Here is a 140,352-nt window from a genome sequence, read left to right on the forward strand (position 1 = left end):
ACCTGCAACTAATTTATGTTGATCAAGGGATTTTAAAATGCAGTCTAAAGATTCGAAAATTGCTGTCTGTGTAGATTTAGACTTTCTAAAACCATGTTGTTGTACTGTAAGAGGTGCATATTTATTTATGAAACTTAAAAGCCTGTCATAGAAGAGTTTTTCTAGAATTTTTGAGAAGGAAATTAACTGTGACACAGGTTGGTAGTTTGATATTTTTTCACAAGAACCATTTTTTAGCAGTGGTGAAACTTTTGCTATTTTAAAAATATCTGGGAATACACCAGTTTTTAAAGAAGGTTTGAAAATTTTTGCCAAGGGGTTTGCTATGTGGTGAGCACAGGTACTTCATCAAGACCACTTGACATTTTATTGCTTAATGATTTAATTTTACTTATAATTTCATTGGGGTTTGTTTCATAGACATACGTAGAAGCATTGAAGGTCACTGACTTGCTGGACAAACTTGGGACTGGTCCTTGACAGTGTACTTGAATGAGGTCTTCAGCTAGTGAGGTAAAGTATTCATTGAATTTTTGCACAACTGAATTTGGGTCTGTGACTTTTGAGCCTTCTAGTATTAATGATACATTCTTTTTCTTTGGCACTGAACTACAAGTTTCTTTCTTTATAACTCTCCACATGGGTCTCATTTTGTTAGGTGAGTTTCTTATCAAATTGTCAGTCCACATAATTTTTGCCTCTGTGACTACTCTACCATAATTCTTTTGAATAATCTGCGAATTCTTGGGTTACTCTGTATTTCTTAGAAGAGTACTGCAGAAATCTGTTTCTCTCACTGGAAATTTTTATGCCTTTAGTTACCCATTGCTTATTATTGTTAGGTTTTACTGTTTTTTCTACTTTTGAAAATGCTACATTAAAATAGTGAACAAAGATGCTGTGAAAACTCATGTACATGCTGTCAACATTGCTATGAGTGGCTATGTTTTCCCAGTTTTCCTTCGCCAGTAAGAGATTAAAAATTCTAATGTTATCTTCAGAAAAGGTTCTTTTTTCAACTACTTTTCCGGAACTGATACTACTTGTTGCCATTTGTATACACAGCAGCTGTGTCTCGTGATCACTGTAACCCGTGCTCAGCACTCTGCTTATGAATCTGTAAGTTGTTTCTGAGATGAATATTTGGTCAATAATGGAATTTGTGCATTCTGTTAAGAATCTGCATCGCTGTGTAGCTAGCTGTCCAGGTTTCGAGAGGGTGCGTTTCTGGATGAGGTATCGAATATATTGCTTCCCCCTACTTATACCTCCCGAGGAGATTACGAATGTAAAATTAGAGAGATTCGAGCGTGCACGGAGGCTTTCCGGCAGTCGTTCTTCCCGCGAACCATATGCGACTGGAACAGGAAAGGGAGGTAATGACAGTGGCATGTAAAGTGCCCTCCGCCACACACCGTTGGGTGGCTTGCGGAGTATAAATGTAGATGTAGATACAAGCTCGTCATGTTTTCATATAGAACTGGTAGTGTCATGTTTCACGCAGACGGGTTGTTTAGATATCTGATTGTAACGTTGAAAAGCGATATGAAATGGAACGCGCATGTGAGGATTTCCTTAGGGAACGCAAATGATCGACTTCTGTTGATTAGGAGAATTTTGGCAAAGTGTGGTTCATCTGTAAAGGAGACCACATTCTGAACACTAATGCCAACTGTTCCTGAGTACTGCTCGCGTGGTTGGGATATGTGCCAGGTCGGATTAAGGAAAGGCATCAGAGCTGTTCAGAGGCGGGTTGCTAAATGTGTTTACGGTACGTTCGAACAACATGCAAGACTTATGGACATTATTCGGGAAGTCAAATGAGAATCCTTGGAGGAAAGGCGACGTTGCTTTCAAGGAACACTACTGAGAAATTTTATAGAACGGGCATTCGAAGCTGACTGCAGAACGATTCTACTGCCTGCTGTCATACATTAAGCGTAAGGGCCACGAAGGGAAGAGAAATTAGGGTTCATATGGAGACATACAATCAGTCCTTTTTCCCTCGCTACGTTTGCGATTGGAACACGAAAGGAAATGACTAGCAGTCGTACAGAGTACCCCCCGCTACGCACCGTACGGTGGCTTGCGGGGTATGTGTGTAGATGCAGATTTGGATGCGCACGTGTTGCCTGGTATCTGGCTGGGCCGATCATATGTTGCAATCTGGCGTGCGAAGTGTGCATAGTTGCGATTTGCCCACCGTGTCGTGCTCTCTTGCACTATCGGCGCGCCGCGACGTTTGAGTATGCAGTGCGTCAGCTTTCGTCGGCTGTCAGGTGCAAAGTAATTTTGATCACGCTACACTGAGAATGTAGTCTCACATAACAGTAAAATACTGGGCATCTAGAAGAAGCAATCAGGACTGCATGCAATCTAATAGGCACAAATATCTACATCTACGTCTATACATATACTCTGTTAGCCACCAGGCGGTGTGTGGCGGAGGGTACTATTCGCGTCAAAGTGATATTCCCCCCACCCCCCTCTGTTCCATTCGCGGATCGCGCGAGGGAAAAACGACTGTCTAAACGCCTCAGTACGAGCTCTAATTTCCTTATCTTTGACTGGTGATCATTGCGCGATATGAAAGTTGGTGGTAATAATACAAAGTGAGCGCAACGTCTTGCCCTGATTAAAAAAAATTATAACAGAATAATCGTCTCACATAATAATTTACATTTGATGACGTTACATAGGTTAATGTTACCAGTTTTTTTTAAGACCACTTACGTTAGTAAACCTCAACGTGTACTCCCTTGGTAGCTTGGAGAATTCCAGGACGGTATTCCAGTTCCCGCCAGGTGTTTCGTAACATGTGTTCTGTCACAGTACCCACAGCAGCTTGTATCGTAATCTTCAGTTAGTCGACGTCAGCAACTGGTGTGACGAAGACTCTGTCCTTTATATAGCCCCAGAAAAAAAGGGGCGTAATGTCTGGAGAGCAGGGTGGCCTGAATGTTGGACCGTTCCTTCCAATCCACTGACACGAACATTACTCCCCTGTCCAGCCATTAACCCCTTGGCTTTTTGTCAGGGGCTATATCCAGGACAGAGTCTTTGTCACACCAGTTGCTGACGTCGACGAACTGAAGGCTAGGATGCAAGCTGCTGTGGGGGTACTGTGACAGAACACATGTTACGAAACCCCTGTCGGGAACTAGAATACCGCCTCGACATTCTCCGAGCTACCAAGGGAACACGCGTTGAGGTTTACTAACGTTTCTGTAATAAATTGTTACGCTCTACATCCTCGGAGAAGATCAGATTTCAGAATTTAGTGAGCAACCCCTTCCGCTTACCACGCCGTCTATCTGCAAGTGTTTCCCACTTCAGACTTTCTATGAGATTCGTAACGTTCTCGCGATGTCTAAATGTACCAGTCACGAATCTTGCTGCTCTTCTTTGGACCTTTTGAATCTCTTGAATGAGACCCAAGTGGTAAGGGTCCTATACAGACGGACAGTACTCTAAGCCTGAACGAACTAAAGTATTGTAAGATATGGGTGAAAAGGCCTAACGAATACACCACAGGGCTCATTAACTAAATTTTTAATAAATTTACTTTGAACATTCAGAAAATAAAAAAACAGCTTCAAGGCCAATCCTTCATTGTTGTTACACAGCCAGTCACATACACAGCACACTGAGATTAATATGATCACCGCCTGTTTTCGACGTCAACGTGCAATGAGCACTCACAGATGGCAGCTGGCAGCAGTAGCAGTGGAGGATATGTAAAGTGCGTCCGGACACGGTAGAAGTGCAGTCGTCGTAATGTAGGAAAAAGAGCGATTTATTTGACGTCGAAAAAGGCACGATCGTTGGCTTTCGAGCCAAGGGTAGAAGCATTTCCGAAAGTTTGTGAACTGTCCCCATGTCGCCGTGGTTAAGGTACATCTACATCTGCATGACTACTCTGCAATTCACATTTAAGTGCTTGGCAGAGGGTTCATCGAACCACAATCATACTATCTCTCTACTATTCCACTCCCGAACAGCGAGCGGGAGAAACGAACACCTAAACCTTTCTGTTCGAGCTCTGATTTCTCTTATTTTATTCTGATGATCATTCCTACCTATGTAGGTTGGGCTCAACAAAATATTTTCGCATTCGGAAGAGAAAGTTGGTGACTGAAATTTCGTAAAAAGGTCTCGCCGCGACGAAAAACGTCTATGCTGTAATGACTTCCATGCCAACTCGTGTATCATATCTGCCACACTCTCTCCCCTATAACATGATAATACAAAACGAGCTGCCCTTTTTTGCACCCTTTCGATGTCCTCCGTCAATCCCACCTGGTAAGGATCCCACACCGCTCAGCAATATTCTAACAGAGGACGAACGAGTGTAGTGTAAGCTGTCTCTTTAGTGGACTTGTTGCATCTTCTAAGTGTCCTGCCAATGAAACGCAACCTTTGGCTCGCCTTCCCGACAATATTACCTATGTGGTCCTTCCAACTGAAGTTGTTCGTAATTTTAACACCCAGGTACTTAGTTGAATTGACAGCCTTGAGAATTGTACTATTTATCGAGTAATCGAATTCCAACGGATTTCTTTTGGAACTCATGTGGATCATCTCACACTTTTCGTTATTTAGCGTCAACTGCCACCTGACACACCATACAGCAATATTTTCTAAATCGCTTTGCAACTGATACTGGTCTTCGGATGACCTTACTAGACGGTAAATTACAGCATCATCTGCGAACAGTCTAAGAGAACTGCTCAGATTGTCACCCAGGTCATTTATATAGATCAGGAACAGTAGAGGTCCCAGGACGCTTCCCTGGGGAACACCTGATATCACTTCAGTTTTACTCGATGATTTGCCGTCTATTACTACGAACTGCGACCTTCCTGACAGGAAATCACGAATCCAGCCGCACAACTGAGACGATATCCCATAGCTCCGCAGCTTGATTAGAAGTCGCTTATGAGGAACGGTGTCAAAAGCTTTCCGGAAATCTAGATGCACAAGAGGGATGTTTTCTGAAGTCGTGGATGGTAAAATGGCGCTATCCAGAACTGGTATTAACTGACAGGGGTGAATGACGATTACAGAGATGTGTCCAGGCGAATAGACGTGCAGCTGTTGAGCAGCTGATCGCCCGGGTGAACCAAGGGGCTACCGACAGTGTCTCCTCAACGACCGTTCAGCGAACATTGCTGCTCTTGGCCTCCGCAGCAGGCGCCTGGTTTACGCACCCATGCTGACTGCTGTTCACGACGACGAAGGCTGGAATTCACACGCCAGTAAGGCCGGTTGCACACACGGCGGATTTTCCCGCAGCGGTCAATTGACCGTCGCCGCCGTTCCCGCAGTGGTGTACAGGAGAAGTCAGAGCTTGCACATTAAGCGGAAGAAAAATCGAGCGACAAATCTGCCGTCGGCGGTAGCTGTGTGACCGCTGGCTGCCACTGGTGCCGACGGCAATTCCACCGCCACGGGCAAAGTAGTGGCGCCCTTGACCAAATGCACGCTTACATACGTAGCGGTTTTTCTACCGTCGACAGCTGTTTTGTTCAGTGTGAATAGAGTCGAGTCGTGCTGTTCACAGTTGTTAACTGGTTTCTTCTTTCAAACATGAGTAATCTAGACATAGATAATGAATTCGTCCACAACAATGAACATCATTTTCTAATACTATGTTGTGTACTAATGTGTGTATGTTTATTTAGAGTTTTGGAAATGTAGGTATTTTGTATCTTTCTTCGGAATTTTATCAGTAAACACCGTTACTTTAAAACTGGTTTGAAAAAAATGATTATCCCAAACGTACATCAGTGCTATTTCCGCTGAACAGTATCTTTCAACCGCCCATGGAGCCTGTCAAAGGCAGACACCGACATTCTGAAATAATTGAAGAATTTCGTGTCATCCTGTCTCAAGCTTTCAAACAACGTGTAGAAAGCTCCAGCCTCCCTTCTTTCATTAATTGGATGAACCCAAATTAATCGATTATTTTTTCTCCTTTTCATTCGTCGACGTAATAACAATAAACTTATAATTCCCACTCTGTTCATTTCAGACGACAATATGTGCTTAAAAGCAACAAATACTTCAAATAAAGTAGTATACTTGTGTGAACTGGTTTCATCATGAACGAGCACTGCCAGTAAAAAACTGCCTGACTCGTTTAGATGCCCAAGCGCACCGCAAAGCGAATAGCCTGCAACACAGTAAGCTGCTGACGACGGAGATTTTGCCGCTCTGTGTGTAAATACTAGAGTTCTGCAAGCGGCGACGGTCAATTGACAGCGGCGGAAAAAATCCGCCGTGTGTGCAACCGGCCTAAGGCATCAGGCCGTTCTCTGTGTGGCGACAGGTGGCCTTTTCAGATGAATCACGATTTATGCTCCATAGGTGTGAAACGTCTGTAAGCAAACCTCTCTGCAACACTCGTCGGAAGGATCAAGGCCACAGTAGGGAGCGTTATGATCTGGCGAATGTTTTCGTGGCATTCCGTAGGTGATTTGATGTACAAAGATGGAATGGATTTGACATCAGGGAAAAGAGAAACAACAGTGGACTAAAGGAAGTAGAGGCAGCAGACTGTAAAATGGTGAGTGAACCACAAGAAATAATAAGAAGATGGGAAGAATGTGTAGAATATCTATACGCTGCAGGCAGCCGACCAAGTGAAGAAGACATTGGGATAAAAGAAGAAGATCAAGTTGCAGATGATGACAAAGGAAATGCAACGCTAACTAGTGAGATTGAAGAATCTATGAAGGAGATGAAAAATGGTAAGACAATGGAAACTGATGAGATTCCTGCAGAACTGTTGAAGTCATTGGAGAAAGAAGGGAAAAGGGGGTTGATTGAATTGTGCAATCAAATATACACTACAGGAACATGAGCCAAAGGACTTTACAGAAAATATCTTAATATCTATTGAAAAGAACATAGAACAGTGAGCCTGATATCGCAAGCAGCCAAAGTCTTGCTGAGGACGCTCAACAGAAGGCTATATGGAAAGCTGAATGCGTAATAGGAGATGAACAATTTAGTTTCAGGCGAGGAATGGCAACTAGAGATGCCATTGGGCTATTGAGAGTGATAGGGGAGAGGTACATGGAGAAGAAAAGGAAGGTGTATGTTGTGTTCATAGATCTTGAAAAGGCTTTTGACTGTGTCAGATGGGACAATCTGGTGGAAATTCTAAGGAAACATAAATTTATATTTGAACCAGAGAGTAATAATAAGAGTAGGAGGTGTGATGAGTGAAGAAATTGAACTAAGGAGAGGTGTAAGACAACGTTATTGTTCATCACCATCGCTGTTCAATATCTATCAAGAGGAAATTATTAATGAAAGTTTTGATGGAAGGAGAGGAGTTTGTATAGGGGTTTGGAGAGTGGAGTGTATAAGATTTGCAGACGACATAGTTGCGATGACAGAGAGCGCAAGAGAGATGGAACAAATGTTAGATGATCTAAACACAAAATTAGAAGAATATGGAATGAAGACTAACAAGAAGAAAACGAAAAGTATGGTAACTGGAGGAAAGGGGAGAGAATGGCGTATGAAGATAGGGGGAGAGGAAACAGAGCAAGTGAATAACTTCAGTTACTTGGAAAGTGTAATAATGGATGATTTGTATTGCTCAACAGATATTAGGAAAAGAATTGCAATGGCAAAAGAAGGATTCAGGAGGAAAAAGAAATTACTTTGTGGACCACTGAACAAAGATCTGAGGAAAAGACTTGCCAAAGGTTATATCTGGAGCGTTGCACTGTATGGTGCAGATACCTGGACATTAAGGAAGGAAGATGAAAGAAGATTGAAGGCAGTAGAGATGTGGATATGGATAAGAATGGAAAAAGTGAAATGGGAAGACCGAGTAAGCAGTGATGAAGTATTAAGAAGAGGTGGAGAAGAAAGAAACATGCTGAAAGTCATCAGAAAGAGAAAATGGAACTGGATTGGACATTGTTTGAGGAGGCACTGTTTCTTGAAGGAAGGAATAGATGGAATGGTGGAGGGAAAGAGGGGAAGAGGAAGAAGAAGATACCAAATGCTGGACAATATAAAAGAAGACAAATATTCAGAAATGAGAAGACTGGCTATGGACAGACAAAAGTGGAAGAGGCTTAACCCGTGGCAAGACGTGCCGTGAGGCAGAATACCATACTACTACTGCCTGGGTGATCTCATTATTCTGCAAAGTGTAATGGATCCACACAAGTATCTATCTAACCTTGGAGACCACATCCATCTCCATATTCAATTTGTTTCTCTTCAGCACGATAGCATCAGTCAATACAACGCATCAGTCAATGCAACCACATGCATGGTTCCAAGAGCAGTGGGATGTGTTAACTGCAGTTCCCTGGACACCAGACACCCAATATCTAAACCCAGTCGAGAATCTGTGGGACCATTTCGAACGGGCAGTTCGTGCCATGAATCCTCAACCTAGCGCAGCTGACCACGGTACTGGAGGCGGCATGGATCGGATCCTTGTTGGTACCTTTCAGGACCTCACTGAACCTCTTCCTACATGTCTCGCAGAGCTCCACACGGCAAAAGTTTGATATATAGGCTTCTGACTGGTTGTCTCACTAATGTGTCTGGACAGAACATGAAGGATACTGGAAAGGTAGGTGCTCCTCGCCTCTTCGTCATTTCCACTTTAATCTGTTTGGTCAGTATTGCAAAAAAAATGGTTCAAATCGCTCTAGACACTATGGGACTTAACATCTGAGGTCATCAGTCCCCTAGAACTTAGAACTGCTTAAGCCTAACTAACCTAAGGACATCACACACATCGATGCCCGAGGCAGGATTCGACCTGCGACTGTAGCGCATGCAGTTCCGGACTGAAGCACCTAGAACTGCTCTGTCACAGTGGCCGGCTGTCCGTATTGACGTGAGAATTACGGGTAAGTCACTATTTTCTAATGAATTCCGTCCATTCCTGATTATTGCCTCAACTCCCAATTTAAATTCAGCATTTTGGTCTTTTACCTATTTTCCTTCGTTTCATTCTGATTTCATTTATCTTAATATTCAATTATCTGTTACGAAAGAAATTTTTGCGATTTTTAAGTATATATATGACAATGCTTAAAAAAACACTTAAAAAAAGAAGTCGCACTACGAAGGGATTGTCGAATGGGATGGAAATCGGTAGATTAGATGATTTATTTAAGAGAAAGAACTTCACGAATTGAGCAAGTCAATAACGCGTTGATCCACCTCTGGCCCACATGAAAGCAGTTTTTCCGCTTGATCGCCAAAATTCCGAGTTGGTTGGAGGGACCTGCCCATAATGCTCCAAACGATCTCAGTTGGGGAGAGGTCCAGCGACTGTGCTGCCCAAGATAGGATTTGGCAAGTATGAAGACAAGAAGAAGAAACTCTCACCGTGTATGGACGCTCATTATCTTCCTGAAATGTAAGTCCAGGATGGCTTGCTATGAAGGGCAACAAAACGGGCCGTAGAATATGGTCGTCGTACGACTGTGGTGTAAGAGTGCTGCAGATGGCAAGCTAAAGAGTGCTGCTACGAAATGAAATGGCACCCCTGACCATCTACTCCTGGCTATCGGGCCAGACACGTCTTTGCTGGTCTTTGGGGCTCAGTTCAAAGGGAGACTAATCACTGAAGACAGTTCTACTCCAATCAACGAGAATCCAGGCCAAATGTGCTCGACACCACTGCAAACGAGCTTGTTAGTGTACAGCGACCAAGGTAGTCGGCGCAACAGATGCTGTGAGCTCACCCCCTTCCTGTCACCCGCCTATTAAATGTCCTTGCAGTCAGTGAAGCATCTGTTGCACGATAGATTGATGACAATGACGAAGCCTGGGCTCTGAGTGCCCCTCTGACGATTGCTCGTCCATTACGTCCTGTTCTGTCGGCTCTCAACGTCGACCGCTTCTTTCTTGATGCTGTGTTTATCCACGGTTCGTCCATTCCTGCAAACATGGTCAAATAGTGGCATCGCTCCAGTTCAGGTGTCGAGCTATTCGCCGATTACTCCAACTAGCTCCTTTGAGACCAACTGCACGTTCTCTCTCAAATGCTGACATCTGCGCATATTCTCCACACGACTGTTTGTGAGGCACAGATTCTCCAGTCGAGATCACAGTATGAAACTCGTGAAGACTTTATGCTGTGGTATCGACATGTCACCTCACTCATTCATCCATCGGCCGTCAAAGTTTACAATTTTGTATTTTCCGTCGATGCCAATATGAATCAATTTTTGACCAATGTGCATAATTACTTCGTGATGCGGCTTTTTCTGTTTTTTAAAAAAGTGTATGTTGGAGAGAGTAATTAATAAAGCAAAAAATATGCAAATACTTTAGTCTTGTATGTGATTTCAGTGCAGATACAGTTTGTAAGTCTTAGTTTCTCAGCAATTACAATTTCGAGAGATCACACAAATGGTTGTGATTTTATAGGGGTAATCAAAGATTTGCCAACGGCCTTGCGACAGTGGTACCATCGGTTCCTGTCAGATTTGTGCCTATTTTAAAATGTAGTGAAGATGTTATATCCACAGAAAATTCTTAAAGCTTGTTCAAATTTTAACCTGAAAATGGAAAATTTAATTGGTCTAAGGTTTTACAGTTGTTCTGTGATGGCAGCAAAAGAAAGATATGGCAAGTAAAAAATTAGAAATGAGTACTTAAAGCAGTATTTGCACACTGTTCCTCTCATTGTCTCATTTAGTGGTACGTGACTTACATGGATTAAGTGATGTCCAGAATGTAGTTATAATAGTAAGAACCATAATTAATTTCTTTCGAGATAGTTTGGTCAGAAGAGCTGCAATACCAAATATTCCTGTGTTTTGTGAAACTCAGTGGATACAAAAACATAAAAGTATTCGCAAATTTGCAAATAGTTTTCCAAAAATTGTGAACAGCTGGAGAAATTTTCTCTGGATGGCAATACTAAATCAAGACAGGTGACATACAAATTATACAATGCTTGCACTCAGCCCACAGCTATTGTGTCTCTTCTAATGATAAGCAAATTTTCAGTGCTCGATTGTTGGCCTTGTTACAAATTTTCATTCGTCTTTTCAGTCTGCACATATACATCACAGATGTTTGAGAATTGAATATGTCTCTGAAACCACATAACTTCATTTTACTCAATGCCAGAATCAGTATGCCACGATTTGCGGGCTATTGACTGGATTTATTTAAGGTACATATCCATGTACAAGAAACAATAAACATCTTTAAACAGAATGGAGAAAATTCAGCATGAGTATTTGAAATGTGGCAGAGAAATAAATGTCGATTTTTCAATAATAAGAAAATCTAAGGAACAAAGTTACAGGTCAAATGATCCATGTCACTCACTAAATGAGTGGTTACAGATAATCAGTTTTCATTCTACATACTGGTTCTTTAATTTCCTCTTCGCAATCCTGATTTTCATATCAGTGTATAGAAATGTCTAGTACGTTTAAATTACATAATCAGCAAATGAAAAAGCTGAACAAAAACATTGAAAAAATAACCAAAAATATTACAATATTAATAACTTACTATCTAAAACAACATTGTGCAAAGATTTTTTTGATCTTGCTTTGTCTGTAACTACATGCAAAATTGAATAATTCCTCACTTCTCTATGAATGGTAAAAGTGTGACTTCATCCTCAAAATGACTGGAAATAGATTATGTAAGTTGTGCATGCTAAGTGTTCAGGCAAAAAACTAACTAGTAAACCTGATTTTTACTAACTTAGTTACTGGACAATTTTGGGGTTTATGGCTGCAGCAATTATTATTTGCCTTCAAGGAGGATCAGGTGTAATACTATGTTTCGTGTAGTTTTATATTATATGTCGTTCTTCTTGGATATTCTTTTCTTTATGAGCTCTTCTTAAGGAAAGATTTTTTTTTTATTATTTAGAACTGTAATTTGTAAACTTCCTTTTATGTGACTGAAACTGCATTTTTTGCATAAATTATAAAATTAATGTTTCAGTTTCACTTCATAAATTTGTGCTTGGTTCTACTTTTTTTCTTTTGTCCAGTGTAGTGATTACACTTTTTAAGGAAATAGAATTGCTAGAATATTAACCTGTGACTTCTGAAATTTTCCCGGCGTATTTGTTCTTCTAATAATTTCCGGGTATGCAGCCGGATCCCGTCGACATTCTGCCACGATATTTCGGCCCAGAGACGTCCGGCCATCATCAGGTGAGTACACAACTACTGAAGAGCCCAGGTGCAGTCGCGGTATTTATACCGATTCTCGCGCACGTGTTGACATGCGCGGCATAGCCGAGTTGTACGTGCTGCCCTCGGTGGTGAAAGTAAAAGATCATCTAGTCATTGAGTATCGAATGACACTGTCTATTCCGCTGTGAATGTATAATTTTAATAACAGGATTCCAAGTTTTATCCAGTTGAAAGCCGTTGTCACGATTTATAAGATTATGGGCAAGACGTATTTCCACTGATTCCTTGATTACGGAATCCCAAAATCCGGAAACCGGAGCTAAAATTTTTGTTCCATTGTATTCCATTGAATGTCCCAATGAAATACAGTGCTCTGCTACTGCCGATTTTGACGGTTGCCGCAGACGGGTGTATCTTTCATGTTCTGTACATCGTTCATGGACAGTTCTTGTCGTCTGGCCAATATATGCAGAGCCACATTCACAGGGAATTTTGTAGACGCCTGCTTTCTTCAGTTGTAAATCGTCTTTAACGGATCCAACCAGGACCCGGTTCTTTGCTGGTGGACGGAAGATAACCTTGATTTTATTCTTCTTCAGTAGTCGGCCTATTTTCGACGACACATTCCCGGCGTATGGAAGAAACGCAGTTGATTTAAAGTCGTCATCAGCGTCCTCAGTGCGCTGCTTCTTGTTATGACAGTTGCGCATGGCCTTTCTTATTTGGCGTGAAGTGTAGCCATTCTCTTTAAAAACCTTCTCCAAGTGTTCTAATTCTGCGTGGAGGTTTTCATCGTCCGATATTACATGCGCTCGATGTATTAAGGTACTGAGAACACCGGCTGTTTGTGCTGGGTGGTGGCAGCTTGACGCCTGGAGATACAGATCTGTGTGAGTCGGTTTCCTGTACACAGAATGTCCTAATGACCCATCATTTTTACGGCATACTAGCACGTCTAGAAATGGTAAAGTGCCATCTTTTTCAATCTCCATCGTGAATTTGATGTTCTCATGTAAAGAGTTTAAATGATGAAGGAATTTCTGCAGTTCCTGTCTGCCATGAGGCCATACAACAAAAGTATCATCTACGTACCGCCAAAAGACCGTAGGCTTTAAGACAGCAGACTCAAGTGCTTTCTCCTCAAAGTCCTCCATAAACAGATTAGCTACCACAGGGGACAAAGGGCTCCCCATGGCGACGCCGTCTGTTTGTTCAAAGAATTCGTCATTGAATAGAAAGTACGTTGAGGAGAGTATATGTTCAAACAAGGCCGTCATTTCTGCACTGAATAAGTTACCAATAAGATGTAACGATTCCATTAAAGGCACTTTGGTAAACAGTGAGACCACATCAAAGCTGACTAATAAATCCGAGCTGCTAAGCTTAACTTCCTTCAAGCGACTGACAAAATCCTCGGAATTACGTATATGGTGGCAACACTTACCCACATACGGCTTTAGTAGTGAGGCCAGATATTTTGCTGTAGAATAGGTGGCAGCACCAATATTACTCACTATTAATCGTAGTGGGGCACCATCCTTGTGTATCTTGGGAAGACCGTAGAGTCTTGGTGGTACTGCATTGTGTGGTCTCAATCTCTTGATAATTTGTTCAGGTAGAGAACAGTCGTTCAAAAGGGTAGCAGTTTTCCTTGATATTCGGCTTGTTGGGTCCTTTTCAATTCTGCGGTACGTGGAATCATTTAGCTGACAATATATCTTCTCGTTGTAGGCTTCCCTTGTCAAAAGAACTGTGGCGTTACCCTTATCCGCAGGCAGTACGACTGTGCTAGTATCTTCTCTGAGGCTGCGGAGAGCAGCTCTTTCAGCTGGCGAGATGTTACTCCGTTGTGGCGCACATTTCAGCAACGTTCGGCAAGATTCACGTCGAATTTCGTCTGCATTATCCGCAGGGAGACGTCTAATGGCTTCCTCAATGGAACTGATGAAATCCGTTAAAGGCAGTGAAACAGGAGTAGGGGCGAAGTTTAAACCTTTCGCAAGCACTGACATCGTCGCATCGTCAAATGATTTCTCCGTAAGGTTCACCACGGATCGTCCAGAGATAGCTTCTTGCGGCTTTCTTGTTAAGAGTTGGCTAAACTTCGCACTTTGCCTGTTCGTACTGTTCCTGTGAGCCCAGTCTGCCTTGGCCCAGGATACACCGTCAATCCAGTCCCAGCTAAGGGAAGAACATCTTGCTGCAATCTTCAGATGTAAATAATATAAATTCCTGGCAACAGTGTCTAACTCACGACGCGTATAACGGATTCGTTCTCTTAATAAAGCCAGACTCGCCTTGCGTTTTATATTGTTGGCGGCCACACTATTAATAAAATGAACAACTCTGGCGAAAGTTGGAATCAAGTTATTGTTTCTACATTTCAGTAAAAAATTTAGTGAACACAGCAACCTGGCTCTTTTCTCACGTAATTTATCCAGTACGTGGATATCCTGAACCATCTCCTCCCCGTAAAGGTATTTGATGTGACTTCTGAAATTTTCCCGGCGTATTTGTTCTTCTAATAATTTCCGGGTATGCAGCCGGATCCCGTCGACATTCTGCCACGATATTTCGGCCCAGAGACGTCCGGCCATCATCAGGTGAGTACACAACTACTGAAGAGCCCAGGTGCAGTCGCGGTATTTATACCGATTCTCGCGCACGTGTTGACATGCGCGGCATAGCCGCGTTGTACGTGCTGCCCTCGGTGGTGAAAGTAAAAGATCATCTAGTCATTGAGTATCGAATGACACTGTCTATTCCGCTGTGAATGTATAATTTTAATAACAGGATTCCAAGTTTTATCCAGTTGAAAGCCGTTGTCACGATTTATAAGATTATGGGCAAGACGTATTTCCACTGATTCCTTGATTACGGAATCCCAAAATCCGGAAACCGGAGCTAAAATTTTTGTTCCATTGTATTCCATTGAATGTCCCAATGAAATACAGTGCTCTGCTACTGCCGATTTTGACGGTTGCCGCAGACGGGTGTATCTTTCATGTTCTGTACATCGTTCATGGACAGTTCTTGTCGTCTGGCCAATATATGCAGAGCCACATTCACATTCCTGGGCTCTTCAGTAGTTGTGTACTCACCTGATGATGGCCGGACGTCTCTGGGCCGAAATATCGTGGCAGAATGTCGACGGGATCCGGCTGCATACCCGGAAATTATTAGAAGAATATTAACCTGTTGTGCATTCTTATGTCCACAATTTTATTATGGTAAACTAAAGAATGGTTTATTTCCACCTAAATCAGTATACTGAAAACTGTCATCTCCACTTTTGTTTCGCAAATGCATTGTTTGTGAAGAGAATATATCACTTTCTGTACTAGAAGTGAAGGGAAAAAAATCCCAAATCTTTCATCAAGCTCCAATAGGTGTCACCTCCAGGACTTAATGATGTGCCAACACCAATCATCATGCAGATGCAGTGGCTAATTCTGCGATCAATTGTCATCCTGGGATTGATGCAAGATATTACATTAAATATAGGAGATGAAGACTGACTGCATATGAGCCTAGAGTGTTAAGAGTCAGTTATATTCACCATTTTGAGTGTGGTCCTTGGAGGTTTCTTGCATTCGCCCAGAAAAATACTGGGATTGCATTGTGTATTACACAAACAAGGCAAAAGAAGTTTTTTAAACTCTGTAATTGACAATCGGTAGGCATTGCTTGTAATTAACGGCTCTGAGGCGGAGCTGCCGCAAAATGACTATTAAAAAAATTTCTGATAACGTATTTACAGAACTTAAATTACCGGAACGCGTTTTGTATATTTTCCATGCAGATTTAATTAATTGTGGTCAACGTTTTTGGAACTGTTGATATGTGATATCAAGCGATGTTTTTCGAACAGGTAGTCGCTAGGCTTTAGGCTGCGCCTTGAGATATCACTTAGCTCTATATAGCAGAGGTCTGGGGTGTGGCTTCCTCGGAGTACAGCTCTTATGGCCATCCCGAAGGCTCTGGTGTTTCACCGTTAGGGTGTCCTGCAAATCTGTACACAATTTTCTATGTTTCACTTCTTACATGAAAATGGAATCAATAGTTGCTGAATCTTCGTCATCGAATCCCTGTCTCTGTATATCTGTAGTATGCTTAATTGTGACATTAATTGAAGTTTAGTATTTTTGTTTTTATAGTGTTTTAGACAGTTTTTTGTTCCTGCTATTGGCTGTTCTATTCACCATTGGAATAAGTTTGCAAATGTCTCACCATTGTGCAATAGAATACGGTAACTTTTGTCTGACCATCCAGCGAAAGTTTCACGAATGATTAGAGGAAAAGAGTGTGAAATTACCCAGTGAGCGAACTATATCTTGTTACTTAAATTTCCTTGCTTGCTGGCTGTTGGTAATGTGGGTAATCAGCAAGTTTCATTTTGCAAGTGAATTAGGCAACAGTATAGTGAGGTTTACATTCTTGCGATCAACAGAAGTATACCATGAGTGTGCAAACAACACAATATGAATTCAGTGTGCAACTTATCAGGTAAAATTTTGGAACATGTGGTCAGGATAAAAGTAAAGTAACTTGGTCACCCAGGCCCGATTTAAACACGAATCAAGAACAAAAACTTTGTCAATCCAGAGAAGGGTACACACATAATTTTAACAGAGCACTGTATGAATGCAGCTGAGTGACTGTGTGCGCTTCATCATTTAAAATGCATATTTTGGGATAAACAAGTATAAATATGATAAATATGCTGTGTAAATTAATATGGCGGTTATTCCGGTTACTCATGTCGGTCAATCACAGTACAATATCTGTGACATCATGGAAATATCACTGTTTCAGCGCGCGAACTCATAAACGCCATGGTTTCAACACAAAAAACGCTAAACATCGGAAGTTTAGAAATGAGAATAGCAAAAACATTAAATATGTAGCGAAGGTATCATACAACACATTAAAGATTTCTCCAAAATGCGTCTTTTAATACCATTTGTCGTGGTAAACTGTCGGAAATTAAAACGCTGGGGGATAAATAAGCTACCTATAAGTTTTATTTTGAAGTTAGGATTCGATTTACCAGTTGATTATGAAAATGGAAAAAAGGTACAGCATGTAAACGTTTGGCTAGAGTGTGATATTGCCCCCCAGCCCTCCTGAAATCTTGCTTGTGGTGACAGACTGATCTGTAGTGGAGCCCAAGGTCTAGGTTAGTTCTGATAGAAAAATGTTGGAGTCTTCCACAGTATGGGAATCATGAGCCACACCTGCCATTAGTCTTATGAAGTAGATGACTCGGTAAGTAACACATTATACCCATTAATGTGAATAGATGTATTTTGGATAGCAATGTAGAACATTGTTTCAAAATTTATGCTGAACATTTTCATTATCTAGGAACATTCCTCATAGGCTCTTTGGGACTGATTATTTTTTTTGTAATCAATACTGTTCTCATTTCTGATTTTATCCTAAATCAGAATTTTCACATTCAGTATCAGTTTAACATTACTGGTACATGAATAAAAATATGTTTTCTAACTATTTTACTGCTTTATTTCTTATCTCATTGATCATTTTCATGTATACATGCCAGATTTAATTGTACAAGGATATAATTTTAGATCATCAACTTTTAAAAAAGTCTCACATCACAATCATTTTAGTAACAGAAAGGTTTACTTTCAGGATAATCATGAAATCATGCTTACCTTTTAAGTCTCAAAGCGATGTCCCTTAACAAATATTCAGCAGGTAACCACCAATTCTATGGGATATAATAAGTTTCTTGTGTCACATTCCAAATTTAGTTCTTATGCCGTGACACTTCTCGAAACTGACCAACTCATTGATATAAAAATTGGCAAGACAAGCTTAACAGACTCGAGATGAAAGACGAAAAAGTGAAAGTCAGTGATAGATCAATTTTCAATATCTTGCATGGCATTTAGAACATGACGAATACCGCCCCTGCTGTTCACATCATTTCAAAAAGCCTACCAGACACTCATGTCCAAGTTGTTATGGAATGTTCGTAATCTGTCATGAACACAAAGCGAACAATAAAACAGCATTGTAAAGGGAAAGAACACGAAATCATATGCTATAATATCAGTGAGCACTGCGAGTATAGGTTAATTAAAATACTACACCAATGGAGAAAAATTCCAAGAATAAGAAGGAGTTGTGCAATTGAAAGTTAGTATGTGTGACGCCCATCCAAATTTCGCTCCATTCGCTGTTGTTCTGTCGTTAATGGCCGAGCATGTATGCGACATCAGTGGTCGATAACTCCAGCATCAACCACAACCACTATTAACTGCCTCTTTATTGATCTACAAAGTACAACATGTATGGAACTCCATCCCACAAAATGACATGCAGCACCTGTACACTACAGTGTATGCACATTTGTGTGCTCACATTCAATATGTTTGTGGTTACACAAGTTGTAAATGTACCAGCACTTCACATTTGGAATGGGTTCTCTCGCACTTGCATTAACCTATAATCTTCAACTTTTGCAGTTCCATCGTCCTCAGTAGCGTGTGATATTAGTGTATACTGATAATTTTTACTTTTGGGTCGGCTAATTACAACTGAATGAAACACAATTATGGACTTTATTCTATGTACATATTTTTATTTATACTATATTGTTTATATTTTAGGTCACTGGATATATAGGTTATACACCGTTCTGGTGGTTGGCTTATCTATGATGTAGTAATAGTTTAAAATTTTACTTACAAATCTGGGAAACAAAATTTCAAATGACAATTATAAGAAGAAGAACAGCGTCCAAATGGCACAAAAAAATAACATGTAGAACAACATCCACGGACCTTGTAAGCAGAATTTTAAATTATTATAATGTCACAGAAGAACCAACCACTACAATTGTGTATAACCTGTTATACATTGTACCATAATTAAACTGTATACTATAAAGAATAAAGGCGCAACACGTATGGCACGAAAACGTTGTTTCATTCAATTCTAATTAAAAAGTCCAAAAGCAAAAATTATCATCATGTCATAATATTAACTTGTTATACTTTAGGGGAGAGTGGGGCACATTGAGTCATAAAAAATATTTCTTCGTGTTACTCATGCAATAATTTTATTACAGAGTTGTGATTTACAGATGTTACAGTTTAATCGTTGAAGAATCAAATGGCCTTATATGACTGCATTGTCATTAATTGTTTTTTAGCTGCATGCCTTTGAAGAAAATTTGGTAAATGGTTCATTGTGCCCCACATGTGGGGTACAATGAAACACTTTAAACACCTTCATCGAAAGAACCTATTTAGCACACAAAGGAAGTGTACATGTACTTTAAACATAATGTTTGCATATATTCCATGTGTGAATCATATAATAAAATCTGTAGGCACACAGTCATGTAACTTATTTTGGAATTACCGAACATCCATGGACTCGAACCTAATTCCAAATTTGAAATATGATTTTTGTCTCTTTGTCACACCATCAGTAGCAGGTCGTGGGAGCATGTAAAGTATGTTGCTAGCTGGAACAAAAGCTTCATCCTTTACCTGAGGAAAATAAAACTTTACTCTCATTTTTTTCACTTTTTCTCAAAAATGTGTACCTGATACTTTCCTGAATCATCCTTCAATTTCAAAATCTTCCTCATATAGTAAACTGGTGTTTTGTTTTTCAGTTCATTTGGTCAAAACGAAATCATCTGTTTCTGGTAATTTGCTCAAGTCTTCAAAGTTGTGCTCAGATTTACCAGACACATCTACATTGGGATCATTCTCTTCATAAAGAGCCTCACTAATGTCGTCATCTGGTTCCTGCTCATAAAGCTTTTGGTTGACCTTTTTACTGGGATGTTTTGTGGCTTACAACAAATCTTTCTCCGGTGTATCAGTTGCAATTAAACTTCGTCCTCTCTTACGTTTTTTGATCTCCTTTCTATTCTCTGCTTTTGCATATCCTCACATTATTTCAGGAGAAACTCCATTAGGAAAAGCTGTTTGGGTGTTAAGTACTGCAGATGGTCCTACTTGCTGCACAGCTTGTGGCTGGCTGACATCGACTGAAGCTTGTCGTGCAGATCGTGCATCCTTGGATGATGGAGAGAATTAACATCTGAAGTTGTTCTGTTTGCCTCCACGACCCTGTCTGTTACTTCACTGACCATAAAGTCTTCGTCAGTGAAGATGTCTTCATCATATAGAAATATTCCACATTTCTTGAAGGCCGAACATATCTTAGTGGGTGTCATTGATCTGTCATGAGCAATTTTGACACAGCTACATCATAAGTAGTGAGAGGAGTGCCTTTTTGTGTAGGAGTTTTGAATTTAATTCTGAGTAATAAGTTCCCTTGAATGAAGACAACACTCCTACATCTAGAGGCTGCAGTTTGTTTGAGGTATGTGGGGATAGAGTTAGCATAACCATCCCATTGGCTTTTGCTACATCTATTACCTCAATTGACTGACGGGTTTCATGATTGTCTAAAATTAGAAGCGCAGGATTGTCTTTGCTACTACTGAATTTGTGGATGAAATATTTCACAACATCCACAAAAAGTTCGCTATTCAGCCAGCCACTGTTTATTGCTAACCCCAGGGTGCCTGTTGATGCATTACTTATCATATGTTGTTTAAAATGTACTGGAGGAAATATCATTGCTGGGGGCAGGGGAAAGTACCACCTGCACTGATTATGCAACAGGTGGTCATTAAGACACCACGTTCTCCACTAGTAGCTTGAGAAATCTGTTTACTTCCCTTTTGTGCCACTACTACCTTTAGAAGCCTATCTGGTACAGTTGAGGTACTTGCTTCATCCAGATTGAAAACCATTTACAATCAGCAAAAGTAGGGTATCTCTGGTAAAGGTCTTTCAAGTTTTTGAAGAAATTCGAAACAGTATACCGATTAAAGGATGTTGCTCTGGATAAGCTGCAGCCCTTTGGGGTTCAGATACTTAAAGTAGAATTTCGTTTCATGAACCCATAGAACCTGTCTAAACTAGACATTCTCTCTGTCCAGTTCTCAGGATTTTTCACAGCCAGCTCACTTGCTAAGCGTCTACATGTTTTAGTGTCAACACCAAAGCATATCTTAGAAGAATGCAAACACCTTTCGATTTTCATAGTTTGGTGTCAATATTTCACTGGAACCTCATTTAATGTTTTGAACATATCGTCGTAGAGTAAGGTAAGGTATTGAATGAGATTTAGCTGCTTGGCGAACTGCAGCGCCCTTATTAAGAACATCCTGTACAGCTTCTTGCATAACATCGTGGTCGGTTTTACCTCTGTCCGTCTTTCTGCGGTACAAACGAACCATCTTCAAACGTGATAGCATAAAACAGGACTGCTGAACGTCTGTAATTTCAAAGCCTTACATACCTACACATATGTATTTACCCATGCTAAGGAAACAAAGTAAAGAGTGCGTGTATTGGAAAGTTAAAATATTCCTGGGGCACAATGGACTACCCTGGGGCACAACAAACCATGGCTCATTGTGTCCTGTGAGAGCTTGGTTTAGTGTGCCCCAACAGTACATATTTCAAACTCAGCTCATTTGAGGTTATGTGTGAACATTGTTAATATTTGAAGATCTATATCATTAAAATACAGTATTGATATTGTTACAATGACATACTTCCTCTAAAATTTGGTGACAAAGGATTGAACAAAATTCAATCTATCTACATCTCAAAAAATTACATCACTACCGTGTAACTAACATATCACCAGTACAACACTAATGGCGAGAACTAGATCCTGCAGAAAACAAATGACAGTCGATAGAGCAGTACGGACAACATATGCACAGAGGAAAATAATAATTTACCACCTTATACTGAAATTATGCTACCTGATTCATTGTGCCCTGTGGTTCAGAGTGCCCCACTCTCCCCTAAAGTTAATCACTTTAGTATACTACCTAAACAAACCTTTACATTGACTTGTCGTTCCCCCCGAGAGTCCTTGACGTTGACTTCCCATCCCGTTCTGATTCGTTGATGCACTGCATTGATGCCACTAATTAGAAATGCATTGGAATCTTGGAACGCTCTATTCCGTTCCATCAAGTGCGAATCGTTTAGACACGCTGCCAACGTCGATCAGTGTCTGGTTTCCAGTGATGATATGCTGTCTCACACATAAATCTTTGTGAAGTTCATCTTTGGTCTGTGCCATGTACACAGAAGAAAAGATCGAAGATCTTTGTCATTGTCACTGCTAGGTCGAGTACAGTGCGCATTTGATATACTGAACTTGCTTATTTTTTACTTTCTTTTTATATAATTTTGATTGTGTGTTGCGACACTTATTATTGTGGGCTTTTGACATATTTTGCGGTAGCAGTAAAAAAAGAAAAAAGTGTTTCACTCCGTGTAGTCTTCTGCATCTTGTGTTTTAGAACTGCGTTGTGTAGAAGTATTCTGTTGTATTTTTATAAAGACTAATTCTTTTCACATGTCATTTTACTGGTTTTAATGTGTATCTGCCGCTGAAGCTGAATAAAAGTTTAGTGAATACCATGAGTATAGAAAGTGCTTCGAAATACGTGTTAACTTTTAGTTTTTTACTGCTATTCAGCTTTGGTACAACGGCAGAATGGAATACACAGGACTATATGAAGAGAGAACATTCGCTTATAAAACCTTATCAAGGTGAACAAATTGATATATAAATGCGATTATATGTTGGTTTTTGAATCGTAATTTAATCAAGCGTTTGCACAACAGGTTCTGGAATGACTATACCTTACTGGGATTTTTCGGGCAATACTATGGTGACGAATAACTATGTCAGGCTAACACCAGATCAGCAGAGCAAGCAGGGATTATTATGGAACACTGTGGTAAGTTTATTTGTCGAAAATACATGAACTGTTTCGCGTGCTTGATAAATACACACACCTTGTGCACTTAAGTACCGTGCTTGACAACCATTGTCATAAAATATTAGACTGTAATTAATGGTGATCGTTTGAGCACAACTGTTAGGGATCACAGTAAATTGGCAGTGCGTTATGAAGAATATTACATTTAGCTACATACATTTTAGTAACAATAATCGCATTCGTTTCTTTGATTGCGTTGTTGCACATCCCAGACCGTTTATTAATAGTGAGGTTGATTTTGTGACGCGAGCAGCAGCATCCTCTTTTTATGAAATTAATTCTAACATATGAAGAAAAGACTGTTGTACTTCATTTGACCCGTACCAATATAGTCGTTTTTAAACAAGGCAGAACAATAGCAGATATGGTGGAAGCTCATGCGTCAGTATTGAGTTGAATGTAGCCTGTATTTTATGGGGCCAGTATGACTGTGTACATGTACATACAGTATGGTTGGTATCAAAATTGTTTTAGGAATGCAGTTAATGTATTACTCTTTTTCTGTTACGTATAGTTTAAAGAAGTTTAAACAACAGCTTAGTCTTCTGGGTTTACAAATGAACAAATTTACATCAGCCCACAATGAAGCAGCTTTGAACTACTTTTACAGTCCCTCAACTTTTTGAAATTCTTATGCCTGATCGCGAAACCATGCCAGTTAGTAATAAGATGATTGACACCATCAGAATATGTTTTGTTGCTCATTCATAGAAGTTTTGCAGTGATTACAGTTTCACCCCTTAACCTACTTATGCCACGATTCCACTTCATTACACCCTGAACATCATCTAGCTACAAACCATTTATTGAGAGTTGTTACAGGGTTCTGTCAGTGCGCTTGTATTTTCAAACAGTCATGTGTGGGGAAAAAATTCAGCCATAAAACGTTCATTCATTGTCACTACTCTTGTGTGTGTGTGTGTGTGTGTGTGTGTGTGTGTGTGTGTGTGTGTGTATTTGACAAATTTTTTCTTTGTTATGTGTGCCCCACTTTGTCTTCTGCGATCTTGTTTGAAGGTATCAATTCAAGCATTGGTGGTTAAGCACCAGAGTTTGCAATTTCCTGCTATTGTTTGTCCTCTTGAAGGAGGGTTTGTTCATTAAGTTTGGTTTGCTTTGTGAGAGGGATACAGTTAGGTTTTGCAATAATTGAGTTGGATTAAGATAACGGTTTGGTAGGCTCCACGCCGGCAGCTTCATAGAAGCACAATTATCCTTCTAAGAAATAAACAGTGGGAGTTTCAAGATTCTGTTCTCGATATCCTTATCAGAAATGTCATTTGGTGGGCATATGTCCGAGGCAGGAGAAGTGATCTCGGAACATATATACCATAGTCCAGGCACAGCTTGTACGACCACTTTGGTTTTCATGTTCACAGTGAACTTAAGTTACTCGTATGTGCTTTTTTGTAGCTCATTGGGTGCTTTATATATTGTCATCTATTGCATATCTCTTACACTGGTTCCCTCCATTAAAATCTTTTAAAGCAAATTCTGTCCTGATTAGAGTTGGCAGTCAAATTGGTATCTAATTTCCATTTTGGAAGTCTAGCTGGTAAAGTCCAGTTTCTGAGAATTAAGGTTATAAATGTGATTCGTGCTTGGTTCTCTTGCACATTCAGAAATAGTGACAAATTCAAAATAAAAAGAATAGACAACCACATACAACATTTAAGAACAAGCCACTTACATCCTTCACATTATAAACTGATGATGTCATGACTCACGGCAGATAATTGCAATTCCACACTAGAATTGACATAGGAAAGGGAATGTGGCAGCAGTTGGTTATACAGTCAGTCAGGTATCAGTAAACATGTTTTGGGTTGACAGAAGCATCCGATCCCACGCGTAAGCTTTGACCCGTGAAGTAAGAGTGTTGTGTGTGACGTCATGACGGCGCGTAGTTTGGTTTCTGAGTGTGGCATGTTTCTATATGTTGTCGTGTTGTGGTTTGTTGTGCTGTCTGGTGGTGTGTTCAGGGTTTTCGTTTGTGTGGTGTAATGGGCTCAGTTTGCTTTTGCTCATTATCCAGAATTGTTAGTGTCGGCTGTGTTTGTAGTGGAATTCGTTTCAGTGTGTTAACGATTTTGTGCGAAGGTTAATTTAGTGTTGTTCTCAGTACGTCGTGTGGTAATTTTAGTAAAATTAATCGATTGTTGTTTTGTGTTCAGGAATGGATATGATGGATAAAATTAACAGTGCACAGGTCAAGGGAAGTATTCGATCCCAACGTGTGGCTGTGTATGTTGGTATTGGTATCGGGAGATGTTTTTGCCCTATATAGGCCAAGGGGAAGTGTTTGATCCTAATTTATGGGATTGAGAGCTGCTGTTGAGCTATATAGGTCAAGGGAAGTGTCCAATTCCAGATGATATTGTGTTTAGTGGTATTTGGGGAGTTTTGTGATGTCGGTTTTTTGTCTTTTTGTATGGGGGTGGATGTCTAAATTTCTTTATATTTAGTTTGCCCCCTACCCAAAAACATCCCATTTCCCGCGCTTGTCCCATTAGTGTCATTAGGCTTTTTGTGGAAAGTGTGTGTGTGTGTTTTTCGATGTATTTTCGTCCTCATAATGTGTACGTAACGACTTTATATGCACCATGTTGGAATTATGGTTTATGGTCGTTTCAGCCATATTTGTGACGTCATGGGTCAAAGCGGACGGGTGGGATTGGACGTTTCCGTATTTCCCATGTTTTAAAATGAGTGACAAAGGAAAATTGTCACATTTTCAAGTCGCTGTACCACAACCTCCGAAATTGTAGCACGTGTGGAGGAAATGGATAAATATTTTGACAACCAAGATCATTAATTTATTTTGACCTGTGCCTTTAGGCCCCAGCTTTAACCACAAACTAGTAAAAATAGAATGGTTTCAATTTGGCACTAGAATTTTAGTCTCTTTTTCTTGCCTCTCAATGATTACATGAAAATGTGCTTATGTTTCATAAGTTAAGTTGTAGTGCGACCTCCAGTATGCGAACAGATGTGAGGAAAAGGATGCCAGCAAAAAATGTGAATAATTGTAAGTAATCACTTATTTGTATAAAAAGCAGAACAAGTGTTTTTCTAGATTCCACTAAAGATGCTTTAAAGTAAAAGGCAAAATGTGTGTGGGACAAATAAAACAAAGTCCAGTTTTTATTTTAAAAACAAGTAGAGGGCTGAGATAATTTGATTGGAGCTGTCAAGCCTGGTGCAATGGCATACTTGGGACGTTTGTTTTTATTTTAAGTTGTAGTTGGAAAGTAGTGGTATGTGGGTCCTGAGGAGTGAATGGCAGTTGTAGGACCTTGTGAAGGGATTTGCGAATTTTAGATTGTCTGCATCTCAATTGTGATGTAAGGAATAGGATAATGAGGAATAGTTTGGCATGTGTAAGTATTCTAAAGCAGTGAAAGCCAATCAATCTCCCATGTACACAACACAGAGGCAGATCCATTGTCAGCAGAGAACATGTTTATAGTCTCTCATCCTTGGTCCACATCAAACAACAGTATACCCACATCCATAATCAATGCTTTATCTACACAAAGCACAAAATTCCATACAACCCTGGCATTTGCGGTCAGCACATTGGTTTCAACACGAAATTCTACAAAGACCATACCAGTAACCTTTCTCAGTTTCCACTTAAGCTCTGATACTTCATTCGAGTACTTGGGTGTGACTGGCTTTCTCAAGTCAAGCCTTCAAATGAGAGCTTGTCACACTGACAGCCAATGCTACACCACCCAATGTCATCTTCTTTCACCCTTCTGACCTCTGTAACGTCCTTGTATGTTTCCCACCCCTCAATGTTCCTACCTCTGCAATCATTTCTGCTGTAAAAGTTGCCCCATGGACCCACCTACAACAATATTTGTAAGATATTTCTTGAAATTATTGCAAATCTGACAAAAAAAGTGTTTCTGTATTTTCTTCCTTCTAGTTGCCTTCTTCTTTAACGTACTCGTTAACATATAGATGGGGTGCAGCTCTTGCCTTATCCACATTAAAACAGTATAAATTCACACACATTGCACTAATCTCTTTCTGATTTGTCCATCCTATAAATGCAACCATTCTTTCCTCATTCATTTTCTGGATGTATATAACTTATTCACAGCAGAATCCACTTTACATTTATTCGCTGTCATCCAGTCTGTCCCTAAGGTACCCCAAACGGATAACAGTTGAATTACCAGGAAACTTCACTCACACTCTTTGCTCTCAATGTAAAACTTCACTATTATTTTGTTCTTAACAAGCTTGCTACTACTTCCCACGTCACTGATGGTATGACACAAGAAAAGATAGGATATGTTCAGACTCACTTAACTGTAGAGGCAGTTTATTGAATAGTGCTTTGATCTGAGTCCTGCTGTTTAAAAGTCCAGCATAATTAATACTGGGAACGTTAGTGTTGATGATGGACATTAGCACATCTTCAGTAATCACTGAACACTTTCACATTATCACTTTTTAGATCATAATCTGCATCACGGTGCATATTAATAATGGAAAGTACCGACTTTTTAACTGCAGTTGCAGTTTCAATTCGAGTGACATGCAAAGCTTTATTTAGTTTAACTCCGAAGGCAGGGCTGGTGCGTGTCTGTCATCACGCCTATTATTTTTCGGCCCTTAGTCCTCTCCATAATGATTATTATCTTCCGTAATAGAGAGTGGCAGTATTTTACTCTGTTAGTTGATTAACATTCAAATGCTGCCCTTGGTTATGTATTGAGCCCATGGAAGGGAAACAGAATGGAGCTAGATAATAGAATTCCAGGAAGCCTGACCGGTTGATGCAGCAAGCAGCAGCTCCGCAGCTCTGAGCGATTACCTCAGACCAGAGGTGTAATAGTGATGGCATAACAGAAGGCAGGGCCTCTGTGGTGTCAGTTCCCTGACTGCCATACGGCTAAGACAGGGCACTGTTGTGTGTTACATTTTAGAAATCAAAACTGTTGCACAACGGGGGATAGCAAAGTCCGTGTGAATACCTCTAATTTTTAGATAGGTGTATGCAGTCTGGCAGCCACCATCTAAGAGTGGATAGCTACGCCATCTGCAAGGCAACATCAGTCTGCAAGCTGCCACTCTGACTCTAGTTCTGCTATCAGCTGGCCTAGCTACTGACTGGGCACCTTCCGATCTGTGGACCCGCTGCAGGCCAACCAACAGACGGTGCCAGCCTCCTACCTTGATGGCCTACATTTCGGGCCCAGGGCACTGCAGCTATTCACTCGTCTAGCTTGGGCGGGCAAAGGCCGATGTGCATCAGTGCTCTACGTCGTGGATAGCCAGCATCTTCACCATCTGCATTGTGAGCTGCTGCTAACACTGCTGCCCTGGCTGAGCAGACCATAGCTGTGAGGCAACCTGCTAAAGGTGCACCTCTCCAGGCTGGGACACACCGGAGCACTGTCATGATTGTTTAAAGCAAGGAGTAATAAGATGTATGATTAATAATGTTTCCCTGATTGAAGTTTTTTGAGTTATTATTGGTGCCCTGGTGCTTTTGCGGAGTGGCTGGCTTCTCATTTTTTATTCTCATGGTCAGCTAGCCATGGTAACCTGCTTTGTTGTTTTAATCTCTTCATCCCGTTTATTGCATTTCTGTGGTTTTCGTGTCCTCTTTTGTTCATGTACATGTTTGTTGCCCTTTGTTGTTCTTCTGATTTTTCCTTTCATTCCGTTTTGAGTTGTTAATCTCATGGGTTTTATTCTCACACTTGTGGCATTGTTTTACTCAGAACAAGAGACCGATGACCTCGTAGTTTGGTCCCTTTCCCCCTCTTTTAATGCAACCAACCACTTGGATGTCAGGATCTGTCATTGTTCCTGTTCTTTAGATGACTTTGTGGTCATTAACATTTCTATCTTTTTGAGGTATTAGTTTCAGTTAATCCTTGAGTTAGACAATTTCGTAGTGACCACTTGGTTTCATTTCATGTAGTGAAGACTTAGGAGTGCGATTAAAAATCATGGTGAATCACTATAAAATTCACTGATGATGATTCTAAATTCTCAAGGGGAGAGCCCCAGTGGAGGGATTGGCTTTTTTGAAACCATTTATATGGTTGGGTAAGTTAAGATCTCAGACATCACACATTGGACCCATTCACTGTGGTGGGCCTTCATTTACACATAATTGAAAAAGGAAAAAAGATCAAAATTTTGAATGATGCTCAATAATGTTAAAAAAGTTCTATTAGAGACGGGTTGCATGGTGTAATGAATAGGGTAAGGGCTTCCTTTAGGAAATTGGGGGTGTGAATCTCGTCAGGTGCATTAGATTTTTTAAAAAAGTGAGGTTGATCATTTTTGTTCAGTTAATTGATTTACATTATTTTTTCCATTTCTTTGTCACATCATTTTAAACATAATATCAACTTCTTTTGCTCTCATTTTTGTTCCTACCTTTCTTTTTCAACTTGAAATCTTTGTTCATACGTTGTTAATTAATTTTGGGTGATATTTTGAGTTATCTCTTTTGTTTTGTCATCCTACTTTTTTGTGCAGGGAATTGTTTATTATATCTATTCCTCATTTCACTTGAATTTCGTTTTACTAATACACCCTTCTTTTGTTAAATCTTAATTAGTGTTATTTTGTCCCTAGTGCAATAGGAATTTAAGGCAATGTTTTAAATGTTTGTATGATGATTACTGGCCAGAATAAATTGTATATCTTGTAACTAAAAATTTCACGCCATTGCACAGTCAATATAAATAGATTATTTTGTCGGTCATTTGGAACCGATAAGTCAGAATATTCAAATAACTGTGCACTGAGTGGAAAAAAATGAAACAAATGAAAAAGTTCATATGGTGATTTACATGATTTGAAAAAGGAATAGGAATATAAAATTACATTGAAATCAATTAACTGAATAAAAATTATATTCAAAATAATTTCAATAAAGATTAAAACTAAAAAAAATATTGCACCTCTCAAGATTCAAACCCACAACCTCCTGCTTGTGAAGCCCTTACCCTATCCATTACAACACACATTAATGCTATTGAGCATCACTCAAAATCCCAAAAAAAAAAAAAAAATTCCATCAGTTACTCGCAAATGAGAGCCCACCAGGTTGAATGACTGCACGGTGTGATACCTGTGAACTTAACCGACATCACCGTCTACTTGTTTGAAGAAGTCGATCCCACCACTGGTGACATCTCCTTATCAATGAAAGTGATGATACTGTATCTGTTGAATGGAATTAAGTCTAATGGCCACAGATTATCGATTGACAGTAAACCAGAGAAAGCAGAAAGTAGTGATGAGTAGCAGAAATGAGAATAGTGATAACTTCAACATCAAAATTGTTACCTTGAATGCAAACACATGACGAGTGCAGCAAATAGGATATCATACTAGCGCAAGAAGAAAGGTGTTTGTTGCAACTATAAGTCTACTTTTATCAAAAATGGGATTTATTTTCAGGAAGAAATTTCCGAGTATCTACATTTGGAACATAGAATTCTATGAAAGTGAATCATGGGCTGTGGGAAAACGAAGAGAATTGTAACATTTGAGCTATGGTACTATAGAAGGATGTTGGTTGGTTGGTTGCTTGTTTTGGGGAAGGAGACCAGACAGCGAGGTCGTCGGTCAGAAGGATGTTGAAAATTAAGTGAACTGGTTAGATAAGAAAAGAGATGGTTCTTTGCATAATGAATGAGGGAAGGAGTATGCAGAAAATACTGACACAACACATGTGAAGACATCAGGGAATAATTTCCAGCGTACTGCAGAGGGGAAGAAATGTAGGTGAAGACAGAGGTTGGAATATATCCAACAAATAATTGATGACTATGGTATAAAAAGGTAGGCACAGGAGAGGAATCCGTGATAACACATCAAACCAGTCAGAAGACTGATGGAAAAGAGTGACAACTGAGTTGGATGCTCAGTCATAGGAACAAGAGCTTCTTAGCTGCCTGGTCACTTATCACTAGAGACCGGATGATATGCCTTTGCATATTGCATATGCATTTGCGTTATTTGGCTCCTTTTCACCGGTTATTTTATATTTTAACAAAAAAACTATTGAGATGCGTGTTTTAGCTCTGTGTTTACAATACTTTAAAAATTTAGATGGGCAGTCTCTTGCTCGATCTAGTTTTGATGCTTCACAGATTGACCGCGGACCCAGAACTGCCCGCAATCGGCAATCGAGAGGCCACTGCCTAGCGAAATCATTACAGAAGAGGAACGTCCCTGTTTAATCTCCCCCCCCCCCCCCCCCCCCCCCGATGTCATATCGTGTACGCGTCTGCAGTAATTAAACGACACAAGCTTTTAGTCACACGACCACTGTTTCAGTTAAGCTTTCTGTGTACTTGTACACAGTTGAATGTCTTGAGACGTGTCCGGTGTGGCCGAGCGGTTCTAGGCGCCTCAGTCTGGAACCGCGCGACCGCTACGGTCGCAGGTTCGAATCCTGCCTCGGCCATGGATGTGTGGGAGTCCATAGGTTAGTTAGGTTTAAGTAGTTCTAAGTTCTAGGGGACTGATGACCTCAGTTGTTAAGTCCCATAGAGCTCAGAGCCACTTTTTACGACGTGTATTGTATAACGTGTTTTGCGCCATTCCGCCCAAAAAGATGTCGTTTCGTGATAGCTGACCATTCTGGAACATTTACACGTGATGGAATTGTTTTATATTGTCAAGTTTGCGAGAAATAAGTTTCGTGCAAAAAAAAGTGTTTCAAACAGACCAGGAAAGACAACTCTTCATGTCGCAGCAATGCAGAAGAAAAGACCACGACAGTAGCAAGTTTCAGTAGCCGGGATTTGTCCAAAGGTAACCAGAAAAGTCGGTTTAGCATGGATCTTTGTGCAGCATTCATTGCAAGCAATATTGCTCTTCACAAACTTACAAACCCTGCCCTCTTAGGCTTCCCGTGCAAATATTGCTTAAATCAAAATATACCAGATGAATCAACATTGCGTAAAAATTACATACCGACAATTTTCGTAAATTTTATGGAAGAAATACGCAATGAACTCAGTGACAGCATTATCTGGATTTAAATTGACGAAACTACAGATACTTGGGGCCGTTACATTGCAAATTTAATTGTTGGTGCCTTAAAAGAATACGCGAATTCTTCCTATTTACCGACCTGCAAAGAACATGAAAAAGTAAATAATTCTACGATCGCCAGATTTGTGAATGAAGCTATTAGAAAAATATTTCCAGTATCTTCCGCAGATGAAAGGGTGTTTGTGTTAATTTCAGGTGCTGCTTCCTACATGATCAAGGCAGGAAAAGCAATCCCGAGTATTTGATTCGTGTGATGTGCTATGCTCATGGCGTACATCGCCTTGCTGAAAAAGTACGTTCCACGTTTGTGAATGTAAATGAACTGATTTCATTCACAATGAATGTGTTTAAAAGTCTTGTGCTCCCAACAAGACCTACGAAGAAAAACTACCAAATGTGCCTTTACCTCCCCAACCAGTGCTAACTTGTTGGGGTACGTGGGTCGAAGCTGTGTTGTTTTACAATGAACATTTCGAGGCCATTAGGGGGTAGTAAACAACTTGGATAGTGCAGAGGCTTTGGCACTTTGCCAATGCAAGGAAGCCTTTAATGATTCCGGTATTTAAAAAGACATGGGTGTGATGTAGCTCTTATTTTTCCCGTATAACTGCAAGTATTAAAAAGCTTGTAACTCAATGTTAGACGTTGAATGAATATATTCAGTTAATGAATAAAATTATTCTAGTTAACTCCTTATTGCCGGTGGTATTCCCAAGAAAACTTAAAGATTAGTTTTAAAACATTTTAAACAATAACACAGGCTTTTAACACTAGTGCCAAATTGATAGTTTTATTAATAGGACGGGTGAACTTCTACCAAAAACAGTAAGTGCAAACATAGCATCCTAATTCATATACTGCCCAATTATCAGATCATGTAAACGGCCCTATACTGCTTATAAAAATGATGGTAGTGATCGAAAAGACAATCGTACTGCCGAACATTTGGAACAGTACTTGGTTGTTTATGTTTACAATAGTAGAAAAATGTAAAGTAAACTGTAAATGGTGCTTTGGCCCAATAGTATTAGTTGAAAGTTAACGCTGTTAAAAAAAAAAAGAAAAGAAAATATTACGGAGTTTTTGAGCGTGCTCCTTTGCGTGCGATATCTCGACGTTGGTCGTGTACATATCGATTGTTTCGCTGCAACTCACTCGCATGGCTTCCGATTGTTATGGACAACAATAGCGAAGAAGGAACAATTCTTAAAAGCGGGACGTCCCCCCAAATGTGCAAATTTTTAGAAAAGAATCCCAGAAAGACCACTTCCTAACCTCTACCAGAAAGTATTCAGAAAATATCAGCGTTCTAAATGTACAGACTTTTCGCGTGGCCGGCGCTCTTCCTGGTAATTGATATGCGCAGGTTCGACTTTGGGATACAATACAGGCAGTAAAGTAAGTACTATGTTTATTTATTACTTGATCGTGCATATTACGAAACTTTTCATGTATTTTAACCATTTTTCCTGCTCATTTTAAGGTTTTTATGATATACTTATCACCAAGAGATCGGGGTTGAACTAAGGTCTTGGACATCATCCATGTTTGTTAATGAACGTAGGTGCGTATATGTATATTGAAGTTTCTTAATTTTTGTATGATGTGCATTTTCGGATCATGGTTTTTAGATTACTGTTGTATGTTGCAGTTTTATAGTGCATTACAAGGGGAGGGTCTGACATCTGGGTCATTCATTTTGACCAAGTTTTGCAAGGACATGACACGTGGGTTTTGGCGTTTTGCTAGACACTATGGGTTTTGAAATAATTGAGGTCAAAGTTGATGGCAGAAAATAGTGTTTTCAGTGCTATGCAATGAAGGATTGTGTAATAACAATATTTTTTAAAACCTATTACAGGATTCAAAATTAATAATGTTTTTGAGTTACTAACATGTTAGTGTTTTCATGCTGTACCTTGGGTATCCATTAACCAGTGAGATTGGCGGCCGCTCGAGGCATTAAACTACCAAACTGCTGGTCCATGTTTTATTCTTGGTTGTAGCTTTTTTCTTTTTTAAATGTACTTTCTGATAATCAGAATACATAACATTGCCTTTTTTAAGTAAAACGTCAGGAGGTGTGATTAATAATCAAATAAATATATTATATTTGCATTGACAGTTACTTTCATTGTGATCACAGATGATGACGCTCAACCAACCCGCACGGTGAAAGTGATACAACCGTAATGTACTCGTCTGTGTCAACTGTGCGATGTTTACTTTTCCAACAAGTAGAAAATTTATTTGCAAAACTCCAGAATAATGCAACAGCAGAGCAGAGAATTACGGGGTTTGGTGGATGCTATCCTAATTCACACATTGGTTCATAACCAGTTGTCCACACCTTTCTTTGAAGATATGCTTTTATACGCTGGGCACACACTCGAATTGACATCTGATAGTTCTCATTCACCCCACTCAGTGCAAGAATGCTCATGACCAAACAATAAGTCAGTATTAAGCAAAGATATACTTCATATATATTTTTGTACTAGTATCATTTAGAGAATAGCTGTCAATATATTATAATGCATGCTTATTTGATTATTTATCATGTCTCCAGAGGTCTTACTGTTTAAAAAAAGGCAAAGAAAAGTATTAAGATTATCAGAATATTATCATAAACACCTTAAAAAGGATTGTATGAAAAAATGGCACGACCAAGAATCACACACGGATCAGCAGCTTTAGAATCAAATGCCTTGCCTGCTTGAAACATCAAATAATGGATAGCAAGATACAGCATGAAAACACAAAACATTATTAACATTGGACCCAATATTATATTTTTTTAAATGTTTATTTTTTTTTAGACGATTGTTCAATGTATAACACTGAAAATACGATTTTCCATCATCAACTTTGACCTAGAGTTTTTAAAAAACTAGGGACTGTCTAGCAAAAAGCCAAAACATCTCTCTCTTTCTATTCAGTATAGAACGTCCTTGCAAAAATTGATTAAATTGGGCGATCCACATTTCAGACCCTCCTGTTGGTGGGGAAATGTACAATGAGAGGATGTTGCAGCATTATTCATGATGCAGCTATTGTGTAAACCATACTGTGAATACTGGATGATGTCAATAATGCAATCATTGACTAAAGTGCACTTAAAGCATTCATAGTTCTTACACTGCATGCTGCTATTGGCAGTTTGTTTTCATTTGCCATAGACAATCAGATGATAGTATATGATAGCTATTGAGAATTGTTGAAGTACAGCCTAAATCACTGTGAGCAAAATGAGAAGCAGTGAAAGGTACAATCTTGGTTGTCACAAATATGTGGCGGTTTTTATTTTATTTTTTTACAAGTATGTCATGAATTACAAAGTTGTGATTGGTTTGTAACCTAATACTGCAGTTAAATTGCCATGAGTGAAACAAACTAACAACTAATTTAATTTGTGAATCATAATAAATTACCACTGAGTATTGTGGCTATCCACGTCAAACTCGTGATTTGTCATGATCACTTCCCATCATTCATCGCATGAAGCATTAGCAACTGCAGCACACTCTGAAAATGCCACAGACGCTAAATACACTTCTACCTTGTAATCGTACTTCTTGCGGACTGTGGCATAATCTTTCCTGATTTATATAGTGATATGTGGGAACTGCTGCAAGACCACATATATTAGATGTACCAAATAAGGGTTTTGCTGACTGGATTCAGTTCTGAAATATTAAATTTCATCTTGATCTTTCTTTGCCATTATCACAACCCCAAATTCATCTCAATCCACCTACAAAAATTTTATATGACTGCATTATCAAAGTGCATTTTTTGACACTAATTTTGCTCTTATTGGCACGTACACTATCACATCTAAGCAGGTGGGAGGAAGGACAAAGCAACCAATGGTTCTGCAGTCAATCATTTTATTTTAACCTGTCATAATTTCACTTAGCTTACAATCCTCAGGTGGACAATGATGCTGCCTATATTGCTTCAAATGTGGGTGCTACAAGATGTGTATAAGATCAGTGGAAAATACAGGATGGAATGTAACAATATTATGAAAGGAAAGATGCTACTCGTCATACAGTGGAGATGCTGAGTTGCAGATACGCACAAAAAGATTGTCACAAATAAAGCTTTTTGCTAGTAAGGCCTTCATCAAAAACACACAAGCAAATGCAACTTTCACACACTTCTCCTGTCTCAGGCAGCTGAAACTACACTGTGAGCAGCAAAACCAGTGCATGATGGAAGTGGCGACTGGGTGGGGAGGGGGAGGAATAGTAGGGTAGGGATGGCAGACATTGGAATGCTGCAGGATAGATGGATGGCAGGGGAGAGATGGGGAGGGTGAAGGTAGTGGAAAAGGTGATAAGTAAAAGACTGGGTGCGATGAAGGAGTGAGGGCTGTATAGTGCTCAAATGGGAATAGGCTGGATGGGTGAGAAATGTGAAGTTTGAGGCCAGGATAGTTACAAGAATTAGGATGTATTCTACCTGTGCAGTTCAGAATAACTGATGTTTGTGGGAAGGATCCATATGGTACAGGCTATGAAGCATTCATTGAAATGAAGGATGTTTGACAGCCTGCTCAGCAACAGGTTGATCCACTTGTTTCTTGGCCGTAGTTTGTCAAATGTGGTGGTGGGAGGGTGTATAGGACAGGTCTTGCTTGTAGGTCTATCGCAGGGGTATGAGCCATAAAGTAAGGGGTTGGGAGCAGGGGTTGTGTAGGCATGGACGAGTATATTGTGTAGGGTCGGTGGACGGCAGAATACTACTGTGGGAGAGTTGATAAGGATAGTGGGCAGGGTATTTCTCATTTCAGGGCATGATGAGAGTTAGTCAAAACCCTGGCAGAGAATGCAATTCAGTTGTTCCAGTCCTGGGTGGTACTGCGTTACAAGGGGTAATGCTGCTCTGTGGCTGGAATGTGGGACTTATGGAGGTGGTGGGAGATTGGAAAGAAAAGGCATGGGAGATTTGTTTTTGTGCAAGGTTGGGAGGATAATTACGATCGGTGACGGCTTCAGTAAGACCCTCAGCTTATTTCGAGAGGTACTCCTTGTTACTCCAGATGGGAAGACCACGGGTGGCTAGGCTGTATGGAAGCGCTTCTTGCTATGGAATGGGTGGTGGCTGTCAAAGTGGAGGTGTTGCTGATGGTTGGCAGGTTTGATATGTACAGAGGTACTGATGCAGTCATCTTTGAGGTGGAGATCAACATCTAGGAAGGTGGCTTCTGGTTTGAGTAGGACCAATGAAGCAAATCGGGGAGAAGTTTGTTAAAAAGGTTCTTGATAAATGTGGATTCGACCCAGATTACAAAGATGTGATTATTGAATCTGAACCAGTTGAGGGGTTTAGGATTCCTCTAGATGGCCCATGAATCGGTTGGTATAGGATGGTGCCATGTGGGTGCCCATAACCGTACCCCGGATGTGTTTGTGGGTAAAGCCATCAAAGGAGAAGTAATTGAGGGTGAGGATATAGTTGATCATTGATCATGGCGAATAGGAAGGAGGTTGTTGATTGGGAATCGGTCAGGCATTCAGAACGGTTGTGTTCACTAACGGCAAGGCCATGGCATCAGGGATGTTGGTGTAAAGGGAGGTGACGAGCAGGGCACCGTGCGGTAAAGGGACAGGAACTGTGGAGGAAATGGTTGGTATCTTTTATATAGGAGTGTAGGTTCCCGGTAATAGGTTGAAGGTTTTTCAAGGAGTTCCTTGCGGGGTGGGTGAGTAACTATGTACGGGGGGGGGGGAACAAACAAACAGTATTCCGCGACACGACACTGCACTGAACATTCATTTGAATGTTGTGCAGGGGCAGTTGAATTTAGTGAAACTGAGCTTCTAATTGTTGTTGTTTTATAGGTCCCTCAACTCCGACTAAAGAGCATATCTGCTCAAGAGAGAGAGGGATCTTGATTCGCTTTGTAGGAAGTGCCAGAAATTAATTATATGTGGTGACAACAGTATAAATTTTGTATATGATGGTGCAAGAAAAAGGGTGTTGGTAGATCTCATGTGGTCTGATGTAGAGTGTTGTTTCCCAACTAGGCTGCAGGGGAACAGTAGCACAGCCATAGACAATATTTTTATTCATTCTTCATTACTAGATGGGCATTCTGTTAGTAGAAGGTTGAATGGCCTCTCAGACGATTATGCACAAATTGTAACCCTAAAAGGCTTTGGTACTCAAACAAATGTCACATTTAATTATAAACTATGTAGGAAATTTACTGCAACAGCGATAGAGAGTTTTTTAAACCTTGTCAAGGAGCAAGAGTGGCAGGATGTTTATAGTGCCGATAACATAGCTGATAAATATAATGCTTACCTTAAGACATTTCTCATGCTCGTTGATAATTGCTTTCCATTAGAATGTTCTAAATGGGGTTAGCAGTAATAGGCAGCCCGGGTGGGAATTGTATCAAAATGTTAGAAGTAGTCACAATCAAGCTACAGTAGCCCATTACAAACAGTAGTGTAAGGTGCTTAAAAATGTTATTAGGAAGGCAAAGAGTATGTGGTATGCAAATAGAATAGCTAATTCACAGGATAAAATTAAAACCATATGGTCAGTTGTGAAGGAAATGTCTGGTCAGCAGCACAAGGTAGACAATATAAAGTCAGTTTGCAGTAAAAATATTTCTGTTACTGATAAATCAGATATATGTACAGTATTTATCAATCATTTTCTAAGCATTGGTGGTAAATTAAATAAAAATTTAGTTCCTACAGGGAATCATAACTTTCTTGGCAAATGCCTTTATGAGATTGATGACTGGAATACTCCTCTGTGATACAGACAAGAGGGAGATTGAGTCAATAATTAACTCGTTGAAGACCAAGGACTCTCATGGTTATGTTGGAGTGCCTTGTAGAATATTAAAGTACTGTGCTCCACTTCTTAGCCCTGTATTAAGCTATATTGTGATTTTTCCTGGGGAATTGTCAGTTTCCTGAATGATTAAAGTACTCAGTAGTAAAACCACTTTATAAAAAGGGAGAAAGAGATAATATAGATAATTTTAGACCTATTTCTATGCTATCAGTGTTTGCTAAAAAGATTGAAAAGGTGTTGTTGTTGTTGTTGTTGTTGTTGTTTTCAGTCCTGAGACTGGTTTGATGCAGCTCTCCATGCTACTCTATCCTGTGCAAGCTTCTTCATCTCCCAGTACCTAATGCAACCTACATCCTTCTGAATCTGCTTGGTGTATTCATCTCTTGGTCTCCCTCTACGATTTTTACCTTCCACGCTGCCCTCCAATACTAAATTGGTGATCCCTTGATGCCTCAGAACATGTCCTACCAACAGATCCCTTCTTCTAGTTATGTTGTGCCACAATTTCCTCTTCTCCCCAATCCTATTCAATACCTCCTCATTAGTTATATGATCTACCCATCTAATCTTTGCCATTCTTCTGTAGCACCACATTTTGAAAGCTTCTATTCTCTTCTTGTCCAAACTCGTTATCGTCCATGTTTCACTTCCATACATGGCTACACTCCATACAAATACTTTCAGAAATGACTTCCTGACACTAAGATCTATACTCGATGTTAACAAATTTCTCTTCTTCAGAAACGCTTTCCTTGCCATTGCCAGTCTACATTTTATATCCTCTCTTCTTCGACCACCATCAGTTATTTTGCTCCCCAAATAGCAAAACTCCTTTACTACTTTAAGTGTCTCATTTCCTAATCTAATTCCCTCAGCAACACCCGACTTAATTCGACTACATTCCATTATCCTTGTTTTGCTTTTGTTGATGTTCATCTTATATCCTCCTCTCAAGACACTGTCCATTCCGTTCAACTGCTCTTCAAAGTCCTTTGCTGTCTCTGACAGAATCACAATGTCATCAGCGAACCTCAAAGTTTTTATTTCTTCTCCATGGATTTTAATACCTACTCCAAATTTTTCTTTTGTTTCCTTTACTGCTTGCTCAATATTCAGATTGAATAACATCGGGGAGAGGCTGCAACCCTGTCTTCCTCCCTTCCCAACCAATGCTTCCCCTACATGTCCCTCGACTCTTTATAACTGCCATCTGGTTTCTGTACAAATTGTAAATAGCCTTTCGCTCCTTGTATTTTATCCCTGCCACCTTTAGAATTTGAAAGAGAGTGTTCCAGTCCACATTGTCAAAAGCTTTATCTAAGTCTACAAATGCTAGAAACGTACTTTTGTCTTTCCTTAATCTTTCTTCTAAGATAAGTCGTAAGGTCAGTATTGCCTCACATGTTCCAATATGTCTACGGAATCCAAACTGATCCTCCCCGAGGTCGGCTTCTATCAGTTTTTCCATTTGTCTGTACAGAATTCGTGCTAGCATTTTGGAGCTGTGTATTATTAAACTGATTGTTCGGTAATTTTCACATCTGTCAACATCTGCTTTCTTTGGGATTGGAATTATCATATTCTTCTTGACGTCTGAGGGTATTTCGCCTGTTTCATACATCTTGCTCACCAGGTGGCAGAGTTTTGTCAGGACTGGCTCTCCCGAGGCTGTCAGTAGTTCTAATGGAATGTTGTCTACTCCCGGGGCCTTGTTTCAACTCATGTCTTTCAGTGCTCTGTCAAACTCTCCATACAGTATCGTATCTCCCATGTCATCTTCATCTAAATTCTCTTCCACTTCCATAATATTGTCCTCAAGTACATCGCCCTTGTATAGACCCTCTATATACTCCTTCCACCTTTCTGCTTTCCCTTCTTTGCTTAGAACTGGGTTTCCACCTGAGCTCTTGATATTCATAAAAGTGGCTCTCTTTTCTCCAAACGTCTCTTTAATTTTCCTGTAGGCTGTATCTATCTTACCCCTAGTGAGATAAGCCTCTACATCCTTACATTTGTCCTCTAGCCATGCCTGCTTAGCCATTTTGCACATCCTGTCGATCTCATTTTTGCGACGTTTGTATTCCTTTTTGCCTGCTTCATTTACTGCATTTTTATATTTTCTCCTTTCATCAATTAAATTCAGTATTTCTTCTGTTACCCAAGGATTTCTACTAGCTGTGTATGTAAGGATAATTGATCATTTCATATCACACGATTTGCTATCAAATGTACAGTTCAGCTTTAGAAGTCGTTTAACAACTGAAAATGCTATATTCTCCTTTCTGTGAGGTACTGGATGGGTTAAACAAAAGGTTTCGAACACTAGACATATCTTTTGATTTAACTAAGGCATTTGATTATGTTGATCACAAAATATTGCTGCAAACCATTACATAATACAGGGAGTAGCTCACAATTGGTTCACCTATTACTTTAGCAACAGACAGCAAGAGGTCACTATTCACAATATTGAGAATGGCTGTGATGTGGGGTGTGAGTGGGGTACGGTCAAGTGGGGGGTACCCCACGGGATCAGTGTTGGAGCCACCCCTGTTCCTTATTTATATAAATGACATGCCCTGTAGTATTATGGGTAACACTAAAATTTTTCTGTTTGATGATGACACTAGCTTGGTAGTAAAGGATGTTGTGTGCAACATTGGCTCGGTTTCAATTAGTGCAGTTCATGACCGAAGTTCATGGCTGTTGGAAAATAAACTAACGTTCAATCACAGAAGACTCAGATTTTACAGTTTCTAACTCGCAAGTCAACAAAACCTGAGGTTTTAATTTCACGGAATGGGCATATGATTAGTGGAACTGAACAGTTCAGATTTCTAAATGTTCAGATAGATAGTAAGCTGTCATGGAACGCCCACATTCAGGATATTTTCCAAAGACTTAATTGAGCCTTTTTTACTATTTGAACGGTATCTGAAGTGAGTGATCATTCGACATGAAAATTGGTCTAATTTGCTGACTATCATTCGCTTTATGTCATATGGCATTATATTTCAGGATATTTTCCAAAGACTTAATTGAGCCTTTTTTACTATTTGAACGGTATCTGAAGTGAGTGATCATTCGACATGAAAATTGGTCTAATTTGCTGACTATCATTCGCTTATGTCATATGGCATTATATTTTGGGGTAACTCTTCCCATTCTAAAAGGATATTTTTGGCTCAGAAACGGGTGGTTCAAGCAATAAGTGGTGTAAGTTCACGAACCACTTGTCGACCCCTGTTCATGAGTCTGCTTATTTTGACATTGGCTTCCATATATACATGATGTTTGGGGAGGAAAGATCAATATTTTACACAATGATAGTGTTAGTAATTCTGGAAAAAAAAGTTATATGAATGTAGGTCCTTAAATGCTTCGTAGGGAAGGTATGGGTATTGAAAGAAACTAATTCTGCAAAATTGGTGTGCACAACGTGAACGTATACACAATACAACTGGACGATAACGTGATTTTCTTGAAACAAAGTTACAGAGAAGTACAGTTATGTTACACATTTTACATAATGTTTATTTACTTTGCACTTAGTACATAATGCATTATAACACTCAAGTTACATATATTCAGTTGGAAAAAGACGTACCACGTGTTTAATAAACGGCTTTAACACTTACGATACAGATGTTGTGCAGTTCATAGAAAAGGTTCAAATATCCCACCATGAACATCAATGCACTTTTGCACTCTACTGGTAACATGTTGTGTTGCTTATTCAGTTGCCTGGGGTTGGTTCCTAATCAATTCAGCAGCGTCCATGATGCAACGAAGCAGTTAATGTCGTGTATTTACCTTCACTTTGCGCACCTCTGATTTCATCCAACCCCATAAACAGAAATCTTAGAGGTATAAGGTCAGGCGATCTTGGCGGCCAGTTAATAGCACTGCCACAACCATTCCAGCGATTTGATTAGGTTAGGTGCGGTTGAAATGGTCCGTGATACGTAAGGCAACATGTGGGGGGGGGGGGGGGGGGGGCGCACTGTCGTGTTGAAAGTACATTCCAGGTTGCTTGGCTAAAGGAACGTCTTCAAATAGTTCCACACATGAATTTTCCAAAAAGTGCATGTACTTCTCTCCTGTCAATCACTGATTGATAATAAATGGACCTGTCAAAAGGTTACCAATCATTCCACATCAAATATTTATCGCAAAACGAACTTGGAAATTGCTATCCATGCTTGGACGAAAAATGTATACTTGGAAGAGAGTCTGATGCACGCAAAGTGAGAAACACTTTGGTAAACACCCTGCGATCTGGTAATCGTTGAGTCAGAAAATACCTGTGATATTCTTCTCTTGCAGTGGTAGCACTACTGTCACAGAAGCCATAAACATACACCGTATCTGTGTATTCGTCATTACTGTAGACGTGAGACAATGTTAGCAGTGCTTGTACGAACACTTAATATTATACACTACACAGTTAACTGATCCGTCGCCGTTACACTACACAATGCGGCTTCCATGGCACAATTGGGCAAACAGGTGATTGTGCTACGTATGTCACACGATCATAATTCGTCGTAGGTTGCATAGTGTAACATGTCACGTATCCACACATTGTTTCCAAGAAAATCATGTTACGTTCCAGTTGTATTGCATATACATTCATGGTTTGCACATTAATTTTGCAGAATTAAAGTTCCTTTCAATACTCATACCTCCCTAACGAAGCATCTGCAGACCTATTTTCATGTGACATTTTTTGTTCAGAATTACTTGTACTATCACTGTTTAAAATATTGACCTTTCCTCCCCAAACACCTTGTATATATTCCTCACTGTCATTTATTGTTAACAATATTAGCTTATTCCAAAGATTAAGCAGCCTTCACTCAGTTAATACTCGGCAGAAATCAAACCTGCTTTTGGATCGGACTTCCTTAAGTCTTTTGCAGGAAGGTGTGCAGTATAGTGTTGCATCCATTTTCAATAAGCTACCACTTGAATTCAAAAAACTTAGCAGTAATCCACGTGCTTTCAAATCGAAACTGAAGAGTTTCCTCATGGGCCACTCATTCTATTCTGGCGAGGAGATCCTTAAAAAATTAAGCTGATTCTTGTTGTACTGTTGATTGCGTTTACTTAAACTTATGGGCTTTTTTGGGTTTATAAACAATTATATTTATCTGTTATTACTTTTATGTTGTAATTTCGTGTTTTGACTTTCGACTTGGAGATTTGCTCCTCAATTTGGTCTTACGGAACTTGACACGTAAATAAATAAATAAATAAACAAATAAAGGTTTCGGTCTATTGGAACAGAGATTCTCTCAATGGGGGCACAGTAACCGGCGACAATGGGACGTCCTGGATGGTTGAGTTTCCGACCTGTTCATATGCCATCTAGAGGAATCCTTCCTAAACACCCAGAATCCTAAACCCCTCACATGGTTCAGATTCAGTGGTGACATCTTTGCGATGTGGATTGAGGCTGATGACACCCTATCCACATTCCTCCAGAACATCAACTACTTCACTCCCAATTTGCTTCAATGGTCCTACTCAACCCAACAAGCCACCTTCCTAGATGTTGACCTCCACCTCAAAGATGACTGCATCAGTACCTCTGTACATATCAAACCTGCTAACCATCAGCAACACCTCCACTTCGACAGCCACCACCCATTCCATATCAAGCAGCGCTTCCATACAGCCTAGCCACCCGTGGTCTTCCCATCTGGAGTAACAAGGAGTACCTCTCGAAGTAAGCTGAGGGTCTTACTGAAGCCTTCACAGACCGTAATTATCCTCCCAACCTTGTACTAAAACAGATCTCCCATGCCTTTTCTTTCCAGTCTCCCACCACCTCCCAAAGTTCCACCTTCCAGCCACAGAGGTGGTGGTGGTGGTGGTGGTGGTGGTGGTGGTGGTGGTTAGTGTTTAACGTCCCATCGACAACGAGGCCATTAGAGACGGAGCGCAAGCTCGGGTTAGGGAAGGATTGGGAAGGAAATCGGCCGTGCCCTTTCAAATGAACCATCCTGGCATTTGCCTGAAACGATTTAGGGATATCACGGAAAACCTAAATTAGGATGGCCGGAGACGGGATTGAACCGTTGTCCTCCCGAATCAGCCACAGAGGAACATTCCCCTTGTAACACAGTACTACCCAGTACTGGAGCGACTGAATTGGTATTCTCCACCAGGGTTTTGACTAACTCTCATCATGCCCTGAAATGAGAAATACCTTTCCCAGTATTCTTCCCAACTCTCCCACAGTGGTACTCTGCCGTCCAACGAATCTACACAATATACTCGTCCATGTCTACACAACCCCTGCTCCCAACCCCTTACTTTATGGCTCATACCCCTGTAATAGACCTACAAGCAAGACCTGTCCTATACACCCTCCCACCACCACCTTCTCCAGTCCAGTCACAAGCACAACCTATCCTATCAAAGGCAGGGCTACCTGTGAAACCAGCCGCAGTGCAGCATTCTATTTGAGCATGACAACCAACAAGCTTGTTGTAAAATGTAAACTTTCACTGCCGGAACTGTCATGATTAATAAAATTCTTTTCCGGGCTATTATGCCGTGGTCTGATGGATTTCGCATTGTAACCCAACGTTTCGTCCCCATCTGCGGAGGACATCTTCAAGGGGGTTCGTGGCTTCTGTTAACTTCCGAAACACACATTGTCTCACTACTGACAGTGTGTGTTTCGGAAGTTAACAGAAGCCACGAACCCCCTTGAAGATGTCCTCCGCAGATGGGGACGAAACGTTGGGTTACAATGCGAAATCCATCAGACCACGGCATAATAGCCCGGAAAAGAATTTTATTAACCAACAAGTTGTCTGCATCAATGGCAGCCAACAAACTGGGCAATGAAACAAGTGGGCCACCCTGTTGCTGAGCAGGCTTCCAAACATGATGTCCTTCATTTCAATGATTGCTTGATAGCCTGTGCTGTATGGATCCTTCCCACAAGCACTACCTTCTCTGAATTGCACAGGTGGAATCTTCCCTGCAATATAATCCAATGATTCCATAACCCTCCTGACCTCAACCTTTGTTAGTCATTGTCCTCTCCCATCCAGCCCTTTTTCTGTTCCCATTGCAGCACTATACAGCCCTTATCCCACCATTGTTGCACCCAGTCTTCTTGCTTCTCTCCTTTTCCACTACCCCCGCCCCCCGACCTCTCTGCTGCCCTCGGTCTAACCTGCAGCACTGTCTGCCACCCCTACTCTACTATCCCTCCCCCTCCCCTCCCCAGCCTTCTCCTTACCCCCACCCAGCTGCCACTCCCATCACGCACTGGTGCTGCTGCTCTCAGTGTGGTTTCTCTTGCCTGAGACTGCAGACGTGTGTGTGTGTGTGTGTGTGTGTGTGTGTGTGTGTGTGTGTGTGTGTGTGTGTGTGTGTGTGTGAGAGAGAGAGAGAGAGAGAGAGAGAGAGAGAGAGAGAGAGTCGACGAAGGCCTTACTGGCTGAAAGCTATTTGTGACAGTCTTTTTATTGTGCCTATCTGTGACTCAGCATCTCCCCTATAATATGTGTTTCATTCTGTCACCCAGTTTTATTCATGTCAAGCATTTTTATTTTATGCTTGTAGTTTTTGTGTCTGAAGCAGCCACACAGTACAGGAATTTTGTTAAATTATGGTAACTGTAAACTATATGTGTATGGCACCCCATTCAATGTTGTTTCAGATTGAATGCTTGCCAAATGAAATGTAGTGACAATATATTACTTAATGCTGCTAACATTCACGCTTTTGGAGGTGATCTTATGAAGGTAATAACTCTTCTTCCTGAGAATGGATGTGTAGTGCCCAATTTCTAGTGGATAAAATTAATTTGTATCTTGACAGTTAAAACTTTTATTTTATGCTCGGTTCCATTTGTTCTAGACCAAATTCTTATCTCACGGGAGGCAAAATTGAGTGTAGTTAGCTGTTGAGACAGATTACTCCTAGCAGTGTATAGATTTTTCTGTTATTCCAAGACTTGATGATCTTAATGCAGGTATATTAAGTTGTGTGGCGAGATTTTCCTCATAAATCTCTGCACAGACCACTGCCCACTCACTTAGGACTGGTGTTCAGTGAGAGAATGTACCTTTGTGTGATGCTTAGGTCATCAGTATCGTGATTAAAACATTTGGATCCAAAACTTTTTGTGTGTAATTTTAAAGGCAGCTCTTAGTCTATTATCATTAATACATATGTTTGTTGTTGTGTCTGCACAATCAGTTTCTAAATAATTCTTTCTTCATGACTTTCTGTATGTATAGTATATTGTGACATCTTATGTCATGCTTCACTCTGTCTCATTACAGAAAAGTAATTGCTAAGACACACAGGAATGAATTTTCTGTCTGTGTTTTGCTGTCTTGAGCTTGTGAGGTTAATTTTTAAATGTTTTATTGTTATTTGTGTACATTTTTTATGATACTGAAATGTTTGTTACAGAGATGAGAAATGAATATAGTCTGTGAATACATCTATATCTATACTTAACTGATGCAATAAAAAATATTTCAATTCTAGCCTTGTCATGTTCGTAACTGGGAGCTGCAAATTCAGTTCAAAGTGCATGGAAAGGGGAAGGAGCTGTATGGAGATGGTTTAGCAATCTGGTATGCCAAACATCGTATGACCCTAGGACCAGTGTTTGGCAACATGGATTACCACGAAGGCTTAGCTGTAATACTGGACACTTACAGCAATCACAATGGCCCTCACAATGTAAGGCAGCTTCTGTCTTCGTAGTTAGTTGTATAGAATTTTCCAACATTTTCTACTTTACCATTGCATCATTTAATGCTGCATAAACAGATATCACTAAGAACTGAAACACTGCTTACATATGCAACTATGATTTTTTATCATTATAATATGAGGCTTTATTGTAGGCATAAATGTGAAGGAAGGGTATATTTTGTATTTGTTTAAAAATTAATTTTTGAAATAAGTAGGGATTCAGTCTTTCCTGAAAAGATTAATGTAGGAAAAGTATTGGCCCAACCATACCTATTGTCATTTGTGTTTGTGATCCTGCCACATATTCCTCCTATCAGAATAACACCTAACACTGTTGTCATTGTCTTACCTTCTTTTTATCAGACTATTTACTTTCTGTCACACTCTTATAACAAGTTGGTTTGAAATATTTCTTAATCTGCTTGTACTGCTCTTGAGTGTCCATGCAGATGTGATCATTTTGTAAACACAATATTTCGCCAGCATACCTTGCTGTTATCTTCAGGTGATCTGTGCAGAATGAGTGTCTTAGCTACATTGCACGTCCTTTACCTTTTCATAGCTTCTCACCTTTTCTGGCTGCATGCTGCATTGTATGGAGTGACGATGGATTGTGATCATCAAACGCTAGGCTCAAACTCTGTTCCTCTGTGCTTCTGCAGGGGACTCAATGAAATATTAACAAATGAAAGTGCAAAGACACCTTCTCATTCTGACATTGAGTTTACGAGGAGGCTCTTGTGGTAGACAACCTGATTGCTAGAGACTGCCTCCACTTTCAGTTAAGTGTGGACCCCAGCATTCAGCTAACTGAAACTCAAAATGTTAGTTGAGAATGACTTCTGTGCCTGATAGGGTGGTAGAGGCACTGAGGAGCAAGAGTTTCAAAATTTGCGACATACCAAAGATACTCATTCTGTAGTTATCAGATGATGACTACATGAAGTTACATTGCCCAAAACATTCTGTAGTTATCAGATGATGACTACATGAAGTTACATTGCCCAAAAATTGCGTTTCATAGTTGACTTCACTTGGCTGAACACCTGAGAACAATATAAACAGCTGATTCATCAGCAAAGGTTAAGATCTGCCTCCCCCATTTCAATGTTTATTCGTCATACTTCCTTGACCTCTCTTTCTCCTCCTCCTCCTTTTTCTTTTAAAGATGACCCCCCCCCCCCCCGCACCATTCTTTAATTTTTTTTATTTCATTGTCACATTCATCATCTCTTCCTGCATGCTACACACACACACACACACACACACACACACACACACACACACACAAAGTCATTAGTATTTATTTGAGTCCTTGTCTGCATAATTTTCTCTACCTCCCTCCAAATCTTATTCTATTTTCTCTGTTGCCATTATCTTCTATCATCTATCCTGTGACATGATGGTTTTTCTGTACATATTGCAAGCAAATTTTTCAGTGTTTTGCCTATGTTGCAGCATCAGCACCCGTATATTTCTGCAATGGTAAACAATGGCTCCCTGCATTATGACCATGATAGGGATGGTACACACACGCAGTTGGCTGGATGTGAAGCTAAGTTTCGCAATGTTGAACATGATACACACATTGCTATTCGTTATGAGAATGATGTTTTAACAGGTATGGATGTATATAGTTTTGTTCAATAAAGTAAGCTTTTTAATCGTGTATGTTATTGTGTATATGTTGCATTGTTAAGTAACAATATTAGTTAGTTGTTATTGATCATTGTTGGTTTAATGAATACATTTAAAACTTGGTTTTTAGTATGCATTGTATTTGGGTAGAATGGTCAGCTTTAGAGTAATTAAAGTGAATTTGGTCATCGTTAGTTAAGCTGGAACGGCAGCAGCATGCCTTTGGGAAAATGTTTTGTTAACAAAAGTAGATGAAACCCGTAAAAAGTTATTCTACAGATTGTTTCCACCTGAAATGCTGACTTGTATTGACTTCATTCTACAAATATAAGTGTAGACACTGGCATTTTTATATAATACAACTATATTTCTTTAGATCACAAATGTTTTATTACTCATTCTTTATTTATACTGGCACATTGAATTTGCAAGATAGTGGTAAAATTCTGGAATTTGCAAGATAGTGGGAAATTTCCATTGATTTGCAATCATAAACTTAATGTACAATAGAGCTGTCTTATGTTATCCACCACTCTTGGCCAAATATGGAGGAAGCTTCAGCTTAATAATAAAAAACCTCCTGTGATGTACACTCCTTGACATAAAACATGGTACTGAGCGAGGTGACGCAGTGGTTAGCGCACTGGACTTGCATTCGGGAGGACAACGGTTCAATCCCGCATCCAGCCATCCTGATTTAGGTTTTCTGTGATTCCCCTAAATTGCGACAGGCAAATGCAGGGCTGGTTCCTTTGAAAGGGCACGGCTGACTTCCTTCACCGTCCTTCCCTAAACTGATGAGACCGATGACCTTACTGTTTAGTCTCTTCCCCCCCAAACAACCCAACACCAACATAAAACATGACCGGGGCCGGCCGCCACAGAATCTAAGTCTGTGCCGACTGTGACATGGTAAAGCCACACATGTAGTACACTTAATTCCAGTTGTCTGCACAATATGGCAACACTGCAGCAGTGGCAGTTCGAGAAAACATGTCTTTCATTCGAGGTGTTACACTACTATGTCTATGCCTGCGGTCTAGCTGTAAACAGTGTGTCATCTCAATGCGATGTTCCATGTTCGAAACCCCTTATTGCCTAAATTTTTGTAGCACCTTTCATCTGAGTGCTGAAGTCCGGACTGCCCAGCTACAATGTCTTTTGCCTTTTAGCACACTGATAATATCAGTTCTGTCCAATTACATTTTTGCGAAAGATTTCTTGGCAGACTGTCTGCCTTTGAAGACCGGATGTGTCAGAGCTCTGTGGCGCCCACTGCAGCAGCTCAGTGGCACTGCACTCCCTTACCGCTCATCACTCCAGATAGTAAAAAAAATGCTTTACTGTTGTTGAGTGAGTCTCCACCAAAAAAGTCAACAATTCGCATTTCATGCTTGACAGCATCGAGGCAGACAACCAGCTTCCATATGGTGAGCACTGTATTACGCTAATATGCAAGACACAATTATAGCTCAAAATTAACTTTGTAGTTTGTGATACAATCAGAATATCTTAGTATGTTGTTTAACTTTATTATTAATGCTTTACATCTTGTTTCTTTTCCTTTTATAAGCGAGTCTTCCTGTAACTTTTTCATTAGAAATTCATATTTTTGTCAATCCACAGTAACAGCCTTTATAGGATACTCTTGTGGTAAATTTTTGTGATAAGCTGTGCATATAACTTTCATTGCATGCTCTATAGCAATGTGGGTACATTGTACAGATTCGTGGAGAACTTGATACTGATCAGAGGGGATATTTAAGGTACTGCCATTTTTTTGAAGCTACCTGGATTAGAGGGAAGATGCTAATACCAGTGTCAGCAAACGTGTACAGAGGTGCGTAATTACTATAACATGATGTAGCACTGAGAACTATTTCCATTTCATAACTGTTCCTCTGACATGGGGTCTTATGCGCTAAACAAAACTCAAATTCGTGTGTTTGACAGTTGAGTCAAACCGCTTCAGAGAGTTTTGTGTAGTGAAGAAGCTAGGTATTCACACAGCAGACATGTACGACCATTGACACACCTCAATGAGTCGAGCTTCTGAGAAGACATAATGTGTACAGTATTCTTCAGATTTTGTTAAAAATTTCTTCTTGCAGATTAAATGGAAAACAGTTCTAGATTCTTCTGGTCTGCACGTGATTAGAACTGAGAACACACACTGCCGTCCCATCACCAGACATGTGGAACCCCTTAGCTAATGAAAATCTGCTGGGAGCTGGTTTCCCTCGTAACAATATTGGTTGTTGAGTCTTATAACATAAAATATAAGAACTGCTGTTAAATGGCGATTACTTAGCGCAGATAATTTAAGTGGAAGTGGAATGCCAAATGAATTTAACGGAACAATTCAGGGCCTCATGCAGAAGAAAATTCACAGTCACAGATTTACCAAATATTTGCAATGGTTTTGCTCTTTCTTACCTGTGCTAGGGACATCTAAGTAGCGAAACAATTGTCATCCTCGTATTATACAGGTTCTCCGAGGGGTGGCGTGAGTGCGTTTAGTTTTTTTGCTTACTTTCTAACATCACCTTTCAAGGCTATCTGTATTTAAGGCATTCAATTAGATTTAATTCAGGATCTCTCATTTTTGAAGAATTCTGGCACAGAAGAGGACTGTTTAATGATGGTTTTATATAATTTCACCCAGGGATAGCAAAGCTTATGATATTAATTTCCTCTCATACCTCATAAAGTATGTGAAATATGGAGGAATATTATTTTCCATCATATGTGCAACATTCCGTAATACAATAAAACACTTTCTATAGTAGTTTTCTACAAAAACTTACTTCAGTGGAATAAAAAGTAATTGCAAATCAACCTTCCTTCACTCACCACAAAACAGTATGATGCCAAACACATTCCAGCTTGAAATAGGCATTGTCTACATACAGTGTCATGCCAAATTCAAATAAAATCTACAACCACCATGGGAATGCAGAAGTAAGTTGGTAGAGGTGAAAGCGAGAAGAAACACAGTTAACTAATTATTTGGTACCACACAGTAATCACTTCAGTTGAGGATTCAGAAAAGAAGGAAGTGAAAGTTTTGTTGATTAACACAGAAAGTAAACTGTAAATATTGGCAATTTGCAATTCTGTGCTTTCGTACAATTGTCACCTTGAGATCTATACATATAATGCATGCTAAGTACCCTGTTTACTACTTTTATAAGGTTCCTTTGTGTTTGGCTGCTAAATGATTGAAAGAATTCAAATTCATGTCAATGATGGTTCCTTCGAATCTTGCCAGTGACTCTTTTTGTGTTGTTGATTGTATTCGTAAAGCAGACCACAATGACTGCTCCCATGAGGTATAGGCTTGTAGTTGCTAGAAAGCTTTCCAGTTATATTCAAAATCAAATGGCACAAATAAAAGAGTCACTTGATTACCAAGAATTTCAAAGTTAGTTTACACAGCTATGTAAACTAAAGTAAGGAGACACCCTACTTTATCCATTCACATAACTCATTTGAACAGAAGCAGGGCCTTATCTTCCATTTACAGTTGTAACACTATAACCTATAGTGGAGCCAATGGTAAGCCATGGTAGTGGTCACAAATCTGTCGCTATCTGTAGAAATGGAAGAGTCCACACTACGTATCATTTGATGAGTAAAATTATCTGTCATCACAGGGTTCAATCAGCAGCAATTATTGCAGAGTTCCATCTGTGTCACCAGCCTCCCATTTTCCTCTTAGATATTAGGCTTTTCCTAATGCTCTGGAAATGAAATGTCTAGGTATATTCTGCATGGTGAAACATCCTACATTCCATTTTTCCAGGTTTGCTGGTCATGTGCATTAATACTAAATGTGGATAGGAAAGTTCTTGGGAATAAATGCAGAAGAGTAATAATAGTAACAATAGTAACAATATGAATCTAAAGAGGAATCAGTTTTATTGCATTACGAAAGAAGCCCGACAGTTAAAAATAAAAACAGGTGTTGTTTAGTTGGCACAATAAAAACATTTTTTCAGCATTTTGTTAATGAATTTTGTTCTGCCTATTTACAGAGAAAAAAGAAAAGAAAACTAAAGTCAGTTGTCCAAGAAGATCTAAACCAACAATTGTCCTTGCTTTAGATCGTGAGATGGGCATGGTGCTGCAGAGCAAACACGAAACCGCTACATTTAGTATTCTGTGGTTGCCTTGGTGATAGTGCATACAGTTCACAATGTAAATGCAAAACCAGTTGAAATTTTTAAAGTGGTACTACCCTGATATGGCAAAAAAGTTGAATTAACTATCACATTGTCATATACTAATATTATGTGTAGCAACTTTCTTTCTCATAATATTGTTACATTCCATCCTGGATTTTCCATTGTTTGATCAATATGTGTGATGGCGATTCAGAGTACTTTATCAGACTGGAAAGAGAATCGTACAAGAATTTAGAAGGCTCACTAAGCAGCATCCAAAAGAGGGTAAACAATCACAAGATGCCAAACATCGGCAGCAGCACTGCCAAGCCTCAACTGCACCAGTAATGTGAAGAACTCCATGAACAGTCCACATTGTCCTCACTACTATCCACAGCCTACTCCACTCCAACCAGCCATCACCGGAGCTCTGCTACCAAGCGCCGAGCTGAGGGATGGCTTCAAACTTACAGCAGATTACACCATTGAAAAATACAAATGAGTTGCACAAATGGGTCCTGTTTGTCTTGCAGTGAAAGCTTATCTTAACAAAACAAAAGTTTGTGCAAAACCACATTTTCCAAAATGTCGAGAAACAGTAAAATACTACCCACTGTCGACCTCAAATGGACTACAAGAGCGGTCTTGTGTGATGTTGTTCTGGCCCCAGAGTAGTCCATGAGAAAGCACTTCAGTGTGAGAATCTGATTCTTACGGATGTGCTCAATGTAGCACAGTCCTTCGAAGTGTCAAGGGCCACAGGCGATCAGATTGGATTGCTGTATTGTGGGGGGCGATATCGAAAGTTCCTCATTCAACCCCTGTTAGGCATGCTGCATTGCAGCAGAACAACCTTCGACTCAGCACTCCATGGGACAGCATCAGTTACAGCCACAGCAGCAACAAGATGCATCCCAGCAGCAGCCACGTGCCCCCCTTCCATCTTGCCTGCTTTGTGCAACACGAGCATGCTGCGTGCCCTAAGCATTGGGCGGTTTGCAACAGTTGTCGGAAGGCCGCATTGCATCAGAGTGGAACTCCTCATTGAACATGGTGGACACAGTAGTACTGATGGTCATAAACTGTGTCTGTACAATGACTGTATCCCTGAACAAATTGTTTATTGACTTGTGTGTGTTTAATAAACCACTAAAATGCAAGTGGACACAGCAGCTGCAGTGACTTTACTAAACACACAAACATACATGTACTTGGGCTCCTCTCCCCTCACACAGGTTTCATAGAAGTTTGTTAGCTACAATAAACATCAGATTCCGATCCTAGGTCAGTTCTCCACTCCTGTCTCTTACAAATCTGGCGTACGCCCTTTCACCTTCCTAGTCTTTGATCATCCCCATACCACAGTCGTGTATGGGTAGATGCATTTAACGCTTTCTGTTTATCCAATGGCAATGTAAATTTAGTGTCAGATAAAGTTCCATATCAGCAACTGGAGTCTCTTCACTCTTGAGTTTTCGTCTCTGTTTTCCCCTGTGCTACAAGTTTTCAGGCGCACATTGCCAGGAAAGAGTCCGTCTGCCCCCCTCCCCGCCCAATGGGTGCTTGTCGTGTTGCATCACTGTCAAGGCCAAATTAGATCATTTGATATCGCTTGAAGTAATTCAGCCGATTTCTTCCAGTGCATGGGCCACACCATTGGTCATCGTTAGAATCCGATGGGTAAGCTTTGCCTCTGAGGTGACATCACTGTCAAGAGTGATAGATATCTAACTTCTTCACCGCCCTAAAGAAATGCTTGCAAAATTGTCAGACGGCCACTGCTATACCAAGATTGATCTCTCACACCCCTTCTTGGATGAGACCACTAGGCACCTTCTCGATGTCAGCACGCCTCTTGGCCTATATCAGTATGAGCGCTTACCTTTTAATGTCGCTAATGCGCTTGCAATCTTTTAGCATTTTTTAGAACAGCTGAAAGCTTCTGTACCAGGCTGCATCGATTACCTCAACAGTACCATTATTTTGGGTTCTTTCACCAAAGACCGTCTTAGGAATCTCCAATCATTGTTTTCTGTTTTGCAGTCTGTTGGTCTCAATTGCAGTCTCACTAAATCTCAATTTTTTCAACCCCAATTGAATACCTAGGTTTTGAGGTTTCTTGCACGGGTCATGTTGTTGCGTCGCCATGCCGAAGCAATTGCAACTTTGCTGCATGCACCCTCCGTTAGGGAACTGCAGGCATTTCTAGATAAAGTTGTGTACTAACATAAGTTTTTACTGGACATATCTATTATTGGTCAGCCCCTGCAGATGCTTTTGCGTAAAAATGTGCCTTTTTTCCTGGACCCTAGCTTGTAGCCGAGCGTTGGCTTTGCTTAAATTTAAGCTTCAGTCTTCCCAATGTCTGGCCACTTTTCAGCTGGGTCAACGTCTTGTGTTGGCTACAGATGCCTCAGTGTGGTCGTGGCGTGGTGTTGCTGCTCAAATATGCAGTTGGGTCTGAATGACCATTTGCTTACGCTTCCTAAGTTCCCGCCCCGCAGTGGAATTCTCAGATTGAAAAGGAGGCTTTAGCGATTCTGTCAACCAAGGACTTTCCTTCACCTACTGCTTCTGATGCCACATCCTCTGTCATCACCAGCTCCACAGTGGTTCCAGTTGGGTGTCCCTGTCTGGGCTAGCAGTTCCGGCCACGGCCAAAGTGGGTTCCTGTTGTCATGAAGTGTCGCCAGTCTAGCGCTTGTGCATCATCTACATCTCTTGATGGGCGGACATCCCATCACTTCGACCAGCTGCGGCCTTGGATGGCAGGGTCTGTTCTGGAGGACCCAAGACCGCCCTCACCCTCGCCCTCACCCTCGCCCCTGCCAATACCTGTTCCTGAGAGGTCTGTGCCAGGGAGATCGTTGTCTGGGATCCCACCCCCGACCCCGTCATTTGACTGCCGTCGCCAGTGCAACACCCTCTGCACCCGACACCACAGCCGCCACCTCCTCCATTGCTGACTTCAACATGGACATGGCTGTGGAGATGCTGCTACCGGTCTTGCCCCATGGCCTCGCACAAGAGGGGTGGTGGCTGACACGCCAGACCCCCCCCCCCCCCCCCCCCCCCAACCACTTTTGCCAGTGCTTGCCGACTGCATGCTGGAGCAGCTGCCATTATTGAATTATTAAATGGATGTCAGCGTAGTCATTGGTGATTTCTGTGACGCGTAATCTCATTGCAGGGCAGAGTGGTGTACCTTCATTCATGACCTGTGATTTCAGAGATCGCGAACCTACAGAGTTCACAGGCCCACTTGTAGAGGCTGCATGGGTCAGCCCCCTTGTGCCCTCTGAAGAAACATCAAAGAAACAGTATTATTTAAGCGATCACAAATGTGTGCTGGGCCTATTCTGTAATCTATATTACTGTTGTGCAGTCACTGTGTTCAGTGCTACGCACAGTCTGTACTTCATTGTATCGTACATGTTTCTCTATAACAGTAGTTCCCAACAGGTGGTCCGCGAGCTGTGCCAGAGGGGTCCGCAAGATGCTATTAGAATAAAAAATATATTGAATATATTTCATATTATAACAGATTTTTTTGTTTTGGCCGCTTCCTGCATGAGCAGTTTTAAGCTCAATATTTTTTTCAGTAATGAATATGTCAACATTTTTTGTATGTACCAAAACTAGAAAATGTATAAAAAGACTCTTAATTTGATTTTTTAGGTACTTGATACTTTGATATGACAAGGTACCAATCACGCTCGATGAGGGGGGGGGGGGGGGTTTCCTCGAGAAAATGTTGTTGGGAACCCCTGCTGTATAAAGTACTACATTCCATAAATCGCATTTGTTCTTGGCTGTGGCATATTCCTTATTAGTTTCCTATTGTTACTACTATTATGATTGTTATCCACTAATTCGTAAGAGACTTTCCTATCCATATTTGGTATCAGTGCACATGACCAGTGAATCAGGAAGAATGGAATACACATGGTTTTCCACATAGAATACACACATTTACCTAGGCAACTCGTTTCCATTGCAACGGAAAAGCCCGACATGTAAGACAACAGATGTAACTCTGCAACAATTTCTGTTGATTGAACACTGTGATGACAGATAAGTTTATCACAACATAGTACTCATCAAATGATATGTAGTGTGGACACTTCCACTTCTACGGATAGCTACAAATTTGTGATCCCTACTATGGCTTACCATTGGCTCAACTGCTGGTTATAGTGTTACAACTATAAATGGAAGATGATGTCCTGCTGCTCTTTGAATGAGTTATGTGAATGGATAAATTAGGGTGTCTTCTTGTTTTTGTTTATGTAGCTGTGTAAATTAACTTTGAAATTCTGGGTAACCAAGTGCCTGTTTTATTTGTGACATTCGATTTTGAGTACAGCTAGTAAGCTTTCTAGCAGCTATGGACCCATACCTCACAGGAGCAGGCATTGTGGGGGGATCTACAAATACCAAGCAACAAGACACAAAAAAGTCACTGGAAATTATTCAAAGGAACGATTGATAACATGAAATTGTATTCTTTGAATCATTTAGATACCAAACAAGAACAGAATGTTATGAAAGCAGTAAACAGGCATATATAATATGCATTATATGCATAGATCTCAAGGTGACAAGTGTATGAAGGCACAGAATTGCAAATGGCCCACACTTAATGTTTACTCTTTGTGGTAATGAACATAATTTTGTTTCTTCTTCTGAATCCTCAAATGAACTGATTGCTGCAAGGCATTGAGTTGATTAGTTTGTTTCTTGAGAAGTGGGGTAATGTTGATTTCCAATTGTTTTTTATTCCATTGAAATAAGTTTTTATAGCAAGCTACTGTATAAAGTGTTTTATTTGTTTGTATTATGGGAATATGCCTCAGGATTTCTCATTCTGTATGAGGCATGAGTGGAAATTAATGCCACCAGCTTTGCTACCCTATGTGAAATTATGTAACAACAGCACTAACAGCCCTCTTCCACATCAGAATGCTTCCAAAATGAGAGATCCTGCGTTAAATCTAATTGAATGCTTTAAATATAGATAGCCTTGAAAGGCGATGTTAGAAAGTAGGCAAAAGCATGCAAAAAACTAAACACACTCATGCCTTCCCTCTGAGAACCTGTATAAGGTGAGGATGACAATTGTTTTGCTATTTAGATGTACCTAGCACAGGTAAGAAAGAGCAAAACCATTGCAAATATTTGGTAAATCTGTGACTGTGCATTTTCTTCTGCATGAGGCCCTGAATTGTTCCGTTACATTCACTTGGCATTCCATTTCCACTTCAATGACTTGCGCTACATAATAGCCATTTAAGATGAGGTAATGAGGCAGACTGTAGGAATGACATACTTAATGTATGTAAAAGCGGTTCTTATATTTAATGTTATAAGAGTCAACAACCTATATTGCGATGAGGGAGACCTGCTCCCTGCAGATTTTCATTAGCTAGGTGGTTCCACAATGCTGGTGATGGGAAGACAGTGTGTGTTCTCAGTTCTAATCGTGGTGCAGACCAGTGCACTCTAGGATCTTATTTTCCATTTGACTTAATAGAACTGCAAATTGCTAAGAGAAATTCTTTTACAAACTCTGAAGAAAAGCTTTACACATTAAGTCTTTTCACAAGCTCGACAAAGTTTGCTGCATTAATATGTCTGCTTTGTGAATACGTAGCTTCCTCGCTATACAAATGTCTCCGCGAATCTGCACGTGGACCTCAATATGTGCAGTGTACCTACCTGCACTGCTGTAGAGCATGCAATGGAATGTATATACACAGTTTATTGCAAAAATTACCGTAAGATTATCAATCAGAGACAGTTACTCACTGTGGCTTGACAAAAATATGAATTTCTGATGAAAAAGTTCCATGAATAATCACAAGGAAAGGATATGATCTATGAAGCATTAGTAATAACATTAAACAACATATAAAGGTATTCTGATTGGATCACAAACTACAAAATTAGTTTTGAGCTATACTCATGTCGTGCACATTAGTGTAATACAATACTCATCATTTGAAAGTGGGTCATCTGCCTCCGTTGCTATCAAGCATGAAATGGAGATTGTTGATATTTTTTGTGGAGCATCACTGAACAATACTAAAGCATTTTATACTATCTGGAATGACAAACAGTAGCTGACAAAAAGCATTGTAGCTGTGTTAAGATTCAGTCTGGACTTCAGCATTCAGATGAAACTTACTATAAAAAATTTAGGCATTGAGGGGTTTTGAATGAGTGACATTGGATTCAGATGACACACTGTTTACCTCTAGACCAATGACATAGAAGTAGTAGCATTACACCTCAAATAGAAGACATGACTTCCTCAGAAACTTTGGCAGACTAGTGTTGCTAATTCAGGGTGTATACGACCCAGGACAACCGGGAAATGCGGGAAAAACCCGGGAATTTTTCATTGTTTTAGCTTTCAGTTAAATTTTTGTAATTTTGACTGCAGAATTGATCTCTAGCAAAGAATGTTATTGTATCCTGCTACTGGAGAATGATACTGCAGCAATAAAATATAAACGAGAGGGAAAAAAATAACACTTTAGTGGCAAAGGAAATGTGCAATTTACAACAACAAAACACCGCGCACACACAAGCGTCTGCAAATAGCAAAAATATGTCAAAGGCCGTAGGGCGCAGACTGTAATTCTTCGTAACAATAAACTGCTTGTTATGAGCATGACGTCACAACTGTTCACATTAGGTTCGTCTGACCAGTTGCCAGTGGTCTGTTGTGCATGTGCATTTGACTCGTGTATAAGCAGTACCTTCTCTCGCTTCCCGCTACTTGAAGTTTGGCTGTTAGCTGTATTGGTAGTAGCAGCAAGCAGCCAAATGCAAACGAGAAAAATTTTGCTCGCGCGCTCTAGCTGCCAGATTCATGCTTGCACAGAGTTGTCTGAGTTGCAGTAGGGAGGGGGTTAGTCTCCACGTGACACATGTTACGTTAAGGATTTCGCTGCTTCTCTTCGTGTACAGCTCCCACATCAAATGAAAACAAAACGGATTTCTGTGGCCGGAAGCTATCAAGTGAATTAAAATACATTCACATAATTATGGAGGGCAAAAATATATTATTAATTTCAGTTTTCTGATTTTATTTTATTTCCAAGTTAGTGGAAGTCAAGCATTAATCGCCTTGCAGAACAATGAAGTTATTTTTGCAAGTTTGCTAAAGAAATTTGGCTTTATTAATCTTTCCGCTGAGGCAATCATTTTATTTGAAACGAAGTGTTTCATTCTACAGTATTGGCTAGTTCCAACTGTTCGCTGAATTTCAAGTGCATGTTATCATCTTCTGCCATGTATGGCATTATGCCATAATAAAGAACCAAAAATGAGATCGTAGAGTACTCGTACTCCAAGAAAATCTACATCCCAAAGAAACCACACTGAAAAGCGTAATATCAGATGGGACCTACTTCACTGGGAATCTGGAAAAAGCCAGTTTGCACTTCCAAGCTGAATTATGCATTTTCGTATGGTTTATGAAATTCAAATGCTCTTTGGAGTATCCTCCAATGCCCTGTTTATTTTATGGTGTAATGTAAGCTATAATGCCTGTTTTCTGGCGCTCTCCGGCAACTGGTAAATTGAACCTATTTTTAACAGCCTCCGGATAGTACTGCGAACGGTGGTTAGAAAAGCGTTACTTTTGAAGTAAATTTCTTTTCACGCAAGATGAAATATGTTGTGAGGAAGTGGGATGGATATGTAAATCACAGAGCGTTAGAAACTGAACAGCTTGAGAAACAGCCACTTACAAGAATTTCGAGCCGAGACATTTACGTCATAATTTTAAATTTACTGGCACATTTGTGTGACGTATCTTAAAGCATAACACACGCAAAAAAAGATCAATATTACATGTGAAAGCTTAGCTTCTGTTGTAACGTGTTAATCTTAGAGACTAATATTATATGTTAAATCTTAGCTTTTCTTGTAGATACACAGTACTGTTTACATTAATGTAAACCGTTAACTTTTCCTCTTGTGTTTTTGCGCTATGTAACCAGTGATCTTGCTCTTGGCTGATTATAACACGTGTCCTAAGCTCTGAATAGCTGCTTTCATCGGCTGGCGAGATCTCGTGGCTTGAGACATGACTCGCTTACAAAAGGACATCCCAACCTCGGTTTCAACGCTCCGGAAACTAATGCACTGTGTTTGGTGCAATTCGAATTTATACTTTCGTAATACGAAAATATGCAGCGTATATGTTACTGCAAATCAAAGTGTTTTCGAAAACTTTTCTCCTTTTTTAAAATTAAAACTCTCTCCTAAACCTTTTCTACCCCGTCTTTCTTACCTCCCACCCCCCGGGAAGTTCTACGCGTTTAAAGCGTTAACCATTCAAAGGATTGATAAGTTTTACAGTTCCGAGGGAAAATCTACGGGAAAACCTGCTGTCAATTAGCACGGAAAAAGTGTATTTTGGCCCGGGAAAAAGCAATTTTTTAAACGGGATATCCGGGAGAAATCCGGGAATTTTTTTTCCTTGTCCCCGTATACACCCTGTAATTGTGCAGATAGCTGGAGTTGCATGGATTATCAGCGTGTCTATGTTAATTGTACCATGCCACGGTCAGCGGAAACTTAGATTCTGTGGTGGCTGGCCCGTGTGGCCATGTTTTATGTCAGAGTGTAAATTTTGTTATATACACAAAACTTTGTCAGGTGGAAAGTCTTGTTAACCTTGTTACTGCTAGAATTTTTTGTTCCATTGAGTGCCACTGGAGTCATAAAGACCTGAAGTAATTTACACGAGATATATTTTCAGTAGCACTTTTAGACGTCTTTCTGTCCTTTATCTTAGACACCCTTAAATTTAAAAGAAAGCAACTTTGAATGTTGTTTACAGACAAAAAGAAAGGTCATTTGCAACTTTTGGATGTTTTCCCATTCATGTAATGTTCACACATGAAGCATCATCCACATTTTTCTCCCTTTTGTACTTGTGCTGAAGGAAGAGGAGGAACTTTGCTGCCCCAACTGCAGTTTTTCTGTACTAGAGATGCTCCCAGTTCAAGAAGAAATTATCTTATTTTGTAATTGGTTTTACCCTTCCATTCAAGATTTAAGTGTAGCCAAATTATGAAAGCATTGAGGGCACTATTGTAAAACTTAAGCATGGACTATCTTCTAGTCACGTTTTGTAACTTAGGTCCTGACTAATTAGCAGTGTCACTACCTTGCGCAATTTTGGGCAGTAAGAGAATATTGTAGCTGATTTGAAGATTCTGAAGAGACATGAAGCATAAGAAATAATTTGTTTCCATTCTAGTTCCTTTGTCAGCTCCAAAGTTGTTAACATGCTTTCGGGGTTTGAAGGGAATATACTGACAAAAAGAATACCGGTCCCTAAAATTTACCAGTTGTCAATAAATTGTAATATTCTGACATGGTTCATATGCATCATCTAATGTGCTTCTCCACTATTCAGATATATCCCTTGTAAGAGCTGATTTATCGGGTCTACAAGTCTTCATTGTTGCTGTGTGTCATTGAACCGAACGGAGCATGATGTTTCTGTGAAGCCATAAAACTGTTGAAAATAGGTTGACTTCTTTTTGTCACATAAATTTACTATTCCCTCATTGTGACCTTTATACACTCCTGCAGTTATAAGAGGGTGATTTGATAAGTCTGGTAAAAAATAAGCAAGAAGAAAAATTTGTTTCATAAACAACTCATCTTATTTCTTGACATAGTCTTCTTCGGGGACTGTATATTTTACCCCATGATCCTCCAGCTTCTTCATTCCATTGGAAAAATAGGTTCTGTCAGACTCTGCAAATGTAGATGTTGGTATTGTTGGATGGCATGTTTACTTTTGTCTCAGAATGTCAACTTCACTAGATCTCAGGAGTATGTATCACTTACTGACACATGGTGGCTCTCTGTGCGTTTGTATTTTTTTGTATCATTCTTAATGGCATTAGTTGTGTCCTTATGAACCCTTACTGTTGTGTTGCCTCCTCTCCTTTCCTTTGGTAACCATCTTCCTTTATGGGATCTGCTTGCTAGGTACGATAAACTATCCTTTTGACATGACAGATACTCCTTGGAAAGTGACAGTACAAACAGGCACTATTTCATCATTCCTTTTTATAATGGTATACTTCAGTGTTACCGTTTCCTTCCTTTTTGCAATTTGGGTGTCCATCACTACGCTGAGGTGCAGACATTTTAACATAACCTTATCTTGATGTATTTTAGGAGGGTTGGAGCTTTAATCGTGACAGCTATTTATTTACAGCTTGTACAAAGTAGATACATGTTTAAAAGTTTTATCGACTTTCAAAATAGTCACAAGCATTGTATATGGCCTGTTGCCAGCGATGTGGAAGTCATAGGATACTCTTAGCAGTGTCAGTTGTGTTGACAGTTCAAGTGGTGCGGTCTATTGCCCAACAAATTTGTAGCAGTTCTGAAGTGAATGCCGTGAAGTGTTTCCTTCAGTTTAGAAATAGTTGTACTCACGAGGTCTTAAGTTCAGGGGAGTGAAAAAGGTGGTATAGCACTTAGCAGCCCCGTCAGTCAAACAAATCAGTAACAGCTTACACTGTACGTGCTTGAGCATTGTCCTGCAGAAAGTGTCGTCACTTCTAGAATGAGATTTTCACTCTGCAGCGGAGCGTGCGCTGATATGAAACTTCCTGGCAGATTAAAACTGGAAGGTAGGAGACAAGGTACTGGCAGAAGTAAAGCTGTGAGGACGGGCCTTGAGTCGTGCTTGGGTAGCTCAGTTGGTAGAGCACTTGCCCGCGAAAGGCAAAGATCTTGAGTTCGAGTCTCAGTCCGGAACACAGTTTTAATCTGCCAGGAAGTTTCGTCATCACTTCTGTCTTTAAGCTGATCGTTGGGTGTGTTCCAAAAATTATATCATAGCAATATACTTCAAACAAAATAGTGTGTTCTGCTGGCTTCAAAGCAGTCCCCTTGATTTACCTTTGTAATCAATGAGCCAAGGTGTGTGTGTGTGTGTGTGTGTGTGTGTGTGTGTGTGTGTGTGTGTGTGTGTGTGTGTGTGTGTAATAGTTTTTTTTGTGACTCTGTAAAAGCCTGTATAGGAACGCTAGTAAATAGCAGCTCCATTTCTTCCTAAAATTTTTTGTTAAAAATTGGCATTATTTAGCCATTTGCTAGTTCTGTTTTTGAAGTATTTGGTTTAAGGAATTAAAGTTCGTATTATATTGATTTTGTGTGTTGAAAATGTGACTTAGGTGCAGTTGTGAGGGCTAAAGTGAATATGCATAAAAATGTATTTGCAGCAGATTTGTGCAATTTAAACTTCAAGGATAAGTAAATGGTTCACTTATTGCTATTGCACATGAAAGTTTAACAGAATATATGTTTAGAAAATATTTCACTGTATGTGTGAATCAATACACTACAGAGCATTTGTGTGTTAAGATAATAATGTAGCAAGTTGACTGTAAACTTGTTTGGCATGGATGTCACAAAATAAGTAATTTTTTGCATTTATGTTATAGTAAACCTGTCTGCTGTGTTGCTGCAGCTTTGCAAGTGTGTATTTAGCATGCATTCCGTTTCATCTGATGTACCCGTTCTTGCCTAGATCAACCAATTGTTGTAACAACTAATTATTAAAACAATAAAAGTTAGCCCTGTTTCACACCGTTCTTATTCAAGAATTTCCTCCAGACAGCAGTGTATCTCCCAGTTGGCACTAGTTGCCTTTTCCATTTATTTTTTTAACAGATTTGAATGTAGGTTTTGTGAAACCCCTATAAAATCCTTGTAGTAAATCAAACAGTCTTTTAAAATTTCTTTGTACATATTTCATCTTATGAAAAGTTGTCTGTACATTATCTTCAATTTTAAATGTTTTGAGTGCTTAAAAGTAATTTATTGTTCTTTCTGTGTATTTGTGCAGGCACATTATTTTATCTACTGTGATACTGATGTTTGTAGTAGTAACTGATCTGTTTGGAATGCTACAATCGTTTTGTCTATGTTTCAGCATTTAAAGCACTTCTGAGCATTATTTTTCTTACACTTGTTTCTGCAGTTGGTGTTGTAACTGTGTGTATGCCAATTCTGTGAATAAGCAAGAAAACACACAAAAGTTTAAAGCATTGAATGTGTAATAACAAGGATATGTAATAAAATTTTTATATCCGTAGATGATTCATTGTGACTACTGGTATGACTCCAATAGTGTGTTCATTAACATACTATTTGCAGAGTATGTGGCTTCTTGCATTTTCACATTCTTTGATGTTCATTGCGTGTTGTGAAACTTTTTAGCTTTGTTTTATAAGTTTAAACCCTATAGTAAAATTTGTTTCTATTTTCAATTGATATCCCATATACGTCATTTTCATGTTGTGAACATCTGTACAGTGCTTATTTACAGCCATTGTGCATGCATAAGTTTTGAGAAAAAATCATAACTATAGAGATAGACTTGTCAAGTCCTTCTCCTTTTTCTTCTTCTTTAATGTTGTTCTTTCTTTCTTTCTCCCTTTTTGCTCTCCACCAGTGAGTATTTTCCCTGGAAACGAGAAGCTGGTTGAAGCTCGGAAACAAGACCTGTTTGGTAGTTATCTGTTCATTATATAATGGAACACCCTCTTGTTTTTTTTGTTGCATCTTGTAGGTGTATGTAATTCATTGCATGGTTTGTTGTGCGAACCACTATAATTTTAGTTTTGAATGGGCACTTAACTTGCAGATGAGGAATTAGCTGCCATATCAGTAGTATCGTAGATGACAGGCACAATGGTGTATGTTGTTTGGTAGTAATAGGTATTTTAGAAGTTGCTACAATACAGGCACAACATTGTGTCTGATCAACAGAACGGGCTGTCCTTTCCAAGTGTTTCTAATTTACTGAGTATTTTGGTAACTGCAGCATAAATAAAAAATATGCTGATATTGGTATGTATGAAATGAGTGAACAATCCTTCTACATTTTGCATTTTTGTAATTTTAATTATGCTAGCTAATAGGCAGCTTTCTGAATTTCCTAGTCTTGAGTATAGAAGAATGATAGAATGTTAAAAGCTGTCTAAAGACCTTAACACATTACATATAGCAATGAAAGTCAAGATTGAGTTCCTTATACATCTTTTAGTCACATGTTTCAGTTATTACAGTATCTTAAAATTCATTCAGTAAGTATTAGGTCAAGATAACAAAGATGTGTAGTTGAAGTTATTATTAATGAATAACATACTAAAATTACAGTACAACATACAATTGAGACTATATAGATTGCTGCAATGCTTTTTTCTTGCATAGTTTACACTTAAGCACATGGGCCTTTGGCCAACTACGGTGTGCGGAATTGACTTCTAGACAGCCACACACATTCCTAGCCTGTGAAATCCCACTAGTGCCAGGCCACCATACAACAGCTTTGTAAATTGCTACTTTCAAGCAGTCCTGAAGAGAATTATACAAGTACTGAGAATGTTAACGCACAAGTTGTGTGGTATGTTTAGCACAATGTGTTTTGGGACTATGTTATCCCATTATAAAGGGCTTGAAGTTTCCATGCCACTACAACTGAGCCTTGTGAGAGTATTATGCACCTGTATTGATTGTCAAGGAAGCGTTTTATGTTTGACAATGCATGTTTGCTGCTGGCTTTTTGCTTTTGACAGTGCCCAATGGGTTAAACTTCAAGCACTTGGTAATGGGATAACATAGTCCCGAAACTTGTTGTGGTAAATATATCATAAAATTGACTACTTGCGTGTAACAGTCTCGGTCCTGATTTGTAAGACAGTTGTCTGATGACTTCGCAGCAGAAATTCTATGAGTATGTGTGATGTAGATCTCTGTGAATAAAGGGTCTTTTTACGTGGACAAGTGGGGCACAGTTGTACAGAGGAGACTTCTTTGTGTAACTACACATGCAATGGACTTGTATGTACTATCCACTATTTTTGTCTACATTTGTTGGGTCTTACGTTCTCTGACTTCCTTATACTCGCCTTATTAGTATTTTATTATTTTTTTCCCCTGCCTCTGGGCTCAATCCGTACAAAGTGGTCGAAGAAAAAAATAATTGGTTGCTTGACCATCTCAGAAAAATTTTGTATTTGCTGGGTGAATTCCCCAATGTTTATTAGTCACAGTAATATATTTTAAATTTTTTTATTGTTTATTATTTTGAAATGATGACCATATTTATTCCAGGCCGCAAGCGTCTTTTCATATTTGCAACCATCTACATTTTTTACAATTATCCAGTAGTGGATTGTCCTAAGCCTTTCAGATAAAATGCGTTTAGTTCAACACATTCTGGGCTACAAATTAACATCATTATCACTTAGCTGACTGTATTCTTAAATATTTTTTTAATGATTCAAAGTTATCAGCCACAAATTTAAAAAACCTCAATTTTTGAACAGTAGTTTTCCAAAGAAAGATTAATTTCTCAGCTTTAATATTTTTTCTGCTATTACACTGTATGGTATAGTTACTTTTGTAGAGTATCAATGGTGAGCAGCTTACACATTAAAAAAAAATAACTATTTTAAAAAATGGATTTTTTAATTTTTCCTTTTTGTGGCCTGCAATATCTTTGTTGGGGGACCAGATAAAAACCTGAAAATTTCAGTTAAGAGACCTTCATGATATCAAACTTCAGTATAAATTTCAACTTTGAGATTCAATTGGAAGTTATGGGAAAAAAATTACAAACACGAGTCAAAAATATGTTTTTAACATCTGCATTATCTAGGCTTATGAAATAAAATATTCCAGTTACAGTATATAATTTAATCATATCTATGATTACTTTTTTTATTGAAAATAAGCGTACTAATTACATTATATTGTTCTCTTGTTGTTTGTTTTTAGTACATTGCTCATTGAACATTTGAGAAATTTGTTCACTCAGTTTGGGTGTCAGATTATAGGTTTGCCCAGTCACAGTTGTTAATTCCATGGGAGACTGCTTCTTCCTTAGTACATTTTTAAGTGACATCCAAATTTGATCCTTTTCATTTTTTTAAAAAAACATGTCCTTGGTCCTGGAGGGTGATAAAATACAACATTCACATCTTGGTTTTGACAGTCAATAATATCAACTTAACCAATCCACCACTGGTCATCATAAATGCAAGCCACTGTGTCTTTATTTTGAAGAACCAGTTCACTATCAGACAAAGTTGATGTGATCTTACACTTCAGTAAATTGTGTGACTGGGGTACAAAACAATGTAAAGATTTTCTTGGGGTGTTATGATTGTCATTGGTCTGCTGCAGACTAGCTTTTGCCACAGCTCACTTCGTTGTGCCCCTGACACTGTCACAAGCATTCTTCCCATGGCATGAAGTGAAAAAGTGCCATTCTGCATCAAACCCAAAATCTTCTTTATGAAAGGAAAGTTTAATAAAAAATTTTTGTTTTTATGTTGACTTGCTGCCCCATCCGAAAAGTAAATCTGTTTTTATTAGACAAACAAAGATTCCAAGACTTACCAAGCGGGAAAGCGCCGGCAGACAGGCACATGAACAAAACACACAAACACACACACAGAATTACGAGCTTTCGCAACTGGCAGTTGCTTCGTCAGGAAAGAGGGAAGGAGAGGGAAAAATGAAAGGATGTGGGTTTTAAGGGAGAGGGTAAGGAGTCATTCCAATCCCGGGAGCGGAAAGACTTCCCTTAGGGGAAAAAAAAGGACAGGTGTACACTCGCGCACACACACACACAATCCATCCGCACATACACAGACACAAGCAGACATATTTAAAGGCACGAAGCCTTCGTAACCTCTTGGTTCATCCCTATAAAATCCCCAAACCACCTCCCCTACCCTCTGGCTCCTACCCTTGCAACCGCCCCCGGTGTAAAACCTGTCCTATGCACCCTCCCACCACCACCTACTCCAGTCCTGTAACCCGGAAGGTGTACACGATCAAAGGGAGAGCCACATGTGAAAGCACCCACGTGATTTACCAACTGACCTGCCTGCACTGTGATGCTTTCTATGTGGGAATGACCAGCAACAAACTGTCCATTCGCATGAATGGACACAGGCAGACAGTGTTTGTTGGTAATGAGGATCACCCTGTGGCTAAACATGCCTTGATGCACGGCCAGCACATCTTGGCACAGTGTTACACCGTCCGAGTTATCTGGATACTTCCCACCAACACCAACCTATCCGAACTCCGGAGATGGGAACTCGCCCTTCAGTATATCCTCTCTTCTCGATATCCGCCAGGCCTCAACCTCCGCTAATTTCAAGTTGCCGCCGCTCATACCTCACCTGTCTTTCAACAAATTCTTTGCCTCTGTACTTCCGCCTCGACTGACATCTCTGCCCTTAACTCTTTGCCTTTAAATATGTCTGCTTGTGTCTGTGTATGTGCGGATGGATATGTGTGTGTGTGTGCGAGTGTACACCTGTCCTTTTTTTCCCCTAAGGGAAGTCTTTCCGCTCCCGGGATTGGAATGACTCCTTACCCTCTCCCTTAAAACCCACATCCTTTCATTTTTCCCTCTCCTTCCCTCTTTCCTGACGAAGCAACTGCCAGTTGCGAAAGCTCGTAATTCTGTGTGTGTGTTTTGTTCATGTGCCTGTCTGCCGGCGCTTTCCCGCTTGGTAAGTCTTGGAATCTTTGTTGGAAGGGTGGTGCCGTTTAATGTAGTTTGTTAATTTTACTCGAAAGATGTGCACTGCTTTAGTGTTGTGTTCAGGGTAGTCACTTATGACACAAAAGCCGTGGCTCATTAGTTTATCTTCATCTTTATAATAGAATACAAATGGATGAACTGTGGCCTGTTTGTTGACCCAGTGGTGCCCTTGTACTTCGTCTTGAACAACAAAGGAATAATTTTCTGAAAAATCAGCAGGAACTAAGTATTCGTCAGCTGCCGAGGTTTGCTTTTTGTCTTTCAAAAAAATTTTTTTTTTCTTTTGCAATAAAATGTTGCATTTTCGGATTTTCAGGGTTAGCCACCAACACTTCAAAAAAACTCTTCTCGTGATTTTATGACTGTCACCATTTCAGTTCAGTCTTGTGTCGCCCATTGTTTGTATTTTATGTTGTCAGGCATTAAATAGTCTTCTACATGTCAAGTAAGGCTTGTTTGCCTGGACAACTTTCACATTTTCCCTTGATCATACAATTGTAACTGTCAATATTGCATACCATAACTTCCAAAAGGTCTTTATAGTCAACTCCAAGATTGGCCCCATCCATCATCAACTTTACGTTCTGATGATACGAACAAACACAGACATTATGGGTGCCAGATGCCCCTGCGACAATACACCGTCTTGGTCTCAACTTGCAGAACTTTGATCTTCCAATTTTAATGTCAGGATTTTCTTTTTTAAATTTAGTGAATAATTGATTTAAATTACACGATATTAGCATTTTTTGTCTTTGAATCTTAGCATCAATTTTTTCACAGAAATACAGTATTTTCTTGCCAGACATTTAATGTCCGTTATTGTCATCGTCATAATGCTTAATAACTTTATTGATCTACCAAATTAGATTCACTTTCTTTTGTAATGCTGGTAAAACTCCCTGTTCTTTTACTAATTGCCATGTTAACTTCTGACACATTAAATTCATCATTAACTTTTGCTCGACTCCAAGAATTCGGCAGTAAACTAATAATCTTAATTTTACCCTCTTTGTTTGAAGTACTGCATTTAGTTTGTCTATCAACTCATTATATTCAGAAGGTGAAGTTTTAGAACTTCCATCTGTTTTAGTACAAATTGTATTTTGAAATGAAACTGCCAATTTCTTTTTGTCTGTAGCTGCCACTTTCTCAATTTTTGTATTCAAGGCACTTGGTCTTTTATCTTGACGTAGTTTTCTAATTGTACTAGCAGGCAATATACCCAGGATTTCACAAGCTGTATCTACTTTTTTAATGATTGCTGATAAGTCACAAAACTCTGTATCTGAGGTTTCACTTATCTTTTCTCTTTTGAATTACAAATATCTTAAAATAACATGTTGGACACAAATGATTTTCCTAGTATAGATTGACAAAAGGGCTTTTACTTTTAGGATAATGATCAAATGTTATTTCTTGCATCCCTTTTGTTATAGGTTTCATAAGTTTCTCCAAAGGTTCCGTGCAAGACTGACCAAAAAAGGTGATGAAATTTTTTTTAAGTATTTCATTTCTTGGTACTTGCATGTTGATTTGACCTCTGAGCCAACTTGTAAGTAAAACAACACTTTTTCCTTCTTCACTGTAATCTTCAATTAAAGGAATGTCTTTAGGATACACTTCATACACACTTCTGTGACATGCTTCATTAATAACACCACCAACAGAACACCGAGACACGATTTTCCAACTGCACACTTCAAGAACTTCTAGCTAAATAAGAGTGAGTAGACAATTGTTGGTGTAAGGGGGGAAGACAACAATCAGACTTGTATAGGCAATTGTTAGCCTCCTGCAACAATTACCACAGCATTGCTTCGACAAATAATCATTAGCTAGTGTAATGTGGTGTGTTACATTATGCAGTTGGTATACTTTATTTGAATAGCCTGCCAGATATCGCAGATGTTACAAAAACGTATTTTTGACTCATGTTTGTAATCTTTGTTCTGTAACTTCCAATTGAATCTCAAAGTTGAAATTTAAACTTAAGTTTGATATCATAAAGGTCTATTAACTGTGAAATTTCAAATTTTTATCTGGTCCCTCAATAAAGATATTGCAGGCCACAAAATGGAAAAATTTCAAAAATCAATTTTTTAAAATAGTGATTTTTTTAAAGTGTAAGCTGCTCACCATTGATACTCTATAAAAAGTAACCACACCATACAGTGTAATAGTAGAAAAAATATTAAAACTGAGAAATTAATCTTTCTTTGGAAAACTACCATTCAAAAACTGAGTTTTTTTTTAAGTTTGTGGCTTATAACTTTGAACTATTAAAAATATTTTACAGAATACATTCAGCTAAGTAATAATGATGTTAATTTGTAGCCCAGGGTGTGTTGAACTAAATGCGTTTTATCTGAAAGGCTTAGGACAGTCCTCTACTGAATAGTTTTAAAAAATGTAGGTGGTTGCAAATACGAAAAAATGCATGTGGCCTGGAACAAATATGGCCACCATTTCAAAATAATAAACAATAATTAAAAAAAATTATGACTAATAAACATTGGGGAATTCACCCAGCAAATATAATTTTTTTTCTGGGATGGTCAAATAACCAGTGCTGGGACCACTTGGTATGAATCGACCCTCCGGTAAAGTGATCTCTGAACATCAGAAGAAGAGTAGATTGAATATAGGTCTAAAACTTGCAAAGAACTAAGTCACTATTGAAGGAACTAGCTGCTTAGCCATATGAAAAACTATAATTATTACATGTTATACGTAGCCATTTGTATGAAATATGAACTCCAGTGTATCAGGAACAAATAACATTATGACAAATAAACACAGAACACTGTACTTGATAATTTTCAGGCTAGTTAGCACAAGAGGTGAGTTTGAAACCAACTGTGTATAATTTCCAGGAGTGTGCCATTTGCTATGCTTTGCTTTGCTGATCCAAAGACATAGCTCATCGCTGTCCACTGGACCAGAGAATTTCCCTTGGTTTTAGGTTTTTAGTTCTTGCAGTTTGGCCGAGGGGGAAGATAACAGTGGTAAAAATTTAGCACTCCTAAGAAACAGTTTCAGGCCGTGTAATTTTCATTATGGTTTCTGCATTCTCAGGGAGTGGTAGTGATCCTGCTGACGAAATCTGATGAGCTAAGAAGGTAATCTATAGTTAGCTAAATAAACAATTGGCAGGATTCAGTACAACATTGAGTTGCTTCAGAAGCTTACAGATTTCCCCAAATGTTGCTGATGCTGTTCTACAGTGGCCGAATAGACAAGGATGTCATCTAGGTAGGTAAAACAGAATAACAATCCTTGCAGCACAGTCAAAAAACCTTTGCCAAGGCTGTAGAGCATAGCCTACACCAGATGTCAATGAAGAGACTTGCGAACAAGTTGAATGGTGTGATTGTGGCTGTTTTCAGGATGTCTTCCTCTGCCACAGGAATTTACATGAAGGCCTTTGTGCAGTCTAGCACACTTAACACGGTCACACCACACACAGCATTAGTTGTAATCATAGTCTTTTAACAGGGCACTGGATTTCTGTCTGGAACTGTCCAAACACTTAAACACATGATAATCACAACACAGGTGCAATGAGCCACACTTCTTGGATACTAGGTGGAGAGATGATAACAATGGACTGCAAAAAGGATGAATAATATCTTCTTTGAGCATTGAGTCGAATTCTGCCTTTGTGTTGGCCAGGCAGTCGGGAACTAATTGTCTAGGTCTGCACGAAACTGGTGGACCATTGATAGTTTTAATGTAGTGGACAGTATTGTGATTTACCTATCCTGGAAATCATATTTTAGCTGGTAATTGCGCATGTAGCTTGATATATTTACAACTTGCACCTGGACATGCTTGGTGCTGCGTATCACTGCTCTGCATCATAATTCAGCAGTTGTAAAGCCCGTGATGGGATGAGAAATCAGTTCACTAATTTGTTTAGCCAGAGCTTCAATCTTATCTGTGATGATAAATCGCTGTTGCATGGTGCTGCCACAGCACTGATTGAATTTGGTGTTATTTCATACTGTAATCTATCAGCTAGCTGTGGTTCAGCGTCTAACACCATTTCCATTGGAAACACTATTATAGCCTTCATCTGGGCTGGAATATGGCTTTATCAGATTCAGCACTTGTATTGTCTTCACGGTGTAAGTGCCAGAGATACTGCTGCCAGAGATACTGTGATGGTCTTCTGTTTCCGATATTTTCTTGTGTTACGACGTGTTGCACACGCTTTTGTTTGGAGGCAGAAAACCTGAGACTCAATTTGGCCTTGAGTTAGTTGTAGAAATTTGTTGTGCAGTTGTTATGTCTTTGACTTCAGCTGCATAATGATAATGGAACTGGCTGACCACCAAGGCAAATTTGGTCAAACCTGTAGTTGTTCTGACATTATAAAAACTTACTTCTACCTTCACAAATCGTAATGCAGGATTATAAGCCCGCAATGTAGGTAATATTACAGCGAGTCACAATGCTGAGATGTCAGATCAGTTAGGAGCTAGCCATGCAAATTGCTGTAATTGCATGTTCGAGATACTCAACCAGTTATACTAAATATGAACTCCAGTCTACCAGGAATAGATAACATTTATTAATCAGTAAACACAGAAGAAAGTAATTCATAGTACTTGAGATTAGTTAACAGTAGAGAAGCATTTGAAAAGAAGTGCCTGTAATTGCCAAGAAATGATCACCCTGTAAAACATTCATGGAATGTTGCATTGCACACAGAGAACAAAATAAAACGTAGTGCCTCTGGCGACTGGTGTGCAAAGCTCACATAAACACAGCAGCCGATACTGACAGATGTTCTTGGCCGCTACAGCATATACTGTCTAATTGTATAGAAAAGTAAAGAAAAATCACAAATCATTTACAAAGCTCTTACATTGCAGTAACTCAGTCAAACAAATGTTATAGTGCGTTTAAAATAAGTTGTGACTTTTGACAGTTCAGTACGGGGCAAGTGGAGGGAAGCGTAGTTGGCAGTGTGTGCTGCTGGCATCAGCAGGTGATCACACAATTATTCGGCACGGAATCTGGCAGGATCGTTTGAGTGCATAAACAGCAAGCTGGCTGATCTGCGATCATTCCGTTAATGGTCATAGTCATTGCAATGTTTTGATAATAGGTAAACTAATGCAAGAAATTCCTAGTTTGCAATGAAAAATGAGTGTCACTATGATTTTGTGTTTGGTGCTTGTTACGTTGGATGACATGGACGAAATGCAGATAATATATTGAATTATTCTTTAAACTTGGAGGGATACAGCAGTCTGTTTCCAATCTCGAGAAAATGGACTGCATGTAAAGCACTCCGTCATGAACTTCAACGTCAGTGAAACAGCTGGAATGAAATATTCATAAATTCTTCATATCTTACAAATATTTTCAGATATCGAAACAAGAATGTGGCAAATGACAGTGCGCAAAGACGACAGTGTTTTACCATATGATTAATATGTGAAACTTCCATATCTGCCCAATATTCAAGAGACTATAGATTTTTCCCATCAAATAATGTAATTATTGAGGGCCATCGATAGCTGGTGAAACGAGAACTGCTGTGGATTTTGTAACGATATAAATCAAGTTATAAGTATACTTTTATGCTGAGAATGGGATGTTTCATAAACTGTTGACCTGACTTGCATTCAGTTGTTAGTTTAATAATACAGTATTTCAGGATTCAACTGCATTACATTGTTAGTGAGATGAATATTTCTAAACTCTTCTGTGTTCTGACAAAAGAAGCAGATTTTAACATAGCAACAAGAGAAGTTATGTATTCTCAGATCTTGTCACAGTCCTTCACGAATACCTTCTAAACAAACTATCTTCCTGGTTTGGCTGTCAAGACCAGTCATGTCATGTAATGTAATGTAATGTTTGCAGCGGTTTCTTTTGTCAGCATTTCAAACTCAGAGAGTGTAATCTTCTTGCTGTTTTTTACCACATTACTTTTTACCTAGTCGGATTTAAATGAGCACGATATGGAGGAAGCCTGGTTAAACTGTGCCTTTCACCATTAGCCAATTCGTCAACCTGGTAGCATGGTGTTTTGACTTGTACAACACTAAAAGTTCCATTAAGTTCGTTTTATACACGCTAGGTTAAACTTTATCTCATGGACGATTTCTTTGTACCCAGAGAAAAATATCAGCTTTCCTCCTCTACACTGCTGGAGCTTTATGCATCACAACAGTGCGGTATGGTAATTTGCCCATCAGTATTCTCGAACTCTGAGGAATGTTTTGCAGCAGAACGTTGTCTTCTCGGATGGTGAACGTGTTCTTGGATGACACTTTTGTTACATATCTCGTATTCAGATGTACTGCACTGTTATTAATACAACGTCAACACAAAATACTTGTTCACAATATCTGACAACTACAGAACATTTTAGTGTGAGAAAATTTGACTTTACAACGAGAGCTGACAAACGTTGATGCATCTAATGCATGTTGCCAGGTGGTACTGTTTACTCATGGTGTGGCGACAGGGTTGCTTTACCAGCCAACCACTGGTGGTGTGGTAGGGAAAGCTGGCTCGAACTTGGTGTTGCCTGCGCAATGGCGTCTCGTCCCCCTGCAGTCAGCCAAATATCAAAAGTCACGATTAATTTTAAACAGACTATAGTTGGCATGTAAGATATTACCAATGCGTGTTAATATTACTTTTATACAACTGTTATTAGTCTAAACAGTATCCCTTTATTTTTAATGCTGTCCATATAATTACTGATTTTTTTAAATGTACTCAGATTTTTGAATAACATAGCAGAAGTAGTACGGGGTGTTGTATGACTGAGAGAGGTAATGGTGTATTTAATGGCAAAAGAGAGACAGGACTGCTGCATAAGACTGTCAGACAAGTAAGCCTTCAGCCAAAAAGGCTGCGTCTCGACATCTCCGCTATATGATGTGTAGCTACCTGTCCTTCTCATAACATTGTCATTATTCCAGCCTGGATTTTCCATCGTTTGAACTGCTATAGAGTAAGCAGCAGTGAAAGGTGCTCGTTCTTACACACTCATTGTCTTGGTATCAGTGAAATTCGATTACAAAATAGTTTTTAAAGTAATTTTGTGTGTGTGTGTGTGTGTGTGTGTGTGTGTGTGTGTGTGTGTGTGTGTGTGTGTGTGTGTGTGTACGCGCGCGCGCTTTCGTCCGTGCGTAGCATAGCAGAAGAAGGGGCGTGTTACATTTTATGACAGCTATACAAAAATAAAATACTAGAATAGTTGAAGCAAATTAATTAGGGAAATCATAAAACTGCTCTTTCACATTACTTCTTTACCATTTAGGTTTAACCACTTACCACTAATCTTCATGAACTGATAAATCCCTTTCTTGTAAAATTCTGCCACTTGAGATTGCAGCTGGCTGATGACAAACTAAGTGGTATGACTGTATGCCTCTGACCGCTGTTCGGTCTTCATGTTGTCATCGGAAACCCATGCCTTGTCACTGATCACAGTTCGTTTTAATAGGATTTTTCCTATTTCATCGTAATGAAAAGGAAAGTCCAGAAAAGCTCTCATCCATTGAGTTTTGTGGTTGTCAAAAAGGGATTTGGATACTCAACAAGCACAGACATCATGGTAACCTAATTCTGTAGCCGCAATCTCCTACAAAATGCTCCAAGAAAGTCCTTCCATTCTCAAACAAAAACACTCTGCCACCGACAAATACTGTTGTCACTCATCACATTTACTCCATTAGCAACGCAAAATTAGCAGTGAATGTTAGCAGAAAATGTAAAAAACAGAATGGATTTAACATTTTGTCTTTTGTAGGTGAAGGAGAAAGTATTGTGGCTTTTTTTACTATCAGCATGAAGCATATTCACATACCACGTGAGTTAGCGTGGTGACTGTTATGTTCTTCACGCTATGTTTCATGGGTTACTTTCCCAATAGTTGTTATACAATAAAGAATTAACTAAGAGCAAGTTTTGTGCAAGATGGACACAGCATTTGTTGAATGATCACCAAAAGCAAATGTGAAATCAAATTTTTCAGAAATTTTTGGTTATTCTAAAAAAGACGCAATAGGTTTTGTACACAAATTTGTTATTGTGGATGGTGGATCCAGTATTCCATCCAAGGAAACTTGTGACTGGGAAAAATTTTGAGACCATTGAAGTGAGCTATAGGTTGGTTACAGAATCACAAGTCAGGGGCAGAATGTAAAAATGTTGGGCAAAGTGTGTTGACATGAGAGAGCACAACATGGAAAAATGAATGCATTTTAACCAAAAAGTCTTTCATAGTCGGGCTAAGAAATTTTGTCTTTCCTCCTATATAATTTTGAATTACTGAGACATCTATTAATTCACATGTCTAGTGAAACATTACATTATCAACATATGTGTTTGCCATTGTACCATTACATACTGTTAGATTAAAATGCATAATAACAGAAGAATATTGGCAACTGAAGGAAGGACCACAACAGTAGAGATTAGAAGATTTCAGATTGTTTTACTGTTTGTAGTTTGACAGTTAGAAACCAAATAAGTTTTTTCCATTCATACTTATGATTTATGGAAAGAATGGGGTTAGGGTTAATACAGTTTTTCATTTGTTTAAAGTAATTTGACTAATAAGTGAATTATGTGGAGTGTTAATGATTCTGAAAATCAAGGGATGATATACAGGGTATATCAAAAAGAATCATCTGATAAAAAAAAAACCGTAACTATTATTTTATTTGAGATATGTGTGTGTGAGAACAACATACTGTTGGAAAGAGCAAACTCTCGAGTTTTACACAGTTCCTACTGGGTGGCAGCAGTGTGCACCCACTTCAGTTCTAGTAAAAATGGTGTCAGGTCAACAAAGTGTTTTTTGTTCAACATTTTGCGCAGTGTGGGTCAGTAAGAACCATTAAACATGACTTTTGTACTAGATATGGTGTGGATCATTAGACAGTGGCATGAACAATTCCGAGAAACAGGTTGTTTATGTAAAGGCAAATTGCTGGGTCGTCCTTGAGTGTCTGACACAGTTGTCGAATGCATCTGCTATAGTTTCACAAGGAGTCTGCAGAAATCCATTTGCCTTGCAGCTTGACAGCTCAAAATTCCCCTGACATCCATGCTACGTGTTGCGTTGACACACTGAAACCATACAAAATTCAGCTACTGCAAACTCATCATTTAGGGTAAGATGGAGGATGACAGTTTTCTTCCACAATTAGTGTTCAGTGACGAGCAACATTCCATTTTAATGGAAAGGTGAGCCATCATAATGTGAAATATGGGCTATGGAACAACCTCATAAAGTTGTACAACATAAGAGGGACTCTCCAAAATTTAATGTGTTTCGTGCAGTTTCACAGGAAAAGTTGTATGGTATGTTTTTCTTTGCCAAGAACGCTGTTACAAGAAGCACGTATATCGACATGCTTGAGAACTTTCTTTTCCCACAGTTTGAGACTGATTCAAACGACTTCATTTACCAACAGGATGGGGCATCATCATACTGGCATCTACAAGCTCGGGAATTTTTAAATCAAAGGATTACTGAATGACGGATCGGTCGCACTGGACCAAATGATTCAGCCTTACATTACTGGCCCCCAAAGTCATCGGACCTGACTGTATGTGATTCTTTTGTGTGTGTGTGTGTGTGTGTGTGGGGGGAGGGGGGGGGGGGGAGTGTATAAAAGACTGTTTATGTGCCTCCATTATCAACAACAGTCAATGAACTGAAACATCGCATAACAGCAACTGTGGAAACTGTAACTCAAAAAGACATTCTCGCTGCAGTGTGGAAAGAAATTGAATACCGTTGCCTCAAGGGGGAGTGGGTGGGGGCAAATTAAACACCTGTGAAAAGGTATGAAAAAAAAACTTTTTGGGTTTCCCAGTCACCAAAAAACAAAATTCCCTGTATATGGTAATTAGTTTCAGAAATATACATGCCAAATCAGATGATTCTTTTTGATACAGCCTGTATTGAGAAAAGTAATAAATTGTGGCAAAGCCTTTGGCACTATCACAAATTTCTTGGGAGTAGTAAGTTTTTGTAGGGACTCCTGTATTTGGCAATTCTGCCTTCAATAATGTATTTCAATTTTTTTTGTCAGAGGTGGCCTTGTAGTTACACATGGTGGTTACTTCATTGTTTAAGAGAAAAATGAAAATTTTTGTTGTGTCACATGAAAGTAGTAGTTGAATTTAGTTTAACAATAACGTAACCTAGTGAATGTATAATTTCTGATTGCTCAGACCAGCTTTTTGTTAAATGCATTAGTATAGGAAAATGCATTGCCTTGATGCTTATTTCATTTGGCACATAATTTTATTCACAATTTGTTTACCTTTGATTACTTTTATTTTAGTAATGAAGTTTATTTCTATAAGTGACTTACATCAGCTAGGTAGAAGGAAACTTGTTTGTAAAAGTAAACAAATCCCTTTTATGTGACGTTTCATAGATAACAATTACATACAGGGTTCATAAATTGTTTGTACAAAAGTAACCTTCAATTGCAAAAAAGGTAAAAATGTAGAGATATGTTTGATACTGCACTGATTGCAGTATATCTTGAGATTTTGTTTACAAATTTTCAATATGGCTACCTTCTGAACGTGTTCAATTGCTGCATCAAAGACTGCTGGCCGACCCTGACCCAGCTTCCTCTGTGATAAACGGTCAGTTTCGGTGAACTGATTGGACCAATTACTAACAGTTTGTCTGTGAGATGGTGACTTGCTATGTTCAGTCTTGAATTATCTCTTTCCTGGTCTGCTCACAGATGGAGTGAGAGAAAAATGACGGTCTATATGCCCCCGTATGAGCCCTAATTTCTCTTATCTTGTCTCTGGTCCTTGTGCAAAATAGACATTGGCAGCAGTAATATCACTCTACAGTCAGCTGCCGATGTTGGTTTTCTAAATTGTCTCAATAGTTTTTCGTGAAAAGAACATTGTCTCCCCTCCAGGTAATTCCATTTGATTTCACCAAGCATGTCGATCGAACATACTGGTAACAATTTTGCAGAACTCTTCTAAATTGCTTTGGCGTCTTCCTTCAATCCATCTTGGTGGAATCCCAAGCACTCAATCAGTTCACAAGAAAGGGTTGCAAAAGTGTTCTATACACAGTAGATGAGCTCCACGTTTTGTAGAATTCTTCCAATAAACCAGTCAATTATTCGCCTTTCCTACTACTGACCACCTGCCCTGTTTCCATGTTGTACCACTTTGTAGTGTTACACCTAGATATGTAATTGATGTGATTGCTCAAAGCAGAATACCACTAATATTGTATTACGACATACAGGACTGTTTTTCCTATATATCCGTATCAACTAAAGTTTTTATACATTCACAGCAAGCTGCAATTTTTATCACCAGATAGGTATTCTGCCCAAGTCACCTTTCATCCTCCTGCAATCGCTCAGTGACAACACTGTCCTGTACACTACAGCACCATCAGCAAACAGTCACACTGCTGCTCACCCTATCCATCAGATCATTTATGAGTGTAGAGATAAGAAGCAGTCCTGGGTTAGTTCTGATGATACCCTTATCTCTGATTAACACTTGCTGTCTAAGACAACAAACTGGGTTTTATGACTTATGGAAGCTACAATGGTACTAAAGTTGTTGCGTTTATACAATTCCTTAGTGGTGCATGATGAGTAAAAGTCTCAAGCTCTGAAATTGTTTTCATTTGTGATCTCACATTTCAGTAATGCACACCACACTATTGAGTGAAGTGTAAGAGCCTTTCACATCTGTTTATGTTAAAACACTCTTTGGTGATGACCGATTCATACTGAGTCTGTTCATATTGCAACAATTGGTCCACAAGATCATTAATAATCCTTGTCTCATCAAATTTACTGGAAAGAGTGAAATTAGAGCCATCAAATTATCTACGTCTAATGTGAATAAAAAGTCATTAGCACAGAATACTTTTAAGTACACACAGTATGTGAACATTGTCAGTTACCAATTTCTCTTAAAAGAAAAAGTTTGTGTAAAACTAACTGGATCATCCTAGCTTAAATGAACTATTGAATAATAAGTTTTAATGGAATTTTACCTCAACTAGAATTTCAATATTTTATGTAGATATGACATGTTAACTACTGGTATATGAAAAAAAGAGAAAAAAAATCTAAGGAGTAGAATGGTAGCAAATGGAGTAATTCCATTTCAAAGCCTTAAAGCTACTCACATTCCTGGAAACATTTTCCGCATACTTGGACCTTCATCAACAGTTTCTAGTGGGGCACTTCCCAGAAGTCTAGGGATACAAAATCTGCTTGTGGTTCATAGAATATTGTGTGAGAAAATGGCAAGCTGAGTTTTGCAGGAGTGATACTTCTGAATCTATGCTGATTTGGGGACTGAAGCTTTTCTGTCTGAGATGGTGATGAGAAAAATACTTAGTTTTTATTTAGTGCCACAACTGGTCATTATGAAGTTAATTGTATTCTTTCATTGTAGTATAAAGATTTAAGCATTAAGTAAATGGCAGTTATGACAATTTTCATTTAATCTCATTTACTTTGAAAAAGTGTAGAATTTAATTCCTATACTTAACTGCATTGTGATGATGTGACAGAACCAAAGAAGATGGTAGAGGACAGAAGTGCAACTGGGCTTCCCTCTTGTCATATTTAGCTGTGCTGGGGAAAGAAAAGTAGTGTATTATTCAGTATGCTAAAGAAAAGGATCAATCACAAAGGGTGAGGCTATGCCAAGAACAAGGGAATGAGGGACCAAGTGGGGTATAGTGTGTATGATAAAATACAACAAATATGTATGAAAGACATGGCAATTAAATACGTGCTGCTGAAGAGAAGGTAGTCAGCAATCTAGGTGACACTCCAGGATCATTAAGGACCAGTTCTGGATGTGCTGACTGCCATACTCTCTAATCATTCCAACATGCAAATTGTAGTTATAAGTGGACAAAATTTACCTGTTGCAGGATAGCATCATCCATAAATTTTTTTTCATTGTTGTACATTAAATAGTTTGGTATGAGAAAAAAACAATAGTGTAATATGAAGCAACTATTTGAATATTACAATGGAAAAGGTAAACCCTACATGATGTTTAACAGGAAGGGTTTTGAGGCGTTATCTTACACTATTTGAATAATAGTCTGAGTGACAAGTACAAAGTGTATGATAGAAAACCATATAAAAGGTGCTTCAGACTTGATGGACAAGATGAGAAGTGTAACAACTTACAGAGACTAACCCTAATTTATAATCTGCAACATTATTTAAAAAATTAGCGAGCAGGGCTATTCGAATAACATGTTTTATGAGATGTAGCTTCCGATGACAGTAGCTTACAATACACGTATATGAGCCGGTCTCAGATACTGCTGTGATGTGTTAAAATAGATTGATTGCAAAAACTGAATTAATAACAAAGCTGCAAAATTCATGAAATTTGTATTTGTTGTAGTGTTACTAAGATGAAAAGTAAACTGCAGTGGGGGCTCACCACTTATTGGTGAGTACGTGCTTGGCGACCATGGGGCCCCAGCCCTTAAAGCACTGCTTCTCTTTCAGTGCTGCTTGTCTCCTCTTCTTCTGTCCTTTTCCCCTCTCTTGGGGAGATGTCTCGTGCCTCCATGGGCTCTTGAAGCTCATTTGCATTTGTTTACTTGTTGGACTCTTCTCTCTTGTACTGCTCTTTCCCTATATTGCTCTTTCCCTGCTCTGCTCTTTTCCTGCACTGCTCTTTCCCTGCTCTGTTCTTTCCCTGCTCTGTTCTTTCCCTGCTCTGTTCTTTCCCTGCTCTGTTCTTTCCCTGCTCTGTTCTTTCCCTGCTCTGTTCTTTCCCTGCTCTGTTCTTTCCCTGCTCTGTTCTTTCCCTGCTCTGTTCTTTCCCTGCTCTGTTCTTTCCCTGCTCTGTTCTTTCCCTGCTCTGTTCTTTCCCTGCTCTGTTCTTTCCCTGCTCTGTTCTTTCCCTGCTCTGTTCTTTCCCTGCTCTGTTCTTTCCCTGCTCTGTTCTTTCCCTGCTCTGTTCTTTCCCTGCTCTGTTCTTTCCCTGCTCTGTTCTTTTCCTGTATCGCTCTTTCCCTGCACTGCTCTTTTCCTGTGTCGCTCATTCCCTGCACTGCTCTTTTCCTGTGTCGCTCTTTCCCTGTTCAGTTTCCCCTGCTCTGTTCTTTCCTTGTTCCTTTCTTTCCTTGTTCTGAGATCTCTTCCTCTGCTGTGGCCATTCTTTCTTTTCTCCTTTCCTCCTTCTCTTTTCTTCTCCTCCCTGTGTGTGCCTGACGGCCACCCATGCGTTTGCTGCGTAGCAGGAGACTGAGTAACGAGTAATTCCCAGCCCCGGGTTGGCATGCAGGACCCGTTCGTACCACCTGGTACAGGCCAGGCCAGGCCCAGGGAGGGGTGATTGCCTGAGCTGTTACCCTCCTCCTCTGCCCTGTGGTCCCTCTGTCAGTCGATCGGGAGGTGTGACCTAAGGTGAGGACAATCACCTAAGGCAGGGGCTCCCCTTTGGAGGGCCCCTGCTGGAAGGAGTGCACCATCGAAGTGCTGGCAATCGTGGTGGACTTCTTCCCAATGACTTGACTTTCCTTCTCTTTCTCAGTGTGTTTCTCATAAACGAAAATGGAACGATGCACCTGCCTCAATGTCTCTTCCTGCTGCGCCTCTATTTCTAGTAGTCTCACGTTTAGACAAAAACGAGACATTTGCTACTGTTAAACCCCTTTGTTAAACAGACAGGTGTGGATGGCACCTCCGGCCCTGTGAAGTCATGCTCTCATCTCTGAAATGGTAATTGATAGTGCTCTCCACGCCCAGAAACTACTGAAGGCCCAAATCCTCCACGAATATCCTATAAAAGTGGAGGCCCACAGGATACTTAACTTATCCCACGTTGTTATCTACACCCGGCTGTTGGATGGTTTGACGGAGGACGAAATAACTAATTATCTATTGGATCAGGGCGTTACTGCTGTTCATAGTTATGAAAAAGGAAGCTGCCGATTTGTTTCCCGCTCCCAAATTGTTCCTGAGTTTCGATTGGTTAACACTTCCTACCAAGATAAAGGCAGGCTATGAAGTCATCTCTGTGCGCCCTTATAGTCCCAATCCGTTGCAGTGTTATAAATGTCACCTGTTCAATCATACCAGCATGCCATGTAAAAATGCAGCCAAATGTGTCACTTGTAGCAAGGATGCACACGAAGGTGCCTGTCCACCTCCTTCCCCTCACTGCATTGTCATGGAGACCATGCTGCTTCTTCTCGTTCCTGTCCCCTCTATCAAGACAAGTGGGCTGTTCAAGAGATAAGGAGGAAGAAGAAGGTACCTTTTCCTGTTGCCCAGAAACTGTTAGCGAGCCGTAAACTGATTGTCCCTTTGTCTGGAAGCTACAGCACCATGTTAGCCTCTCCCTGCCCCACGAAAAACATGGCTACACAAACTTTTGACTTACAGTTCAGTTCAACCATGGCAAAGTTGCCTCGCCTTCAAGCAGACACTCCCATCTCCCACTTCCCAGGCTGTAGATTCTGCTACCCATTCTTCGCCCTCACCGGCGAAGACGGTTGCAATGCAGCTAGCGAATCGTCAATTCAAAAAGGAATATTCCTGGAAAGACTTCTCGCGTACCTCGAGTTGCCAGCCGTCTGGCTCTTCTGCCAATCGCCAAAAGCTAAAACAATCTTTCCCCTCTCCCATTCGTCAGTCCATTTCAGCTGACCAACACCGGGGAAGCTCCATTGATCCCGCTGAATTGATGGATGAAGATCCTCCACCTGTGGATTCTAGTGGCTGTCATCCCTTGACAGCTCGCCCTAAGCGGCCGTCGAGGTGAGTGTTTCTTCATTCTTAAGTGTTTTCTAAATTTTATGGCCGTTTTACAATGGAATATCCGTGGCCTTCGGTCTAACAGGGCGGACCGCCAGCTGCTCCTGCGCTCCCAATGTCCGTACTCCCATTTTACTTCACTACGGATGGACCTTCCCTTTACAGCAGAGATTCCTGCTCATGGTGGGGTCACGCTGCTTCTACATGATGATGTTTGTCATCGTCCTATCCCCTTGCACACCTACCTGCAAGCAGTTGCTGCACGTGTTTTCCTTCCCGAGTTCACCTTTTCCCTCTTCACCATTTATATCCCTTCGTCTTCTGCTGTCTCTAGGGTGGACCTGATGTAGCTTGTTGCTCAGCTTCCTCCACCCTTTCTGCTCCATGGTTACACCAATGCCCATCATCCTCTTTGGGGCTCGCCTGTTGCCTGCCCGAGAGGTTCCCTTTGGCGGATCTTCTTAACACTGGCAAAGCCATGTTTCTCTCTGATTCCACGCATACTTATTCCCACTTAGACCTCTCGATCTGCTCTGCCCAGCTCGCTCGATGTCTCGAGTGGTGTGCTCTTTCTGATACTTAGTCGAGTGACCACTTCCCTTGTATGACTCGCCTGTATAATCATACCCCGCCACACCGGTTCGCTCATTGGAAATTCACTCTTGCTTACTGGAGGCTATATTCCTCCTTGGCAGATTTTGACGACCGGCTGTTTCCCAGCTGCGATGATCAGGCTGAGCACCTCGTCGACAATATTATCTTGGTTGCCGTATCCTCATCCCTCGTACCACTACTTCTCCCCATTGAGTCCCGGTCCCTTGGTGGACTGTGGAGTGCAGCAATGCGATTCGTGCCCGATGACGTGCGCTTCGTGTCTTTCACCGTCATCCTACATTAATGAACTGCATCCGCTACAAGCAACTACGTGTGCAGTGCCGTCGCACTATTAAGGAAAATAAGAAAGCGTGCTAGGTTTCCTTCACCAGCTCGTTCAACAGATTTACACTGTCGTCTCTTGTTTGGGATGGCCTGTGCTGTCTTTCCGGGATTACCCCCCACTCCCCGATTTCTGGTCTGACTGTGGTGGGAAACGTCATAGTTGACACTGTCGATGTTTCCAATGCTTTGGGTCGGTACTTTCTGGAGGTTTCAAGCGCCACCCACTACCATCCTGCCTTCCTTCCTTGGAAACAGGTGGAGGAGGCTCGTGCAGTCTCTTTTCTCTTTTTGAATGGAGATTGCTACAATACTCTTTTTACTATGTGGGAGCTCGAGCATGCTCTCTCCTCATCCAGGTCTTCTGCTCCTGGGCCCTATACAATCCATGTCCTCATGCTGCAGAATCTTCCTTCTGTGGGAAAACACTTTCTCTTCGATACCTACAACTGTATTTGGACTGACGGTGTATTTCCCACGCTTTGGTGTGAAGCTATTATTGTTTCCCTACCTAAGCTTTGTAAAGGTAAATGTCTTCCTTCCAGGTATCGTCCAATTTCCCTTGCCAGCAGTGTTTTAAGGTGATGGAATGCATGGTCAATGGTCGATTAGTGTGCTGGCTGGAGTCACACCCTCTTCTCACTAATGTTCAGTGTGGGTTCCGAAAGCGCCACTCCATGGTTGATCATCTCGTCACCCTGTCAACGTTCATCATGAATAATTTTCAGCAGAAGCAACAAACAGTGGCAGTTTTTTTTGATTTGGAGAAAGCCTATGATACCTGTTGGTGGACAGACATTCTACCGTACTATGCACACATGGGGCCTCTGCGGTCGTCTTTCCAATTTCATTCAGGAATTTTTAACGGACCAAGTTTTCTGGGTACATGTGGATTCATCCTTATCCCACACCTTTTCACAGGAGAACGATGTGCCTCAGGCCTCCGTACTGAGTGTCGTCCTCTTTGCTATAGCCATCAACCCCATTATAAACTGCCTTCCAGCTGGCATTTCCGGCTCTCTGGTTGACGACTTTGCTATTTATTGCAGCTCCCAGTGGACGTGTCTCCTGCAGTGCAGTCTTCAGCATTGTCTGGACCATCTCTGTTCGTGGAGTGTCACAAGTGGTTTCCGCTTTTCTACTACCAAATCTGTTTGCGTCAACTTCTGGCGGTACAAGGCATTTCTCCCACCGTCCTTGCGACTGGGCCAAAATGCTCTCCCGTTCGTGGATGCAACGAAGTTCTTAGGGCTTATGTTCGATAGGAAACTCAGTTGGTCTCCCCACGTGTCTACCTAGCTGCACGCTGCACCCAGTCCCTCAATGTCCTTCGTGTATTGAGCGGTACCTCTTCGGGGGCTGATCGGACTTCCCTCCTCTGCCCCCTATCGATCTCTTGTCTGCTCCAAGTTGTATTATGGATGCATTGTCTACTCTGCACGGCCTTCTATCTTACGCCGTCTAAATACAATACACCATTTGGGGATCCGTTTCGCCACTGGTGCCTTTTGTACTAGCCTTGTTGAGTCTATGCAGAAGCCGGTGAACTACCACTGTCCTACTGGCGTGACATCCTACTCAGTAGATATGCTTGTCGACTTTCTTCCATGCCAGGCCACCCAACCTTTGACCCTTTTTTTTATGGCATTCTTGACCCCCAGTATGAGATGTATGTTTCTTCTCTGCAGCCTCCCGGTGTCTGCTTTCGTCACCTGCTTCAGCAGCTGCAGTTCACACTTCATGCCACTTTCTGAATGGGAGAGAGCCCTTCACCACCTTGGCTTCAGACACAGGTTTTTGTTTGTTTTGACGTCAGCTCGTTCCCAAAGGATTAGACTTCCGAGCTGACCTATCGCTGCAAATTTCTCGAACTTCTCTCACAACTTGCTGATAGCATATTTTTGTACACTGATGGTTCAAAGTCTACCCACAGCGTTGGCTGTGCTTTTGTCATTGGGGCTGATAAGTTTAAATACCAGCTTTTTGACCATGCACAATTTTTACAGGAGAGTTTTTTGCCCTGTATCAGGCTGTTTACTATGTCTGTAAGCACCAGCTCACTCACTGTGTGATCTGCTCTGACTCCCTCAGTGCCCTTAAGAGTCTAGATGATCCCGATCCAGCCCACCCCATCGTTTGACGGACTCGGGACTGTCTCCATTTGTTCCTGGATGGGGGAGCCCAAGTGATTTTCATTTGTGTTCCTGGCCATGTTGGTTTACCTGGGAATGATACTACTTATGCTGCAGCCAACGCCGCCGTCTGTCTTGGGCGGCCCTCTTCTTACTCTGTTCCCTCGCAAGATATTTGTGCTTTCCTCTATCAGTGTATCACGTCACTTTGGCGTGACGATTGGTGCTCCTTTCATGGGAATAAACTCAGAAGTGAAACCTCTCCCAACAGCGTGGTCGACTTCCTCCCAGCCCTCTTGCCGTGAGGAATAATGTTAGCTTGGTTGCAGATAGGGCACTGCTGCTTTAGTCACCGCCACTTATTGAGTGGTGACCCTGCACCCAGCTGTCCTTTCTGTAACCAGCCATTAACTGTCAGACAGTTCCTGATCCTCTGCCCCTATTTTAGCCACTTATGTCTCAGGGTCGGGGTGCCACCCGCTTTGCTGGACATTTTAGCAGATGATGTGCAATCTGTGGCTCGTGTTTTTAGTTTTTTAAAAAGCAGTAATATGGCAAAAGAGATTTGATTTCTACCTGGTGACTCCGGTTTCTTGTCAACGTCTTTTAGATACTCTTCCGTAACGTCTTGATTTTTTTAGATCTGTTTTTTCTTCCTTTTTGTATTGGACCTTGTTTTGGTTTTTCCCCTTGCGGTTCAAGCATTCTCTGGTTCTATGGTGGGTGCTTATGGCCTTAGATGTTTTGCGCCCTAAAACCCCACACACAAGAAAAACCTCAATTAAGACACTGTGAATGGGGCTGCTCTTAAAATTAGTGAAACAGTTTGGAAATGCTACTCCCTACTCCCCTGCATACATTTTACGGACTAACTTCAGTGGTAAAGCTAGAGAAATTGTGCAGGAAAACATCACAACCATTGATGCAGACATCCTCTCAACAGCATGTGTCAATGGACTGAAAACGAGCAAGGTTCCTTTTCCTTTATATCGTATTCCGGCTTGTGCACTATGATTACTGATGTAAGATTGTGATAAGAATTTTAGTTTAGGCGAATAATTCGTAATGATGCTCATGCAAGGTCAGAATAGGTAGCTAGAAGGCCTTTGTACTCAGGATTTTAGTGTAAGACCGTAGTTTTCACTGTAAAGTTTGTTGGAAATCTACCATTTATGTCTAGGTCTTTGCCTTTGAAAGCTGCTGCTGATTTTTCATGAGATCTCCCATGTGCTTTGTTATATTTGTGGCCATTAGTACTTACCAAAAACTTCACAAGTACTGTAGTAATAATTATGATCAGTGCGATTTTGGAACTATTTTTAACATAGGAACTATGTCGAATGATTCTTGTTGCGTGTTTTCCTTACGAGGGACTGGAGTATGTGATGAACCACGAATGGGCAGAGCAAATACAGCAATCATACAGATATGAAAGCAAAATCTGAAGATGATCAGAAATTTCAGATGTTTTCATTATCATCATCTGATTGATAAGGCAACAGAATTATTGTTTTTGTATTTGGAGAGATGTCATTGTGTAAATAATCTTATTCAGTCAAACCTTTGCAAATTTTAAAATCTTGTTGTTGGATGCTCACTGCCAAATTCATTGACACCTTCTGATGCTTGAAATGTTTTATGTTGCATTGAAATATTGGTTTTCAATGAGGCAGTGAAGAGGTGCAGGACATCTGTTCAGCAGAAGTCCTGCTGTGATCCCATACAGCATTCTGAACAAGATTTCCAATTTGTTCATTATTTCACACATTGTGTTCCACAAACAAAATCGTGAAGAGGGGCCTTTCAGGGATTCGGAATTAGGCAAGTTATACCTTTAAAAAATTTAATACAAAGTCTTTTAAATGTCCACATTGCAAACGATATACAACATTAAGTTTGATAACTCGGTTCATACAACCATCCTCACATCTGAAGGAACAAACAGAAGCAGAAAATTGCTATAGGTGACTTCAAGAATATACATATATGAGGGTAAAGCAATATACAAAAAATTATGACATACCAATTGTGGTAAGACATTGAGTCAACATATACATTAAAGCTACACCACATCGCCTGTGTACCTTGATACTACGGAAGAAAGGAAAAGCAACTATCAGATGAAGATGAATCATAATCAATTTTACGACTTTACAAAAATAATGTAACGGAATAAATATCAAAGGCATACCATCCTCACATTAGAGATTTCAGTAAACTTCTGGCTATACCAACAAGGTAAAAAGAGTGAGATTCTAAAACTATATGGATAAAAGGAAACTATTTCATTACAGATATTGGAACAGTGTTACAGCTATAACTTGTCATAAACAGACTACATGAATAATATTATATAAACAAACATATCACACTTAAAAAATTGACCTCAAGTCTAAAATTTTTTATATGAAGTATGTTTGTAGCTACAGCCTAAACAGTCATGTGTCACTCCAGATTGCACAGTGCTTTTGTAAAACTAATGTTAGGTTTAGTTTCCAAACAGCTGACACACAAAAAACACACTTCTGCCACCAAGTTGGTCCTAGAAAAAATAAGTTTAATAAACCAGGAGCATATAAAATTAAATGTAATGACATTGACCAGTTTTATATTGGCCAGACGATCTGTTGTTTTGATGCTAGTTTTCAGAAATACGTGTTCAGCCAAAATAAAGTAGCCTTTAGTATGTATGTCACTGCAAAGAGACCTACAGTGCAGGACACTGGTTATGATAGGGAGCTGCCATGCAATGCCCAAAGAAAGAATGCTTGATATATTGGAGGAATCAGAAGTTTACATTTGTAAGAAAAAAGCCCTGATCTTATATTAAATTAACAACAAGAATTTAATAACAATTATTTCTTCATTGTTTTCACAAATTTCTTTAATTATATGTGCCTAACATGTACTGCAGATAGGTTTGTACCATGTGCTGCCTTTACAACTGCAAGCTGCATCATTTCCATTGTCCTACGTCCACCTGCCCCCCCCCCCCCCCCCCCCAAAAGAACCATGAACCTTGCCATTGCAAGGGAGGCTTGCGTGCCTCAGCGATACAGATAGCCGTACCGTAGGTGCAACCACATCGGAGGGGTATCTGTTGAGAGGCCAGACAAACGTGTGGTTCCTGAAGAGGGGCAGCAGCCTTTTCAGTAGTTGCAGAGGCAACAGTCTGGATGATAGACTGATCTGGTCTTGTAACACTAACCAAAGCAGCCTTGCTGTGCTGGTACTGCGAACGGCTGAAAGCAAGGGGAAACTACGGCCATAATTTTTCACGAGGGCATGCAGCTTTACTGTATGATTAAATGATGATGGCGTCCTCTTGGGTAAAATATTCCAGAGGTAAAATAGTCCCCCATTTGGATCTCCGGGCGGGGACTACTCAGGAGGATGTCGTTATCAGGAGAAAGAAAACTGGCGTTCTACGGATCGGAGCGTGGAATGTCAGATCCCTTAGTCGGACAAGTAGGATAGAAAATTTTAAAAAGGAAAAGGATAGGTTAAAGTTAGATATAGTGGGAATTAGTGAAGTTCGGTGGAAGGAGGAACAAGACATTTGGTCAGGCGAATACAGGATACAAAGTCAAATAGGGGTAAATCAGGAGTAGGTTTAATAATGAATAAAAAAATAGGAGTGTGGGTAAGCTACTGCAAACAGCATAGTGAACGCATTATTGTGGCCAAGATAGACACGAAGCCCATGCCTACTACAGTAGTACAAGATTATATGCCAACTAGCTCTGCAGATGATGATGAAATTGAAGAAATGTATGATGAAGTAAAAGAAATTATTCAGATAGTGAAGGAAGGCGAAAATTTAATACTCGTGGGTGACTGGAATACAGTAGTAGGAAAAGAGAGAGGAGGAAACGTAGTAAGTGAATATGGATTGGGGCTAAGAAATGAAAGAGGAAGCCACCTGATTGAATTTTGCACAGAGTACAACTTAATCATAGCTAACACTTGGTTCAAGAATCATAAAAGAAGGTTGTGTACATGGAAGAAGCCAGGAGATACTGACAGGTTTCAAATAGATTACATAATGGTAAGTCAGACATTTAGGAACCAGGTTTTAAATTGTAAGACATTTCCAGGAGCAGATGTGGACTCTGATCACAATCTATTGGTTATGAACTGTATATTAAAACTGAAGAAACTGCAAAAAGGTGGGAATTTAAAGAGATGGGACCTGGATAGACTGAAAGAACCAGAGGTTGTACAGAATTTCAGGGAGAGGATAAGGGAACAATTGACAGGAATGGGGGAATGAAATACAGTAGAAGGAGAGTGGGTAGCTTTGAGAGATGAAGTAGTGAAGGCAGCAGATGACCTAGTAGGTAAAAAGATCAGGGGTAGTAGAAATCCTTGGGTAACAGAAGAAATACTGAATTTAATTGATGAAAGGAGAAAATATAAAAATGCAGTAAATGAAGCAGGTAGAAAAGAATACAAACGTCTCAAAAACGAGATCGACAGGAAGTGCAAAATGGCTAAGCAGGGATGGCTAGAGAACAAATGTAAGGATGTAGAGGCTTATCTCACTAGGGGTAAGATAGATACTGCTTACAGGAAAATTAAAGAGATCTTTGGAGAACAGAGAACCACTTGTATGAATATCAAGAGTTCAGATGGAAAACCAGTTCTAAGCAAGGAAGGTAAAGCAGAAAGGTGGAGGCAATATATAGAAGGTCTATACAAGGGCAATGTACTTGAGGACAATATTATGGAAATGGAAGAGGATGTAGATGAAGATGAAATGGGACATACGATACTGCGTGAAGAGTTTGACAGAGCACTGAAAGACCTGAGTCGAAACAAGGCCCGGGGAGTAGACAACATTCCGTTAGTACTACTGACAGCCTTGGGAGAGCCAGTCCTGACAAAACTCTACCATCTGGTGAGCAAGATGTACGAGACAGGCGAAATACCCTCAGACTTCAAGAAGAATATAATAATTCCGATTCCAAAGAAAGCGGGTGTTGACAGATGTGAAAATTACTGAACAACCAGTTTAATAAGTCACGGATGCAAAATACTAACGCGTATTCTCTACAGATGAATTGAAAAACTGGTAGAAGCCGACCTCGGGCAAGATCAGTTTGGATTCCGTAGAAATATTGGAACACGTGAGGCAATACTGACTCTACGACTTATCTTAAATGAAAGGTAAGCCTATGTTTCTAGCATTTATAGACATAGAGAAAGCTTTTGAAAATGTTGACTGGAATACTCTCTTTCAAATTCTGAAGGTGGCAGGGGTAAAATACAGGGAGAGAAAGGCTATTTACAATTGGTACAGAAACCAGATGGCAGTTATAAGAGTCGGGGGGGCATGAAAGGGAAGCAGTGGTTGGGAAGGGGGTGAGACAGGGTTGTAGCCTGTTCCCGATGTTATTCATTCTGTATATTGAGCAAGAAGGAAACAAAAGAAAAATTCGGAGTAGGTATTAAAATCCAGGGAGAAGAAATAAAAACTTTGAGGTTCGCCGATGACATTGTAATTCTGTCAGAGACAGCAAAGGACTTGGAAGAGCAGTTAAACGCGATGGACAGTGTCTTGAAAAGCAAAACAAGGATAATGGAATGTAGTCAAATTAAGTCGGGTGATGCTGAGGGAATTAGATTAGGAAATCAGACACTTAAAGTAGTAAAGGAGTTTTGCTATTTGGGGAGCAAAATACATGATGATGATGGTTGAAGTAGAGAGGATATAAAATGTAGATTGGCAATGGCAAGGAAAGTGTTTCTGAAGAAGAGAAATTTGTTAACATCGAATATTGATTTAAGTGTCAGGAAGTCATTTCTGAAAGTATTTGTATGGAGTGTAGCCATGTATGGAAGTGAAACATGGACGATAACGAGTTTGGACAAGAAGAGAATAGAAGCTTTCAAAATGTGGTGCTACAGAAGAATGCCAAAGATTAGATGGGTAGATCACATAACTAATGAGGAGGTATTGAATAGGATTGGGGAGAAGAGAAGTTTGTGGCACACCTTGACTAGAAGAAGGTATCTGTTGGTAGGACATGTTCTGAGGCATCAAGGGATCACCAATTTAGTATTGGAGCGCAGCGTGGAGGGTAAAAATCGCAGAGGGAGACCAAGAGATGAATACGCTAAACAGATTCAGAAGGATGTAGGTTGCAGTAGGTACTGGGAGATGAAGCAGCTTGCACAGGATAGAGTAGCATGGAGAGCTGCATCAAACCAGTCTCAGGACTGAAGACCACAACAACAACACCACGTCTATCTGTTAATGCACGCTGAATGTCAGTCTCTGCTGCATTCACATTTTGGGTGGCCCTTCACCCACATTGGCAGTCTTTGAACCTCTGTTATTTTGATTGCTTGGTCGTAATGTCTCTTATTCTGTACTCGTATATTAACATTTATATTGTACTTCTTGTTTTTTGACATTAGTTCAATATTTTGCCTTTGTTAGCAACTGTCCTCTTTTAAATTGATAATGGCTTCATCAGTACAATTTTGACATTGGATGTGTTTTTCTTTTTGTTCTTAATCTTTATTTTTATTACTTACTACTATAATTTTATTTCTATTATGTAACATTCTTTGTAAATGTGCGTGTTTGCACACCACGTACTGCCTTATTTGTCAGTTGTTGATTGTTCACAAGCACACACAAGTTAATCTTATTACAGATTCAAATAGGTCACAAACAAGTTTGATAGACTTTTGTGTACTTGTATATTTTTTTCTTTTGGTTTTGGCAAGTTACATTTTTTAACGATGCAAGTGTAAAAAATTTTATATTCAGCATCTTTAATGAGTGTGGTATGTTTGTATCTATTATTCATGTGGTCTGCTGATCACAACTTATAGCTTTTATGCTGTTTCATTATTTGTAAAAAATAATTTATTTTCATTTATCCCCATTGGTTTAGAATCATTAATCCCCCCCCTGGTACGGCCAGTGCCTTAACAAGTTGTCTCTAATATGGGATTGGTATGTCTTTCTTGTTTCTTACTTCCCTATTTTTATAATGCAGTAAGATTGATTATGATTCATGATCATCTGATAGCTCCTTTTCCTTCATATAAAACACCAAAACATGCAGAAAATTCAGTCTAACCTTACTAATGACGTTACCATGATTGGTCTGTGATTACTTTTTATAAATTACTGTATTTTGAAATATGTGTATTGCTGAAATCTGTCAGTCTTACGTAAAGCAATTTTGTTTCTCATCTTGTTCTTCAATATCTGAAGGATGGTGGTATGAACAACTGAAACTAATTATCACATGAAGTGTTGTATATTGTTTGTGATCTAGACAACTGAAAGGGTTTGTGTAATTTTTTTAAAAACAATTCCGAAATAAATTTTCACTTTGCTGTAGAGTTTGTGCTGGTATGAAACTGGCAGATAAAGACTGCGTCCTGGACTGAGACTCGAATTCGGGACCATGCCCACAAAAGGCAAAGGTCCCAAGATTGAGCCTCAGTTTTCTATGCTGATGTACGTTATTAAAAAGATATCTGCCTTGAGAGAAGCCACTGACCCCATCTTCTTCTAGTCAGGTGCTGTTTTTGTGTAACAGTACAAACAAAGCATTTACATAACTTGACACGGACTAATACCAACTGTCTATTTAACCTGAACATGATTAATGCAGTTTTTTCATCCCTGACCTAACTGTTCTGATAAATTGTAGTAGTAGCTATTGGGTATTCCTCTGCTTGGGTATAGGATATTTCAGATGATTTTCATGATGATAAACCATTTATTTTTACTCTGAAGGGGTAATGTAATATCCTATTTTTCTTACTCTTTTTGCACTATGTTCACCATTATGTTTGCTTTAAACAAATGCTGCATAATGTACTTACATTTCCATGTGTGTTATGCAGAACTTAGTGGCTATTATGCTGACTATTGGTTTTATTCTTTCACCTGGCACTGTGCTGGAAGTGTTGGAAATGTCTGAGAACAACTACATACATATTTGTATTTAACTCCACATTACTAACAGCACAAATTAAATTTAAGCTCTTCAGGTGCATTAGTTGTCTGCTGCTCTTGAACTTTCCAATAAGTTTCTCTTTGCTTATTATACTCTAGATTGTAGCATGTTGACAAGCTTTTCTAAGTAGTTACTGCAGCACTTAGCCTATAAAAATACCTGTTTATACCTTTTATGAATTTTTCTGTGTTCAGAAGGAGAGAATATTTCAGTGTACCATGGATAACTATTTTCCACTTATGAAGACAAAATAAGATGCTTTGTTTGCTTTAATTTCCTACATACTTTCCAGTGGTTTATTTAGAATGAAATGTTTCAGTGTCGACAGATTTTGAGAACAAAGCTGCTTGGAAGGAATGTTTATCTGTGAAAGGAGTCAGACTACCTACTGGGTACTATTTTGGTATGACTGCTGCTACAGGCGACCTCAGTGATAACCACGACATCCTGTCAGTTCGTCTTTATGAACTTGATATGCCAAGCGATGTAAGTTTACCAACTTTGTGAGCAAAGGATGGCAATAAAAGGTTATTTTAGTGTTCTTACATACATTTATTTTCTTATAGCCAAAAGACGAGGAAGATCGGTCACAAATTTCTCCTTCAGCAGCATTTTTTGAGCCACCAAGAGGTAAGATAGCGTTAATTTATAAGTATGTTTTGACAAGTTTTTTTTTATCAAGAAACTGTTTTAATACTGTGTTTTTTTTCCCAGATCATGTAGAGGATCCAAAGCCATCATCACTCAGTGGTTTAAAGATCTTCATTTTAATGCTGCTGGGAACACTGGCAGTTATTGCTTTTATTGTCATTGGAATAATGTTCTATCAAAAGCACCAAGAAAACAGCCGAAAAAGATTTTACTAAGTTTAATATGTCTTGTGCCATTTTGATGTTACAAGGAGAAATTGTTTGAAGACTGAAACATCTCATCTCTTTTACTCTTAAGTTGCATTAGTTTTACAGTGTTACAAAATTGCGTTTGTTCCATCAGTTTCCTTCCTGAATGTAACTATTGTTATTTTATATAAGAAATTGTTTCTTCAGTCATTGTTATGTACAGTGTATTTCATTAATCATCCTTCATTTGTGTTTCATGTTTTGCATTGCTGTGATATAGCCGTAAGAATACAAGTATATTGTGAACACGTCTGTGACATTGTGACTAAAGCAAATTAAAGCCACTCAGTTAATAGCCATAATGATCATTGTTGAGACCTATTTGTTGTGTTTTGTTAAGATAATTAGGAATGAAGTTCCTAATCATCTGATTCGGTTTAATAATAACAGCAACACCATATTCAAGTACGAAAATATTTTAAGTTAGTAGAGACATTTGCGTACATTTTTGTCTGTAAAAAGAGCAGTTTGTGAATGTTAAAAGTATAAATGAATTCCTGATTTTTGTTTAATGTGTGTGCTTTTGTGTCTATGGCCTCCACCCAGTTTGCGTCCTTATCCTACTTCATATATACTGACTTGCCTCTCTTGTAGCATCTGCCACTCAAAAGTGTTGAGCATCTTCATAATGCTCTATGCTGACTAAATGATCCCATGATGAAACGTGTTGCTCTTCGCTGTATCTTGCATATCTCTTCTATGAATCCAGTGTGATAATGGCCCCAAACTGATATTAAAAATCAGTAATGTTCTGTGACTTCCGCTCCAAACGGCAAAAGATTGTCCTTGTTGCATAATTGCTTTTGGGGTTTCAAATATTTATAACAATAATAATGGAAATTGCTCAAGGGACACACACAATCAGGGCAAGGCAATAATCTTTCCCTTATCTTATGTATTCAGACATTTATGTTAACTGTGTTCCTAAAAATTGGAAAGCAGCTAATTATCCAGGAATGAAATTAGGTGAACAGTCATCTAGGTGCTTTACTATCTACAGATATAAAGTAATAATGCAAGAAAGTGAAGATGACCTCCAGTTAGCAGTAGACTGACTGAATGAAATATGTGCAGGATACAATCTAAAAATTTTATTACCTAAGATGAAAGTTATGGCTTTTCAAGGTAAATATGCAGTATGTTTGAAAATAGTAATTAACAATAAAGTAATTGAATGAGTGTCATGTTTTACACATTTGAGTTGTGATGAGTTATGATTATGATATTGATATAGATGAAAAGCTGCACAAATATCAAGTGGTATATGGAACAATAAACAGAATTCTTATCTACAAAGCACAAAAAGAGGCAAAAATCAAATTTTATTAAACTATGGAAATCCCATTACTGTTGTATAGAAGCAAAAGTTTGGTGAATAAAAAGTAAGACAACAGCAAAATACAAGCAACAGGGATGAGTGATGTCTGAAGTGAGTTTAATGTACTTGTTATTAATGAGGACATTACTGAATATGGAGAGTGATGGAAACAATGTATGACTAAAATGAAAGATTACCCTAGGAAATATTGAAATCCATAAGGAATGGGAGACAGAAGTTGAGCAAGGCAACGGTGGACATAAACTTCGGGAAAACAGAGCAAGCCTGTTTGTAATTCCTGTCTGTAAGATGACAGTATTGAAATACACCAGATTTTAATTTCTTTCCTGCAAATTCACTTTGGTATTAAGTGGTGACAAATTAGAAATTGAGTGGCAGTTAGCTTAACCAAACCATACAGTATTCTGTAGGACAATACTTTCTGATTGATTGTAATACATGAGTGAGCACTTTTACACACATTTGCCTAGAAGCCCGTAGAATCCTTTTAGCTGTGAAGATGCTTGATGTCATGGACTCCATGAGATGACAAAACACATTGGGTAGCTTCACTCTCACTGCAGATCCTAACAAACCAGAGGAGACATGGACATCAAACAACTACAGAGTCTTGCTGTGCTGTGCTCTGCATCAGTGTACTGAAGTTGATAATTCTAATACATGTGCGATGGAAGAAATGAAACCTTCAGTGTTTGTCATTTACATTGCACATCTGTTGAGCAGGCCAACCACTAGTAAGAAAATGTGACGAGGCTCACAGAGGCTGCTTGTGCCAGGGTAGAATTTGACAAAGCTTCTCACGCCTTGTTAGTAATTAGCACAATTCCTTGTCAGTTTTCCCTCAAATGCCCGATCAATCTGTAGTGTGCAGTTAACAGTACCTGACAAGTGCGGTCCCTGTTTCAGCTGAACAATGAATTGCTTGGTTCTCTGTGATTATTGTGATATATCATAAAAATTAAAGGATCGTGGTCATGGATCTACAACTAAATCCAAACTCTGCGAGCCACTGTCAAGTCTGTGGTAGAAGGTAGTACATTTTGTTGTATCGTATATTAAGGTTTCTTCCTGTTCCATTCGTGGACAGAGTGGGGAAACTGACTGCTTGTAGGCATCTGTGTGTGCTGTTATTTTGCTAATTTTATCTGTCTAAATTCAAAGGTTTACTGCTGATGCTTCTTAAACTTATTAGGTCCATCTATAACACAGGAGAGATACCGACAGACTTCCAGAAATGTATCATTGTTCCTATACCAAAGAAGGCAGCAGCTACAAAATGTGAACAGCCTAATATCACATGCATCAAAAATTCTCATAAAAATAGTTCTGAAGAGAATTGAAGAGAAGGTGGAGGATATGCTGAGTGAAGATCAGTTTGGTTTCAGAAGGGGATTGGGAACAAGAGAGGCGATTCTGGCACTAAGACTCATTATCGAAAAGCAATTACAGAAAAATAAACCAACTTATATTGCCTTTATAGACATGGAAAAGGCATTTGATAACGTTATCTGGCAAGAGATGTCCAGAGTGCTGAGGAAAATTGGAATAAAGTACAAAGACATACGCGTGATACTCAATTTCTATAAGAATGAGGTGGCAGTGATTAGGAACTGTCACCAGGAACAACAAGCAAATATTAGAAAAGGGGTAAGACAAGGATGTGCTCTCTCTCCTCTTATATTCAATGCTTACATCCAGGAAGCTATAGACCAAGTTCAAGAAACTACTGAGGTGGGGATCAAAATTAATGGGCAGAAGATAGACATGGTACGTTATGCAGATGATATTGCTATTGTCACGGAGACAGAAGAAGATCTAGAGGAAGTCCTCAGAACAACGGAAAAAATTCTATACAATCAGTATGGAATGAGAATAAACAAGAAAAAGACTAAAGTGATGGTATGCAGTACAGGAGCAGAATATGAACCTCCGAGAATTAGAATTGGAAGAGAGGAGCTGGAAGTGATACAGGAATTTACTTACCTGGGAAGCAAAATCACAAGGGATGGTAGAAGCCGGAAAGAAATTGCGACCAGAATACAAAAGGCCAAAATTGCATTTAATCGGAGAAAGAACTTACTCACCAGCAACAACATCAGTCTGAAAATAAGGAAACGCATCATGAAAGGTTTCGTTTGGAGTGTGGCCCTATATGGATGTGAAACTTGGACAGTTGGAAGAGCAGAGAGAAGACGGCTAGAGGCCCTGGAGATGTGGTGCTATAGAAGGATGATGAATATCAGCTGGACAGACAAAGTAACAAATGAAGAGGTGCTTAGAAGAGTACAGGAAACCAGATCTCTGTGGAGGCACATCCAAACAAGAAGAGACAAACTTGTAGGGCACATCCTACGACACAACAATATCATTGGAACAATAGCAGAAGGAGTTATTGAGGGAAGGAATCGGCGGGGGCGACCAAGGATATCATACATGCAACAGATCATGAATGACGTTGGATGTAACACATATGTGGAAATGAAGAGGAAAGCCAACAGAAGAGAGGAATGGCGCTCTGCTGCAAACCAACCTCAGGGTTGAACACTAAAAGAAGAAGAAATTCAAAGGGATGGATATATCATGGCTGAAGAATATTTGTAGTTTTTGTGGGTGAAATTTTAAATTTTTCTAAGCAGATTCTCACAAGATGTATCTCATCTTTTGTAGAGTGTCTGACAGTTAAGATTTTTCAGCTCGTTTGTCATACACTCTTGACAGTTAATCTAACCTATGGCTAGTCACATTGCACCTTTTTTGAATAATCTTCCCTCCTTCCACAGTACTAATCTTGCTTTTCTTTGCGGGTTTAGGATTTTGTTATGTGTCTTCTTGAAACTGAGGTAGCAGCTCCAGACGGAGTTGCCAATCAGTGAAACCTCCCAGTACCTTACTGGAATGCTCTGTGTCTGTTGTTAGTCCAACCTAATATAAGAATTATGCAAGTGTGGGCTTTCCCAAGTCTTTTGTATGGAATCTTTTTGATAGTAAAAGTGTTTGCCAGTATCCTACTAATGAATCTTGAGATTGCCACTTGCCTTACTTACAACTGAGTGTAAGTGGTAGTTCTGCTCCATACCTCTCTTCTTACTCTAGAGCTTAGTCATTAATCTGGTAGCCAGTAGGCATTTATGCTTTCAAATTTCACAAAGTGTAAAATTTTGCTTTTTTCTGCATAAATAGATACCTTTAAGTCAGCACACCAGGCCGTTAGCTTATAAAGAACTACTGGTATTACTGCAATTTTTGCTGACTAGAGTTTCTGTGAAAGTAACAGCCTCATCTGCAGAAAGCCTGAGATTACAACTAATAAATACCATCTGCTAAGTCATTAATGTATAACATGGGGTGTAATGTTGCTGTTACAATCCCCCATGACACACCTGTCACTTCCATATCTGTTCATGACTCTCCCAAACAATTGATATATCTCCTGCCTGTCAAACAATTTTTGATCCAGTTGCAAACCTAGTTAAATATTCCATAAGAATGTATTTCCTTGAGAGGATGTACTGAATCAAAACTTATGGAAAGCTACACACACCAAATCAAACTGGTTTTCTCTACCCACAGCACTGACAAGGGAACCTCGGGAACCTCCCCATTGCACCCCCCTCAGATTTAGTTATAAGTTGGCACAGTGGATAGGCCTTGAAAAACTGAGCACAGATCAATCGAGAAAACAGGAAGAAGTTGTGTGGAACTATAAAAAAATAAGCAAAATATAAAAACTGAGTAGTCTACGCGAAGATAGGCAACATCAAGGATAATTTGAGCCCAGGAACCCTGTGGTCCTGTGGTTAGTGTGAGCAGCTGCGGAACAAGAGGTCCTTGGTTCAAGTCTCCCCTCGAGTGAAAAATTTTTCTTTATTTTCGCTAAGTTATGATCTGTCCATTCGTTTATTGACGTCTCTGTTCACTGTAATAAGTTTACCATCTGTGCTTTGCGGCCGCACTGCAAAACTGTGTGATTAGTAGACGAAAGGACGTGCCTCTCCGGTGGGAACTGAAAACATTTGATCGCAAGGTCATAGGTCAACCGATTCCTCCACAGGAAAACACGTCTGATATATTCTATACGACACTGGTGACGGCATGTGCGTCACATGACAGGAATATGTTGTCGACCCACCTAACTTGTACACTTGGCGAATGGGTAAAAAGATTCTTCTACATTGCCCGATTTAGGTTTTCTTGTGGATGTGATAATTACTCCCAAAAAAGTGATGAAATCATAAGAGTTTGTCACATAAACTGCAACAAATGAATAGAAAAGTCACACATTTTTCGCTGTGTTCTGTCAAAAAATATGTTTTTAACATTTTCAAAGCTTTCCCAGTGTAGACCGTCAATTCCTGAACATGTGCTGGAATTTAGGAAAGCAAAGTTGATTATATGTGTGAGTGCCTGAACTTTGATAATTGTCTGAAAATAAAAAAAATTGAACTGTTTGCTCGAAGGCAGACTTGAACCAAGGACCTCTCGATCCACAGCTGCTCACGCTAACCACAGGACCACTGCACTCCTGAGTTCTGTCTATCCTTGATTTGGCTATCTTGTGGATGGACTAATCAGTTTGTATATTTTGCTTATTTTTTCATAGTTCCACACAACTTCTTCCTGTTTTCTCGATTTATCTGTGTTCTGTTTTTCAAGGCCTATCCACTGTGGCAACTTATAACTAAAGAATTAACTGATGGTTTCCAATCTTGTGTGTGTGTGTGTGTGTGTGTGTGTGTGTGTGTGTGTGTGTGTGTGTGTGTGCGCGCAAAGATGCCGTCATTCCATGCAGTAACAGTTCCACCCAATGGCTGATGGCAACTGGGCACTTGAATTCTGCTGGGCCTAGGCAATCCTGCTTACAGATAATGTCAAAGTTCTCTGAAAAATTTCCATATAGAATTCACATGTACAGTGACCCCTTTAACATCAACACACTAATTGAACATGGAAAATTACACAACATTAGATTGGCAGAAGTCACCAACAACACTCTTCTTCTGGGCATTGCCTTTGTGACACGCAAGAATACTATAGTCAACTCATCAGAGGGGTCTCACCCATAAAGAACCACCTCATCACATTGTACATCCAATGCACCAACAAGAAGTACATGGTGATCAATATCCATGTGCCCACATATATAGACAACATGAGAGACCCACAAGACACCAAAAAGTTCTGGAGTAAACTAGAAAGTCATGGCAAAAATCCCTAAACAAGCTGCAAAGATTCTGCTGGACGACTTCAGTGTGCAAATTACAATGAAAGAGATTACCAGATAACTCGACCAATATTTAGCTCACAGGTTCACAAACAAATATGGCACAAGACTTCGAATCATCATCATCATCACCATCATCATCATCATCATCATCATCATCATTTAAGACTGATTATGCCTTTCAGTGTTCAGTCTGGAGCATAGCCCCCCTTATAAAATTCCTCCATGATCCCCTATTCAGTGCTAACATTGGTGCCTCTTCTGATGTTAAACCTATTACTTCAAAATCATTCTTTACTGAATACAGGTACCTTCTCCTTGGTCTGCTCCGACTCCTCCTACCCTCTACTGCTGAACCCATGAGTCTCTTGGGTAAACTTGCTTCTCCCATGCGTGTAACATGACCCCACCATCTAAGCCTGTTCGCCCTGACTGCTACATCTATAGAGTTCATTCCCAGTTTTTCTTTGATTTCCTCATTGTGGACACCCTCCTGCCGTTGTTCCCATCTACTAGTACCTGCAGTCATCCTAGCTACTTTCATATCCGTAACCTCAACCTTGTTGATAAGGTAACTTGAATCCACCCAGCTTTTGCTCCCATACAACAAAGTTGGTCGAAAGATTGAACGGAGCACAGATAACTTAGTCTTGGTACTGACTTCCTTCTTGCAGAAGAGAGTAGATCGTAGCTGAGCTTTGCTACACCTCGCTTCCAGTTCTTTCACTATGTTGCCATTCTGTGAGAATATGCATCCTAAGTTCTTGAAACCGTCCACCTGTTCTAACTTTGTTCCTCCTATTTGGCACTCAATCCGTTTATATTTCTTTCCCACTGACATTACTTTCGTTTTGGAGATGCTAATCTTCATACCATAGTCCTTACATTTCTGATCGAACTCTGAAATATTACTTTGCAAACTTTCAATCGAATCTGCCATCACAACTAAGTCATCCGCATATGCAAGACTGCTTATTTTGTGTTCACATATCTTAATCCCACCCAGCCAGTCTATTGTTTTCAACACATGATCCATAAATAATATGAACAACAGTGCAGACAGGTTGCAGCCTTGTCTTACCCCTGAAAATACTCTGAACCATGAACTCAATTTACTGTTAACTCTAACTGCTGCCTGACTATCCAGGTAAAGACCTTTAATTGCTTGCAAAAGTTTGCCTCCTATTCCATAATCTCGTAGAACAGACAATAACTTCCTCCTAGGAAACCGGTGATATGCCTTTTCTAGATCTATAAAGCATAGATACAATTCCCTGTTCCACTCATAACACTTCTCCATTATTTGCCGTAAGCTAAAGTTCTGGTCCTGACAACCTCTAAGAGGCCTAAACCCACACTGATTTTCATCCAATTGGTCCTCAACTAATACTCGCACTTTCCTTTCAATAATACCTGAGAAGATTTTACCCACAACGCTGATTAGAGATACCTCTATAGTTACAATCTTTTCTGTTTCCATGTTTAAAGATTAGTGTGATTACTGCTTTTGTCCAGTCTGATGGAACCTGTCCCGACTCCCAGGCCATTTCAATTATCCTGTGTAGCCATTTAAGACCTGACGTTCCACTGTATTTGATGAGTTCTGACTTAATTTCATCCACCCCAGCTGCTTTATTGCACTGCAATCTGTTGACCATTTTCTCCACTTCCTCAAATGTGATCCTATTTCCATCATCATTCCTATCCCATTCTACCTCGAAATCTGAAACATTACCGATTGCATTTTCACCTACGTTGAGCAACTCTTCAAAATATTCCCTCCATCTGCCCAAGGCATCCACAGGATTCACCAGCAGTTTTCCTGACCTGTCCAAAATACTTGTCATTTCCTTCTTACCTCCTTTTCGAAGACTGCTAATTACACTCCAGAATGGTTTTCCAGCAGCTTGACCCATAGTCTCCAACCAAGTCTTCCCAAGATTTCTTCTTGGATGCTGCAGTTATCTGTTTTGGCTTTGTTTCTTTCTTCAACATAACTTTCTCTGTCTACCTGAGTTCTAGTATGTAGCCATTTTTGATAGGCCTTCTTTTTCCTTTTACAGGCTGTCTTGACTGTGTCATTCCACCAAGCTGTTTGCTTCATTCTACTTTTACACACTACTGTTCCAAGACATTCTTTAGCCACTTCTAGTACTGTGTCCCTGTACCTTATCCATTCCTTTTCCAATGACTGTAATTGACTACATTCAACTAACTGGTACCTTTCTGAGATCGCTGTTATGTACTTGTGCCTGATTTCCTTATCCTGAAGTTTCTCCACTCTTATCTTCCTACATATGGACCTGACCTCATGCACTTTCGGTCTCACAATACCAATTTCACTGCAGATTAAATAGTGATCAGTGTCGTCAAAGAATCCCCTGAATACACGTGTGTCCCTCACAGCCTTCCTGAATTCCTGATCCGTTATTATATAGCCAATGACAGATCTGGTTACCCTGCCTTCCCAAGTATACCAGTGAATGTTCTATGTTTAAAAAAGGAGTTTGTGATTACTAAGCCCATACTGGCACAGAAATCCATGAGTTGTTTCCCGTTCCTGTTGGCCTCCATATCCTCTCCAAATTTAGCCATAACCTTTTAATACCCTTCTGATCGATTTCCAATCCTGGCGTTAAAATCACCCATGAGCAAAACACTGTCCTTGTCCTTTACTCTAACAACTACATCACTGAGTGCCTCATAAAAACTAGCCATCTTATCTTGATCTGCCCCTTCACAATGCGAATATACTGACACAATCCTAATTTTCTTGCTAGCCACTGTCAAATCTATCCACATCAGTCGTTCGTTTACATACCTTATTTCAACTACGCTGGGTTCCATTTCTTTTCTGATGTAAAGCCCTACACCCCATTGTGCTATTCCTGCTTTGACTCCTGACAGGTAGACCTTGTATTCTCCCACTTCCTCTTCTTTCTCACCCCTTACCCGAATGTCACTAACAGCTGAAACGTCCAGCCCCATCTTACGTGCAGCCTCTGCCAGCTCTACCTTCTTCCCAGAGTAGCCCACATTGATATTAATAGCTCCCCATCTCATTACCATTTGTTTGCCAAGTCGTATCTTAGGAGTCCCTGGTTTGTCAGATAGAGGTGGGACTCCGTCACCTCCAAAGGTCCGAGGTATTTTGCTCTGATTGTTGCCAGCATCATATTTAAAGTACCAGGGAAGCAGGTTGCTAGCCTTACTTGTCCCGAGTCCGATTGGGTTTTACCCCTAACGGCTGAGGGACTAACCGGTGGATTTAGTAGTCTTTGCCGTATGAGCACAAAGGTGACCACGACTCAGAATATGTCCGAGATGCCTAGCCTTATTCCAAATTAACTGGTATCCCGACTGTCGGGACCACTTACTTGGCCACTCATACGTTGCCCGTGGTTCATGAACTAGGACATGAATACAGGAACCAACACCATGTGCTACATAAAAAATAAAAATTTTAAATTGTGACAGCACCTTGAGAAAAGTTCCATGAAAGTAAGAGATTTGGAGATCCTTCATACAGGAAATTGGTAAATATCAGACCAATTGCATAGCCATTTCCTATCCCCTACAGAAAAAAATCCATGATGTTCAAGTTTGCACAGGAGTGAACATCAACATGAGTCGCTATTTAACGAGAATAAAAGTGAAGTTTATCCTAAAAAAAACATGCCAGAAAAAACATACCTACCAAAATCTGCAGAAGTAAAGCATCTGAGAAACCAACCTGAAAATCCCACAGAAAAAAAACTCTAGGCCCCTCTGAAGGAATTCAAAATGTAAAAAAAGTACAGGAAGAATACAAAGTCACTTTCCTTAATTATAACATCAGAAAACGAACAATACTACTATGAAATCAGGATAACAAGTGATGAAAACAAATTCCATCGAAGAACATTTTTCAGACTACAAACACAAGATTTCTTTAGGACTTCTGCAGGTAAAGACCAATAATATATCCATCAAAATTAGAATTTCATATAATCAGATGGAACACTCCCCCTGAACAACCAAAAAATCTTTTGGGAAATGGCATGATATTTTAATGTACTAAATTGCCGCAAACCATTACACCCACAAAGAATCCTCACCACCTTCAAGAGAAGAGATTCAGAACATATCCTCAACCTTAAAAAATAACACAGCTTTGGAAGAAGACAGTATTACTGCAGAACTGCTGAAAAACCATGGACCAAATTCACACAAATTGTGATGGAAGATTTGGCAATCAGAAAAACTTTCCAAAGACTAGAAATCAGAGCATTCACCTACTGGACAAATAAGGCTACGAAACAAATTTAAATAACTCTTGAGGGATCTCCCTTCATCAGGCTACATACGAAATTATTTAAAAAACAATGTTAAAATACAAAGTGCTCAGGAATGTCGACAAAAACAATAAAGTCCAAATCTGAAGGCAGGGACTTCAGTGCAACATTTAGCACTGTAAGTACATTTATTACTGGTAGTGATGCACAGTCATAAGACAACTGCTTTCCTAGATGGAGAACCATCAAATATACCATAATGCACAACCATAAAATCTTTCAAGTATGTTCCAGAAATGATGAATACTAAATAACAAACATTTGGCGATGGTCAGTTTTGTACAGGTGACTATCAGGCCCCCAGTCAGCAATGCTAACCATTACGCCACAATGCACGAACCACATTCCTTAATGAAATTTCCCTTTAAAAATACATCTCTTTTTCAAAGCAACATTTCAGATAATGGAATCAATACTAGAAATAAGAATATTCTTCACAAAAACTTGAAAGTCAAAAAAAAGTTTAACCACTAACAAAGTTAAGTTTAACATGAAGTTAAAGGTTTATTGGTGGCCAACTCTACTCTATTGACAAATTTTTAACTGGAATCAACTGAAGCATAAAAGTTACTAATAACATCGAATAATGTGTTAGTGCAAACTGACTTCCTGTACAAATTCAGTGAAGTAATGTTATCATTGTGAATAAGTGTTGTAAAATGATATTTCTATTTGATGATGCGTGGCTACATAAAGCTTAAGAATAATCATATGCAAATGTTTTGTGACAAGTTATTTATTACATTTTAAATGAAAATACGTTTGAGACTTTTGCTTATTTATTCCTCATCCTTGAGGACCACTTTATGTGGCATCTGTGGAAGCTATGTAGCATATTTGTTTTTCATTGTAAATATTTATTGTGTAGATTTTTTTTCTGACAAGTTCTACATCAGTAGTTGTCAAACTGTGGCCCGAATCAAGTATTAATGTGGCCCCTGGTTATCAACATGCACCTGGCAGCTAACAGCTGAATCTGAAAAGTCAACTAACATTAAGAGCTTTTTAAGAGAATACTTTTCCTGCGCTGTGACAAACAAAAACAATTACAGGGAAAGTAAAATGTGCTTCATTTTAATTACTTATTTGCGCATGAGCTAAGTAAAGTTGGCTGCTTACCACAGGGGCAGAGGGTTAAGTAGCACGGCTGCTGTGGGGTTAGAGGATTTGAGTGGGGGAAGTTTTATTTTTTGTCTTCAAGTGCTGACAACTTGTGGGTGGGTGTGCATTCATATCCATCAGTTCCTATGGTCTAAATTCCAAACAGAAGCAACATGGATTCATGAATGTGGATTATAGAGACAGTCATTTTCAAATGTGGTGCATATTTGCATGAAGGAATATGAAATTAAATTGAGCATAAGAAGAATGACGTTAAAAAAGTCAACTAACATTAAGAGCTTTTTAAGAGAATACTTTTCCTGCGCTGTGACAAACAAAAACAATTACAGGGAAAGTAAAATGTGCTTCATTTTAATTACTTATTTGCGCATGAGCTAAGTAAAGTTGGCTGCTTACCACAGGGGCAGAGGGTTAAGTAGCACGGCTGCTGTGGGGTTAGAGGATTTGAGTGGGGGAAGTTTTATTTTTTGTCTTCGAGTGCTGACAACTTGTGGGTGTGTGTGCATTCATATCCATCAGTTCCTATGGTCTAAATTCCAAACAGAAGCAACATGGATTCATGAATGTGGATTATAGAGACAGTCATTTTCAAATGTGGTGCATATTTGCATGAAGGAATATGAAATTAAATTGAGCATAAGAAGAATGACGTTAAAATGTTAAGCAAATATCTGTGATCATGTCTCATATTGTATAATGAATTTAAATATGAGTAAAATCAAACTATGGAAACTCCAGGTAGGAATATCAACAATATAGGAACAGACAGATTGCTACTCACCATAAAAAAAGACATGTCAAGTTGCAGACAGGTACAATTAAAACACACACACACACACAGGCAAGCACTCCACACGGTCACATAACTGGCACCTCGGGCTGGAATGCAAGCAGCAATCTGGAGGGAGTGGGAAAGGGGATGGGGAAGGCCTAGTTGTGTATGGGTGGGGAGAGTGACAAACACTGTCTGGTGTAGTGTGAAGGGACTAGACTGCCAACAGATGAAGCATCAGGAGGTTGTGGGGCAGGGAGGCGGGGAGCAAAGTAGGAGAGGAGCAGGGAATGATGGGTAGATGTGTTGGCAGAGGGCTGCAAATAAACATGGTGAGAGATGAGAATGGGGAGGAGATGATAGGACAGAGGGTGTTGGGACAGTATGTTACCTTAGGTTGAGTGTGGGATATTTACGGGAGTGGAGAATGTGTTGTAAGGGTAACTCCCATCTGTGCAGTTTAGGGAAGGATCCAGATGGATTGGGCAGTGAAGCAGCCATTGAAATCAAGTGTGTTATGTTTAGCTGCATGCTGTGCCACAGGGTGGTCGACTTTGCTTTTGGCCATAGTTTGGTGATGGCCATTGATCCTGCTGGATAGCTAGTTGGTAGTCATATCAATATAAAAAGCTGTGCAGTCATTGCAGCAGAGCTGGTAAAAGACATGGCTACTTTCACAGATGGCCCGGTCCCTGATGGGATAAGATAAACCTGTGACAGGACTAGAATAGAAATTGCTGGGTCGGTCGATTGGGCAGGTTTTGCACCTGTGTCTTCCATAGGGATATGATCGTTGTGGCAAGGGGTTGGGATTGAGAGTTGCATAGGAATGGACTAGAATATAGCAGAGGGAGGGTGGGCAATAGTACACCACTTTAGGAGGGGTTGGAAGTATCTCAGGTAGGATGTGCCTCATTTCAGGGCACGATGATAGGTAATCAAACTTTGGTAAATGATGTAGTTCAGTTGTTACAGCCTGGGCTGGTACTGGGTGATGAAGGGGGGACACTTTTGTGGCCAATTCTTGGGGGTGGTAGGACGATTGGGGATGTGAGGGGAAATGGCACGGAAGAGCTGTTTGTGGGCTAGGTCTGGGGGCTAGTGCCTGTCTTTGAAGGCCTTGGTGAGACCCTCAGCATACTGAGTAAGGCCGTTTCTATTACTGCAGATACGCTGTCCCTGGGTAGCCAGGCTAAATGGGAGAGATTTTTTGGTGTGAAAGTGATGACAGCTGGCAAAATGCAGGTACTGTTGGTGATGGATGGGTTTAATGTGGACAGAGGTGCAGATGGAGCCATCAGAGAGGAGGAGGTCAGCATCTAGGAATGTGGCATGTTGGTTTGAGGACGACAATGTGAAGTGGATGGGGGAGAAGGTATTGAAGTTGTGAAGGAATGAAGATAGGGTGTCTTGGCCCTGAGTCCAGATCTTGAAGATGGTAAATATCAATGTACCTAAACAGACTAGGAGCTTGGTGTTATGGGAGGCTAGGAAGCTCTCCTCTAGGTGGCCCATAAAAAGATTGGCACTGATGGATGCCAATGCAGGTGTCCGTGCCTGTGCCACAGATATGTTTATACACCTTCCTTTCAAATGAGATGTAGTTGTGGGTTAAGATGAAGCTAGTAAAGTGTATGAGGAATGAGGTGGTGGGTTTGGAGTCTGAAGGATGTTGGGAAAGGTAGTGTTCAATAGTAGTAAGACCATGAGCATGAGGGATGTTGGTGTATAAAGAGGTGACGTCAACAGTGAGGAGTAAGGATCGAATGGGGGGGGGGGGGGGGGGGTGTAAAGGGGTGGAGAGTCTGTGAAGGAACTGGCTGATATCTTTGATGTGTGAGGCTAGATCACGGCACTTGGTTGGTGTTGGTCAATGAGAGCCAAAATTCTTTCAATGGGGGCACAATAACAGCCACGTTGGGGCATCCAGGATTGTTGGGTGTGGAATTTTGGGAACATGTAGAAGGTGGGTATTGGAGTGTCATAGGGGTGAGGAGGGAAATGGATTCAGGGGAGATGTTCTGGGAGGGGCCTAAGGCTTTAAGTAGGGATTGGAGTTTGTGTTGGACTTCCAGGATGGGGTCTTTTTGGTAGAGTTTATAGATGGAGGCCTTCTGCCAGGTACTCACTGCAGTTCATAACAACAGTGGTGGAACCTTTGTCTGCAGGTAGGATGATTAGGTCAGGATTTGTTTTGAGGTTGTGTATGGCTGTTCTTTCTTCTAGTGAAAGGTTGGTGTTCTGAGGAAGGGACCTGGGAATGGTGATGAGGCTAAGTTGGAGGTAAGGTGAGAGGGGGAAGACGATCACAGTTGGTTGGCGGTATATGCTTCCATTGCAGGTATTAGGAGGAGGACAGTAGATCTTTGACAAGTCCAGGATGGTTAAATTTAGATGTAGGGCTAAAAGTGAGGCCTTTGGATAGGACAGGCAGTCATTTGTACGTAAGGTGCGCTTGCTTGCTTTTGTGTGTGTGTGTGTGTGTGTGTGTGTGTGTGTGTGTGTGTGTGTGTGTGTGATGAAGGCTGTGGCCGAAAGCTGTATGTGAGTGTCATTTAATTGTGCCTGTCTACAACTTGACATGTCTTTTTTATGGTAAATAGCAATCTGTATTTTTTACATTGTTAAATATAAGTACAATTACTAAAAAAAAATCAGTTCTCGAAAAATAAAACGTAATTTTATAGACAAAAAAATTCACCAAGTGGCGGCAGAACAACATATAAAGGTATTCAAATTTGAAAGCTTTTGAAGCAAGTAGCTCCTCTTCCTGGCAGGAGTTGAAGGATAAGGAAGAGGGCTAAAGGAAAAGGACTGGTGAGGTTTTGGAAATGGGGAGAGTTTGGAGAAGCCACCCCCTTATCGGACAGGCTGAGAAGGAAAGGAGTCGTTCCCTGATGGACATTGCACATCTCCGAAGTGAGATTACGATGGCAGTTTTTCTATACATTTGTAGTAGCTGCTGGTGGGTCAGTTACACCATAGGGCCACGTCCCTGCTCGGAGAAGTGAGGCATGCCACAGAACAGTGTGTACTGTGACAACGGAAGTGATGTCACAGAGAAGAGATGAGGCTTAGTTGTCCGTTTTGTACAGAACTGAAGTAAGCGAACACATTACAGAATGTGTGTCTGACCAATGTATGTTCACTGTCTGATATGAAGTTGTAACCTCCCCCCTCACTTATTGAGCTTAATGACAGTGAAAAATTAAACCGCATGTCCCTAATGGAAATTTGGGAAAAAGCAATCGTCACTGAAGTTAATCTGTCGGTAAAGAGGGAGGAAAGGCTTACATCTAAATGAAGGAAAAAATGCAAATGAAACATGGAAATTAATTTTGAAAAGGGGTAAAGTTAATAAAAAAAGTAAATGTGTGACCGTTACGTTAACAATTAACTAGCGGTAATTTGATATTTGAGATTTGGAGGAAATTACGGTCGCCAGTCCTATGGACAATTACTATAGTAACTAAAAAAGAAAGGTTGTTACACATATAATTAGCACTAGAAGCGTGGCAACTGAAGGTTGACACATGTAGTGTGAAAACTGAAAGTTTGTCAGAAGTAATAAATTTCGGTACACTCTGACTTAATTTAGCAAAAGAATTAATAAAACCGGAAAATTGAAAGTTAATTTAGTGACTGAAATTAATAGTGAGCTTTGTTTCTGAAGCACATTGAAATTCAGTAAAATACGGTTAGGCTTGGGCTACCTCAACAATCATTTCAAAAGCTACTTGAATCTATGCAATTTAGAAATAAGAGATTTAACTTTGAACTTGAATTAAATGATTCTGAATAATTAACAATAGTAAAATTTAGTACATACCAAGCTGAGCTGCAGTCACAGTTAAGTTAAAATACTGTAACAAAACTCGCACTCTTAATTTGTGCTTGTGTAATATAAATACTGTAGCCAGCTATGAATACCTTAACTGAACTTTGAAATTAAAGCAGTGAAATGGAATGATATTACTTTAATGCTGGCGTTTGAATTTCAACGACACTCGGGTTCATTCAGGAAAATGAAGGGACCCTGCTTGGTAATGCAATTGGGACAATGAGCAACAAAGGTTCATGCTACGTTTCTGTAATTTAGTGAGAAAAATTTAACAGTTTGAAAAGCTCAGGTCTGCCATACAGTTCTAAAACTTTACATGCTACCAGTCTTCCTTGTTGGTTGATTGAAGGTTTGAAGTCATCGATCGAGGAGGTGGCGACAGTCACTCATTGTCGGCCGTCGCTGTTGCAGAAGCTGGATGTTGGCGTGCCTCCTTCTCGACACGGTCTCCAGCCGAAACGGGCTCTTGATGTGTGCCAGCTAACGCTCCTATCCGCGACACCGTGTCAGAAACTATCATAGCAAGTCGAGCGCAATTACATGCTACCAAACCCCGAAAGTGCGGCAACTCGCGGGAGCGTCACACAACACACCTGCTCACCGCCCTACTCCAGCCAGACTCCCTCTGCCCGCACTCCACGCGACAGAGTTAACACTACCAAAGATCCTAAACACTTTGGTTCTCCACACGACCTATCGATGTATTCGTTCGATAGCATAGTTTTCCCTAGGCCAGACCCAGTGTATAAATACAAATAATATTCACAAAACAAACCAATTATACATTGACATAAATGCATATATATATATATGGGAAAAATATATTAAAAACAAACATTCCAAGATTTACCGAGCGAGAAAGCGCCGACAGACAGGCACAATGAACAAAACACACACACAGAATTATTAGCTTTCGCAACCGATGGTTGCTTCTTCAGGAAAGAGGGAAGGAGAGGGAAAGACGAAAGCATGTGGGTTTTAAGGGAGAGGGTAAGGAGTCATTCCAATCCCGGGAGCGGAAAGACTTCCCTTAGAGGGAAAAAAGGACAGGTGTACACTCGCACACACACACATATCCATCCGCACATACACAGACACAAGCAGACATATTTAAAGGAAAAGAGTATAGGCAGAGATGTCAGTCGAGGCAGAAGTACAGAGGCAAAGAAGTTGTTGAAAGACAGGTGAGGTATGAGCGGCGGCAACTTGAAATTAGCGGAGGTTGAGGCCTGGCGGATATTGAGAAGAGAGGATATACTGAAGGGCGAGTTCCCATCTCCGGAGTTCGGATAGGTTGGTGTTGGTGGGAAGTATCCAGATAACTCGGACGGTGTAACACTGTGCCAAGATGTGCTGGCCGTGCACCAAGGCATGTTGAGCCACAGGGTGATCCTCATTACCAACAGACACTGTTTGCCTGTGTCCATTCATGCGAATGGACAGTTTGTTGCTGGTCATTCCCACATAGAAAGCGTCACAGTGCAGGCAGGTCAGTTGGTAAATCACGTGGGTGCTTTCACACGTGGCTCTCCCTTTGATCGTGTACACCTTCCGGGTTACAGGACTGGAGTAGGTGGTGGTGGGAGGGTGCATAGGACAGGTTTTACACCAGGGGCGGTTGCAAGGGTAGGAGCCAGAGGGTAGGGAAGGTGGTTTGGGGATTTCATAGGGATGAACCAAGAGGTTACGAAGGTTAGGTGGACGGCGGAAAGACACTCTTGGTGGAGTGGGGAGGATTTCATGAAGGATGGATCTCATTTCAGGGCAGGATTTTAGGAAGTCGTATCCCTGCTGGAGAGCCACATTCAGAGTCTGATCCAGTCCCGGGACGTATCCTGTCACAAGTGGGGCACTTTTGGGGTTCTTCTGTGAGAGGTTCTGGGTTTGAGGGGATGAGGAAGTGGCTCTGGTTATCTGCTTCTGTACCAGGTCGGGAGGGTAGTTGCGGGATGCGAAAGCTGTTTTCAGGTTGTTGTTGTAATGGTTGAGGGATTCAGGACTGGAGCAGATTCGTTTGCCACGAAGGCCTAGGCTGGTTACCAAGCCCCCACAGAACGTATCTCTGCCTACGTAGATCAACACCTTCAACCCATTACATGCAGTCTCCCATCCTTCATCAAAGACACCAACCACTTTCTCGAACGCCTGGAATCCGTACCCAGTCTGTTACCCCCGGAAACCATCCTTGTAACCATTGATGCCATTTCCCTATTCACAAATATCCCGCACGTCCAGGGAGCTGCAATGGAGCACTTCCTTTCACGCCGATCACCTGCCACCCTACCTAAAACCTCTTTCCTTGTCACCTTAGCCAGCTTCATCCTGACCCACAACTTCTTCACTTTTGAAGGCCAGACATACCAACAATTAAAGGGAACAGCCATGGGTACCAGGATGGCCCCCTCGTATGCCAACCTATTTATGGGTCGCTTAGAGGAAGCCTTCTTGGTTACCCAAGCCTGCCAACCCAAAGTTTGGTACAGATTTATTGATAACATCTTCATGATCTAGACTCACAGTGAAGAACAACTCCAGAATTTCCTCTCCAACCTCAACTCCTTTGGTTCCATCAGATTCACCTGGTCCTACTCCAAATCCCATGCCACTTTCCTAGATGTTGACCTCCATCTGTCCAATGGCCAGCTTCACACATCCGTCCACATCAAACCCACCAACAAGCAACAGTACCTCCATTATGACACCTGCCACCCATTCCATATCAAATGGTTCCTTCCCTACAGCCTAGGCCTTCATGGCAAATGATCTGCTCCAGTCCTGAATCCCTCGACATTTACACCAACAACCTGAAAACAGCTTTCACATCCTGCAACTACCCTCCCGACCTGGTACAGAAGCAGATAACCAGAGCCACTTCCTCATCCCCTCAAACCCAGAACCTCTCACAGAAGAACCCCAAAAGTGCCCCACTTGTGACAGGATACTTCCCGGGACTGGATCAGACTCTGAATGTGGCTCTCCAGCAGGGATACGACTTCCTAAAATCCTGCCCCGAAATGAGATCAATCCTTCATGAAATCCTCCCCACTCCACCAAGAGTGTCTTTCCGCCGTCCACCTAACCTTCGTAACCTCTTGTTTCATCCCTATGAAATCCCCAAACCACCTTCCCTACCCTCTGGCTCCTACCCTTGCAACCGCCCCCGGTGTAAAACCTGTCCTATGCACCCTCCCACCACCATCTACTCCAGTCCTGTAACCCGGAAAGTGTACACGATCAAAGGGAGAGCCACATGTGAAAGCACCCACGTGATTTACCAACTGACCTGCCTGCACTGTGATGCTTTCTATGTGGGAATGACCAGCAACAAACTGTCCATTCGCATGAATGGACACAGGCAGACAGTGTTTGTTGGTAATGAGGATCACCCTGTGGCTAAACATGCCTTGATGCACGGCCAGCACATCTTGGCACAGTGTTACACCGTCCGAGTTATCTGGATACTTCCCACCAACACCAACCTATCCGAACTCCGGAGATGGGAACTCGCCCTTCAGTATATCCTCTCTTCTCGATATCCGCCAGGCCTCAACCTCCGCTAATTTCAAGTTGCCGCCGCTCATACCTCACCTGTCTTTCAACAAATTCTTTGCCTCTGTACTTCCGCCTCGACTGACATCTCTGCCTATACTCTTTTCCTTTAAATATGTCTGCTTGTGTCTGTGTATGTGCGGATGGATATGTGTGTGTGTGCGAGTGTACACCTGTCCTTTTTTCCCCCTAAGGGAAGTCTTTCCGCTCCCGGGATTGGAATGACTCCTTACCCTCTCCCTTAAAACCCACATGCTTTCGTCTTTCCCTCTCCTTCCCTCTTTCCTGAAGAAGCAACCATCGGTTGCGAAAGCTAATAATTCTGTGTGCGTGTTTGTGTGTTTTGTTCATTGTGCCTGTCTGCTGGCGCTTTCTCGCTTGGTAAGTCTTGGAATCTTTGTTTTTAATATATATATATATATTTTTCAAGACTTACCAAGCGGGAAAGCGCAGGTAGACACGCACGATAAATAGAACACACAAACACCCACACAAAATTTCTAGCTTTCGCAACCGACGGTTGCTTCTTCAAGAAAGAGGGAAGGAGAGGGATGGACGAAAGGATGTGGGCTTTAAGGGAGAGGGTAAGGAGTCATTCCAATCCCGGGAGCGGAAAGACTTACCTTAGGGGGAAAAAAGGACAGGTGTACACTCGCACACACACACACACACACACACACACACACACACACACATATCCATCCGCACATACACAGACACAAGTAGACATGAAAATGTCTGCTTGTGTCTGTGTATGTGCGGATGGATATGTGTGTGTGTGCGAGTGATTCAAAAAGAATACCACAACTTTAGGAATTTAAAACTCTGCAACAACAAAAGGCAGAGCTAAGCCCTATCTGTCGGCGAATTAAGGGAGCTATAAAGTTTCATTTAGTTGTACATTTGTTCGCTTGAGGCACTGTTGACTAGGCGTCAGCGTCAGTTGATGCTAAGATGGCGACCGCTCTACAGAAATCTTTTTGTGTTATTGAGTACGGCAGAAGTGAATCGATGACAGTTCAGCGTGCATTTCGAACAAAGTATGGTGTTAAACCTCCTGATAGGTGGTGTATTAAACGTTGGTATAAACAGTTTACAGAGAATGGGTGTTTGTGCAAAGGGAAAAGTTCTGGACGGCCGAGCACGAGTGATGAAAATGTAGCACGCATCCAGCAAGCATTTGTTCGCAGCCCAGGAAAATCGACTCGCAGGGCTAGCAGAGAGCTGCAAATTCCACAATCAACTGTATGGAGAGTCCTACGAAAAAGGTTAGTTACGAAACCTTATCGTCTGAAATTGGTGCAAGCACTGTCTGCAGGTGATAAGATTAAAAGAATCGATTTCTGTGATTTTATCCTTGCTCAAATGGAAACAGATGAATCTTTCGTTTCAAAAATTGTGTTTAGTGATGAAGCAACTTTCCACAGTAACGGGAAAGTCAACCGTCACAATGTCTGTATATGGGGCACTGAGAATCCGCGGGAAACAACTCAGTATGAACGTGACTCGCCTAAGGTGAACGTTTTCTGTGCCATTTCAGCCAATAAAGTTTTTGGTCCCTTTTTCTTCGAAGGTGCTACTGTAACTGGACTACAGTATCTGGAGATGTTAGAGAACTGGCTGTTCCCTCAGCTCGAACAAGAAGCACAACAATTCATATTTCAGCAGGATGGAGATGGATCGCCACCACATTGGCACTTATCTGTCCGTAAGTACCTGAACGTCAACTACCCGAGGCGATGGATCGGCCACCAGGCAGCCCGTGACAGAGCACTTCATCACTGGCCTCCAAGAAGCCCTGATGTTACCCCCTGCAATTTTTTCTTATGGGGGTATGTTAAGGATATGGTGTTTCGGCCACCTCTCCCAGCCACCATTGATGATTTGAAACGAGAAATAACAGCAGCTATCCAAACTGTTACGCCTGATATGCTACAGAGAGTTGGAGTATCGGGTTGATATTGCTCGAGTGTCTGGAGGGGGCCATATTGAACATCTCTGAACTTGTTTTTGAGTGAAAAAAAAAACATTTTTAAATACTCTTTGTAATGATGTACAACAGAAGGTTATATTATGTTTCTTTCATTAAATACACATTTTTAAAGTTGTGGTATTCTTTTTGAATCACCCTGTATATGTATAAAACAATTACAATATATAAAGACACAGAAATGTCATACCTTCAGGTAACAAAATAAGGAAAAATCTATAGTACAATAGATGGAAATAGAAGGATATGCATTTCCGGCATTACAATGTGTTGATCTTATTGTAACTTATGAAGCAATATAAGCATATTTTTGACAAAAGTGCTTTCTATTCTTTAGTATAAAGTTAGAATCCGAGAAAAAATTACAGCATCCAGCACAGAAATTACTACAGTGTGGAAGTCTATGTTAAATGACAACTACATGGTTGGTCTGACAGTTGAATTAAGAAGAAGTAGTAGTTCAGAATTTCACAGTAATGGCAATCTTAATCTAAACACATTGCCATCTTTCATAAATTACAAAACATATCATCATGAAGACTTAGTGAAGGACCCAGAATATTTCTAGGCTGGAAAAGCGATGAAATTTGAGTAAGAAGAATATATTAAATACAATCAAAAACAGATCTTAGAAGGAAGAATTTTTGACAAATAGAGCTGTTGTCTTTAGCAATGTGGTTAAAAGCCACGATAACCACACAATGCGTAAATCATTACAGTGTGGTGTTCCAGTTCCCTGCCGTCACTAAAATACTGTGAGCTACTCAAGCAGTGGTGGTGGTTTGTCTCATGAATAGTTAGTGTGTATTTGTGGTTGTAGTTAGAGTGTGTTTGTGGTTGAAAGTTTGTTTTAATAGATCAACCCAGTACTCCGTCTTCAGGCCACGAGTGGCCTACCGGGACCATCCAACCGCCATGTCATCCTCAGAGGAGGATGCGGATAGGAGGGGTGTGGGGTCAGCACACCGCTCTCCCAGTTGTTATGATGGTATTCTTGACCGAAACTGCTACTATTTGGTCGAGTAGCTCCTCAATTGGCATCACGAGGCTGAGTGCACCCCGAAAAATGGCAACAGCACATGGCGGCCTGTATGGTCAACCATCCAAGTGCCGACCATGCCCGACAGCGCTTAACTTCAGTGATCTCACAGGAACCGGGTGTATCCACTGCGACAAGGCCATTGCCTGATTAACCCAGTAGGGGTGGCAGTATGCAGCAGGAGGAGGTCAGTTTCAGATGACATATACATCTGCATAAACATGTAGCAATATATGAAAGAATTCTTGACAAGTTGGAATGAGCAGTTTAGTAAAAAAAAATATTGAAAAATTAGATACCAAGCAAGATGCAAATAAGGTTGAATTGAATGCAGGTATCAGAACTCAAGGTGATGAATTAAAAATCAAATTGCAAACCACAAATCAACAACTTGAAGAATACATAAGGGACTTGCACAACAAAAAGATAGAAATGAACAATATGATATCTAAACTACAGTCCGCTATTTGTCCTTAAGAGAGAAATTATGTTTGGAGGTGACTATGTACATTAGACTCTTGCTAATCTGGCCATTTCTGGCACATATGGGTGATGGGTTAGCGGAAGTGCCAGATTATTGAGTGTCTGAAATTTATTTTATTCATTTATTTTGTTTTTTATTTATTTTGAAAACATAAGGGATATAGTGTACTGTACTTTATTAAACCAAAGGATACAATTTTAAAACATAGAGGATATACTCTATTAAATCCAAAAATACATTCGTTTTCAAAGGAAACTTAGTCCACGAGTGTATACTCTACATAATTATAGTCATATCACTCCCTATGAAACATGTCCCTAATTTTTAACTGTCGTAATGATGATAGGCGACGGTGGCACGCTTCATCACGCAACTGCTTTATAAGCATTACACCAGTACTGCATGTATCTGGTTGTTGCATGATGTATTCCAGGAAGACCTCGGCAGCTTCAGCACCATCAATGTGAGAAATCTTCATTCTCCCTCCTCCTGTGTCCTCTTCTTCATCACTTTTATCATTACTTTCTTACATGCTTCTGATTATTTCTTCATCTGTTAAAGACTCGTCTGTATCACAGTTTTCCCTTATTCAGCCACTTAATATCATCTTCATCATTAATTTCTTCTCCTCCTGGAAGGTTATGGAACTTTTCAGTGTACAATGTAATTGATAATTTTGAATTGACTTGCTCATTGCTGTCACTCACTACTGGATACAACTCAGCATCAACGGGTGGCCACAATTTTCTCCAGCTCTTCATTATGGTAGTGTGCTCCACTTTAACCCATGCTTGGAAAACAACACCATTTATGCTAATTGCCTTACACGCCTTCAGCATAGCCTTTATAGAGTCGTTTTCACATTCATTCAGCAAGGAGATGAGAAGTGAATGTTGATAATGACATTTAATTGGTGGCAAAATTTCCTGGTCCATGGGCTGAATTAGGGCTATCACAATGGGTGGGAGAAAAAGTGCTTGTACATGTATACCATTGGACTTTAGAGAAACATATGAAGAATGGATAGAGGCATTGTCAATTATAAGCATAGCTTTCAGTGGAAGCTGTTTCTTCTTTAGCTCTTTTCTCATTGCTGGTATAAATGTTTCATGGAACCACCAAGAAAATATTTGTCTGTCCTTCCACGCTTTCTTCAGAGTGCAATACTGCACTGGTAGAGTATTTATGTCAGTGTGTTGAAAACAATGTGGATGTTGAGATTTTCCAATCACTATAAGCGGTAGATTATGACTCCCATTTGCATTACAAAACACCATTAATGTTACGTGCTATTTCCGTTGCTTGTAACCATGAGCTTCCTTCTCGTTCTTGGCAGCTAATGTTTTTGAAGGAAGCATCTTGTAAAAGAGTCATGTTTCATCAGCATTACAAAAGGCGTCAGCAGTTTAATATTCTTCCTCTATTATCTTCTGCATCTTGCTTACAAACTCATGAGCATCCGTATCGTTAGCTGAGTGACTTATCCCAGTGACTGTCAGCTGCCGAATGCCATGTCATTTTTTCCAGTTTGATAGCCAACCTTTGCGCTTGCTGCAAACAAGTTACTACTGCCAAGTTGTTTGTTACATGCAACTGATTTTTCCTTTATAATCGAGCCACTGACTGGAATTCCTGTACTGTGTTGTATGAACCATCTATAAACAACTACATCTCGTTCTCCAATCTCACTCTTTCACATTGCCTTCCATTTTCCCAACTCACTATCCATTTGTGTTGAGTACTGTCGAATAACATCTTCTTTCTTTTTGATGTCATGAATAGTTGCTCGTCCAACACTGAACTCAGCAGCAATGGCTTTCTGTGAAGATCCTCGATTTAACGTATCTAAAATTTCGAGTTTCTTCTTGAGATCTAGCGTAACGTGTTTCCTTTTGGAAGACATGATTCCAAATTGTAAAGAAATCTACCATTTCAAATACAGTATATAAAGCATTGTTTAACTAAGCATTGTTGTTCATGATAATTCATTGTGCGCATTTTTGGACGTACCCCAGATTACTGAGGGGCTGGACTACGGAGGGCCACATTAGCGAGAGTTTAGTGTAGTATGACTTAGTAAGAAATGACATTAATGAGCAGTTTTGGTATGTAAATAAGGTTCTAAACCAGGTTAAAGATTTAACTAAGTGGGACTCTGGACAAATCTCAGGCACAACAGTTTGATTAAAGGATTTAGAGCTTAATAAAGATTCATATGTAACTACAATGTCAGGTTCTAAGAGTAGTCTTTTGTCTTTGGAGGAGCACGTTAGTGATTTACTTGAGCAAAACATACATGATAGGTTCGAATCGTCTGTCAGTACACCCCATTCATCAGAAACAACAGAGGCTGTGTTAAGAAATTGGGGGTGATTTGGAGAAAGTGAAAGATGACATTAATAGAATGATGTTTACCAATAATTTTGGGTTTCCTGTAGAATTATTAGAATCACACCTAGAAAATGGGACAAATTTATCCGAACAATTTCCTAAATTCAAAACAGAGGAAGATTATATCCTATGTTTTTCTTAAGACTATCTTCTAAATCTTTCCCTAAATGTTGGGATGAGTCCAAGAAAGTGATTTATCACTAAGGTATTTTGAAGGATGTGCTGCTGGATGGGGAACCACTCATTCAGAAGAATTATTTTGGAATGATTTTCAGAAGAAGTTTAAGAAATAATACAGGTTGTCCAGTCTCAAGAAAAGTTAATGCTTGAGATACTCGACCCAAGATAGTATGATTATAGCTGGGGCAACTATAAGAAGTATGCTGAGTGTTGGTTCAAAGGTTATCTTACCATCTAAGAAAGGAAATATGCTATTGAGGGTGGACAACAGAGAATGATTTGTTAATGCTTATTGAAGGTCGTGAAATGTTGTGCAAAGTACAAGGAGACCAGACAAGGTGACTACTGTCAATCAGACAATGATGGAAACAATTATACACCTAAATTCCAAGGGGGAAAATGAAAGTAAATTTGTAAAGTAAGGAAGCAAAATAACAATAACAGACATAATCAAGGAGATCTCAGAAATTTAATTCTAGTAATATAAACAATGTAGGTGCTAATAAGCCGCCGACTGGTTGTTTTTGGACCAGCGGTCGGAAAACAGTGGATGTTCTGGGACAAGGGTCAGGCTTCCCGATGTAAGAAAGGAAAAGCAGGCACTCATAGAGAGAAGATAGCAGCCCTTACATGCCCGATAATTACTAGTGAGTGGTTGCTTGAAGAAGAGGAAATAAAATATAGGACTGAATGAGATATACCACTAGTAGCGGGTTATATTTTTGAAAAGAAAGTTTTTATTCACTTAGATGCTGGGAGTGAAACATCATTAACCTCACAGGAATTGCTAGCAGTAAAGAGAAGAAAAGTATCCTTCCCCATATCACCAGATATGAAAGTGTTTGTGGTTGGTATCACTGGTCAAACAGGGAAACAAAAGAATAACACGACTACCTATTACAATTAATACATAGGTCTCCTACTATTATTACTGTAGTAGGAGAAATGAAACATGCAAAATAGGAGTTACTGAGTAACTTTAAATTGAAAGTGAGAGAATTGTATGTATTATCAGAGTAGCTTCTCCCTGATGTTATTCTATCTGTATATGGAGCAAGCAGTAAAGAAGACAAAAGAAAAATTCGGAGTAGGTATTAAAATCCGTGGAGAAGAAATAAAAACTTTGAGGTTCGCCAATGACATTGTAATTCTGCCAGAGACAGCAAAGGACTTGGGAGAACAGTTGAACGGAATGGACAGTGTCTTGAAAGGAGGATATAAGATGAACACCAACAAAAGCAAAATAAGGATAATGGAATGTAGTCGAATTAAGTTGGGTGATGCTGAAGGAATTAGATTAGGAAATGAGACACTTAAAGTAGTAAAGGAGTTTTGCTATTTGGAGAGCAAAATACGTGATGATGGTTGAAGTAGAGAGGATATAAAATGTAGACTGGCTATGGCAAGGAAAGTGTTTCTGAAGAAGAGAAATTTGTTAACACTGAGTATAGATTTAAGTGTCAGGAAGTCGTTTCTGAAAGTATTAGTATGAAGTGTAGTCATGTATGGAAGTGAAACATGGACGATAAATAGTTTGGACAAGAAGAGAATATAAGCTTTCGAAATGTGGTGCTACAGAAGAATGATGAAGATTTAATGGGTACATCACATAACTAATGAGGAGGTTCTTCTAATAATTTCCGGGTATGCAGCCGGATCCCGTCGACATTCTGCCACGATTAATGGAATCGTTACATCTTATTGGTAACTTATTCAGTGCAGAAATGACGGCCTTGTTTGAACATATACTCTCCTCAACGTACTTTTTATTCAATGACGAATTATTTGAACAAACAGACGGCGTCGCCATGGGGAGCCCTTTGTCCCCTGTGGTAGCTAATCTCTTTATGGAGGACTTTGAGGAGAAAGCACTTGAGTCTGCTGTCTTAAAGCCTACGGTCTTCTGGCGGTACGTGGATGATACTTTTGTTGTATGGCCTCATGGCAGACAGGAACTGGAGAAATTCCTTCATCATTTATACTCTTTACATGAGAACATCAAATTCACAATGGAGATTGAAAAAGATGGCACTTTACCATTTCTAGACGTGCTAGTATGCCGTAGAAATGATGGGTCATTAGGACATTCTGTGTACAGGAAACCGACTCACACAGATCTGTATCTCCAGGCGTCAAGCTGCCACCACCCAGCACAAACAGCTGGTGTTCTCAGTACCTTAATACATCGAGCGCATGTAATATCGGACAATGAAAACCTCCACGCAGAATTAGAACACTTGGAGAAGGTTTTTAAAGAGAATAGCTACACTTCACGCTAAATAAGAAAGGCCATGCGCAACTGTCATAACAAGAAGCAGCGCACTGCGGACGCTGATGACGACTTTAAATCAACTGCGTTTCTTCCATACGCTGGGAATGTGTCGTCGAAAATAGGCCGATTACTGAAGAAGAATAAAATCAAGGTTATCTTCCGTCCACCAGCAAAGAACCGGGCCCTGGTTGGATCCGTTAAAGACGATTTACAACTGAAGAAAGCAGGCGTCTACCAAATTCCCTGTGAATGTGGCTCTGCATATATTGACCAGATGACAAGAACTGTCCATGAACGATGTACAGAACATGAAAGATACACCCGTCTGCGACAACCGTCAAAATCGGCAGTAGCAGAGCACTGTATTTCATTGGGACATTCAATGGAATACAATGGAACAAAAATTTTAGCTCCGGTTTCCGGATTTTGGGATTCCGTAATCAAGGAATCAGTGGAAATACGTCTTGCCGATAATCTTATAAATCGTGACAACGGCTTTCAACTGGATAAAAATTGGAATCTTGTTATTAAAATTATACATTCACAGCGGAATAGACAGTGTCATTCGATACTGAATGACTAGATGATCTTTTACTTTCACCACCGAGGGCAGCACGTACAACTCGGCTATGCCGCGCATGCCAACACGCGCGCGAGAATCGGCATAAATACCGCAACTGCACCTGGGCTCTTCAGTAGTTGTGTACTCACCTGATGATGGCCGGACGTCTCTGGGCCGAAATATCGTGGCAGAATGTCGACGGGATCCGGCTGCATACCCGGAAATTATTAGAACAACAAATACGCCGGGAAAATTTCAGAAGTCACATAATGAGGAGGTATTAAACAGAATTGGGGAGAAGAGGAGATTGTGGCACAACTTGACAAGAAGAAGGGACCTGTTGGTAGGACATGTTCTGAGGCATCAAAGGATCACAAATTTAGCATTGGAGGGCAGTGTGGTGGGTAAAAGTCGTAGAGGGAGACCAAGAGATGAATACACTAAACAGATTCAGAAGGATGTAGGTTGCAGCAGGTACTGAGAGATGAAGAAGCTTGCACAGGATAGAGTAACATGGGGAGCTGCATCAAACCAGTCTCAGGACTGAAGACCACAACAACAACATCAGAGGAAGAAAAATCAACTGGAAGGTATTTTAGAAGATATATTGACACATTTTCGGATAAACCAGGAATGATTGAGGAGTATGTAAGTGGGTTTAAAGTAAAAGAGTACAAGCCATTCTTTTTTAAGTGCTGGATCTACGGACTGCTATGAAAGGAGAGATACAAAAGATAACTGACAATGACCTAACTGAAGGTGGTTGTAGATGTACCAATAATCTGTTCTACATCTACATCCATCCTCTGCAAACCACCATGAGGGGCAAGGCAAGGAGTACTCCCACTGTACCAGTTATCAGAGTTTCTTCCTGTTCCACTCACGTATGGAGTGTAGGAAGTATGATTGTTTGGATGCCTCTGTGCATCCAGTAATTATTGTAACCTTATCCTCACGATCCTAATGTTAGTGTTATGTAGGGGGTTATACACTCATGCTCATAAATTAAGGATAATTGCAGAATGTGGTGCCACACAAAGTGGCACTACTCAAAAGTGGCACTAATAGCATAGGCGCATAGGGAACACACGACACAGATCTGTAAGTCCACGGTATTGGTGATAAGTCGAGAAAACCGTCCCGAAACACATGTGCTACAAAAGCCACTGTTTCCAGTGCATGAACCCTGACATCAATATGGGATATGATCATCATGCACATGTACACATGCTGCACAATGGGTTGGCATACTCTGGATCAGGTGGTCGAGCAGCTGCTGGGGTATAGCCTCCCATTGTTGCACCAGTGTCTGTTGGAGCTCATGAAGTGTTGTAGGGGTTTCAAGACGTGCAGCGATACATCGACTGAGAGCATCCCAGACATGCCCAATGGGGTTTAGGTCTGGAGAACAGGTACGCCACTCCATTCACCTGATACCTTCTGTTTCAAGATACTCCTCCAAGATGGCAGCTCGGTGGGGCTGTGCATTATCATCCATCAGGAGGAAGGTCCCTTTCAAGGACAGTAAGAGGTTGGTATCTGGTTCCTGGTTCACACCAGATGAAAACCCAGCCAGAATCACTGTTCGGACTATACCTGGACTTGTCCCTGAACATAACCTGGCACCACTGTTCCAATGACCATGTACTGTATTCTTGACATCATGCAATACGGGCTCTCCTGTCACCAGGGTTTAGTGGAATGCACCTTGCAGGTCTCTGGGTGAATAAACCATGTCCGTTCAGTCGTCTGTAGACTGTGTGTCTGGACACAACTGTTCCAGTGGCTGCGGTAAGGTCCCAAGCAAGCCTACCTGCAGTACTCCATGGCCGAAGGCGGGCACTGATGGTAGATTTTGGTCTTCTTGTGGTGTTGTACACTGTGGACTTCCTGTACTGTAGCACCTGGACACGTTTCCTGTCTGCTGGAATCATTGCCATAATCTTGAGATCACACTTTGTGGCACACGGAGGGCCCGTGCTATGACCTGCTGTGTTTGACCAGCCTCCAGTTGCCCTAGTGTTCTACCCCTCTTAACGTCATCAATATCTGTTCTTTGAGCCATTTTCAACACACAGTCACCATTAGCATGCCTGAAAACGTCTGCACACTTACTCACTGCACCATACTCTGACATGCACCAATACACATCTGCGTATGTGGACTGCTGCCAGTGCTACCGTGCAACGACCGCAGGTCAAAAGGTCAAATGCACCGCATGGTCATACCCTGAGGTGATTTAAACTCGCAAACTGCCCACCAGAGCACTGTTTCACCATGTATCAGCATTATCTTTAATTTATGAGCATGAGTGTAGTATATCTCTAGAGTAGTCATTTAAAGCTGGTTCTTGAAACTTTGTTAATAGACTTTCTTGGGATAGTTAACATCTGTCTTCAAGTATGCCAGTTCAGTTCCTTCAGTATCTCTCTGACTCTCTCCCACAGATTAAAAAAAACCTGTGACCATTCGTGCTGCCCCTTTCTATATACATTCAGTATCTCCTGTTGGTCCTATATGGTTCAGGTTCCACACACTTGAGCAATATTCTACAATGGGTCCATGAGTGATTTGTGAGAAATCTCTTTTGTAGACTGATTGCACTTTCCCAGATTTCTGCCAATAAAGTGAAGTGTACCACCTACTTTACTCATGACTGACCCTATGTGAAAATTCCATTTCATACCCCTACAAACTGTTACACCCAAGTATTTGTATGAGTTGGCCGATTTCAACAGTGACTCATTGATATTATTTCAACAATGACTCATTGATATTATAGTCAGAGGATACTATGCTTTTTCGTTTTGTGAAGTGCAAAACTTTACATTTCTGAAAATTTAGAGCAAGTTAACAATCTCTGCACCACGTTGAAATCTTATCGAGATCTGACTGAATATTTATGCAGCTTCTCTCAGATACTGCTGCATTATAAATAACTGCATGATTTGCAAAGCCCCTAATTTTATTATTAAAATTGTCTGAAATGTCATTAACATACAACATAAACAGCAAGGGTCCCCCATTAACTTCCCTGGGGCACACCCAAAGTTACTTCAACATCTGATAATGACACTCCATCCAATACAACATGCTGTGTCCTCCCTACCATAAAGTCCTCAATCCAGTCACAAATTTCACTTGATACCCCATATAATGGTACTTTTGACAACAAGCATAGGTACTGTACTGAGTCAAATGCTTTTCAGAACTCGAGAAATACTGCATCTACCTGATTGCCTTGATCTAAAGGTTTCAGTATGTCATGTGAGAAGAGTGCAATTTGGGTTTCACATGATCAATGTTTTTGAAATCCATGCTGGATGGCATTGAGGAGATCATTCTGTTCAAGATATCTCATTATGTTTGAGCTCAGAATATGTTCTAAGATTCTACAACAAATTTATGTCAAGAATATTGGTCAGTAGTTTTGTGGATCACTTCTACTACCCTTCTTGTAGATGGATATGACCTGTGTCTTTTACCAACTACTCAGCACAATTTTTTGTTTCAGGGATCTGTGACAGATTGTAGTTAGAAAAGGGGGCTAGCCCCACCGCAAATTCAGTGTAGAATCTGACAGGGATTCCATCAGGGCCTGGAACCTTGTTCTATTTTAACGGTTTCAGCTGTTTCTCAACACCACTGTCATCAATACTTATTTCATTCATCTCTTCAGTAGTTGTGAGGGTTAAATTGGGGCAATTCTCCTGGGTTTTTCTTTGTAACGGAACATTTGGAAATGGAGTTAAGCATTTCAGTTTTTGCGTTGCTACTGTCATTTTCAGTTCTTGTCTCATTCACCAGGGACTGGACACTAACTTTTGTGTCACTAACAGCCTTACAACGAGAATTTCCTTTGATTTTGTTAAATGTCATTTGACCATATTCTGCTATGGTAGCCATAGAAGACATCAAACATTGCTCTCTTGACAGTCAAATGTGTTTCATTCAGCATCTCTCTATCTATAGTTCTACACTTCGTTTTACACCTATTATGCAGTAATCTCTCTTTCTTTAGAGGTTTCTTTACATTGGCTGTATACCTTGGATGTTCCCTCCCATTACGGACTGTTCTACTGTGTACATCTCTATCTGATGTGTGGTAAACTATTCTTTTAAACATGAGCCAGAGTTCCTCTGCATGCTCCTGACTGATGCTGAAAGTTCCACGTTCCTCATTGAGATCAGACATTACTGATTTTTATCTAGTTTACTGAATGTAGATATCTTTCTGCTTGTTTTAGTTGTCCTTGGCACTTTGGTAATCATTGTTGCCACAGTCGCGTCATTGTCATTGATACCAGTTTTGATGTGGATATCCTCAAAGAAGTCAGGTCTATTTGTTGCCATTAGATCGAACATATTTCCATAATGAGTGGTGTTCCTAGCTATCTGTTCTATGTAGTTTTCAAAGAAGGCATTTAGTAAAGTTCCACAGGATGTTTTATCACACTCACCACTAACCAAATTGTAATTTTTCCAATTTATTGTTGGATGATTAAAGTTCCACCAATGATTACAATATTATTGGGGAATGTATGTACAAGTAAACTGAGGATTTCTCTACAGTTTATGGTTACATCTAGAGATGAGTCTGGTGGGTGACAGAAGGATCTAATTATCCTTTTATGTCCACCCCTGATACTGAGTCTTGCACAAACAGTCTCACGTGCAGCCTCAATTTCTAACGCGGTCGATCTGAGTTAAAAACAACTGGAACAAATACACCATCATCATTTCCCATTTGCCTGTACTTTCAATATACACTTAAATTTTCCGCAATAATCTCGCTATCAATTTCAGGTTTCAACCAGTTTCCTGTACCTAGTCTTATGTGAGCTTCACTGCTGTTCATGAGTGCTTCAAATTCTGGCACTTTGTAATGAATTCTTTGGCAGTTTACCATTAAGATTTTAATACTCTCTCACTTGTGGGAGGCATTTCTTTTGATCTTACACTCTTACTTCAGGGTTTCCCACTGCTGTCGTTATCTGGATTGGATGGAGAGTCACCTAATCTAAAAACCCCTCGTGTGCACCCCACACACAGTAATGTACCTGAGTGGCAGCCTCTTATGTGTAGTGCACACCTGAAGTATATTTGGGGATCCTACAGTTCTCAACCCTATGGCGCAAGTCCAGGAAGTCACAGCCTAGCTTGTCACAGAACTTTCAAAGCCTCTGGTTCAGTTCTTCCATTCAACTCAGAACCAGAGGGACATGATCGGTTCTGGGGACAATGTTCCAAATTGTGAGCTTCATCGAAACTCGAAGTGAAAGGCTGGTCTTCTCAATCCTGCCTGTCGCTGGAATGACCCAAGAATGACTTCGGAGCCTAGACGGCAGGCATCATTTGTTTCAACGCGTGCCACAATCTGCAGTTGGTTGCATCCTGTTTCCTCAGTGGCTGCCGGAATAGCCTCTTCAACATGCTGAATGAGACCCCCAGGCATACACATTGAGTGCACATGGTGTACTTTCCTGCCTCTTGCTGCCATTTCCCTAAGGTGTACCATCATCTGGGCAGTCATAAACAGTTTTAGAACCTGCAATGACAAATCCTGTATGGACTTTACTATTAACTACAATGGCATGCTCATAAAAGACCAAATGGAAATTGCAAATATTTTTAATGAATATTTTTCTTCCGTAGGGGAAGCCATAAATTACAAACATAAAAACATGCACTACAGTGTTAAGGTAATACATGTGACCATAGTATATATCTAGCCCCCACAAACTATGCAGAAATAATGGGCATCATTAGCACTCTAAAACCCTCTAATTCAGCTGGGCATGGTGGCCTAAATACTAATGTTTTACAAGCCTGTAGCCAAAATGTCTCTGTACCTCTGTCTGCAGCAGCCGACAATATAACAGAATCAGGGATCTTTCCAGAGAGACTAAAAATAGCACAGGTAACACCCATTTTTATGAAAGGTGACAACAACAGAATAAAAAACTACAGACCAGTCTCAATCCTTCCTGTCTTTTCCAAAATAGTTGGGAAAGTTATATACAACAGGTTTCTAACCTTCCTTAACAAACACAACCTGATGTTCGAAAATCAAAATGGATTCCTAAAAGGTAAATCAACTAGCACTGCAGCTGCTCAACTAATAGAAGAGGTGTTAGGGGGTATCGAAAGCAAGGAACATGTGGCAGGTGTATACCTATGCCTGGAAAAAGCCTTTGATTGTGTGAACGTTGACATCCTATTGGACAAGCTATGGAACATGGGCATTAGAGGCACTGCTTATGACCTGATAAAGTGTTTATGAGCAATAGAAAACAGTTTGTTCTACTTAAAACGGAAAGTGGTGTCTACAAATCAGAGATCACTTGCATAAAATATGGCATGCCCCAGGGCTCGGTGTCTCGGCCCCCTTCTGTTCTTGATCTATGTAAATGATATTAAATACTGTACTATAAATTCCAAAATTGTTCTGTACGCCGATGACACGTTCATTGTGTGTAAAAAAGGAATCACGTAATGAACTAGAGGCCGAGTGTAATAATGTGACAAGAGAAATTGTTCAGTTTTTAAATGAAAGGCACTTAAATGTAAGCACCAGTAAAACATGTTTGACGGAGTTTAACAAAAGTAGTTTGAATAATCAAATTAAATTATACATGGGCAACGAATTGATAAAGAAAGAGTCTAGTGCAAAATTCCTTGGCGTAACAATCCAAAGCAACCTTAAATGGGACACATATATTGACTCCCTAGCAACTAAGTTGTCAAAAAATAAATTTGCAATCGGTACTATTAGCAAGTTCTGTAGAGACACCGTAGTCCTAAAGACTGCATACCATGCTCTTTTCTTCTCTCACTTGAACTATGGTATTGAAATTTGGGGGGCAACAACCAAAGCTAATCTAGATAAGCTACTCATTCTTCAAAAAAGGGGTGTGAGAATAATCTGTGGAGCAAAATATAGGGAATCTTGTCGCAACTTGTTACCAAAAACAGAGATGTTAACTGTTATAAACACATACATGCTAAAAGCCATATTGCTTATGAAAAGACTGCACCCAAACACTTATTCAGATTTCCACCAGTACAATACTAGAATAAAGAAAGATTTTACATTGGCAGGCCTAGTGCCTTCCTACAATTAAACTGAAAAATCAGCTTAAGAAATTTTTAGTAAAAGACCCATTCTACACATTAGAAGAGTATCATACTAATATGAAGAACAACAAATGCTTTGGGAAATTATGTGAATAGAAATCAGTAAACATCTTATTGTAGTTTTGTTGTAAATTAATGACATATTCAGAAGAATGTGGCTTGTGTATTGTACAAATAACTTTAATCATTACTGTTTCTTTGTACATGTGCAGTATACCGTTCGATGTTGAATAAAATTATTATTATTATTATTATTATTATTATTATTATTATTATTATTATCATCATTCTCTGTACATTGGAACTGGCGATGATTTGCAGACCCCTATCCTTTTGTGTTTGCCGCCTCCTGACACCAAACAAAACAGGTTTCCTCAAAACAGTTGTAGTGAGCCCCACTGTTTCAGTTTCAGTGAAAGATAGCATCTTAAACGTGTTGGTTAGGGAGATCAGTGCAACACACTGAGGTCTCCCTGATCCACATGCATCCAGTACATGATGCCCAGGTGTACCACTGACACACCACTCACAATCAAGTGGACAGGTAATGACAGTTCCTGTACTTTCTGCAGAGGAGGCAGGATCCACAGGAGAGGGTTGTACCTGAGGTACCTGTATCACAGGTACACGACTCTCAGGAGCTCTTCCAACACACTGATTTGCAGCAGCTGCCAATCGTTTGACAGTAGTCAGAGCAATTTCCAGCTGCTTAAGAATGTCAGTCAACTGCTTAAGAATGTCAGTCATCATCTGGTGTTTGAGAACAGCATTCACATTCGGATTGCATTTTGGCTGGTTCAATGTAGTGCGAGGCATTGGACAAATAACTTTAAATTATACCTGCTCATTATCTTTTAATGTGTTCAACTAAAAGTTTCTAATTCCCCATACGAATTGAAGCAGATACACAAAACAAGAATTCTATTAATGCAACAGAAAAGCCTTAGTTTGAAAATCTGCTACAATAACTAAATTACAAATGCTAATTTGTTACAAATTGGTTGTAGATTATGTGAAGAACAATGGTAGCTTCAAAAAATTCTCAAAAACACACGTTTATTTGTGTTGATACACAATTAAATTCAGGAGTGATGTAAGACTTTGGCTGAACTGTGAATCACATATGCTGATTTGCTATGAATTAAATTACATATCCAAAACACCCGCACCATTAACCTACAAAAATATAGCTTTGTAAGTGTCTTAAAATTCTGAAGCTAACCCATTTCTCATGTAATTGTACAATCAAATTAAGGAAAGGTTGTTTTGAATGAGGATAGGCCTACTGTCATCAAAAATTTTAAAAGAGCACAAATTAGTTTAAGCCTAAAATTGACGATAATAGTACTAGTTTATCGCGACACTTGTGAATGTTCGAAATTTCACATTATTTCATGATGCAAACAGGTATGGACACAGTCAATGAAATATTATGCAGATGAAGTGACGGGAGCAGTAAAATATGTGAATCTAGAACTTTAAATCGATTCACGATCTTGTACAAGCGGTCTCACACAGTTGGACACTCCTAAATTGTCTTTTATATGTCATTAAACATGCGTATTGCACAGATTTTTTCACTTAACTGATTCTGTGAACACTTCTACACTGGCGAGCTGAAGAAGAACACTGTAGCATTACATTTATCTCAATCAGAATTGCTAAAATGTGTAGCACCAATGAAGCATGTCTTGTGCCTGTTGCAGCTAATAATGTATTGCTGTTGTAGTAAAGAAGCCTGCAGAATGTGTTCATTTAGTTTTAGATAACAAAACCATAATTAACACACAGAGACAGGATAGCATAGATCTGTGAGTATAGAAGAGCTGTTATCTAGGTTCAAGGAAGTTGAATTCTGAAGTTCAATGGATTTAACGGACAGATATTGGCAAGACCCGTTACACAAAGAATCAAGACTGTCCACGGCTTCCTTATTCGAGGGTAAATCCTATCAACGTAAAGTATTATAATTTGATATGAACATTTCAGCATAGTTTTCATTTAAGCTTTAGATAAAGCACTAGGCAGTGATTTAATTCAAGAACCAGTAATGTTTGTATATCATTATCATTATCAAGACTTGGGAAGGTCATTGGAAATTACTGACATGTAGCCTAAGGTGATTAGAAGAAAAAGCAATAACAACAAAATTTTCCAAATGATAAGAATTGAAGTTTCTGTGTCACATTGTCAAAATGAAGAGCATAAAACCTGATTTGGAAAGGATACAAGCTATAAAAGACTGTCCTGAACCAAAGAACGTAAAACAGTTGCAACTGTTTTTATGTTTAGCCAGTCTCTATAGAAGACATATAAAAGGCAAGGCACTATACGATCCTAGTTTATGAAATTTACTGAAACAAGAAGCTATTTGGATCTGGGAAAATGGTAAAGGTGAAGTATTTAATAATACCAAGCAAGCTCTTTTCCAAGCTAAGTTTTTTAAACTTCATTCTAAAATGAATCACATGTTCAAATTAGCCACAGTTGCATGGGATTAGGGCTTGGGTTGTGAGATGTTCGAGAAAAATAGAATCTGGAAGAGGGTGACCACTGAACTATAGCATTATTTAGTTGAAGTGTTAATAAATATGAGCTGAATTACTCATATACTGAGAAAGAATTGTATATATTGTTTGGAAAAAAATCCAGACTCCTAATATGGGGCTCAAATATAGTGATTATATCAGGCTTTACCTTTTTAATTGAAAGTAGACTGTTACATGATATACTAAGGAGATGGGTACTATTTTTACAAGAATTTAAGTTAGATATTATTTACATCAAAGGTTCTCTTAATTTAGTGCCTGCTGCACTTTCTAGGTTACTGCTGGGTAGGAATGATAAAAGTAGAACTGCTGGACCTGGAACCATATTTAAGGGCAAACGGCTTCAGATTGTTAACACCAAAAATAAGAGAAAGCTTATGATCTGCTGCGTACTTCAAATTGTAAACAAGGATCATCAATTGGTTGTTGTACAGGGTGTTTATAAATGAATATCGGGGTTTCAATGCTTTGCAATATTTATTATATTAAACTTACAGTTATAAATGACATGTCAAATGAAAGAGAAAACTCAAACAGTTTTACCAAGAACCTTATAAATGTTCAATGTGAGCACCATTTGTCACACGGCACAGATCAAGTTTATAGCCGAGTTCTTCCCAAACCTTGATAAGTGTCTCTTCAGTGATTGTAACAGCAGCTGCTTCAGTCCGGTTTATTAATTCAGGGAGGTCTGCCGGTAGCGGAGGCACGTACACACAATCCTTGATGAAGCCCCAAAGGAAAAAATCGCATGGCGTTAGGCCGGGTGAATATGGAGGCCATGCAAACCAAGCCCTGTCATTGGCCCCCTTGTGGCCTACCCAGCACTAGGGGACAGTTCGCTATTCCAGTGAGGTGGCGCACAATCTTGCTGGAAAATGAAGTTCTCTGGCTCATCTTCTTCCAACCGAGGGAAGAGCCATTGCTCTACTTTATCAATGTAGGAAGTGCCAGTTACTGTAGGTTCACCAAAAAAAGAAAGGCTACTACTGCTGTCTAGCGGATTGTGGTGGAAACATTGCGTGCTGGGCCAACTGTTTGAGTTGCTCTTTCATTTGACATATCATTTATAACTAAGTTTAATGTAATAAATATTATAAAGTGTTAAAACCCCGATATTCATTTATAAACACCCTGTATAATGATGCTTTTATTCTGGAGAATTGATGGATTAAAAAGCAATAGTAAATATGCACAGCAACTACAGCCATTAGTGCTCTTATATGATATGTACACAAAGGATATGGGTACAATGAAATATTTAAAGACACTAAGCATATAGTTAAGTTCTGTTTTACACACTCAAGTAGAAAACTAAGGAAAATTTTACATGCATGTGACCTAAGTATGAGGGTTAAAGATAATACAACAGCCTGAATTTCAAGAGGTAATCCAAAAGTGCCAAAGGTTACCAAAAAGTAACTGGCAAAACATATACTTTGACAGTAAGAAGATCACAACACCAAAAAATAATTAATGTAGAGTAATGAAACTTCAAGAATACATAGTTCTATGTAGAATATTTTATGGATTAACATTGCAAGAGTGCAGGTCAATGTAAGTGCGAGATAAGCCATTGCAAATGTGAAATGCTGGTACACCAATCTAACCACCACACTGTTAAATGCAAGCATGCAATTGTGTTTCACAGGTGGCGGACGTAGCTTGAGGAATGGAGTCCCATGTCTGTTGCACTTGGTCAGTCAATACATGGACAGTTAATGCTGTTTGTGGAGGACGCTGGAGTTGTTATCTGGTGATGTCCGACATGTACTTGAGCGGAGACAGATCTGGCGATCAAGCAGGCCAGGGCAACATGTTGACACACTGTAGAGCATGTTGGGTTACAACAGTGTTATGTGGGTGGCATCATCCTGTTGTAAAACATCCCCTGGAATGCTGTTCATGAAAGGCAGCACAACAGGTCGAACCGCTGGACCGATGTACAGATTTGCAGTCAGGGTGCATGGAATAACCATGAGAGTGCTCATACAAAATTGAACCCTAGACCATAGCTACAGTTGTAGGTTCAGTGAGTCTAGCATGCAGGCAGGTTGGTTGCAAGCCCTCAACTGGCCTAACTAACACATGGCAATCACTGGCACCAATGCAGAATGAGCTTTCATCAGAAAACACAACAGACCTTGACCCAGCCCTCCAAAGAGCTCTCACCTGACACCACAGAAGTTGCAGATGGTAGTGATGTGGAGTCAGTGGAATGCATGCTACAAGGCATCTGGCTCTGAGCTGTCCTTGAAGTAACCTATTTGTAACAGTTCGTTGTCACTGTGGTACCAACTCCTGCTCAAATTTCTGCTACAGATGCAGTTAGATGTGCCAGAGCTATAGGCCAAACACAATGGTCTTTGCACTCGGTAGTGCTACGTGATTGTCTGCAGCCTTGTCGTCTTGTGAATGTACATTTACGAGACCACCACTGCCACAAACAAGTAAAGTGATTACTTTCTTGCCAGGTCTTTCTGTGATACTGCAGATGGAACACCCAGCTTCTCATAGCCCTATTCTGTGACCTCATACAAACGGTGAGATAAAGGAGTTCTTGATCAACATCAACTCACCACATTCAACCTCAAAGATAGTTAATGCTCACTACCATTACAACATGTATTTAAAGCAAATCTGATTTTCGTTCTCATGGTGGTGATACTAATGCCACTCTTGTCTGACTGGTGAAAAATTTGAAGAGACATCAACTTTCAGCTGTAGAAACACACCTACTAACTTTCATTTATGTTGCAAAACGCCTCCTCGGTGTTGCGTCCCCCCCCCCCCCCTCCCCTCCAGTCTGCTGTCAAAGGGAAACCCACCCATGAAATGACATGTTGTATACCGGCTGTTACATAAACACTGTTTGGCCTTCTACATTGGTATGACTACTGCCAAGTTACCAACTAGGATGAATGGGCGTACACAGTGTGTTTATACTGGTAACACTTAATATCATGTTGCACAGCATGCTCCACAACATGTCAGTCATTACCTTGGTGCCTGTTTCATATTCGTATCTTTCCTCAGACACCAGTCTGTCAGAACTGTCCTTTGTTCCCGCCACCCACCTGGCCTTAATTTATTTTAATTTCTTCAGTATCAGCACTTCTCCATAACCATTCCTTTCTTCACTCCTGTGAAGTTTTCCATATCTTTCGTTTTATGACCTGTCAATTTTTCCTGCACCTCACACATAATACACTTAACTTTTCACTCTTGCATGATATTTCGTCTGTAATCCCTATCTTGCTTATTACCATACCTTACACCCTTAAACTAGCAGCTTTTCAAATGTCATCTGGTGCAGGCCCTACAATGTCTTTCCTTCTAAACCTGTTAAGTTATTTTCCTTTGTTCCTCTTCCTTTCTCTGTGTGCTTGGACATAAAAATTCTCATATTAACATCAAGACAAGAATCATTTTGTAGATTCTTTTAATGTGTAGTACAAGTACAATTAACACCATGTTAAACCCAGGAGAAGGGCTCTGTAGCTGTTGCCAAAAGATGGTTTATCACTGACAGTTATTTGCAATATGGCGTAGCACTGTACCCAGGAAATTTTCATATTATCGGACTCTCACTGCAGAATCCTACACAATTATAACCAATGTTTTTTTTACCCTTTTTATTTCAGGACTGATTTGGGGTTTTCCCAAACCATTCCAAGCAAATACTAAAATGACTCCAAACAGCCTTTTCTCTTCTGTTTCTTTGTAAAACGTTTGAAATGAACTTATGCAGAC

At 40.1% G+C, this 140,352-nt stretch overlaps 1 protein-coding gene across 2 annotated transcripts; it reads left to right on the top strand.

Moving 5' to 3' along the window:
• The first annotated feature begins 22,210 nt into the window (after positions 1–22,210).
• On the top strand, positions 22,211–98,329 carry LOC126355855 (vesicular integral-membrane protein VIP36). Of its 2 annotated transcripts, XM_050006340.1 has the most exons (8): positions 22,332–22,804; positions 22,880–22,995; positions 47,431–47,628; positions 49,102–49,264; positions 65,953–66,009; positions 97,238–97,404; positions 97,485–97,548; positions 97,633–98,329. In XM_050006340.1, the coding sequence occupies exons 1-8, from the start codon at positions 22,672–22,674 to the stop codon at positions 97,782–97,784; spliced, it is 1,050 nt and encodes a 349-aa protein (XP_049862297.1). In that variant the 5' UTR covers positions 22,332–22,671; the 3' UTR covers positions 97,785–98,329. The 2 variants fall into 2 exon arrangements, with proteins under 2 accessions (XP_049862298.1, XP_049862297.1); XM_050006341.1 differs by lacking the exon at positions 65,953–66,009 and having other exon boundaries at positions 22,211–22,804.
• Positions 98,330–140,352: the final 42,023 nt, after the last annotated feature.

The sequence above is a fragment of the Schistocerca gregaria genome, chromosome 3 (assembly GCF_023897955.1).
Source record: "Schistocerca gregaria isolate iqSchGreg1 chromosome 3, iqSchGreg1.2, whole genome shotgun sequence".
In the NCBI taxonomy this organism is placed as follows: domain Eukaryota; kingdom Metazoa; phylum Arthropoda; class Insecta; order Orthoptera; family Acrididae; genus Schistocerca; species Schistocerca gregaria.

Bases quoted from the DNA above. Each gene is read 5' to 3' on its own strand.
- LOC126355855 (XM_050006340.1), top strand. From the start codon at position 22,672: ATGAGTATAGAAAGTGCTTCGAAATACGTGTTAACTTTTAGTTTTTTA. The intron at 66,010-97,237 runs GTAGTTATCTGT...GAAATGTTTCAG, and splicing joins TCGGAAACAAGACCTGTTTG to TGTCGACAGATTTTGAGAAC. The intron at 97,405-97,484 runs GTAAGTTTACCA...ATTTTCTTATAG, and splicing joins AACTTGATATGCCAAGCGAT to CCAAAAGACGAGGAAGATCG.